Genomic DNA, 144,179 nt, shown 5'->3' with positions numbered 1-144,179 from the left:
GAATATCATGTTACGTTGTTGTTATATTATTATAAGAAGATGTTTATGTTATGATGTAGATAATTATTACTATTAATAAGAGATGATTATATTGTGTTGTTTTAAAGTTATTAGTGATGATGATTACATGATGATATCTATGAGTAGTTAAGTGTACTTGATGATGTTTATGTTAAATTGATAAGTTGTCTTTTATTAATGAATTGATAATGAGATGTTTGATGAATAATTATTATTATGAATTAATGATGTTGTTATGTTGTATATGAATTATGATTAAGATGTTGTTATGCTATATATGAACTATGACTATGATGTGATGATCTATGTTTGTTACGATTTGGTTAATATGTGTTAAATGATAATTAGAAGTTGGTTGAGTTATTAAGAATTATTACATGAAGAATTATTATTACTAATAGATGAAGTTATTTGTGTTGTTAAATATAATTATTGAATTATATGCTTGATATTATTGTTTTGTGAAATCTCACCCCTTCTGCTTGAAAATGTTGCTCTTCGTATGAGTAACTTGCAGGTATTAATGATTAGTAGGAGTGGTGGCTCAAGTGTCTTTAGGTGCTCTGATACGTAACGGGATGAGAATTTGTTATTGCTTTCTATTCCTTACGTATTGTTTCTGAAGAGTTATGACTATGTTTTTAGAATGGATTTTTATGACATAATTGTAAAGAGGCTTTAGTGCCAAAGACTGTTTTGATTATTGAATAATTTCCGCTGCGAAGTATTAAAGACTTTTTAGTTATTGAATTTTAAAGGATAAATAGTTATTTATACAGTTTATGATTTTAAGAAAAGAATGTGACATTCCGTTTAGGTGAATTACTCTGATTAAATAAATGAAATTTTCACGTTGGGAAAACGGGGTGTTACAAATTGCACTAAAGTGTGCACTAGCTTCTCTTCAACATTGGTCCGGAGAATAGTAAGCAAACCACCATATCGGAGTCGGAAACCTGTTTGATTCTTAACCTTGAGCGCCAATTCTCTCAAACTAACCAAATCAACCTCCTTGAACTTGTAGGATTTAGTCTTCTTCATACCTGTAATGTTTACAAAGTTTTTAATTTTCCTAGTCCTTCGATGAATGCATGAAAAAAATTATGCATGAATGCATGTATGCATGATTGTTTTTCAATTATGGGGAAAACAAGGTGGGTTGAGACTCAAAATCATGGGGCCACGGGTGGACACGGTGTCCGGTAAAACTAAGGCTTAGGATAGTAGTAACCAAGGTTCTAATGAAGTTCCCAAACTGCAACCTCTCCTACGTATATCATGGTAGCACGGGACAACGTCCGTTCCATGTTTATTCGCAAGAAGGTCTAGTTTGAGTGTAGTATCGCGTGACGACTAAAACTTGAGACAACACTCAATTTAGCCACCGCACTACGTCCTAAAAAGGCCAAGGATGGGTTTGGTAACTACGGTCCATAGCATCGTCGAACAATTGAAAGCAAAGTTCCTAAGCATGTCAACACACGCCGACAACATTACTTCCAAAATGCCTCAGCTATGTGAGATTGATCGCATAACCCAATACACGAGGCAACCCTCGGATCGAATTGTCGATTATATCTCTACCTATTCATAAGTTCGCTTAGCCCGGGTATAGGGCTTTTGATATTCTCACCCCACACGTTACACGAAGATAAGCAAATATTCACATATGTAAGCAATAAAATAAAGCGTTAACATAAACTACGGAAAACTAGGTGTGACCCGCTTAAAACGTACCAAGTGAAGTCGCCATTTCTGTTATCACGATTTTGGGGTATCAAGTCATTAATTAGGCTTGAACCTTTCAATCTTTGATATTCTCTATTTTTTCTTGGGAAGGGTAAAATTGAGAAAACCCTTAGAAACTCTAAGTTCGGGGGTCGTTTTCGTTACGGGAAGGTGTTAGGCACCCGTAACGACTATAGTATTCTATAGGAACCGCTTTCCTAGCTTTATGTCTACGCTTTATTTTTATGCTTATTTATTGAAAAGAAAGTTTATTTAGGTTAAGAATGGAGGGAGGAAATGTTTGGATTTTTATTTTATTGGACTTGGAGAGGTTTTGACCTCTTGCCTACATACCCTTTTAAGGGATCAAAATTCCATGTAGTTCTCTCTCAAAAATATTTTGTGAGTTTCAATTGATTTTAAGTTTTTGAAAATGGGTTTTGAAGAAGGGAAAGAAGCCGTAAAGGCATGAGAGAAGAAAATGGCGAATGGTTGGTTCAATTATTAAAAAAAGTCTAAGTTGGAATTAGAGTTCATTTGAGTTTTGCTTAAGAAAATAAAGGGAAAATTCAATGGAGTTTTGACTCCAAGGTTTATTAGGAAAAATTTTCAAGTGATGGAATTTGCTAGTTTTTGAAAATGTATTTTTTCTAAGTATCGCGTTCCCTAAGCATGCATCTAAGACGGTAAATCAACATACAACGTGTGTGCGTGTCGGTGCTTGTGTCGGTGTACATCATTAGAGTCCATTGTCCGTTACATTGGCCCTAGTTTACATTCTATGGTCTTGCATGAAATTAAAAAAGAGAAATTGAAACTACCTAAATTTACATGCCAACTTTAACATAGAAATTGAAGGGTAAAAATGCCTAAACTACAAGAAATTGAGATGGAGGTGGTAGAATGCTTATGAAATGGATGAAACATGGAATAGAAATGTTAGTGAAATAAGGCACAAATGGTAAGAAAAAGTAAGCAATTGAATTATGAGATAAAACGGTAAAAACGTCGACAATAACCAACATGTAAAGAGAAACACACTACTTGCAATACAAGGAACAAGCAAATCACATCAAAAAAACAGTAAAACAATCACACAACCAGTAGCATATTCAACATGAAATTGCATATTAATCACTCATATCATGCACCAAGATACCATGAACACAATGTGACAAGAAATTCACAAGAAATTCAATTAAAAAGTAAAAAACATCAAGAACTATCACATACATTTTTTATTAGTTTTTCAATATGTAAAAGCACCACAAGAAATACCAAAAATGAATTAAAGAACACATAGGAATTTTTTTAGAATTTTTAAGAGAAAAATTGAACGAGCAGAGGTTCAAATAGCAAGACAGCAAGGTGCAAATAGCAAGAAACTAACAAGAAACAAAGGAATCTGCGCAGAAGGAGACCCAAGCCCAAAACCTAAGGCCTGGATGCACAGGGAGCGTTGGATTGATCCAGGGAGGGAAACCCTAGATCCAACGCTCAGGATTGCAAGGGATTGGACCGGTCTTGAACCGGTCCGGTCTGGTGGTCTATATAAACAAGCTTACACCGGTTTATTCATTTTACTATGTTCTTTCTCTCTCTAACTTCTCACTTCTCTCATCTCTCTCTAACTTCCTCTGCCGGATTCATGAATGAACGGCCGGAGAAGATGAAGATCTGGCCGGAACCTTTATAGGTCCGCCGGAATCTTCATCTTCTCCGGCGAGATCTCCAGTTTCCGGCAACCTCTAATCTCACCAGAACTTCAAAAAATTTACAACAAACTCTTCGTTTCTTCATCCTAAACATGATTCTAACACTGGTTTTCACAAATAAAGCTTGAATCAACGTAGATCTAAAGATTTTGCTACGATTTTGAAAGTATTTTTAGGTTTTCAGTTTTTTTTGAAAGAAACTCTTTGAAACTTTGAAGATCTACATTGATTCGTTCTTGTTATTGTTCTTGAGAAAGGAAAATTAAGATTCAAGTGTTACCTGTGATTTAATCGGAGATTTCGAACGAAAATCTTCGGAAAACCTCGATTTGATTCTATTTCGTTGATTTCGTTCTTGAATCCGAAAATAAATCGGTGTTCTGGCTGGTTTGATTCCTTCTTCTTCTTCACCGGTTCAAATTCTTCTTCTTTTCCTCTTCCTCTTCACTGATTCTCTGTGATCGGTGCTTGAGTTTGCCAATGGCGAATTCGCGCCTTGTATTACAGAGAATCCGGTTCAATGATGATGATTCTTTGAAGAATCGCTGAGAACTGAACGAATTTAGTTGAAATTGTTGATGAATTGTGATTCTGGAATTCTAGGGTTTATGAATGTTCTTCATGTTCCTGATAGTTTCTGAGTTTTTGATCTAACTGAATGGAGAGAGAGAAATTGTGATTCTGTTTGTTGAGGTGGCGTGAATTGTGTGGATCCCCCTGGCACTGTGTACTATTTATAAGCTGCCAAGTGTGTTCTTGGACCACTGAAATGGTGACAGCTGTACTTGGACTGAAATTGGACTTAGGGACCTCTCTGCAAAAAAGAAAAATTGAAGGACTGGACTGTAATTAAGAAAATGGACTAAAATACAATTTTTAAAATGTTTGGGACTGAAATGCAATTTTAGAAACTGTTCAGGGACTAAAATGCAATTAAAAATAAAATTGGACTAAAATTGGTAATTTGGAAAAAACATAAAGTGAAACCAAAAATAAAATCAACAAAAGGACTAAAATGAACCAATTACAAAAATGAGGTATTTCAAAATACCTCTTTGTCGAAATTTTGACAGGAAAAGACCAAAATGCCCCTAGGGACTAAAATGACTCAACCTGACTCAGATGCAACTTTGAAATGATTTTAAACAGAGATTGAACAATGATTTGTACAGACAAGTTAAAAGACTCAGAGACAGTTACATGGACTAAAATGGGCTCCAATGCAGGAAATGACCAAAATACCCTTTTGTATGATTTTTTGCAAATGCTTTGAAATAAAATGCAAGAAACACACTTTGGATGGTTTTATGTGTGTTATCGCGATTTTCGGGTGTCAAGTCATTAATTAGGCTTGAACCTTTCAATCTTTGATATTCTCTATTTTTTCTTGGGAAGGGCAAAATTGAGAAAAAACTATTAGATTCTAAGTTCGGGGGTCGTTTTCACTACGGGAAGGTGTTAGGCACCCGCGGTGACTATAGTACTCTATAGGAGCCGTTCTCTTAGTTTATGTCTACGCTTTATTTTTAATGCTATTCATGAAAAAAGGAAATTTATTTATGTTAAGAATGGGGGGAGAAAGTGTTTGAGGTTTTATTTTAGTGGACTTGGAGAGGTTTTGACCTCATGCCTACATACCCATTTAAGGGATCAAACTCCATGTAGTTCTCTCTCAAACAATGTTTTTTTGTGTGTTTGGTTGATTTTAATTTTTGTTGGAAAATGGTTTTGAAGAAAAGAAAGAGGCCTTATAGGCATAAGAGAAGAAAATGGTGAATGGTTGATTCAATTGTTATTAAAAAAGTCTAAGTAGGAATTATGATTCGTTTGGATTTGATTAAGAAAATAAAGGAAAAAGTTCAATGGAGTTTTGACTCCAAGGTTTGTTTGGAAAAATTTGAGTGATGGAATTTTTTTATTATTTTTTTGAAAATCGACATTTGTCTAAAAATCGCGTTTCCTAAGCATACATCTAAACGGTAATCATGCAACGTGTGTGCGTGTCGGTGCTTGTGTCGGTGTACATCCCTTATAGTGTCCATAGTCCTTTACATTGAGTCCTAAATACATGCTATGGTCTTGCAAGGAATTTAAAAAAAAGAACTAATCTATCTAAAATTATTACAAACCCAATTGATATAGAAATGAATAGAAAAATGATGCCTAAACTATGGGATGAATGAAATGTGAGATGAAATGGTTAGTTTCGTAAGTCATAAAAATAGTAGAAAGGTAAATAAAATTGAATAGAATAGCAAGAGAAAAAAAAAAGAAAAAAGTAATGAAACGAAATAAAATGGCAAAATATACCTAAAATTGGTTATGACACTTAGACATGCATATGACCTATAATCCCCTCATTATAGCAATGTTAAAGGGGTTTGATTTTGAGCTATAATGTGGGAACAAATAGGACATATTCAAGCCAAGAATCATGACACATTTTTTAAAGATATTTTGCACTTTATTTCTTGATAAAAACACACATTGCTTGCAAAACAAGAAAGACATGAAAATCTACATCCACAACCAGCAAGATATACACATGATCAGCAACACATTCACCATGAAATTACACACCAATCATCCACATCACATGCCAACATTTTGTGAGAAAATATACCACCAAAATACACAAACTTAGATCAAACACAAAATTAATCAAGAAGAAATAACACACACATTTTTATCATTTTTTAAACCATTGAAAAATATCACAAAAGTATTAAAATGTGTTAAGAAACATATAACAATTTTTTTGGAATTTTTAGAGAAAAAATTGAGCATGCAGAGGTTCAATTAGCAAAAAAGCAGGGTGCAGATAGCAGGAAAATGGCAAAAACGCAAAAAAAGCAAAGCCCAAACCAACCAAAAGATCCGGATTCACAAGGAGCGTTGGATTGATCCAGGGAAGGAAACCCTAGATCCAACGGCCAGGAACGAAGGGGATTGGACCGGTCTTGGACCGGTCCGGTTCACTGGCTTATATAAGCATATGAGCACCGGTTTTCTCATTTTTTCTTGTTCTTTTTAGTTCTTTTTGAATGGAAACTTCCAGAGCTTCACGGATCTACGTTAGATTCGTCCTTGTTGATGTTTCTGAGAAAGAAAGTGGAGTTTATGTGTTTACCTGTGGTTTGCGGTTGGAGATTTCGAACGAAGATCTTCGGAAACACTTGAATCTGGTTCTGCTTGTTGATTTCTTGCTTTAAAACCGAAAATAAATCGGTGTTGTTCCTTCTTCTTCTTCACCGGTTCAGATTCTGTTTCTTTTTCTCTTCTTCTTAAGCTTCGGATCCTTCGTGATCGTGCTTGAATTCGTCGCCAATGGTGATGAATTCGCACTGGAATTGCGAAGGATTTGATTCGATGATGACGATTCGCAAAAGAATCTCTGAGAATCACAGAAAAAAAAAAAGATGAATTTGGTGAATCTGGAAATCTAGGGTTTATGTGATTGTTCTTGTGATTTTTCTGTTTTGATCTGTAACTGCCAAGAGAGAGAATTCTCAGGTGTTTTTTGGTGGTGGCGCGTGATTGATTCCTCTTCTGACTTGTGCATTGAATGCGCCTTTTATAGGCTGCCACTTGTATCTGAGACCCAATGGGACACTGCCACCTGGAATTGGACTTAATTTGACTCTGCCTTGGACTTTTGACCTTAAGGACCCTTCTGCAAAATGTAAAAAATGAGGACTGGACTGTAAATAAGAAAAATGGACTAGAAATGTAATTTTGAAAAGTTTTGGACAAAAATGCAATTTTGGAAACCTTTTGAGGGACCAAAATGCAATTAAAAGAAAATTGAATTAAAATTGGTAATTTGAAAAAAAAGTAAAGTGAAACCTAAAATAAAATCAACAAAAGGACTAAAACGAACCAATTACTGACATGAGGTATTTTAAAATACCTCCCTGCCGAAATTTTGACAGGAAAAGACCAAAATGCCCCTAGGGACTAAACTGACTCAAACTGACTCAGATGCAATTTTTGAAATGATTTTTAAACAAAGACTCAACAATAATTCGTACAGACAAGTTGAAAAGACTCAGAGGCAAACACAGGGACTAAAAATGGGTTCCACTACAGGAAATGACCAAAATACCCTTTTGTATGATTTTTTTGAAATAAAATGCAAGAAAAGTAACGCGACGTTTCAGAGAGTTCTTAAATGACTTGTAATGCAAGAAAAGACAAACAGAGGCAGTAAAATATGTTTAAAAAGAGAGTAAAGATTCAGAGTAAAATAACAGCGAACTGACAAGTATCAGTGTTAGAAAAGAAATTTGAATGAGTATTTTTAGGTCCAAAATCAGGGTATAACAATGTGCAACGAAATCAAAGACAAAATCATGATTGAAAATAGTCCGAGACGGAGACAGTAAAATATGCAGATGAAACAAAGTAAAGATTCAGAGTAAAACAACAGTAAATTGACAAATATTGGTAGTAGAAAAGAAATTTGAATGAGTATTTTTAGGTCCAAAATCAGGGTATAACAATGTCTCTGCGGCATTTCGCAACATTCTGCGTCCTTAAGAGAGACCAGAAGTCGTTGAAGAGTTTTGTGGCATCTGGGGTAACGCCATCAAGCGCCCTCAACATGACATCAAAGTAGAGCTCGCTCACAGAGCCGGCATCCATAGCATTCCTGAGCAAGCGTTTGATAGTTGGAATGTGTGCCTCAGCATTAAGCATTTGATGAGTGCATCGCAGAACACAGAACATGGGGTTTCCATGATCCCATAAACGATCCATAAAATCCAACTTTGGATGGGTAGGATCAAGATCAGTAAGTAGCTTAATGCAGTCTTCCCCAAAAGCTCTTGAGACCTTACGATCCCTGTAAAGAGCAGCAATCCTCTTGTTTTGTCTCTGGAAAGAGAAAAGATCAAACATGCTATGACTAGCAATTCTTGCAGCAATGTCTATGATCAGATCATCGCTCAAACAACTTATGAATTCCATGACTAAGGAATTTTTTGAGTGAAAATATGTTTCTGAGAAAACACAAGGAAAGATAGATGAGAGATGAATATCATAAGGGAAAGGGACGCTATTTATAGTGAAGTAAGGAAGTTTAAAAGTGGTTTTGAAACTCAAACGACGGTTCCTTCTTGTTTGATCATCAAAAATCAGATGAAGACACGTGGCACAAAAGGATTGTTGTAGTTCAAGCGCCTTGAGAAGAGAAGTTGTCAAAAAGTTTTGTCTTATCTTCTCCAAAGAATCTCATAATTAGATTTTCTCTAAGGGCTTTACGGTTTCCAAGACAAGTTAATCCTATTAGGTTAAGGAGAAACTTTTTAGTTTCTCATCATTAGTGTTGTCTTGAAATTTGTTCCATCAAAGGAGTAGCTATAATAAATAATAATAAAATGTTGCTCAAATAAAATATATGTTATATGAATATTAAACGGTTTTTAAACCGTTACAGAACAAAATACATATGAAATATAAAAGGAACAAATTAAAAATAAAAATATTGATAAAGAGTTCGACAGAGAATGGTTCACATTTTGAAGCCAGAGGTGAGTTGATACAATTGTTGTTTTAAGTCACCAAGTGTTTCTTCGAGAACTTAGCCATTATCAGTGAGAACAGCTATTTCTTGCTGAGAAGATTTCGACTCTTTAATTTTCTTGATGGCAATCTGAGCCTCTAGTTTCATGAGGCCTTCTTTAGCCAAAAGTTGGGTTTTCTGATTCTCCAATTGTTCGATTTTCGCCCTATATTGGGCAATCGATGAATCGATCTCTGCCACTTGGGATTGAATAACAGGAGTTTCTTGTGGAAAGGCCTCTAGCTTGGCTTTGAACTCAGTAATTTCATCCAAAAGTTTATCATAGCGAGTGGTTTGTTCCTCAAGTTTGGCCTTACCATCTTTCTTCTGAAGAAACCCTTGTTTTACGTTATCTAAACTGGGTTCTAGCACTTTGAAAAAGTTTTGGAATTTTAGGCCTGAAGGAAGGTTGATGAGCTTACACAACAACTCTCGTATTTCGAGAACGACATTTTGATCTTGCTCTATGGCCTCAAACAGATCAACTCTTAAAACTTTGCTTCGAAACTCTGCAAAGAGATTATCATTCGAAGTATGTGAAGGATCTTCAGCAGATACATTGGAAGATCTTCCTGTACTTCTAGAAAGGAGAATGTCGTTAGCTAGAAGGTCAAAGGCATCCAGAGGGTTAGCTTCTTCAAGTTGGCCTAGGACCACTGGGTCCATGAGCGAATCAGTCTGAACCGGTTCAACATCGCCCATCGAATTTGGATCATGAACGGACATGCGGTTTTCAGCAATAGGAGCTCCCCTCGAAGCCATGATAAACTGGTCTGCGTCTTGCTCCATTTCCGCGTCACTACCTCCTGTAGGCATTTCGTCCTAACGATCACTTGATTCCACCACAAGCTGATTGGGAGAAGTAATCACCATATCAGGAGTAGGAATGCTTGTCTCGACGCCTTCATCCTCTTCAGCAATAGGCGAAGCATCTGCTTGACCTGCAGACAAAAGTTGAGCATGTTGGGGTATATCAATCTGGCTAACCTGCAGGAGAAAATAAAGTTATGAGAAATGCATTTCACAATTCATACTTGAATAGAATTTAAAGGGTTTCTGAAGAACACCTTTGGAGCGTTGTCACCAACGCAGTAATGAGCACTATTAGGATTTGAATCCTTACGCGGTTTGGTCTTTTTTGGGCTGGGGTGGCCTAAAGATTCATCAACGGTAGTCATTTCGACGGCCTTAGAATCATGTTTTCTCTTCTTTCGACCCTCTTTCGTTTGAAGAGGTTCGGAAACGGCAGGCCTTTCAACAGCACCTGGAGATACTTCGACCTACAAAAAAATTCAAAATTAAGATTTCGTTCCTATGATAAGGGTGGATTAAACAAATCGAGAATTAACTTACAACATCCTCGAGAGTGAAAGCTTGCTTTTCCTTGGAAGATATTTCGGAATGCTTCCTTTTTTCCGTCTTCGAAGATTTCCTCTTTTGGGACGTCTTGTCAGATTTTGATTTGGAGGTCTTTCGAGAGCTCTCTTCTTCGTGATGCTGTACGTCCCCTGAGGCCAAAGGAAGAGCTACGAGCCAGAAATATATAAAGCAGATAAGTAAAATTCCTCTTTCATCTAAAATAAGAAATTCAAGGTTGATTGAATTCTGCAGGAATCAGAAGATTTCATACCTAATCCTATTTCGGACAGAATTCGAATGTGAGGATGGTTTAAGTGTAGATGGCCTCTAAAGGTATATAAGTTGTACTTAGTGTGGCAGTCACTTTGTCCTTGTCTTTCTTTATAAATTTTTGTTTCATTCCCATTAAACTATCACAAAACAACCATTTGGGATAGGGTGGCCTAAAGGCCACCGCCAACTAGCTAGTTGGCAAAGAGAGAAACTTCGTTTTAAAATGAAGTGCAAAAAGGATATTTAATGGGAGTGAAAGGAGGAAAGGTCATTGAGGGAATTTTGTCATAAATTTTATCCCTTAGTGTTTTAGCCGCATAATAAATTGTCCTCTTTAGATGAAGAGGGTCGTATACGGTTTGAAAGAAGTTTTGAAAAGCTTGAATTTCTCGAATACCTTTGTTTTTCTTCGATTTCCTCTGCACAACATGAAAAGCAAGAATCAGTTCGGGAAGCAAAGTATCAGGATCTATACGATCGGTTTGGCGCTTGAAATAGCACTGCCACCATCAATAGAATGTTTATGTGCATGCACAAGATGAAATAAAGGGCTTCGGCTCGAAAATGAGTTTTTGCCGTTGAGCCCGACGCAAGGTAGATCTCCATACATGTTCTATGAGGGGTTGCCTCAAGTCATCTACGCATTTGTACAATGAGTCTGGCCTAATTTGAACTAAGCCAAACTGCCTGGCTACATGGTTGGGCTGATAGCCATACACTCCATATGGGCTTCCAGCAGTTACTCTACTAGATAGAAAGGTGGGAGTTAGATAAGCTTCCCATATGGCATTAACATCAACTTCATCTTTAGTAGAATCAGCTGGAAACTTTGTTGTAAACCAAGTTGGCCCGCGAGTCCTAGTGGTAAAAGGAGCCATCGAAGGGGTGAAGGATATACAACTTAAGAAAGCATTGTAAGCAACAGCAAACAAATCTGGAGAGCTCATGTTGTCATATTGGAGCATAGCCAAACCTAAGCCTTCGATGGGTCTATCCTCATAAGCTTTCGAAAGAGTGGGGGGCAGATGCACTGCTAGCTTCGTTCTGAAGGTGGCTAAGAGCCATAACTGGAATAACCAAATGGGGCCAGGTATAATAAGGTTGCTACCAGGTTGGAAATCCTTAATGCTAGACACTGCTTGATTCCGATTCTCATATAGAGATCCTAAAAATAAGCTTACTCAAGCAAATATCTCTCCCTTCATGCAATTGAATAGCTAAAGTTGTAAACTTCTTGGGAATCTGAATTGATCTCGAGCAAAAAATATACATTGATAGCCAATAAGTCAAAAAGGCAATGTGCTCCTGATCGGATACTTCAGCACTAGAGGTATCATGATGGTCAATTATGAAATTGCCATAAGCAGGTCTCGTAAAATCGAAAGACAAATTTGAGGAGTGTGTGTCAGGATCGAAGGTTTCGCCAATATGTTTTAAACCAATGAGACCAGCAACGTCTAATAAAGTGGGTGTGAGCATCCCATATTTTAGATGAAGACTATTGGTCGAAGGATTCCAGAAGTGTAAGGCAGCAATGATCATTTCAGTATGATATTTGGGTCCTTGACGGGATAGCTGGATAAGATCAAAAATCCTCATTTCCCTCCAAAAGGAACCTTTGATTCTTTCCACTTTGTCCAACCAACCAAGGTATTTCTCATTGTTTTCTATTTTAGGCTCAGTCCTAAACTTGGATTTCAAAAAACATAGGTCATAAGGACCTTTTGAAAAAATGAGGGGTAACTGTCCCTCATTACAAGGGAAAATAGCATTAAGTTTTTCCAGATCGTCGGAGTCATCCGGCAAAGACCCTAGGTATGCATGCGATGAGTTGGGGCATGAGATAATTACCTGGGATTTCCAGATTTTATCTTCAGCTTCTTTGATGTCTGGTTCTTCCATGAACTGAAGGTTTCCGCGAGGTTTGGGATCAGTTGTTTCATGATGTTTTGTTGTCTGAGAAGATGAACCTTCAGTGCGAGTCATGAAGATGATTTTTTTGGTTGGAAACAATGAACAGTGTTTTATCGTAAGGAAGAAGGAGGATGCAATGAGAAGAGTAAAAAACTAATAAAAGGAGACAAAGTGAAAGTAAAAATAGGTCTCAGGGTTATATATAACCTTTGATCTTTGACAGATGTCAGCAATCGCGTGGAACGGTTGTTTTTTTACGGTTCCCAATGATAAAATATGGCCCACTAAGCCATGGTGGGGACAGTTTGAAAAATAACTTTTGAAATACCCTTTTTTGAGGAAGTGACGTCACTCGAAGATGTTATACTTTATTGACAATCGTTTTATTTTTAGAAACGTCAGTTTCTCCTGATCGAAGAACGAGTTCGAACATAACGTTTCTGCGGGGCAATTTGTTAGCCAATATTTGTGAAAAGGGTATCATTTAATACAGTCAAGGGTTTGACCTAAGAAGATGGACTTGACTTTATAAAAATCTATCGAAGATATGTTCGCGGCGAGAATCGAAGACGCTAATTCCAATTCGATGGGTAGAGAAGTAATGGATCATCTTTGTGGATAAGGTCAAAAAGATAGTAACGACTATATTCGATATTCAAATCGAATGGCTATGACTAGGTAGTTATAGGTCTATTTCTATAAATATTAGTTTTTCTTAGGAAAAACGGGTCACAATTCAATCATACTCAAAACTTACACTCAATACTGTCCGTATGGAAGAGACAAACGAGTCACAAGTTGCAAAGTATGAATATGTGCACCAATTTTCATTAAGTCTTTGCAATTTCAATACATTTCTTTAAACATCTTTGCAATTTACTTAAGCATTTTTAAGTATTTTCTTTACTGTCATTTGCACTAAACTTCGATTGGATTCGATTGTTTGTATTTTGTTCTTGTTTTTATCAAAGTTATTTAAGAACAAGTATTACGTCTGAAACAGATAATAAAAAGCACAATATGCTCTTAAGATTTACTGGTTGATCTTGCAAGTGAACATCTATGAAATCAGCGATTGTTTACCAAATTTCAGTATAAACAGCGTTACAGCTTGAGTATTCATCCGGGAGCTACGAAGATGTATCATGATTTGAAAAAGTTATTTTGGTGGTCTGGATTGAAACGTGATGTAGCGCAGTTTGTGTATTCTTGTTTGATTTGTCAGAAGTCGAAAGTTGAGCATCAGAAACCTGCTAGAATGATGGTATCTTTAGATATGCCAGAGTGGAAATGGGATAGTATATCCATGGATTTTGTGACGAGTTTGCTGAATACTCCTAAAGGGGATGACGCGATTTGGGTGGTTGTTGATAGATTGACGAAGTTGACTCATTTTATTCCGATTAATATCAGTTTTCCTATTTCTCAGTTGGCTGAGATTTATATTCGAGATATTGTGAAGTTGCATGGTGTTCCATCGAGCATTGTATCAGATAAAGATCCAAGATTTACTTCTAGATTTTGGAAAAGTTTGCAAGAGGCTTTAGGTTCTAAGTTGAGGTTGAGTTCGGCGTATCATCCGCAGACAGATGGTCAGTCGGAAAGAACGATTCAGTCGTTGGAAGATTAGTTGAGAGTTTGTGTACTTGAGCAAGGAGGAACTTGGGATAGTCATCTTCCATTGATAGAATGCTACACTTCTTTCAGAGTAAAACACCTTAAACGGAATGCTACACTTCTTTCAAACGTAAATATACCAAAATTACTATTTATTTCAATCATTTCATAATATCAAAATTAAATCTCAATGCAGCGGAAAATATCTTAATAAAACATCATGTTGGCACAACGGCCTCAACTTAAACAACTTAATAAAAATCCAGTCTAAACAGTCTTCAACATAAAAGTCATAATAAATCTCGTAACATATGGAAAACAATAAAGATCCCCATCCCGTTAAGTATTAGAGCACCTAAGACTCATGTGAACAGCAACTAACAACTACTGCTCTGCATCACCTTAGTTTGCTGAATACTCCCCCCTTTGGCTCTTCTCCTAGCCTTCTCTTGTTTTCTCCCAAAACCTCTGTTTATACGTGAAACTGGTTCAGACTCTTAGTTTCTATTTTTCCAACCTATTGTAACCTCCCCAAATATTCTTAACTCCTCTTAATTCTATTAATTCTAATTTAAATCCTCAAACTCCAAAATAATTCTATTTCTCCACTTATTCTATTAAATAATGAAAATAGCCATTAATAAAATACACCACACCACAAAATCAACATAATTCATTTAAAATCATATAAAAGACTTTAAATCAATTAAAAATATTAGGGCGTTACAATTCAAGCAGCCTAGATTATGAATCGATTAAGGACTTATGTGAATTGATTCAAAAGGAGTCAGAAAGTTTAGTGATACAACTCAAGGAATGAAGGACACGATTCAAACATGAATTGATTCATAAACATCATGAATCGATTCATATTAGTCAGAGACTTAAATGAAACGATTCAGATACGGTTGAATCGACTCATGCAGGAACGGGACCAACAAGACAAGATACCAATTGTTTCACTAGGGTGCTTTAATAGAATCTAAAATGAAAAGCTAGATAAACAAGATCTAAACTTAACAACATAGATATATAACAAAAAAGGCTAACATCATCAAAACTATAGCTAGAGGCAGTGCGTCGGGTCATGTAGGTATCCGGATCCGAATGATCTTACACTACTAAAATACATTGAAATAGTGACGAATTTTAATGACGGATTTAGTAAATTCGTCTCTAATTTCCTCGTTGCATACCATTAGTGACATAATTAAATTTGTTTATACTTTTTAACAAATTTGCTTATAGTTTTAATTTATTTTCATAATCTAAAAGGTTTTTTAGGCCCTATCTATTTCATCATTATTTCCAATTTTAATATTATAATCTAATTTATTGTATAATATTTTTATTATATCTCTAATGCTATTTATTATATCTATAAGGTTATTATTATTATATATATAGGGTTTTGCTAGAAGACACCTTTTATGAAGATGTCTTTTAGCAAGTTATTCTATGAGCATTTGCTAAAAGACACCAACTAATTATTATGAAGGTGTCTTTTAGCAAATGTATAACTAAAAAGTGGAAATCACACCTTAAGGTGTGGGTTGCTAAAAGACACCTTCGTAGGTGGCTTCTAGCAAAACCCATATATATATATATATATATATATATATATATATATCTTTCTGTTATGTTTTATCTACTATATTCAGACTCTGAGTAAAACTCTGAACCCATCAGACTCTGATCGGTGTTCAACACTTAAAAAAAGAATTTGAAAAGCCACAATTCAACCCCTTTTTCTTGTGTTTATCTCTCGCCTTCACTCATTAACTTAATTGCCTAATATTTATCATTACACTATCTAGAAGGATTTGGTCCTTATTAAATTAATTGTCTAACATCTACCAAGAATTTCTTGAGTATACAAGTTTTGTAAGTAACATGACTAAAATTACAAGGCGCATGGTTTCATTCCCGAGGCGCATGGAATTGAATTCCGGGTGCCAAAACGCCTGTTTCTTTGCCTTTTTAGGTGTTTGCTTCTATGTGTCTAATGGCAAGCTAAGAAAATGAAAAGGTAACAAATTTTGAACCTTGTCCTTTATGCACAAAAGTGGAAGATGATATTGATAATATTCTATATGATTCAAACATTATATCTGAGAAATATATTTTAATAAAAGAAAAACCTTCAGAGATAAATAAAGAAAATAGAAACTACAAATCTTGAATGACAAATATCTTCGAACTATTAAAAAATTGTAGAAATCTCATTTTAGAATGTCTGAACAACAAAAGGTTCTCAACGAGAAAAAATCTCAAAAATCATTTTTCGAAACGTTTTGGAACTCATGACAAAAATATCATTTTAAAAATAGAAGTTAATGAATGTAAAAATGATTTAACCAAGTTTGTAAAATTCACCCAAACTTTAAAAGTTTCTCTAAGCTTCAAAACTTCTCAAAAACAAAAGATTAACGGAAAAAAAAAAATTGTATCAAAAAATAAGATCAGAAAATATCATCATTTTGATCAACTAGCATTGACCCTAGTCCCAAACAAAATAAGCTAGACTCCCACAACGTAAACAAATCAAAATTTGAATCACAACTGAAAGGGTATTCACATTTAAGGTCTACACACCTTAAATAAAATTATTTAATTGAAATAAAACAATATCATTTTGTCACATCACCCGATTTTCATTAGTATTTTTTTTTAGGAACCATTTTCATTAGTGATTAAAAATTGATGATATAACATAGAAAAACTGTGATATCTTATCATTTATCAATTTAACATTTATTTTGATAATTAAAAAGTTCTTTGATATTGTATTTTTATATGGTCGTCAATTTAATCATAATTTTTTCTTCTATAATCACATAAAAACTTACTTTATACTACTTTTATACTGTAGTTTTAAAAGTTATCACATTTTTTATTAAACATCACTAATATAATATGTCAATTAAAGTTTACCATTATGTAAAATATAAGTATTAAAAGTCTAATGAAATGTTGAAATATGAAACCAGGATTCTCCTAAATAAAGATGTATCTGTATCTGATATCGATATTATGTAGATACTCGCGGATATATACCTCTGAAGTATTAGAATTAATTATTTTAATTTAAAAAATATATTTTATTGGATACTGATAAGATACTCGACAAATGCACACATATACTTATAAGATATTTCACAAAGACGTATTCTGAAGAAAAAAAATGAAGGGTAAAATTGCGGGTTTGTGTTGTGAAAATGTATATGATTCGATTTAAGATATGAATCACTATAATTTTTTTTCGATTAACCAATTAAAAATCATGTTTTTAGTGGATGAAAGTAACAAGAAAGAGGAGATTCAATCAATCAACATTAAACAAATTTTGTTTTGAGTTCTTGTATTGATCCATTTGTTGATACCATAACATAAGAATTAAAATATAATACGATTTATACGAAAACTTTACATTTTTTATTTATTTTGATCACATGCATTAATTTTTGTAAGTTGTGATTTTTATGATTATATATTATTGAAGGTAATCAATGTTTAATTTGTTTTCAAGTATTTTACATGCATAATGTTTTTAATATAAATATTTTCTTAATTTCGCGAATCCATATATCTGTATCATATCGTATATGTATTACTATGTATTCGAGCTTCATAGATTGAAAGTAAATGAAACAAGGGTCTAGTGTTACAACAAGTACTCCCTCCGTCCCATAATAACTGAGTCATTTTCAATATAAAAAAGTGTTCCAAAATAAGTGAGTCATTCACTCTTCAATACATCATTAATTACTTTTTTCCCTTTATAACTCTAATTAATACTACTTTCATCACTCTCAATTCACTATATTCCACTTTGTATTTATGATAGAGAAGAATAGACCAATACTTAACAAAAACATTCCATTTTTCTAACTCCTTTATTTATACATTTATCTTAATATATGTGATTTAAACAAATGACTCAGTTAATCTAGAAGAGAGTAACTTATTTTAATTGTTTAAGTAATGCGGGTTACTATGTAGCATTCTCCCATAAAACAATAGCAATGAAGACTAAAGTGGTCCACAACTCCACATCCATTCTAACATACCCCACAACTGAGAGACTAAAATCAAAACACAAACAGTAACCGACGGATAGTAGGTGCCAAGTCCAAGACATGGCCTAGCCTAGGGGTGTGTGTGGTCCATGAATGAAATAAAGTATGGGATACCAACCAATGAATAATTGAACCATCCTTGACCATGAGCTGTATATGTTCCATCTATAATAATGTAGTCCCTGCCTGCAGCTACAGCCTACAGGTACAGGGTACATATACATTGTTCTGGTTCTGGACCTTTATAATTTGTCAAATTCTATTGCATACCTTCTTTTTAAACCATTGACTAACTCTAACATTACAAAATCAGTACTACATTTTTTTATTTAATTAAAGATAGGTATGGAAATTAAATATTTAGGCTCGTTTGAGAATAGATGATAGGTTTTGCTTTTGCAAAAATGTGAAAAAAGAAAGAGTTAGATAGTAGAGTTTGAGCCCCACATCGAATGTTACCCGTAATCCGGCAAGGCTTGGATGGTTTCCTCCAACGGTGGCTATTCAGAAAGAAATATCTCTCTCTCTTTCTGTCACTTGGTGCTTTGGGCCACTGGGCCCGCCCTTACCACAGCCCATCACGTGATGTTGCTGTCCGTTTAAGGGTGGCAACCAAATGAGTGAATCATAGCAAACCTAAGAAAAGAGTAAAATGATACCTCTTCACCAAAAACCATTTTCCTCCTATTTTTTAGTTACTTTAAACATGTTTTAGTCTATCAATATATAAGTATGAAGAAGTTAGGAATCTTAGCATCTGAATATCAACGTATGTTACATTTACGAGAAATGATATTTCTACAACTCTTTTGTGATAATTTTTTGACAATTTCATCTTTCATACTTACATTATTATCTTATTCTCTCTCTTTCTTTTTCTCTCTCTATTGTTTTTAACCAATGAAAAAAGGAAGAAAAAAAATTGTCACAAAAAATTGTATGAAATGGTTGTTCAAATATCACTACTCTTACATTTACCCATCGGGTTACATTTATATGAAAAAAAAACTTATAGATCTTACGATTACATCATAATTTGCTTTTGTTATTTTGGTGCTTTTGGGTATTCTAGACAAAATAACAATAACCATTATAATTTCTACATAAATGAAGGGGTTGAGGTTCGAACTCTGATCACAATGTTCGATCTAACAATTTCGACATTTTTACCAATTGACATATAACTTGTGCACAAGAAATAATTTCTTCTATTTAGATAAAAGAAAATATTAATAAGTTTCTTTAATGTATTTTTTAAGTAATTAGAAATACTAATGATAACTTTTGCATAAAAAATTATTTATTTATTACTTTTACAAGTGTTTGACTTGTAGTTCTAAAATAATATTTTTTGCTTATACATTGTACCAAATATATGTGATTAGATCTATCAACATTTTTTAAATAATAAATATTGGTAATTAGTTGTTAGATTTTTTTCTTTGTCCGATTTTGAACTCATGACCTTCGTCTCTTTATCTATTAACTTAATAAAGTTGAGCTACCAAACCCTCTATCACAATGAATTGAATCAAGTGATAAGGGAAATTAGACTCTATAATTTGGTCAGAGATTCGATCTCTAATTATCACAAGATTTAATTCAAAGGGGAAAGTTCACCTTTTATGTCCAACCAATTTTTAAAAAGAGAACAATCACCATCAAATAACGGTTGAAACTTCTTAAAAGATGATTATATTTAATTGGATATTAAGTAAAAATAAAATAAAAAGATCTACTTAGATATCTCTAAGGAGTAGGGGTGTAAGTGGGTCGATTTGGGTTGGGTTTGGCTAAACCCAAGACCCGAACCATATAGGGTACTCCGGTTTGGGTTAGGTAAAATATCCACCCGTTAAATTAATGGGTGGGTTTGGGCAAACCCACTAATTTTCGGTTTGGTTTGGGTTGGGTAGTGGGTTACCCAATTTTTTTTTTGTTAATATGAAATGACTAAACGACGAGTCCTTGTATTTTTTTCATAAAAATTTCTCAACTTTTTATTTTCTTAAAATAATTATGTAACCTATTTTCACTATATTTTAGCATCATAAAATAATAAATTTTAATATTAAATAAAAAATTTAATCATCGAATACTTGAAATAAATTAAAGTTGAATGACGTAAAATTGCTTTAGCATTAAAGTAACTATAAATTGCAACATCATAATTTGTAACTCTAATATTTTTTTTATTTTCAATATAGAGGATGTGTTGTGTCAATTTTAGAAATTAAACTAAATTTATGATCAAAACATTTGTTATTCTTCTTCTTCCCTATGAAAATGAAATTAAAATTTGAAAATTATTGGGTAAGTTGGTTTATTGGATATGGGTCCAATTTTACCCAAAACCCATTATTTTTTATGGGTTTTTCATTTTTTAAAACCATATCCACCCAATCACCCAATCCAACCCACTTTTTTGGATTTTTTTGGGTGAGTTTGATGGGTTTTTTGGGTTTACCCAACCCATGTACACCCCTACTAAGGAGAATGAGTTGAATATGCACAAACAAAATTATAAACATGTACCAATAATAGATTGGTCAAAACAGTAAAAGACTTAGATTCTTAAATATGTAGTCAATTATTTGATTTTTGGTTTATGAGTCTGAAAAAAATCCGATTAAAAAGGGATAACCTATCTTATATGTCCTACATGTTTATTGGTGGTGAAAATAAATTAAGAAAAATGCTATCGAATGACCCACTTAGTTGAATGGTACGTACGATGAGGTAAAAAAAATATCTATGTGTCTATCTAGGGGGAGTTGAATGGTAGTACAAGTATTTGACTTGAAGCATCATCAATACTAACAAAGCATCCATCCGGACACACAATCAACACCAAACCAAAACAAACCAAATGGTTCCTTCCGACAAAGCTCGATCTGAGTCTGGTCTCTGACTGAACAACAACTACAAGTGTATGTTGTGTTAGCTAGATAGATAGATAGATACACTATTGATTCACTCACTCACTGAGAGTTACAGTACAAAGCAGTTAGAAAAAGTATGAATAGCTCTGGGGGTGGCAGTAGTAACGGAGGAGGTGTAGGGATGATGATGGGTTACAGTAAATCATCACCATTCACAGTGTCTCAGTGGCAGGAACTTGAACATCAAGCTTTGATCTTTAAATATATGGTTGCTGGTCTTCCTGTTCCACCTGATCTTGTCCATCCTATTCATTCCAGCTTTCACTCTCTTTCTTCTAATAATTTCTTTCACCACCCTATTCCTACCTGTAAGTAACTAACTAACTAACTTTTTTTTTCTTTTCTTTTTTTGTTTAATTAATTGATTATTTCTTCAAAATGCTTTTAATTTGATGGCTGTTTGTTACTAAATTGTTTCAACCCTAATAGCTGCATATTTGATGATATCATTTACCCCTTTGTTCCTCAGAGATCCAATGAATTTATTACTAAAGATAGTTAGTTGATTCTTGGCTTGTTACCTTAGAAGGGTATAATTTTTCCTAAAAAAAAATTATTTATAACTGTTTCCCTTTATTGTTTGCACACAAATGAATACATACATGACACTGACGCATCGACACAAATAATAATTTAAGAAAATTGAAGTAATTGAATGTAACCACGTGTATTGGTGTTGTGTCGGACACTGGACATGCCTTTAATCCAAAGTGTCGGCGCAAAATTGCCATCATTTTCCATTATCTGTCAATTTGGATTTTCTTTTCCATTTTTGAGAGAGACATAGATTTGGAAGTACTGATTGCTTTGCTTTCCTTCTCTTCAGCTCATTATACTTGTAACTAAATCTTACTAGTCTTTTGTTGCATTATTCAATTATGGAAATTTTTACCTATAGCTTTTACTGCTTACAAATGAATGTTTCTTAATGATTGTGGTCTAGGGTGTGTCCGAAATGTTGGTGATAAAGTAATTGTATAAACCTAACTGTGCTTGTAAATTTACAGTGAGTTACTGTTCCTTCTATGGGAAGAAGGTGGACCCGGAGCCAGGAAGATGTAGGAGGACTGATGGAAAAAAGTGGAGGTGCTCGAAGGAAGCATACCCAGACTCCAAGTACTGTGAGCGCCACATGCACCGTGGCCGCAACCGTTCAAGAAAGCCTGTGGAATCACAAACTATGGCACAGTCGACATCCACTGTGACATCGCTGACTGTCGCTGGTGGCAGCAGCAGAGCTGGTAACTTCCAGAACATTCCCACAACAAATGCATTTGGTAGTGTTCAAAATACTACAGGTTCTGGAACCGACCGTGCCGATTATCATCTTGATACCATTCCCTATGGGATTCCAAGTAAAGAATACAGGTATTGAAATCCTTATTATGTATATCATTTCACACTTGTTGATTGCTTTAAATTGGAAAATACTTTTAACCAAAGAGAATGGAACAAAATTTTTATCATATTGTTTGTGCTATTGAGAAGTAATATTTTTATCTGAATTTGCCGCAGTTTCTTTATTCCCATTATTGTGCAGTTGAGTTTCTATTGTGTATATAATACTATGTTTATAACATGGATTTCTAATTTTCCACAGAGATTCACAAGCATTAGAACCACATCTTTGTGTAAACTGTTGGTTACTTTGCTTTGGGTCACCTTCTTACAATTTTCTTTTCAATATTGAAAAGGGGAATTGTTGTTTTTTCACGATATCCTCAACTGTTATTTTGTCTATGTCTGCTTGCTAGTTCTTGTTCTCCATATTTGTGTTGGGTGATACTCTGACACGAGGGCTAGGTATTAGATACCGGAATCAGTAGATCTCCATGAATCACGCAAACCACTTTTCGAATGACATTTTGACAAAATTGTGAGGGAGAAAGACGGTGTTTTAATTGCTTTCTGATTTTCTTTTCCATGCATTTATTTATTCCTAGAATATGAAGTTTATATTAAAACAACTTTTTTGGCATAAACAATAAACATTGAGAAACATTTTAGCATGTTATATGTGGTCCTTCTGTCAGCCTGCCATAGCTGTCACATGGGGATAATGAGCAAGGTAGGTACTCTGAATTGAATGTCTTCTAATTTTACTTTCGGTACATGATGCATTTCCTTCATTAATTTCCGACAAAAGGGTGTTTGACGCTTTCTCTTCACACACCTTCAAATCTAGCTGCAAATTTTATTCTTTTCGTGGTAGCCATATCATGTTGCTCTCTTTGAAATTGTAAGTTGCAGACTATAAGACAAAAAAATTTGTTGTTTTTGTGATCTTATTTATACGACATTACAGTTAAATATCAAATTGTTCATAGATATTTAGTTTTGATATTTAATTTTGACGTCAGACAAATTTATTTGGGAGACTGCTGTCACTGACACTGATTGTATTCAAAGATATGATTGCACTCTTAAAAGCTTGAACTTCTGATGGTTTTCAGCACCTTTGCTTTTTCATTAGTTTCCTTTCAATCAATTTAATGGGACCTTGATTGGGTAAGTTCGTCATATGGTGACATTTCATTAAGTTTTGTTTCAATCATCTTCAGGATTTTCCGTTTGTATTGTAGTATTGAACATGGCTAATAATGTATAATGTTCTATGATTGTTTCTTGTATGATTAAATATGACTGGAAGTAACAAATTATTAGCGAAAAGGTGCCTTTTTTATAGGCTTAATTGCACTTTTGGACCCCTATCTTTCCAAAAGTTGCGGTTATGGACCCCTAACTAATTTAAATACAAAACAGCCCCCTATGTTTTGATTCTTTGGCAGTTTTGGACCCCCCAGTCCATTGTTGACTCGGTCAACGCTGACGTGGCACCCTAAGTGAGGTGCCACGTGTCAATTTTTATTTTATTTTTTTGCCTTGGGGGTCCAAAACTGCCAAAGAATCAAAACATAGGGGGCTGTTTTGTATTTAAATTAGTTAGGGGTCCATAACCGCAACTTTTGGAAAGATAGGGGTCCAAAAGTGCAATTAAGCCTTTTTTATACTACATGACGTGGCCAACATTGTTATTCGTCGCCCCTTTAATTGAACAGGTATCTTCAAGGTCTTAAATCTGAGGGTGGAGAACATAGCTTCTTTGCAGAAGCTTCAAGAGGAGACAACAAGGGTCTCCAAATGGAGTCGCAGCTGGAAAACACATGGCCTTTGATGTCAACTAGAGTTGCCTCTTTTTCTGCATCAAAATCAAGCTGTAATAATTCCATGTTGCAGAGTGATTATCCCCAACATTCATTTTTATCTAGTGAATATGGATCTGGAGAAGCTGTGAAGGAAGAGGGCCAGCCTCTTCGACCCTTTTTCAGAGAATGGCCTAAGAGCAGAGAGTCATGGTCTGGTTTGGAAGATGAGAGATCCAACCAAACAGCATTCTCCACAACTCAACTTTCAATATCCATTCCTATGTCATCGTCTGAATTCTCTGCCACAAGCTCTCAGTCACCACACGGTGAGATATATTTAAGTTCGGTAAAGTTTCAGATTGTATGAAATAAGCATCTATTAACCGAATCCCATGATTATATTGTTGCAGATAACTAGAGCAGTCATCCAGGACCTTCGATGCAATTTTATGGAAGGACCAAACAAATCTAGTTGGATAAGTGTGATTCAATCGAATCCTGTATTCGTGTATTTTCTTTCGTTGAAGCTGATATGTGTACAACTTTATGTAACCTCAGCGGTTTGTTGTAAGAAACACGAACACCTTACTACTCATCTTGTGGGAGGAGTGAATGTTTGTACTTTGTAGAACTCTGGGGCATTCTTCGTTTTGTATTTAACGAGCGAGTAGAAACATTTTCGATCTGAATTGATATATGCTGAATAAAGTTGCTGGTTTTGTTCTTGAATATTTTGAAGTTACAACTCAAAGTTCAGCAACCCAATTCCTTTGTTCAAAACTTTCGTTCAGAGGCAAAATTTTCGTATCTCAGCATTAAAATAGAATTGAACAGTAACATTAATTCTATTTGAGAGCATTCAAATATGCTAACATTAATTGTTGAATCAGTTTTGTCTCTGAGAGAAACCGAAAATTCAACAACCAACCCTTATACCACTAATTGGGGTTGTATACATAGACAAAATTATGCCATAATGTTTTATCGATCTAACTCATTAACCTTTAAATCTTTTCTAATAGTTTTAATCGGTCTTCCTCTCTACTTTTTTAGATCCGACTCTCCTTCGTCTGATCTACTCCTTCAACTACAACATTGCCACATGTTCAAACCACCTAAGTCTATTTTCTATCATCTTTGTTACAATAGATGTTACCCAAACTCTCTCGAATTATTTCATTCTTAATCTATAAAAATTAAACTTGAAATTTTTTTGTAGAAATTATATAAATTATTTAGTATTTTTTTAGGGATAAATTTTTTCGTTTTGTTTTTTAGGAGAACATTTTCTTTAGTATTTATATTTTTGAAAGAAAAGATGCTTATAGGATTTCATTAATAATAATATTAACAATATTTTATATTTTTTTTAAGGGAGATTCGTTTTAGACTTGATTAATGACGTGTCAATCTGTCCATTTTTCTCAAATGAAAGCTAAAGTCCACCTCTATCATGATAAAAATTAAACTTGAAATTATTGGTAGAAATGATATAAATTATTTAGTATTTTTTTTTATCAGAAATTATTTAGTATTGTTTTAAGAGGATAAATTATTTTTTTATTGTTTTCTAGGAGAACTTTATTTTTAGTATTGTTATTGTAATAATTTTAATGAAATAATATGAAGTCTTTTTACCTGAAAACAAAACTTTAATCAGTAAATTTTTAATTGAAAAAATAACGTTTAGACGAAGATTAACTATCTCTCTGTAGTGCAATAATCTATCTAGCTTAGCCTTCTAATTACCTCGATATCTAGCTTAGCCTTCTAATTTTTAAGAATATAATTTTTCAATATGAAGGCCCTCTTCTTCCCCCATCTCTCTCTGTACAACACAACATGTGGATAATCACCATGCTTGTTTTGCTATGTTAGTCGCAGTGGGGGCGAACCAACACTTTACGCGGCGACGACCACCGAGAAGAACATCTTACAGTGCATTCTCCACACATGAGTGAGTCACTCAACTCAAAATCAAAACATTCCATTTTTATTTTGATCATTATTAGAACAATATCAATTTTGCTCCAAATTTGGCTGGAACGTAATTGATTTCATTGATTCTTGACTATTTGAAGTTGCTATTTTTGTTGGTCGGGTTGAATCCTGACCAAATGAGTTTTTGTGGTGGTCGAAACTTAACCACGAACCTTACCTACATTACATATTATATTTACGAAGACATTTGAAGTTGCTACTTTTATATATACAAGTAGGGATATATTGACTCTAGTAATCCTGAAGAATTACTTTACGTCCTCACCATTTATTTTATCTTAATCTAATGAGATTTAAATCTTAGGGTTAATAGTGTTTTTCACCCTGTAATATAGGTTATTTCCGATTTTCGCTCCTATAAAATTTTTGATTTGATTTGCACCCTCGTAAAAATTTTATTTTCCGGAAAACACCCTTAATAGGCCATTTTCAGAATTTTTTTTCAAGAAATTTTGGTTTTTGAATGGCCTATTAAGGGTGTTTTCTGGAAAATAAAAATTTTACGAGGGTGCAAATCAAACCGAAAATTTTATAGGAACGAAAACCAAAAATAACACATATTACAGGGGTGAAAAACACTATTATTCCTAAATCTTATTAGTAATCTGACTTCATCTTTCTAATCATTCTCGTGAGATTTAGGTTTCCTTTTTCGTACCAAATCAATATTTATATTTCATAAAAACACAATTACTGTTACTAAAAAAAATATCTACAATTAATTTTATTTTTTTACAAAAATAAACGATATTCATTCATTCAAATTAATAGAGTACATCGATACAATACAAATTCAAATTCGCTGAAAACAAAAAGGATGAATCTGTGAACAAACTCACAGCATCCATGTTAATAATCCATGTTAATAGCATAAAATGGCAAAGTACTTATGCCTACAAATATGATTAATATGACTATATTTATGTCTCCGAAATACTCATGTCTTCGGATCTGCAATGTTGACAACGTCAAAGTCATTGATCGAATCTGCACATGCTCAAAGCTATCTTTCAACCTGAATCAAATAAACACCACACTAATTAAGACTGAAAATAAAAAACACACCGCACAAAGACGGGAAATCAAAACAAACAGAGTCGATTAGAGACGACGAAATCACAAAAACAAACGGAAGAAAACAGAAAATATGTGAAATCACTTATTCAATTAGGATAGCAAGAAAAACTATTCGGATGGGTGATTTTTGGATCAAAATTGACCTTAAATCGCCCCTCTGAAAAGAAGAAGAGGAAGAAGAAGAAGAAAAAGAAAGAGGTGACGGCTATGGTTTATGAAGGAGAGAATAGAGAGGAAGAAAGAGGCTACAATTATTCTTATGTTTCATCAAATATTTTTTTAGAATAAATTTCAATTGTTTATTTTTTTAGGGAGAATAAATTTCAATTGCTGAACTATGATTGCATTTAAAAAATAAACATCACACGTTTATAAATATAATAATTTTATTTTAATATACCACTCAAAAAACGTGTACTTATTTTTACAGGGTAATTATTAAGGCAAATTCTATGGTACACTCAAAAATTTGAGTGTATTGGTATCTATATTATATATAAAGAAAAAGAAATGATATGTGTACAATCATTTTTTAACAATTTTTTGACAACTTTTTCTCTTATACTTGCACTATATTTTTAATCTCTCTCTTCCTTTTTCTCTCTCTAGTATTTATGACCAATCGAAGAAGAGAAAAACAAAGTTGTCATAAAAGTTGTACCAAAGAGTTGTACAAATATCACTACACATAAAGGAAATAGCACCACTTATCCAAAAAAAATAGTCCCTTTTGAGAATATTTTGGGTTGGTTTTTTTTTTTATTCCAATTATACATTTATTTTATTTTTTTTATAATAATGATATATTGTTGGTGTTATAAAAAAGGCTTAATAGCAGTTTTAGTCCCCTAAGTTTTAAGAAGTTATGATTTTGACTCCTTAAAAAAAAATACAAAACTGCCCCCTAAATTTTGACCATGTGGCAGTTTTGGCCCCCCAGGCCAATTTTGACTCAGCCAACGCACACGTGGACTATTTATTTTTTTAAATAAAGAAATTTTTAAAAAATAATTTTTAAATAATTTAAAAATAAAAAATAATTTTTTTTAATTAAAAATATATTTTTCTATTTTATTAATAATTTAAAAATAAATAATTTTTTTAATTAAAAAAATAAATAAATAATTAAAAAAATTACACGTGTGCGTTGGTCGAGTCAAAATTGATCTTGGGGAAAAACTTATGGGGCAGTTTTGTATTTTTTTTTCTTAGGGGGTCAAAATCGCAACTTCTTGAAACTTGGGAGTTAAAACTGCTATTAAGCCTATAAAAAATATAATTTTTTTTATTATATTTGTTATCTTATTGTTATTATTGAAAAAGATAAATATTATTTGTTGAGTTTGTTATCTCTCTCTCTCTCTCTCTCTCTCTCTATATATATATATATATATATATATATATATATATATATATATATATATATATATCGTTTGTAATTTACATGCTAATTCCTATAATATATCGTTGATAATCTACACGCGTTATTGCAATGAAAAATGCAAAAAGGCGGTTTCTTATTCAATCGCTTCTTTTGGTTTGGTTTGCGGTTTTTATTTTAAACATGTCACATAAACTCATACTCATAGAAATTCAATGGAAACTTTTATAAAATGATACAATTTTTTCTCTTAATAAGATTCTTCTTTACTATTTATTTCAAAATTATTTTGATGTGTTACTTGAACTTTTAAAGAATTATAAAATTTTATTATTTGAATTTCTTACAAAATAAAACTATTTTTTGCACATGCTTTATTTTGGTTTATGCTCTTAATTTTGATGTGTTTAGAAACGATCACATGAACTCTCTTCCAATTCCCCACCCCTCTTTCCCTCTCTTGTACTGTAACCATAACACAAATGTGATGTCCCACATTTTGCTTTGCTACGCCGATGCTTTGGTCGACGTTGCAGTGGCCGCGAACCAACCAACACTTTACGCGGCTGCAGTGGCGAAGACTACGAAGGAGGAGAATAATCTAATTGATGCAGCCAATGAAGCACGGACACGATACGAGTATCGGATACGACACACATCCGATACGGCGATACGTCATTCATTGGAAAACATAGGATACAATACATTTGAGATACGTATATAAGAAAATTATATATATATTATTGTAGTTTAAGAAAAATAAAATAAAAAGTCCGCTTTCAACTTTTTTTTTTTTTTTTATAGAAATTGAATGTGCATTTATAGAAAAATATTTACGGTAAAACCTAGAAGAAGAAAAATAAATAACACAAATCTTAAACATTTATCGTAAATATAAAATGGAACTGCATCCTTAAAAAAAAAAAAAACGAATCTGCAACGAGTAGTGGAATCCTTTATTATAAAAGCTACACTTGGTTGGCAAACATGTTTGATCTAATACCTAGCTTTTTTCCCTCCTAAACATGCTAATCTAATCTCACACGTTGATTCAGACTCTATTTTCACATTTGATCACACCCGTCGATTCAATATCTATTTTCAAACTCCACATTTTCTATAATTGAAAACGTAGTTAATGCTAATTGAAAACGAATAACACACTTTTAATGCAATTGAAAACGTAGTTAATACTAATCAAGTCAGTCACCAACCGCCCTGCATCTCAGCCGTAGATATCATAACAAACTTTTAAACCATATCCTCTCCTGATGTTAGCTTGAGAAACTTTCAATATTAACGATTGAATACCCATTAACCTCTCCTACCATCATTTTTACATCAAAATAGTTTAGACTTAACAATGGAAAGTGATGCACAAACTCTCTTAGCATTGCACTGCTTGAAGGGTATATTGCGAGTTCAATATAGAACTCTTCGACTTGAGTTCCATTTAACAGATGTGAGTGCAAGACTACTAATACTGTGTCTTTATAAACACGACGATTCAAATTAAAAGTTCATTTGATCATTTTTGTTGCTTACTAATTTCGGATATATATGATTCCCATGGTGCACTTATGTTGCCAAAAACATGTCTCTGATTTTGGTGCATCGTTAGGTGATTACGCAACTTTTATCAACTCTAACAAAGACAAAAGCTAGACTTTTATCGACCCTAATGGTTGGTTGATTATGCACTATATTTGAAACCAGACCACAACACCACATCAAGCTTGGTGGAGGATGGAAAAGAATGGTACAGGCGCACAGACTTGAGGAAGGTGTCATGGTTAAAGTTGGGTTTCCACATGCTGGCATGAACGACACCATCTACATTCAAGTTAATCGCTCAACTGTTGTGAGAGTTTGATGTTTGCAGTGCAATTGATGGAGTTCAGTTCCTAGGGTTTATGTTTTTAGATCCATTTTGATGTTTTGAATTATCTTTTCATTTTAATGCAATTTATGTTATTATCTTTCCAATGGAACATATTCAAATTTTAATATACCACAAATTATAATTCTCGATTACATGTAGATAGCAAGTGCAAATCTATTTGAACGAAACTTTACCCTTTCACAAAAAATGATCAAAATTAATGCATTTGAAGCAGGTGTTTTGTGAATATTGCCAAGCTGTTATATTCTAAAAATGCACCGTATAAAACTTTACTGTCTTACTTGTTGGAACAAAATGTGTTTCACAATGAACCTTATTAAGTTTTGATGATAACAAGGTATTAAAAATTGTCAATTGGTTATTACTAATAATTGTTCAAGTGTACAGGACCAAAGGCTACTCAAGTTATTTCAATAGGTCTTGGAAGAACAATGGAAAGAAAAAGAAATTCTGAGCATCTGAAGAAAACTGCTCCTAAAGCTGAAGTGCTTCTGAAGTGATGACGTCATCAGAAGCAGAAGGTCATCAGAAGCAAAAGTTTTCATCAGAAGCAATATCTTCACCAGAAGCTACGTTTGATCCTTTAATCAAACTGAAGATTCAAAGTAGCTGATTCTCAATTCAGTCTTATCCAAGAAGAACGAAGAATTGAAAGGGAAGTATAAACGGATATATGGATAGCACTGAGCACTTGTCTCTCGTTAATAGAGTTGACAAAGTACAAGTGTACAACCACTACCTCCACCACTCTGTTTTCTGTCTACGCTACAAGATAAAACAACAGCCATGCCTGCAGAATTTGTACACTCAAGATGGGAATGAATTTGAAGCTTATTCTTCAAAGGACTACACCCAAATCAGGCAAAGGATCACTGGTGGATAATCAAAGGATTTCAAACGACTCTTTAGACGTGCTGATTATCTCAACGTCTCTTTCACGCCTCTATATAAAGGAGTGAAGACTTGAAGATTGTAGATAGAGATACATAAGTTCAAAAGCGCCAAAACTCTGTCAATTTGATTCTACAAAGCACACTGAATTTCTGCACTGATTTGATACATCTTAGAAATTCAAAGTCTAGAGTCTTTACTGTATTGTATTGTGAACACCACTGATTGTACATCAAGTGTTCAAGTCAAACTCAATTCTCTGTATTTTTTGTTTGATTAGAAGTCTCTTGCCTGCGTGCTTGAGCATTAGAAGTCTCTTGCTTAGTGCTTGAGCATTGGAAGACTCTTGCGTGTGTGCTTGAGCATTTTTGTGAAGTCTCATACTTAGAAAGTATTGAGCAGTTGTAATCTTTGTGATTATAGTGAAATCTCCTTGGAAGTGCAAGGGGGACTGGACTACTTCCGTGTTGTGGAAGGAACCAGGATAACTGCTTGTGTCTTTGTCTTTCTTTTCTCTGCTCTGTTCTTTTCCGCTGCAATCTGTCTCTGATCAATTCATCAGAAGCAATCAAACTGCTTCTGGAGTTTTATCAGAAGAAGTATTTTTTTTAAGAGAAAAAGAAAACACAATTCAACCCCCCCCCCTTCTTGTGTTTTTCACCTTCAATTGGTATCAGAGCTTGCTCTGTTATCACAGCACTTAACCGTGTTACAGTTCAAGATCTATTAGAAAAACATGTCTGGAGATGAGGAATCAGTTACTACAAAATACACAAGTGTCAAGCATGACTATGATACTGCTGACAAGAAAACAGACTCTGGAAAAGCTCCAAAGTTTAATGGAGATCCAGAAGAGTTTTCATGGTGGAAAACAAATATGTACAGCTTTATCATGGGATTGGATGAAGAGTTATGGGACATACTGGAAGATGGAGTTGATGATCTGGATTTGGATGAAGAAGGAGCTGCCATAGACAGAAGAATACATACTCCTGCTCAGAAGAAGCTTTATAAGAAACACCACAAGATAAGAGGAATCATTGTGGCTTCTATACCTCGCACCGAATACATGAAGATGAGTGACAAATCTACTGCGAAGGCTATGTTTGCTTCTCTATGTGCAAACATTGAAGGCAGCAAGAAAGTAAAAGAGGCTAAAGCTTTGATGCTAGTTCATCAGTATGAACTTTTTAGAATGAAGGATGATGAGAGTATAGAAGAAATGTACTCAAGATTTCAAACTTTAGTTTCTGGATTGCAAATACTGAAGAAAAGCTATGTTGCTTCTGATCATGTTAGTAAGATTTTGAGAAGCTTACCTTCAAGATGGAGACCCAAAGTAACTGCTATTGAGGAAGCTAAGGATCTAAATACTTTAAGTGTTGAAGATCTTGTTAGCTCACTCAAAGTGCATGAAATGAGTTTAAATGAGCATGAAACCTCTAAGAAGAGTAAATCCATCGCTTTACCATCTAAAGGAAAGACCTCAAAATCTTCCAAAGCCTACAAAGCTAGTGAATCTGAAGAAGAATCACCTGATGGAGATTCTGATGAAGATCAATCTGTAAAGATGGCTATGTTGTCCAACAAGCTTGAGTATCTGGCAAGGAAGCAGAAGAAATTTTTGAGCAAGAGAGGTAGCTACAAGAACTCCAAGAAAGAAGATCAGAAGGGATGCTTCAATTGTAAGAAGCCTGGTCATTTCATTGCTGATTGCCCTGATCTTCAGAAGGAGAAGTTTAAAGGCAAATCCAAGAAATCAAGCTTCAACTCCAGTAAATTCAGAAAGCAAATCAAAAAGAGCTTGATGGCGACCTGGGAAGATTTGGATAGTGAATCTGGTTCTGATAAAGAAGAAGCTGATGATGATGCTAAGGCAGCCATGGGGTTAGTGGCAACAGTATCATCAGAAGCAGTATCAGAAGCTGAATCAGATTCAGAAGATGAAAATGAGGTATATTCCAAAATCCCTAGACAAGAACTTGTTGATTCTCTAAAAGAACTTTTATCACTGTTTGAACACAGAACCAATGAGTTGACAGATTTAAAAGAAAAATATGTTGATTTGATGAAACAACAAAAGACAACTCTATTGGAACTGAAAGCTTCTGAAGAAGAACTCAAAGGGTTTAACCTCATATCAACAACATATGAAGATAGACTCAAGAGTCTTTGTCAGAAGCTACAAGAAAAATGTGATAAAGGTTCAGGCAATAAACATGAGATTGCCTTGGATGATTTTATTATGGCTGGAATAGACAGAAGCAAAGTTGCTTCTATGATCTACAGCACATACAAGAACAAAGGCAAAGGGATTGGATATTCTGAGGAGAAATCCAAAGAATACAGTCTCAAGAGCTACTGTGATTGTATCAAGGATGGATTGAAATCCACCTTTGTGCCTGAAGGTACAAATGCTGTAACTGCTGTTCAGTCAAAACCTGAAGCTTCTGGTTCACAGGCTAAGATCACATCAAAGCCAGAAAACCTTAAGTTCAAGGTGATGACAAAATCTGATCATAAGAGTCAAAAGATTAAAATTCTGAAAAGATCAGAACCTGTTCATCAGAATCTGATTAAACCAGAATCTAAAATCCCAAAACAAAAGGATCAGAAGAACAAAGCAGCTACTGCTTCTGAGAAAACAATACCAAAAGGTGTCAAACCTAAAGTATTGAATGATCAGAAGCCACTCAGCATTCACCCTAAGGTACAAAGGAGGAAAAGTAAAACCTCCAAAACTAACCCAAAAGGACCCATGAAGATATGTGTACCTAAATCTGAATTGGCCAAAAATGCAGGTGTGCCTAAGGGCAAGAGAGAAGCAAAGGTCATGGTACCTAGACAGCGGATGTTCAAGGCACATGACTGGAGAGAAAGCTTTTTTCCTTACCCTTACAATGAAAGATGGAGGAGAAGTGAAGTTTGGTGGCAACCAAACTGAAAAGATCATTGGTACATGTACTATTGGTAATTCCTCCATCTCAATTAATAATGTGTGGCTAGTAGATGGTCTGAAGCATAACCTATTGAGCATTAGTCAATTTTGTGACAATGGGTATGATGTAACGTTCAGTAAGACCAACTGCACACTAGTCAACAAGGATGACAAATCCATTACATTCAAGGGAAAGAGAGTTGAGAATGTCTATAAAATAAATTTCTCTGATCTGGCTGATCAGAAGGTAGTTTGCCTTCTGTCAATGAATGATAAAAAATGGGTATGGCATAAAAGGTTGGGACATGCTAATTGGAGATTAATTTCTAAAATTAGCAAGTTACAACTGGTCAAATGATTGCCTAACATTGATTATCATTCAGATGCACTTTGTGGTGCATGTCAGAAAGGGAAAATTGTGAAAAGTTCTTTCAAATCTAAAGACATTGTATCAACCTCCAGACCCTTAGAATTACTCCATATTGATCTTTTTGGTCCAGTTAACACTGCATCTTTATATGGAAGTAAATATGGATTAGTCATTGTTGATGATTACAGCAGATGGACTTGGGTAAAATTCATTAAAAGTAAAGACTATGCATGTGAAGTGTTTAGCAGCTTCTGCACTCAAATACAATCTGAAAAAGAATTGAATATTTTGAAAGTCAGAAGTGATCATGGTGGAGAATTTGAAAATGAGCCATTTGAACTTTTTTGTGAAAAACATGGGATTCTCCATGAGTTTTCTTCTCCTAGAACTCCACAACAAAATGGGGTTGTAGAGAGAAAGAACATAACCTTACAAGAAATGGCCAGAACCATGATCCATGAAAACAACTTAGCTAAACATTTTTGGGCAGAAGCAGTCAATACTTCATGTTATATTCAAAATAGGATCTATATCAGACCTATGTTGGAGAAAACAGCATATGAACTCTTTAAAGGAAGAAGACCCAATATCTCTTACTTTCATCAGTTTGGATGTACTTGTTACATCTTAAACACTAAAGACTATCTGAAGAAATTTGATGCCAAGGCTCAAAGAGGAATCTTTTTAGGTTACTCTGAAAGGTCAAAGGCATACAAAGTGTATAATTCAGAAACACATTGTGTTGAAGAATCTATGCACGTAAAATTTGATGATAGAGAGCCTGGAAGTAAAACTCCAGAGCAAAGTGAAAGTAATGCAGGTACAACTGATTCTGAAGATGCATCAGAATCTGATCAACCTTCTAATTCTGAAAAGTATACAGAAGTTGAATCTAGTCCAGAAGCTGAAATCACTCTAGAAGCCGAGTCTAATTCAGAAGCAGAACCTAGCCCAATAGTACAGAATGAAAGTGCTTCTGAGGACTTTCAAGATAACACTTAGCAGGTTATTCAACCTAAATTCAAGCACAAATCTTCACATCCTGAGGAGCTAATCATTGGAAGCAAAGATAGTCCTAGAAGAACAAGATCACATTTTAGACAAGAAGAGTCTTTAATAGGACTGCTTTCAATAATTGAGCCTAAAACTGTTGAAGAAGCTCTCTCAGATGATGGATGGATATTAGCTATGCAAGAAGAGCTAAATCAATTCCAAAGGAATGATGTGTGGGATCTGGTACCCAAACCTTTTCAGAAGAACATTATTGGAACAAAATGGGTATTCAGAAACAAGCTGAATGAACAAGGAGAAGTAACCAGAAACAAAGCCAGACTTGTTGCTCAAGGCTACAGTCAACAAGAAGGCATTGATTACACTGAAACATTTGCTCCAGTTGCAAGATTGGAAGCAATCAGGTTACTTCTATCCTACGCAATTAATCATGGCATAATATTATATCAAATGAATGTCAAAAGTGCCTTTCTTAATGGTGTCATTGAAGAAGAAGTGTATGTTAAACAACCTCCTGGGTTTGAGGATCTTAAGCATCCTGACCATGTTTATAAACTTAAGAAATCACTATATGGCTTGAAACAAGCTCCCAGAGCTTGGTATGATAGACTAAGTAATTTCTTAATTAAAAATGATTTTGAAAGAGGACAAGTTGACACAACACTCTTCAGAAGGACTCTTAAGAAAGATATTTTGATTGTGCAAATATATGTTGATGATATAATATTTGGTTCTACTAATGCATCTCTTTGCAAAGAATTTTCTAAGTTAATGCAGGATGAATTTGAAATGAGTATGATGGGAGAATTGAAGTTCTTTCTTGGAATTCAAATCAACCAAAGTAAAGAAGGAGTATATGTTCATCAAACAAAATATACAAAGGAGCTTCTGAAGAAGTTCAAGCTAGAAGATTGTAAAGTGATGAACACTCCAATGCATCTAACCTGCACCTTAAGCAAAGAAGATACTGGAACAGTAGTAGACCAGAAGCTATACAGAGGTATGATTGGTTCTCTGTTATACCTCACTGCATCTAGACCTGATATTTTATTCAGTGTATGCTTGTGTGCAAGATTTCAATCAGATCCTAGAGAATCTCATTTAACTGCAATTAAGAGAATCTTCAGGTATCTGAAAGGAACAACTAATCTTGGACTCCTGTATAGGAAATCCCTAGATTATAAGTTGATTGGATTCTGTGATGCTGATTATGCTGGTGATAGGATTGAAAGAAAATCAACCAGTGGAAATTGTCAATTCCTGGGAGAGAATCTGATATCCTGGGCAAGCAAAAGACAAGCAACTATTGCTATGTCTACAGCAGAAGCAGAATACATTTCAGCTGCAAGTTGTTGCACACAACTACTTTGGATGAAACATCAGTTGGAAGACTATCAGATCAATGCTAACAGTATTCCCATTTATTGTGATAATACTGCTGCTATTTGTTTGTCAAAGAATCCAATTCTACATTCAAGAGCCAAGCATATTGAAATCAAACACCATTTTATCAGAGACTATGTTCAAAAAGGGATTTTAGATATACAATTCATTGATACTGAACATCAATGGGCTGATATATTTACAAAACCTTTATCTGTTGAAAGATTTGATTTTATTAAGAAAAATTTGAACATGCATTTTGTGTCTGATTGAAAAATTGCTTGCCTCTGAATAAGAAGTTTGGTTCTGAAGTTTATTCAGAAGCATATGGTCCATCAGAAGCTCTTAACTGAGGTTCTGAGGAAAATGTGCTTCTGAAGATGACGTCAGCACTAAAACTTCAGAAGTAGTATTCTTTGCTTCTGAATAGCATGGTTAGTGGGAACGTTGGTAGTTACTTTATGTAACAGCTGTCCCATTACCCAAAAGGTAGTTTTCTGAAGAGTCTCTGACGTGGTCTATTTGTATTGGAGTATAACAAAAAGGGCAATGATGTTTTATTTGCTTTTTAACATACTAACACGCGCCCCCAATTTGTCATTAATGCTGTGTTTGTTTGTCTCTTCTGAATTGCAAACGTTTTAATAAAAACACTAAGTCAATTCACACACTTCTCACTTCATAACAAACACTTTCTATTTTCCTCTCAACCCTCTGCGAAAGTAAGCGCATTCACTCATCCTCTCAAAACACCTTAGAACCCTAAAACTACTTCAAATCAATGGCATCTTCAAGTTCTGCTGGTGGTTCGTCATCGAATATGGATATAGATACTCCAGCATATGAGATCAAAGGAAGAACTATGTTTATTGAGGAATGGGAGTTAATCATTCAAGCGGAAAATCCAGTGGATTTCGCTTCTCTAACTCACCATGGGTGCGACTTGGTAAAGTTCTACAAGAAGCAGAAGCTGATGAGATACTTCAGTCTTCTCAATGGTCCTACTTACGAAGTGCTGGTCAGACAATTCTGGGTAAGAGCTTCAGTTTTTGACAAAGTTGCTGCTAAACAGGAAGAAGCTCAAATGATTCTGGTTGATCCTACTTTGGAGGGAAAAACCAGAGAAGAAATGGGTCTACTCGCCTTCACTGGGACTGAGATTAGATCAAACGTCATGGGGATTCCTGTAACAATCAATGAGCAAGTGATTGCTCAAGCCATGAGAAGGGATGCTGCTGGGACATACGATGGAGAAGAAATTCCTAACCCCAGAACAAGCCCTTGGAAGGAAATAGTAAACAACACTATTTACGGATCAAAGGATGCTAAGCCTTACAGCACCTTAAGCATGGAAAAGAAAATGCTACTGAAGATCCAGAATGAGAACATCTTTCCCAAAGGTGGAGGAAATGATCAACCTTCACTTAGTCACAAAGTCTTTCTGCATCACACCATCACTCAGGAAACAACAATGAACGTTCCCAAGTATATGTTTAAATATATGATCAAGGAACTTAAGAAGAGTCAGATGGAGCACAGGAAGTACGTTCCCTATGGAAGGTTGCTCTCTATAATCTTTCAGGAAGGAGGACTCCTAAGTGCCCTAAAAGACGTGGGCATTTATGATAATCAGAAGCTGGGAGCAGTCATAGGAAAAATAATCAATGGGGCAACTCTGGTCAAGATGAGGCTGACTTCAACTTGCAAGAAACTAGATACAGATATGCATGAATCTGATGTCATATCTGATCTAGTCACTCATCACATCCCCATTTGCAAGAAAGATCCCCTGGATGTGCAAAGGGCCTACATCTTGGACTTCTACAAAACCTACAACAAGAAGATCAGCTTGAAAGATGTCCCTGAAGAGATGTATGGTGGTGATCTGCCTGTGGCCAAAGGCAGAAAATCTAAGAAGAAGCAGATCACCAAGGAAGAATACCTTGCTGAAGATGCTACTGAGAAGGGTGCTCAGAAGCATCAGAAAGCCAAGAAGGAAAAATCTGCTATGTCCACCATTCTTGAGGAGGTGGAGGATTTGGATGATGTCCCTCTTATCACAAAAAGGACAAGGAATGCTCAAGAAACTGCAGAACAGCCTGCTTCTGAACAAACAGGTTCTGAGCAAGCTGCTTCTGAAGAGCCTCTAAGTCCCAAGAAGAAAAGAGAAGCTGCTCTTAAGACCATTAAAAGGAAGAGATCTTCAAGGAATCTGAAGACAGCTGAAGGACGAAGGGCAGAAATGTTGGAAGAATTGGAAGAAAACTGGGATGAAGACTCAAGCCCCAAGAAGGCAAAAAGGACTATAACTTCTGAGACTATAGTCATGCCCAGTTTTGAAATGTCTGAAGAATTAAAGCAGTATGCTAGGGAGTATTCTGCATCCAAGATAGCAGAAAGGAAAAGGATGAAGGAATTGTATGAGAAAGAAAGGGATGAGCGTCTCAAAGCTGCAGGGTATGTGCCTACTCCTGTCGTTGCTGCTTTAGCTTCTGAGTTAGAGCAAGAAACTATTCAGCATGGAGTAACTCTGCTTTCACAAGCCTTGAAGAATAAGCAAGCTTCAGGAGCCACATCATCAGATCCTTCTACAAAAGCTCCAGAAGCACCTCAGTCAGAACCTCTTTCTTCAGGTAATCCATCTAAAGCTCCAACTAATACTCAGTTTCCTTCTCTACCCTCTTCACCCTCTTCATCATCAACAGAATCAGATGACCAACCCCTTAGCCAACACATAGACAAGCTTCTAAAAACCAAACCTACCAAACTAACAGAATTTGGAACACTTGACTATGAGATAACTCAAATAGAATTTTCCAAAAATAGGATTAAACTGTGTGAGAAATTCAATTTGCCTACTACTCATCCACTATATCCAGATATTCCAGAACCTGTTAGTATACAACAACCTGAACCTAACCAAGAACCTACCCAAACAAACTCACCAAATAACCAAACTCCACAAAAAGCCTCTGAAGTAGTTTCAGAAGCAACTACTTCAGAAACCCCCCAACAACAAGAATCCTCAACCCTTCACAACTTAGAAAAACATCTAGGTGGTGAAATGCAACCAACACCCACAAAGGCATCTAAGACAGTCCCTGGAAAGACTGTGTTAGAAAACCAACAAACAGAAACCATCCCTGAGCAAACTGTTCCTGAGCAAACTGTTCCTGAACAAACTGTTCCTGAACAAGATGCTTCTGAACAAGTTGCTTCTGAACAAGTTGCTCCTGACCAGCAAACAACTTCTGACCAGCATATAGCCTCTGACCAAACAACAGAACCAGAACAACAACCAGAGCCACCAATAATAGACTTAACCTCTGACCAACCTTCCACATCAAATACAACTCAATCTGAACCTTCAACCATCCCTGACAGTATCCTTGAGACTGAGTATATAGAGGAACAGCTGATCAGACTTAGTGATGAGATTCAGGCACTGATTCTTCGCAGAACAGTTCCTGTACCTCCTATTCACTATTATGATCAGTGGATGGATCTGGAGAAGAGCTTTGTTGATCTGATGAGTCAGCTCAGAACTAAATGTGTGTCATCTCACTCTGCTATGCTGAAGAAGCTATTGGATGATATGCATGAAGCAGCTAAGGAGAAAGAGCTGAATTTTGTGCCTCTGCTGGACATCACTCCTTACTATCCAGAAGAAGAGTACATCACAAGGGCTGCAAGAATTCATGCTGGGCATAAAAGGAAATTAAGGGAGAAGGATGAGCTACTTCAGAAGAAGAATGATCAGATCAAGTATCTCTTAGAACAGTTGTATAAGCAAGCCCAACCTTAGTTGCACACCCAACACTAGCTTGTTTTTAACTTTGTTCTTAGTAGCTTTGTCTTTGTATCTTAACCTTTCTTTATAATATTATCATTGTTTATAAATCATATGTTCTCTACTTTTAATTCTGATAATATTTATTGTTTTTAATGTCTTATGCTCTCATATTTCTTATGTTTTTAAGGTTTATATGGTTATATGCTCTGCTACTCTTTCTTTTGTTTTTATTCTTTTTGTTGATGACAAAAGGGGGAGTAAATGTATAGTATTTTTAAGGCACTGAGCCCCACTATAACCACTTCTAAATCTTTTTTAATACTTCTGATTTGATTTTTATGAGTATTTTATTGAAATTTAATTAATAAGAATAGAACTCAGGGGGAGCTTACAAACCTCACCTTAAAGATCTATTAGACTCAGGGGGAGCTTACAAACCTCTATCCCAGTGGTCAACTTATTAATTAGATCAACAACAATTGAACATTTTAAATACTATTGTTTGTCATCATCAAAAAGGGGGAGATTGTTGAAACAAAATGTGTTTCACAATGAACCTTATTAAGTTTTGATGATAACAAGGTATTAAAAATTGTCAATTGGTTATTACTAATAATTGTTCAAGTGTACAGGACCAAAGGCTACTCAAGTTATTTCAATAGGTCTTGGAAGAACAATGGAAAGAAAAAGAAATTCTGAGCATCTGAAGAAAACTGCTCCTGAAGCTGAAGTGCTTCTGAAGTGATGACGTCATCAGAAGCAGAAGGTCATCAGAAGCAAAAGTTTTCATCAGAAGCAATATCTTCACCAGAAGCTACGTTTGATCCTTTAATCAAACTGAAGATTCAAAGTAGCTGATTCTCAATTCAGTCTTATCCAAGAAGAACGAAGAATTGAAAGGGAAGTATCAACGGATATATGGATAGCACTGAGCACTTGTCTCTCGTTAATAGAGTTGACAAAGTACAAGTGTACAACCACTACCTCCACCACTCTGTTTTCTGTCTACGCTACAAGACAAAACAACAGCCATGCCTGCAGAATTTGTACACTCAAGATGGGAATGAATTTGAAGCTTATTCTTCAAAGGACTACACCCAAATCAGGCAAAGGATCACTGGTGGATAATCAAAGGATTTCAAACGACTCTTTAGACGTGCTGATTATCTCAACGTCTCTTTCACGCCTCTATATAAAGGAGTGAAGACTTGAAGATTGTAGATAGAGATACATAAGTTCAAAAGCGCCAAAACTCTGTCAATTTGATTCTACAAAGCACACTGAATTTCTGCACTGATTTGATACATCTTAGAAATTCAAAGTCTAGAGTCTTTACTGTATTGTATTGTGAACACCACTGATTGTACATCAAGTGTTCAAGTCAAACTCAATTCTCTGTATTTTTTGTTTGATTAGAAGTCTCTTGCCTGTGTGCTTGAGCATTAGAAGTCTCTTGCTTAGTGCTTGAGCATTGGAAGACTCTTGCGTGTGTGCTTGAGCATTTTTGTGAAGTCTCATACTTAGAAAGTATTGAGCAGTTGTAATCTTTGTGATTATAGTGAAATCTCCTTGGAAGTGCAAGGGGGACTGGACTACTTCCGTGTTGTGGAAGGAACCAGGATAACTGCTTGTGTCTTTGTCTTTCTTTTCTCTGCTCTGTTCTTTTCCGCTGCAATCTGTCTCTGATCAATTCATCAGAAGCAATCAAACTGCTTCTGGAGTTTTATCAGAAGAAGTATTTTTTTTAAGAGAAAAAGAAAATACAATTCAACCCCCCCCCTCTTGTGTTTTTCACCTTCAATACTGTCAACATAAAACTTTACCCTTTCACTTAAAACTTTACTGTCAAGATAAAACAGTTTACAAATATTTATGGAACTTGATGATATTCATGTAACTTAATGATATTTCATTGTGATTAAAAGAAAAATTAGTGGTAGTTATTGCTATTCAAATTTGTAATTGTGCATTGATTTCTATATACCAAGTCAAACTTAAGACTATAGAGATGCATGATTTCAGCCATAAATCAAAACAGACTTTTCAATTCCCTCTATGTCGTAAATGTTGGTGCGTCCTGTTGAGACAAAATCCTTATTTGATGTTTTAAAGATTACAAACATATTATATTTATTTAATCTTGTTATCCACTAATTCGTTTTGTGAGAATTTGTTTCATGAGAATGAAATGAGAACGTTCTGGCGAAAACGATGAAAATGGAACAGTACATCAAAAGCGAACAAGTCTGCACAGCAAGAAAGCATGACTGATTATGTCTATTGGGCCATAGGAAAAGCTTTAAGCCCATTTGGAAAAGTAAAGCCCATTAAATGGATAAGATCACATGGCTTACTTAAGCATGACATCACTAAAACAAAAGGACATGACATCATCAGAAGTGGGCAGCAAGTTATACAGCTCATTACAGCTGGTTATCTCATGTGCAAGCAAAGCAATAGTGCTTTCAAAGTCAGACAAATCAGAAAGAACATTATGAGAACGTTCTGGCTATTTTAAAGAAGAAAAGAGAAATCAATTGAGACTTTGGACAGCTATCAAAAACGTGTCCAACAGCTCTATTTTCTCCCTTGATCACCAAGACACTCCTCACCTATAAATACAAGGGCCTTTGAAGGTCATAAGCAAGAGTTTTGCAAGCTAATATCTCTCAAAGTGAAAATCATCACTACAAACAAAGCTCTTCGCAAACAAAGCAAATTCGAAGCTCTCTCACTATATCTCTTGGATCTTCTCTCTTGAATTTGCCTCTTGTTAAACTCAAACAAAGATTTGAGTATTTATTTGATCCAAACAAATCTCTTCATACAAAGTGTGTTGTATTTCTCAAAGTCTATTGGGCTTAATAGTTTTGAGATAGAAAATTCCAACCTTTCTTTTGCTAGTGTGCAAAGAATTGTATAAGCCTGCTGAGGTTGATAATACAGGTGTTACGGACTAATCTGGTGTGATCAAGATATTGTAGTGCTAGTCAGAAGTTTCTGTTAGCAAGAAAACTATAGTGGATAATCTCACACGAGGTGTGGGGACTGGAAGTAGTCGGGTTTGGTGAACCAGGATAACTCTCCTGTGTTATTCTTCTCTCTCTCTCTCTCTCTCTCTCTCTCTCTCTCTCTCTCTCTCTCTCTTTATTTTTACACAACACACACACATTATTTTATTAATCTCCAGAACATTCTGGTCCTTGCGAAAATAATCTTTTATTTTTAACTTAACATCATTTTTCTCATTCTGCTTATAATCATTCTTCAGAACGTTCTGTTCTAAATCAATTAATTGTTATATACTCTAATCTTGTTAAACTAACATACACCAAGACTATTCTTGAGTATATAAATCTAAACTTAATTTTCAGGAATAATTTTTAAAAGGGTCACAATTCAAACCCCCCTTTCTTGTGACGTTTATTGCTACTTCACATCCGACATGCCTAAAATCGATCAAAATTAATGCATTTGAATAAAACTTTACCCTTTCACTTAAAACTTTACTGTCTTATAAGAACACATATTACAAATATCATTGGAACTTAATGATATTCATGTAACTTAATGATATTTCATTGTGATTAAAAGAACAATTAGTGGTAGTTATTGCTATTCGAATTTGAAATTGTGCATTTATTTCTATATACCAAGTCAAATTTCGTGACATTCATGATATTTCATTGTGATTAAAAGAAAAATTAGCGGTAGCTATTGCTATTCGAATTTGTAATTGTGCATTGATTTCTATATACCAAGTCAAACTTAAGATTATAGAGATGGATGATTTCAGCCATAAATCAAAACATACTTTCAATTCCCTCTATGTCGTAAATGTTGGTGCACTTGACATGCCTAAAAATGATCAAAATTAATGCATTTGAATAAAATTTTACCCTTTTACTTAAAACTTTACTGTCTTAAGAACACAGATTACAAATATCATTGGAACTTAATGATATTCATGACAATCAACAAGAGTCAAGGGCAATCACTTAAAAGTGTTGGAATTTGTTTGCCGAGTCCTATGTTCTCACATGGTCAGTTGTACGTTGCAATCTCAAGAGTCACTTCAAAACAAGGATTAGAAATACTAATCGTTGATGGAGATGAAGAGAATACTGATACGACCTCAAATGTTGTTTATCACGAAGTCTTTGGTAATGTATCTTGATGATTAAAGTTCAAACCTTTTTTTATGTATGCTACCATTTCATTTTGTTTCTATTGTTGTCGTAGAAGGGAACATATGTTTAAATGTTGTTAAAATTTCTATCAACTATATATGTTTACATTGCTACGACTTATTCGTTTAACAACTTCTCGGTAGGACCCGTGCGATAGCACGTGTCAAGAGTCTAGTCATATGTTTTATATCTATTAAAGGAGAGAGAAGAGATAACTAAAGGGGAAAGGGGTAATTATGGAAAAGAAAGTTTTTATTGAAAAACTAAATGAACTAGCTATATAAGTGGCATCCGAGGCGTATCGGCAGCGTATCGCCGCGTGTCGACGACGTATCGGAATTATTTTATTTTTTAAAAATAATTAAATAAATCGGATACTCCGCTGATACGTATCAATGGAGTATCTGCGTATCGGGACATATCGGATACCATACGGTAGCTATTTTGAAGTATACGTGCTTGATAGGATGCAGCAGATGATGGATCTGATGACGATGCTCCATTCATTCACTCAACTCAAAATCTAAACTTTCTATTTTGATTTTTGCTAATAAATTAATACAGACATCATTTTTGCTCCATACTTCACTGGCACGTAATCAACTAAAAAAATTGATTGCATTGATTTCTGAATATCCGAAGTTGCTATTTTAACATACCAAGAATTAGGGTTTCAAATTCGGAAAAACAATATATATAACAACACTAGGACTAGGGCTACTCATTATTATGCCAATTGCAGTAGTAGCAGACAAAGGCTTGATTGAAGGAAAAAGATGACAATGAAAGCATCTTCCACATCCAGTCTGTCTTCAAGGACCAGAAACAAAGCTAAGACGACGAAGACGAAGGCGATCCTTTCAACCTCCGCCCCATGGATGACTTTCACTAAACAAAAAAGAACTCCTAGAGTTCTTCTGCTAAAGAAAAATCATGGTAACTTTTTTATTTTTTTATGATCATGGTGTTTTCTCAATCAATACCTACCATTTTTTACTCATTTTGTTTGTTTTTATCGAATCTCAGACTCGGAGACAGGAACCAACATTCAAACAAGTGATCAACAGCAGCAGATTGCAAAACTCTGTGATTCTCTTTCTCTCCCTGTATGCATGCAACTCTTCTTTTTTACTTATTTTTACCTGCCTTTTACTTCCTCTTTCTTTCTTTCTTTCTTTCTTTCTTATTTTTCTCTCATAGCATTGATTGCACTTTATTTACAACAATATGAGTTTTGGAGTTATGGTAGGAGATTTGTATGGCTTCTTCTACACATACCCTACTAGATCCATTCTTTCAAATTTGAACAAACAATTTATGATAGTTTCATTTGATTTTCTTAGAGACCGTTCGTGTGTCACTGTCATCATTACTCATTCATGAATTGATTATGTTGTATTATGGAGTCATTGAAATAGCCGCAACAATGGCTTTACTTGTAAGCAATAAAATTTGGATTCAAAATTAGGATTGCAGAATAGTTTTTTAGTTTCATAGGATTTGAATGCCTTTAATTTTGGATTTAGAAATTAATATTTTTGTGAGTTCTAATCCAACGTTTCTTGTATCATGCTATTATAAGCTCTATTATTAGAAAATTTAACAGCGTTTTAACATATCTTTGTCGCTTGCAGGATAATGTCCGGTGTATGGTTCGAAAATTTCTTGAATTTACCATCATTAATTACAAGAACTGTACAGAACCTATATCAATACTACAGGATTTTCAATTATCTCTGGTAAGAATATTTTCTTGATTTTTCTTCTATTTCGTCCTTTTTTTTATTCGGTTTTCTCCAATCTTTGCATGGGCAAACAACCTTTTTCTTTGGGTTTTTCAGAAAATTGCAATTTTAATTTTTTTTCCCTTGTTTATATGTGACTGTTGGTATTCCAAGGTCAGATGATTGTAATTGTGGTCATGCTTTCTTGATTGTTTTCAGTTTTCATGATATGTAAGAGTTGTTTGTGAACAGATTTTGCCTCATTTTGTTTTTCATGGGTTGGAACTTGATTTGAATGATTGCCTCCCTCCCATCCAGAATCACACTAAATTATAAAGTCCGTCGTGCTTGGTTTGGTGATGCAAAATATAAGTAACTTGACCCCATTTACCCTTTTTTCCTCCTTCTTCGTGGCAATATGATCACCATCTTAAAAACCAATTTAATGTGGGAAACCCTTCGTTTAAACAGTTTACCAAACTAAAACAGCATCTTGTTCACTTGATTCATGCCTTTAGTACATTGAACTGATGACAAGCTTTTTGTTGTGATCAGACCATTTCCAGTGAATTGAGTAGCGAAGCAGCTGTTGGAATGCCCAGCACAGTCAGAAGTACCGATTATCCGGAGAATGCAACTCTGAATTCTTCTTTGTCAGTGAATTCCACTGAGTCTCAAGAACATGTGCAGGTTCAGCCATTATCACTTGTAGAGTCCCCTCCTAGTCTAATTATTTCATTACCTGCTACTCAATCCGACCACTTTTCAATGGTCACGAAGTTGCAAGAGCAGGCACAGAAGCTGCCTTCTTCAGGGTTCCTATCTTCCAATAAGGGTTTCTCTACCTTACCTTCACTGACTGGGGTTGAAGACCGGGTAGTGACCAATGCAGGTGCTCTCTCCAGCAAGATTCCTGTCACATCAACTGTGATCCAAAATCCAGCCGTCGAGCAACCTGCCTCGAATTTGGAAGTTGGTTCTCAATCACGTCAAGTTGTCTCAAACATGGCCATTGATTCCCTTGTGCCTGGTGGAATCAGAGCCCGATCGTCAGAGACAAGAAATCCTGGTTTGAGGAATCATCCTATTGAAGCTGCACCACAATCATCTGTGATGAATCTTCCACCTTTGTACCATAAACCACTTTGTCATGAATTAGAAAGGATTCAGAAAATAGTAAGTTTCTGCTCTACTCATTGCTATGAGAATAGTTATTTAGATTTGATATCTTACATTCCTTTAATGATAACTGCTATATTATCCCATTGTTGGAGCAGAGATTACTGCTGAAATGTAAATTTCAGAAGGAAATTGACGAACTTCGCTTGAAGTATGCTGAACTTCACAAAGAATGTGAGAGGAGATTACCGCTGAAATGGGTATTTGAGAATCAAATTAAGATACTTTGCAACCGCTATGGTATTGAACTGAACAACATTGAGGTTGAATTTCAAAGAGCATCGGAGAGTTATGACGCACAATATAAAATAGTTCATGTGCATAAAATATTGGCCGATGCTATGAGTGCTAGGTCTAAACTTGAGTTTTTTAGTGCACCTCAAATGCTGCAAGGTATACTCCAATATCCTGACTGCTGTAGTTGTTGACTATATACTTTTTACCAAATTAAATAGTATATTTGCTGCTCGTAAACATATCTGAATTGCCAATACGATATTTGTGTAGATATATTTACAGAACAATATAGTACTTCTTCTATTGTTTAATTACTTTTATGCTTTAAACACACACTTCCCTAAAATCGGAAAAGGCAAATCTGCATCAGGAAATGTAGATGTTTAGTGAGTGGTTTTGAGAGCATTTGAAATGAAGCTCTAGAGCATACAATGCGTATCTATAGCTTTTGCAGGCGCTTTCTGTTTTTTCTGTAATATGATGATTGTTTTTTAGGTTCTTTGTTTGAATTTCCTTAAATGTCTTGTGTTTGTGAGCATATTCATCTCTTCTTTACTAACTAACCACATTATTATACGAATGTCAGATTCGGGTTTAACCCACCAGTCAAGACAGCTAAATGTGAACTCCATCTCTTCACCCTCAGGAAATCGTCAAGTTGGACCGGAGACACAAACCCCTGCATTGCATGGTATGCCAATTCACCATGCACATAGTAATTCTCCTGCAAGTTCTTCTTCATTATCTCGTGGGCTTTCCAGAGCAATGCCGTCGACTATCTCTCAAGTTGGTACTCAGGGAGCACGGGGATCCTACTCTATCTTCCCAGTATATGGGCATGAATGTTAAGCACCCCCTTTCAATTTATTGCTCACCACGATTTCCTTCTTACATGAATTGTTTCCAATGTTTCTTCTTTCTCAGATTTCAAGCTTTTTATTTGTTACTTTTGGTTGTGGATCATCTTCCGTGTGTTAAGGGGTTGGTGGTTGTTTTTACTTTTGAGGCAGAGTAGTTGATCCTAGACATTGGATTTGGCCTTCTTTTTCGTTCTTGATATCTTTAGTATTAGACTAATTATATGACTGTTATTGACCAAAAATATTCTTGAGTTATGTGTGTATGATCATAGGATTCAAAGTAATTAACATTTATATTTTATGTAGAGTTCAAAAACATGAGAAAAGATAAAATAATTTTGTTTAATGGGATAAAATATGACGTAGCCACTAATATCTATTTGTTGGGTGAGTCATATATAGAAAAATGTGAATCACATCCGAATGCTCTTTAAGATCTTTAAATAATAATTATTTATGAAAATATATTTAATTAATTGGAAATCGAAAATTGTAACTTTTTACTAAAAGAATTTCTTTTTTTGGAAGGTTTAAAATGATGATATGATGCTCTTTGTTTTGATTATAAAGATCTTAGAGTGTTTTTTTAAGTGAGTTGCAATAATATTTTGTAAAGAGAAATACTTGTACCCTTAAAATATAAATTAATTTTTTTTTTTTTAAAGTGTGCATTCAATATCTTAAATTAAATTTTACCTCTTTAACCGCAAAAGTATAACTCTTTATCGATTTATTATAGGTTCAAAATCCAAGAATATTAACATCATATGAATATTATCTTCAATTCAATTATAACCAAGGTAATCAAAACCGGACTAGACAAAGAACCGGGTTTTACCTATGGGTTCAGAGTTCAAAGGTCGGATCGGGATTCAACCGGTTATAGTTAATTACACATGTTTTTAGTTGTATAATAAGAAAAATATACGGAATAAATAAATAATATTCAATTTTCACACTAGTAAATAATAAACTTTACTCAAAATTTGAAAATGATAAAAAAATTTAAATGACAATAAAATATATAAGAAAATATCTATTAAAACAAATTAGATTTGAATTAATAAGTACTACCTCTGTTTCTTTTTAATTGTCACTTTGTGACATTTTACATAAACCAAGACAATCAATAAATGTTACTACTTTTGATACAATAATTGATACTTTTACTATAATAATCTTATTTATTTAATATCTCATTTCATATATTTCTCTTTCCGTAATAAATAACTAAGAGTAATATTGATAAAACAACATTTAAAGTTGCATTGAATTTTGAAAGTGACAAATAAATTGGGTCCCCATGAGCTTAGCTCATTTGGTAAGGGATAATGAACAATATGTGCAGGGGCCGGGGTTCGAACCCCGGACACCCCACTTATTCATCTTTAAGGTGAATTTCTCTAGCCACTAGGCTACTTGACAAAAAAAAAAATTGGAACAAAAAATTTCTCCAAAAGTGACACTTAAAAAGGAACGGAGGAGTATAAATTTACTTAGTTTCATTTTATCGTATATGAACAATATATTAATACTACAAGCGGACAAATATATTAACACTAAAAAGGAACGGAGGGAATATATTAACACTACAAGCGGACAAATATGCGGCCACCGTAGAGGAGGCCCAGCCCAAACTTTTCATATAAAAATAAACATAACCCTAATATACTGTACTTGACAGAGTAGTGCGTCGTTGCCTATCTCTTCCTTCACCTGTGTTTCCTTCTTTGTAGATCTCAGAAGGAAGAACAAAAGTCATGGATCTCTTGGATGCCCGTCAAACGACACCGTTTTTTCCTCTTTCTTCATACAAAAATGTTAAATATGGTTCATCTAGTAAACGGATCAAACCGTTGGTTTCCATGGTTTTAGGCCGGTTTTCCTGTTTGAATCCCGGTTCTAGTACACGGCAGTTTTCTGGACTAGTCGACCGGTCACTATTCCGGTTCCCGGTTGAACCGGTCGGTCTAGTCCGGTTTTAATTACCTTGATTGTAACACACCACTTCCCATTTCAACATCAAGAGGTCATCACATCACCAATAATTAAATTCATAGTGTTCATACTTTGTCATGTATAAGCATCAAATCATATCTTAACATAACAAAACTCATTGACAGATGTCACACTTTCGATTAGGCATATTAGCATATAATTCATTGTTTCATTTCACCTTGTCAAATAATATATCATCACCTTTCACATCTTCAATACAAATATTCATCACCAACATACCATATTCTCATGTAATTATTTCAAATAAACACAATCATCATCTCAAGAATATAAACGGGGAAACTATCATCATCAAAGGAATCATTAAGTCAAGTACCTATGATTCACACTTCATCACCATTCACCAAAATAATCATCACCAATATATATTCTTATCATTTTTATTTTCTCACCATTATCATAAGTCTACAAGTATCACCAAAGAATAATCACAATCATGATCCCACATATATTCACATAATCACATAATTCACATCATCAAGTATGAGACCTTTTATATAGATTTATATGCATGCAATATTCTAGACACGACTCTACATGCATGTGGTACCATTTTCACCGCTTCGGATGCTAAAACATCCTATCTCCACTTTGGATACTAAATATCCGTTAATTTCACCACTTTGGATATTAGATATCCGTTAATTCAACACTTTGGATACTAAAATATTCGTTGACTTATGAATGCATGAACATATAAATCATCAAATGCATATATTCATAGAACACCACACCATAATTAACGTCACCACTTTGGATATTAACATATTTGTTAATTCATCACTTTAGATACTAAAATATATGTTAATTCACCACTTATCATACATGCATTCATCATCATTTTTACATATATATTAATCACCAAAATCTCATCAACAAATCATCATCAAATCATCACAACAAATAAGTCATAACTGTAACGCCCACTTTTAATTAATTAATTATTTAATCGAGTTTAGACGAGTATATTATATTTATATAATATATGTGTGAGTTTTGTTGATTTTTGATGATTTAGATAATTTGGATGATTTTTAGATGAGCTATGAGTTTTGATGATTTCATGAGATATGAGACTTATTTTATTGTTAAATAAAATAAGATTTGAAAATAAAATAAAATATTTAGTTGAGGGTTGTTTTGAGATTTTAGAGAGTTTTGGGGGAGAAAGTGAGATAAGATAAGATATTGGGAAGAGATATAAAAAGGAAAACCTAGTCTTAGAAAAACACTTGGTACGTACGACTGTTTTTGGAGAAAAGGAGGAAAAGCCAAGAGAAGAGAGAATCACCTAGGGAAAGCTGCGATTTCTTCATACAAGGTAAGGGTGAGACTAATGATTCAGTAATGTTAATTCTTATAATTATGATGATTAATTAGCAAGAATTAGGATTGAATTGGAGAAACCGAAAACTAGGTCAAATCCCTAAAATTGATGATGAAACGGTGAAAATTGATTAGATTGATGTAGAAACTGTCATATGACCTTATATTATGAATATGATGAATTCTGGAATCGAAATTAGGCTTTAAACCTTGAGATTAGATGAATTTTTGAAGAAAACTGCATTCTGCCCGAGCCAACATTCATCGCTCGCCTTGGCGAACGATGATCCTCGCCTCGCGAGTGATGAAGTTCATCGCTTGCCACGCGAGCCAATACCCCTCGCCTCGCGAGTTACAAGTCGTAGCTCGCCACAACGATCAACCTTACTCGCCATAGCGAGCATGACCAAAGAGCTTGTCGAATTTTGTAATTTTGAACTTTTGAGTTGAACCTTAGATGCTTTTGAGTACCTTTAGATGTTAAGTAAAGATTAGAGGATGACTTAGAACAAGATTGAACCTGGAACAACCATAGTTGGAAATCTGGCAAGTACTCGCCATGGCGAGCAGATGCTCTCAGCTCGCGAGCACTTCCAGAACAGAGTGCTTTTGAGGATGTAATGATCTGAGTTGTTTGGATTGGTTAGGAATGGAACTTTAGGTAGTAATGAAACCTATTTAAGATGTTAACTAGAATCTGTGAAGTTGTTAAGAACTATTAAGTTGTTTGTAATGTGATTTAACGACTAAATGCATTACTTGAATTATTCTTGAATGATCTAGATGTTGTTGAAATGAATTGTTGTTATGAAATTATGATGTTGTTGTGATCTAATTATGCTGCTGCTGTTATTTAACTAAGTTGCATGAGTCTATACATGATGATTAAGATGATGTTGAACTCCAAATTATTGGATGTAAATGAGATGATGATTAAGATGGTTTTAGATTGATTGAGTCCATGCATTAGCATACTTTTGTTGGGGGCTTATGCCCTGGAGCTTTGTCCTCACCACGAATTTGAGCTTTGTCCTCACCACGATGCCTTAAAAGTATATTAATACTATGATGTTGGGGGCTCATGCCCTGATTGGTACCAGATGCATATAAGAGGTTTAGATTTGCATTGTCGCATTGTCGAGTCAAAAGACGTTATGTTATGAATGATGTGATTACTTGATAATTGTTTATCAAAGATGCAATGATTGTTTAAGATGTTTATGTTGTTAATTATGATTGTTGAATTATATCGATTAATGTTATTGTTTTGTGAAATCTCACCCCTTCTGCTTGGAAATGTTGCTCTTCCTATGAGTAACTTGCAGGTGATCGAGCTTAGTGTGCAGTTTGTTGTCGTGAGTAGCCTTGCCTCACTGAGTCGTCTAGGTCGCTCTGATACGTAACGGGATGGGGTCTATGTTGTGCATGCTTCTTTCCTTTACGTGTTCATTTATGATATTCATGATGTTGATTAACTTATTTGAGATATTTTGATGGGGCCTACGTGCCAAAACGATTTATGGATTTTCGAATTAATTTCCGCTGCAATGTTTGAGATATTGTTGAAAGTTAAATTGTTATTTAACTGTTTTTAGATTATGTTTGAATGTGATATCCCGTTCATGATGTTTACTCTGATAATTGTTAAGAAATTTTTATATTGGGAAAACGGGGTGTTACAATAACACTTCATAAGCACAAATGGCACAACAGGCGGACAATCATCCACAATACACCAAACAACATGTTATACACCCAATTAACATTAATTTATTCTCATTTCATCATATTATCAAGAATACAAAGTCATTTGCAAGTTATCAACTCATAGTTCCTCATTTTTGCCAAAGTTTATCTATTTTCACAAAATCAGCTATTTTGACATTTTCCCAAAGATCAAGTTTTAATTTTCATATCAATCCTACTTGGTTATTCTAAGTCTATTGTTACCGAAAACAAGTCATAGCCTCATCATTTTATTTGAGGAAACACAGTTTCGAAAATTCCAAGTTCATGAGCATTTTAACTCAAAGTTTGTTTCAAAAGCACAAAACCAATTTAGCATTATTAGTTAAAACAACGTCAAAATACATCAAAAGGAACGTTATAGGGTGTCTGGAAAGGACCCCAAAGGCCCAAAGTGCACGGAACAACATGTGTTGTCCTGCACTCCTCGACATCGCACACACCTACTCCCCAGCGAGATTTCCAGGAACAGGGGAACCCACAAATGGGTTCCCTCTTGGGAACTCACTCCAAATCACCCCAAAATCCCAATTTTGATCCCAATTAACCCAAAATCATTGTGCAAACTTCACTAACAATTAACATGCATAAAAGGAACATTAAAATGAATCAAAACATGAGTTCATAAAATCAAATTATCATGTTTCCATCAGCATACTCATTTTTCACAAAAAAACTCTAAAACTTCACAATTCAAGCCAAACTTCACAATCAACACCAACAATGGTGAGTCAAAAAACGTGTTTCAAAGGGGTTTTACCAGCCATTAATGCTGGTAAAAACCTTTGAAAACATGTTTTATTTGGCGCATAGCTAATGGGATAAAACCGCAAGTGCACGGTTCTATCGAAGTTAGGAATTCAATTAACTTTAAATAATGATTAGACTGAAAGTTTAGAAGGTAGAAGGTTGTATTTTTGTATAATTAAAAGAAAATAACAATAATAAAATAAAAGAGGTGCCTTGGGATTATTGGTTCATCTAATTGACAAGTCCTTCACAAACCAAACTATTAAACTTATAACCTTATGTTAGACCTAACTTCTAAAGACAGTTTCTCTTTTGTTCCTCTAGCAACCAAGCCTATTTCGTTGACTTGATTACTATTAGATTTTGGTCCTAAGTTGCAACCAAGCCTATTTTGCTGACTTGATCACAATTTAGAATCCTTGAAGTTCGAAACTATATGTCTCAAAGATTGTAAAGACTATTTTGCCGCCTTTACAATCTTTGTCTAAATTTACTTGTTCGAATATCAAAGCTCCACTTTCGTTTTATGAATTGATATTTGAGATGATGGATTAACCATTATCAAACCCTCCACTTTCGTTTCCACAGTTTGATAATGGTTAATTCATGTTAAAACGGTAAATTTAGATTAGAGATTAGGGTTACATAAGATTAAGGTTTAAAGCTTGATTTGATTAGGATTATGTCATTTAGACTTATCCAACAATCCCAAGACAAGAAGGAGTCTACTCACTAACGTTCATTGTAGACATGGAGAAGAAGAGAGAAAGCATAAAAGTAAATGACAAGAAAGTAAAGGTGAACTTTTATTCAAAGAAACAATTGTCACTTATTATTTCAGGGAACAAAAGATGAATATTTGTGATGGCTAGCTACTCTATTTATAGTTTACATTCGACTTAAAATCTAAGCAATCACTAGAATGTTCCACAAGTAAACTAAAACAGAGTAGCTTAAAATCTAAGCAAAAGCAGCAAAAGTAGTTCTAGAGGGTGGCACGGCCGTGCCAAGCCTAGCACGGGCCGTGCCAAGTTTCTGACTTGAGGGAGATATATTTTTGTCTCCGAATCTTCGTATTTTCGTACCGAATCAGCTCCAAAACCCCTTTCTTTTGCTCCAAGACTCAATCCATCAAATATTCATTCCTGAAAATATAACAATATGCAATTGTAGTAAAATAGCTCAAAAAGGAAATAATAATAAAATAAAATAAACTTAAATCTAAATAAAACGAAACTAAATAACATATAAAAATATATAATAATTGACTCATCAATAGCACCGGCCAAAAAACATTGACTTTGTTCGGATTATATAATCTGAATTCCTACATAGGGTTTTCGAATTATATAATCCGAATTTATTCATTATTGGGTGGAAAATGAAGGTAACTTTGTACCTTCTGCAGGGTGAGGGTCACTTCAGATTATATATTCCCAAAATGTTCAAGAAAATATTTTTTTTGTGTGGTCCACATCGCACCGATAGTTTCTGTGATCCAGGACGCCCAAAAACCTCTATAAATAGATGTACATGTTTTCATAACCAAAAAGCATACCAAAAACAAACATGAAAACATGAAAACACCAAGCTAGCTGTAGTTTAATACAACGGGGGAAAACCACCCCATCTGTTCAGGATTCCCACTGATGTCACCCTCTCCGGGTTGAAGGGTCAGCTAAATCAAATCCACCTCGAACTCAAATACAAAGACACACAGAGGGTGGATGGTGTTGAGTATCGACGTCCGTCGATTGACTCAGTCGGGAGTGTGCGGTTCAGCCGGATGAAGCTCATGAACGATGACGAAGTTAGAACCATGTTCTCGATCTTTGGTTAGTAAAGTACTGGAGGGTCGATCGAGTTGGATTCTTCGTTGGTCAGATTTGTTGAACATATTCAACAAAGTTTGATCCGGCCCAAGAACTACGAAGACATTAATTTAGATGATTCGTGATGATGTGCTATGTTTTATTTAATTACATGTTATATGTTGTTTTTATTACATGTTTTATGTTGATTTTATTACGTGTTAGTTATAATATGTTGTTCAATTAGTTGTTTTATTATGTTTTAAATAATATATATTATTTAAACTTTCATCATGTTTAACTTTACGGTAAAGATGTTCATTTAAACGCTAAAATAATCCGAATTCAACTCAATTTTATAGGGTGTAAGTGCATTTCGTATTATATAATCCGAATTTTTTAACTAGGGTGTAAGTGAAATTCGGATTATATAATCCGAATTTCTTTATCATTGGATTCTTTTGTATGGTCCACATTGCACCAATAGTTTTTGTGGTCCACAACGTCCAGATACCTCTATAAATAAGTGTTTCTGGTTTTCATCTTCATTTTCAGCAAAACACACAAACACACGAAAGAAACCAGGAAAACTTTTGTCATTGTGCTGAAGATCTTTCTCATGTTGTCGCAAATAGATAACTCTCTATTTGATAGCATGATGTCAAAAATATATAGATAGATAGATACAAAGAGGTTCTAACTCTTTATTTGTCAAAAATACCAAGAGGTTGCTATGAGCCAGATCTTGGTGCCTTGGCGATATAAATATCTCTGTTGGCAAGGCAACATGATCTAACTCAAAACAATCCTCTTCAAACACCTTCCCTTTCATCGTTATGTTGCAAATCTGAATTCGAAAAGGTTTTTATGAACTCGATCCAGGTGGTACCTCTTCGAACACCATCCTAGAATATTATGTTGTTTATGTTGTTTTAAGTTGCTTACTTGTTTTTGTATGCATTTTTTAAATTATTTTCTATGTCATATTCATTGAAAACCCTAAAAAAACACATTCTGGTGTTGTTCGGATTATATAATCCGAATTTTTTTAGTTAGTTTCAGATTATATAATTCGAAAAACCTTAGTTTTTTTGGACGATGGCGTTTCACCAAAGGTTAGGCCGGTTAGTGGCATGTTTAATACATTTTTGGACAGTGGAACACGTTTTATTTGACTGCACTTATGATCTAGGAATGGTCTAAGGCTATAAATAGGCTTGCATCTTCAACAATTTCCTTCATTCTTCACTTCACCTCTTTTGTTACTCTTTTTTCTACATTTTTTAGTTTTTTAGGAGTGTTTATCGTGTCATCGTCATTGTTGACCGTTCATATAATCCTGGCAATTGCTTTGCAGCTTATGCGGGGATTATATAACGGTCAACAGAGACATTTGACATCAAAGAAACCACAAAAAATCACAGTTCGTAAGTTTTCGGATTTTATATTTCGAAATATGATAACAAGTTCGGATTATATAATCCAAACTAGGGGTATTTATGTCATTTTTTGCAGGGTGCGTGAGAATGCAGCAGGGTGGAAAAGTAATAGTCTAATTAAAAAATTATTACTCACTTAACTTTTAAAACATCTCAAGTTACTTCTAACTTAGTAAAAATAATTATTCTCACGAAAGTACTGAAATATTCTACATTCTAAAAGTACTAATTTACCCTCGCTTCTCAAATGACCAAAATACCCTTAATCCTGAAAATCCACTAATCCCAAGTCAAACTTACAAACAAGCAATTAAACAAATATAATAATAAAATAAAATAATCCTAACCAAAAACGGACTGTTACAATTTTTAGCAAACAACATAGAGCAAATTAAAAACATGGACAAAAAGTAATTTTATTATGTCAGAAATATAAAAGTTTAAGATTTTATCATTCTCTAACAATTCTTGTAACACATAAATATATTTTTGAAATAAAAAGGCAAGAAGAAACTTAACAAGAGAAAAAATATGTCATTTTATAAAAGTTTTCATTGAGTTTTAATGAGTATTGGTTTATGTGACATATGTTTAATTATTATTTTTCTGATGTTGAGATTTGATTTGGTTTAGTTCGGTTGGTAAAATAAAAATCGTAACCGAACCAAACCACGCGGTTTAGTAAAAAGTGATCTGAATACTTCCAAATCAAATGCAGTTTTTTGCAATTTCAATTTGAGTTGGTTCAGTTTACGATTTTTCTATTAGATTAATTTGGTTTTAAGACCATCCACAATGGTGGGTGCTTCACCTATTTAGCACCAGATTAAATAGGCACCCCATTGTGGAGTATAATACATGGGTGGCTATGGAGAAGGGTGGCTATGGAAGCACCCTCTCTATCTCTCTTCATTTTTCATGGGTTTGATTTAATAAATCTTAATAAAATAAATAAATTTTGTTGAAATGTAATGATATAAGATTATCTGTGGAAAACGGATGCTTATTAAGTATTACATTAAAATGATTGATGTGGACATATGAATTAAATTTAAGCATCCAATTTAGGGTGCTCTATTATGAATTGTCCAAACGATATAAAAGAAAAGGAAAAAAAAATATGAAATTAAATTGTCTGTATTTATTGCATTTACTTTTTTTTAGAGGGTTTATCGCATTTACTTACATTTATTAACTCTTGACTTTCTTTTTTGCTAGCATGAAGAAAAAATGTGGAGACTAAAATCAAATTTTTAACAAGGAAGAAAATAAAATATAATGAGAGATGAAATTCCCATGAGAAAAACTCATTTCAGTTATTTAGAATTTTCACCTTTTGAGATTACAAAATTTGCCCTCTTGCGATTCCTGGACGCGAAGGAAACCTAAGAGGCATGTCAATTCATTTGCAGTTAGTTTTTATTTTTTATTTTTTTTATTTTTTAATTTCGAATTAATTATTATTTTTCATTGAATTTTATTTGTTCTGCATAATTCTGTTGGGATTATATATATTTTTTTGATTGCATTGGTACTAGAACATTGAAGAAGTTGGTATTAGACTTTGTTCTAATTTGGTGACGTAGTAATTCAATGTGTTATTAGGGTTTGATTTTTTCAGTTGAATGAAATTTAAGATATTTATGAGGTTTTGTATTTTTTTTTTTTGAAGTAGAATTAGCATTCATAGATGTAGTTTTTAAATTATTATTACTTTGATGTTTTTGTTGTATTAAGAGTTGAGATGATTGTTGTTAATGTGATTTTTATTTTCTTTTTAGATGATTTCAGTTTTGAGAGGGATTTCAGTTAAATTCAAAGAACGTGGTGTGATGACAGAGTAATTTCATAATATATCTCTTATTTCAATCCGTTATTATTTTTACTATTACCATTTACCACACTTCAGAAATAGAGCTAGTGTTGTCAAATATCGTCGGGCATGATGGATATCGGTTGCGGCTTTTGGGCTCTCCGCCGTCATCAATTTCGGCCGATATAGCGGCGTGCTGGCGCCATTTGGCTCTCCGCCATCGACGACATTGAGTAGAGCAATTAACTTTACTCAAATGTTTTGTGAAGAATGCATTGTTTTAATTTATAGATTTAGAGTTAGGGACCTAGTAAGACTTGAGCTATAAGAGATGTATTTGAAAATGTTTGAGGACATTTTTGTGCATTAACCATCTCCTCTGAATGCAAGGTTACAGAATAGTGTTGTCTTTCTGTTGGTTGTTGAAAAGAGTGAAAACAAACTCTACTTATTAATTCAATTTGACATGGAACAAGTTCAAACTTTGAAACTGTTAAGAGTCCCACATCGGTAGGTGCTGGTCGTGAGTTAAGAGTCCCACATCGGATAGGTGATGGCCTGACAATGTGTTTATAAGTGGGGGCACCACAATTTCTAAGAGAAACTTAAACCACTTAATATTTTTTTTTGTACAATATGGAATTTATAAATCCAACTATTGAAATCAAAGTTCTTATAAAGTAGATCTAGCTTATAAATTTGCACACGAATGAAAAATTAATTGATACTTCATTACACTACATTCTTTTAACGTAAAATATGTGATTTAAAATACAAGTAGATCTTTTGTGTATTAGATAACATACCTACAATGTCCAAATTATTTGAAAGATATATAACCTGAAAGATATTTGATAATATAGCATGATTGCCCAGTCACATTAGTTAAATTTATATTTGACATGAAGTTATTATGCAGAATCTGTGTTTTTTTTTGAGCAATTATGCAGAATGTGTTAAAGTTTGACATTGATGGCATTTGATCCCGTCTCATTTGTTATAATTACTGTTGATATTTGTAAAACGCACTCACTTGTGTCTTTATTGAGCTCAGATATTATCCTTTTATGTACACATACACTTTCTATTCACATCGACCACATGGCGAGGTGGTTGATCCATGCAATGGTCTTTGGTATAGGACTTGTGTTCAGTGATAGTTATAAGCTTCATTTTCCTTTCCGTTGACAGTTTATTAATAGAAAATTACTTGTATACAATTCATCCTAAACTAGGCATTTCAAGTAAAAACCACAGGATCACACTCAGCATGTATGAGAAAGAAACCCCTTACATATCGATTACTCCATTTTATAAGAATGGTAGGGATGATAGTTTATTAATATAAAATATAAATCACAGGATCACACTCTATTCAAAACCGTAATGTGATTTCCATGTATTTGGAAAACCATTCATGGCCAAGCATGCACCCAATATAGAAATAAAGAAGTTTTAACTTCCACTTCATTTATTTTAGGTATCACCTGAATCTGTAAAGAAGTTTGTCAAACAATTTATGATTCAGAACACTGATATGAGACTTGAATCAGGGACTTGTAACGTGTGTTCGGCTCCTTGTTCATGTTGCATGCATCTTAATCAAGCTCTTATGGAGTCAAAGGCTGAAGAATACTCTGATGAAAACTGTCGCTTAGTTGAGGATACTCGGTATCCTGCAGACGAGGGTGATGGATCTTATGTTAGGGGCAGAACTTGTGAAAGATTGAAGCATTCTGACAGTGAAACCAGTAACATGCCTAGTATTTTCTCCAGTCACGATTCTCTATCTGAAAATACCGAGAGTAAACAGATCATTTCAGAAAAGTGTCAGGATTCTAAGTGTTTAGAAGGTCTTGATGATAGCATTTGTTGTATCAGTGGAGCCAGTAATGCTAATTTAGTAAGTTGTAGTAATCAAATAACTTCAGACAAAATAAATATATCTTCTAGTTCAGCTTCAGTTAGTCTCTGTGTGCCACAAGGGTCTGGAATTGCGCAATCTGTTGATATGTTGGGTTCATCTGAAATTCTCTCATCTAAATATGCAGACATTCCGGAAAAATTGTCAGAATGCTGTATGGAAAATGTCGATTCATCTCTGACCAAAGATAGAGAACCTATTATTGTTTCTGGTGAAAAATCTCTTCCAGATAAGGGTGAATTTGTTAGTGGTACGGCCGAAGTGTCACAAAAAATGTATCCAAAGTCAGAAGCTGATGCTGACAACGATGTTAGTGTTGCTGAAGATGGGGATCATAAATGTTCAGCCCCTGATGGGCTGCATGAGAAGGCTGAGGAGCAGGATGAAGTACTTGGGATATCTGTACCTCAACCAGAAGATGAGAGTGATGAATCAGATTTTGTTGAGCATGATGTAAGTACATTTTCTTTCATTATGTTGTTTCTTTTCACCAAAAAACTTGCTGAAGATGAAATGGGAGAGTTGAATGTAATGACTTGGAATTGGACGATGATAGATATACACATTTATACTCTATGATTTTGAGATTTGAGTAATGTCAAGCAATCAGCTGTTAATAAATGTTCTGCATACACTCCTCCCTCCATATTCTCCTTCCATCGACTTTTCTTGTGAACTTCTATGATGTTGCTTACTGAGGTGATGTTATTTTGTTTCATTGGCTGGGAAATAGGTAAAAGTATGTGACATCTGTGGAGATTCTGGTCGTGAGAACCTGCTTGCCATATGTAGTAGGTGCAGTGATGGTGCAGAGCACACGTAAGCAAAAGAACCTTTGAATTTGCTTTTTATTAGCGTCTACCATTGTTGCATAGTATTTTCCCTGAACTGAGTCTGACATTATTATATCTTTGAATCAGATACTGCATGAGGGAAATGCTTGAAAAAGTGCCTGAAGGGGATTGGTTTTGTGAGGAATGCCAATATGCTGAAGAGACTGCCAACCAAAGATTGGGTAAGCATGGAGATATAAACTAGGGCAGAGGAAAATAAATTTATGAAATCTTCTTTTATTATATATGATTGATCCCCCACACCATGTTTGGCCATTGGCCCCCTCATACCAAGTTTCTAGTTCCGCCTACACTATTTTTTTATTTTAAAAATTGTTCAAAGTGTGGCCAACCCCACCTACTGAGACAAAGGCATAATTATTTCTGTAAATAGTATTAAAAAGTTATTGGTTCTGAGTTCTGCACCCTGTATTCTTTCTGCAGTCCATAATTATTTCATTCTGGAACTAAATCTGCACTGTGTTTAGGGTAGCATAAGTACGAAATTAGCCATATCTATGGTTGTCTGCTGACATATTTTTGTAATTTAATTTTGTTTTTAAATTTAGAAGGAAAAAGTGGTCATAAAGTTAGTTCCACTTCTCAAATTACTGGCAAAAGGTCTTCTGAAATCATGGAATTAGTTGCAGCAGCAAAGAGGCGAGCCCTCGAATCACGCACTGGATCACCGAAGGCATCAAGCCCCAGGAGATTAGTTCCATTGTCACGGGAGTCTTCATTCAAGAGCTTAGACAATGGAAAGGAGAAACCTGTTCAAACTTCAAGGAGAATGGGTGTGTTTTACATCTGCTGTGCTCCATTACAACTTTCAATTTTTGTTTTCTTTCCTTTTAAGCAGTTTTTTCATTCCCTGGAAAATATATCATGTCCCGATTTTTTGAGTTTCATTTATCTGAATCTTGATTTTTTGATTTTATGGAAAGGTACATTGTTGAAATCTTGTTCATTCAACAACTTCAGTTCCAAATCAAGAGTCAAACTTGATGATGATGTTCCTCAAAAGCAGAAAGGGGGTGGTGAACATGTCTCTAAGAACACGGAGACTCCTATCAGGACAATAGGAAAACCAATGTCATTCAAATCCTCAAATTTGGGTCGTGCTACTGAATCAAAAGTTAAAATGCTTTCTCCTAAGTCTGGAACTGCTCAGGATTTGAAAGGATCAAGCCTTGCAAAAGAATCAGGTGTATTTGACAGGAAATCTCTGTCTAGGATTGATCGGCCTGTCGTCTGTTCAACTATGGCTAGTTCTGTCATTTCCACACACAATCAGAAGCTTACACCTCGTGGTGAAACTGTTAAACCTTTAGCAATTAACTGCAACCGGGATTTTAAAGTTAACCATGATGGGAAATCAAGTTCATTATCAAAGTCCGTTAATAATATAAGCAACAAAAGTTCAGAACCTCAAGTTATTTCAGGTGTCAACTCAATTGGAAGTGTATAATTACTGTTTATAGCACTATTACTTGCCTTTGTTTATTGGTTCAGTTATCTGTTCTCGATGTTTTAGTTTCATTGTAGTAACAGCATTATCTATCAAATTCTCTTTTATTTTAGTTTCTGTAGGAGCATGTTGATGATGGACTTTGTGCTAAGAATTAAGCAGACTATGTAAGCTGCAAAGATGATTTCTTATTTAGCATTCTTTGAATTGTGCAGAGAAAATGTCAACCAGTGTGGATGACACTCAATTGGATGGGCTACCTCGATTACAAGAAACAGAAAACCAGGTTGACAAAACAAAAGATAGTTATACTCATCGTGTGAGGTCAGATACTGATGCTTCAAAATCTCCGTTCTGTCATAAATGTAAAGATTTTGGCCATGCTACAGAATGCTGTACAGTTAGTGTAGCACAAGAATTTGGTACTGATGGATCACTTAATGCCGTAAGTAGTCCAAAAGAGTCACATACAAGTAATAGATTGAAAGCTGCAATTCAGGAAGCTTTGCTTAAAAGGCCTGAAATACACAAGAAGAAAAATCTAAATGATCAAACTGATCAGTTTCCTCCATCAGGCACAATCTTGAAATGTAAAGTCAGTTCTCAAGACCAAGTGGAGGTCTCTGCTTCTAACACACTGAAAAATAGTATTTCTGTTGTAGAAATCAATGCCAGGCAGGAAATGCTAGGGAATTCTACATCTGAAACGTCCAAATGTTTGTCTGGTAACGATTTGAAGCAACTTAAAACTGATTTTTGCTCTCAACTGAAAAAGTCAGATTCTGGTATTCCTGCTTCTGAAAAGCCTGTGTTGAGAGACTTGCCATATCATGCTTCGGCAAATTCAAGTGTTACATCAGAGAAGTCAGCCATTCCAGAATACAAATACATATGGCAGTATGTAGCAGATGACGAACTAGTTTTTTTGAATTGTTCTTGCTGTATTATTGGTCATGTTTTTCTATCAAGTTTTAAAGTTTTGTTTATGCAGGGGTGTCTTTGAAGTGAATGGAAGTGGAATGTCTCCTGACCTTTATAACGGGATTCAAGCACATTTATCCTCGTGCGCTTCCCCCAAGGTTCTTGATGTAGTGGACAAGTTCTTACCTGAAATTTCCCTGCACGAAGTTTCTCGCTTGAGCACATGGCCTTCACATTTTCATCAATGTGGTGCTAAAGAAGATAACATTGCTCTTTACTTCTTCGCCAAAGACATTGAAAGGTAAGAGTATGAATATAATGTTTTTGTTAAAACTTGACAGTAAGCTTTCAAGTACAAACGACACTTGCTTTTTTATAATTATTTTTATTTAGTTATTGGTATTTGAATACAGTTACGAGAGACACTACAAGGGTCTGCTGGATCACATGATTAGACATGATTTAGCACTCAAAGGTTTTTTTGATGGCGTCGAACTTCTCATATTTGCTTCCAATCAGCTCCCTGAAAATTCACAGCGTAAGAAATTTACTACGGACTCTTGCTAAACAAGGCTTGATAATAGCTAACTTGTGAATGAGAATGCTTCTAGGTTTGGTGTTTAAGGTTTATGCCTGCATTAGTTTTGTAGTTCTGCAGGAATTTAGTTCATATGCGATTTTGTTCTGTAGTGCATATTAGATTTTTGGTTTTATAAAGCATGGCCATTTAGAATTCTGATAAAGCTTGTCTGATGAAATGCATGAAGGTCATAAAGAATGTTAGTGTTTTGTTTAAAATTTGTTGTATCTAATTAGCATTGGTTCATGTTATCTATTATCTTTTGGTCAACATCTTTTCTCCCTTCTGATCATGGCGGGGGATGTTACTTCAACAGTTTACTTGAGTGAAATTGTAAATGTACATCTGCATAACGTTTTTAACAAAAAAATCAATTGCTTGAATCCTATCTGTTTCTGCAGGTTGGAATATGCTGTTTTTTTTATGGGGCATATTTAGAGGGAGGAGGATTAATCATTCAGATTCTGCAAAAGATATTGCTTTACCTAGTTTGAATGTGGCGGTGTCAAATGAGAAGGATTTTCCGACTGCTGTCATGACCTTGTCTGATACCCGCTGTTCACCAGTGCGCATCGATGAAGAATCAATAGCTTGTGGTGATATTTTCAGTGAACTTCCAGCCACTTCTGTTGACCAAGGTCATATTATGCTAAGTAGGGATTTTGATATAAAAGAAACTATTTTTGACCAGACACATTTGGGTTCACAAGTAAACTTCGACAGGCAAGATAGTAGAATCAGTGCCAAATCTTCGTCAAGGATTTCAACAAATGGTATACAACCGTGTCCAGAAATGAATTCCACTGGTTCATCTCTGGTAATGTCATTATCCGCATGTGTGTAGTTTAGTAGACAAAGTGTTGCTGTTCCCTAATTGATATAAATCTGCTTCCATGCTGTCAATATTGTGATCTGATCCTCATCTCCTGTAATAACTTCAAATTAGCAATGCTATTTTTACGGTCTTACTCTTACAATGATGTTAAGCTGTTAATTATGTTAGTTTGCAAATACTTGGGTGATTACATCTAAGGGAATATTAAACATTAGTAGAATAAGGAGAGAGTAATGCTGCTAATAGTAATGACCATCTCATTATTTTGAACGATGTCTTTGCTTTGTGCAGAAACAGAAAGGTAGTTTGTCAGAGCATGGACTGCACAGAGGGTCAAAACCTCTGGAAGAGGTGGGAATAATTGTAAGAGCTATGACTGTGGAAACAAAAGCTAATTGTGGTATTTCTGTCAAGCAAGAGAACTCCGTGTCTTCAAGGATTCCTCATGTTGACAATCAAGAGGTACTCACTGCAAACAGCACCAGGAAAGATAAAATTTCAGAGAGAACAAACAATAATGAAAATCATCGAAGGCCTAAAAGGAAAGAGAGAGAAGATGGTCTCAATATTAATGTAGAAGCAACTTTTCAGGGAGATCTGGCCATAGAAGCGGTCAGCTGTCGGCTACCTAATGTTATAAAAGTTGAGCATATAGACCATTCTGACACAGTTATGGACGCTTCTGCAGCTGGCTGTCAGGAAATGCCTCGGAATAAGATAGATGGGAAGTTGGAAGATACAGACAGTTCTAGCAAGCTGCAGTCAGGTTTCAGTGGAATCTATGGATGTTACAGTTCTGTAGCTAGGGATTCTTTGAATGGAAGTTCTGCATCACTTGTAAACGATTTTGGTTCCGCATATTCAGTTGAAGACAAAGGATGCAAAGAAGCTTGTGATGAGAAAATCATCCACGAGGACCTTGGAACGACGGAAAAAACCTTCTTCCCTATTGATACGCACAATACAAATGACTCACGATTGGTGCTGGATAGCATGTCACTGAAAGGGCCTCACTGGAGCGGTGACCAATTTGAAGTTGGGATTCCACGTCTCGAGCTTGCGTTGGGAGGTGAAATGGAACAGTCACTGGAGGGTACGCGTCCTTTCTTTGCTGGGATAGCTGATAAGAAAAGTAACCAGGAAAAGACTCCAGATTGTTTGGAAGCTGAGCAAGAGGATGGCGACAGTGTTGCCGCATCTCTTTCCCTGTCTCTATCTTTCCCATCTTCAAACAAGGAACCCACAAAACATGCTTCAAAAGATGAGCATTTGCCTGATGTGCATCACATGAATTCTTCGTTGCACCTTTTTGGGAGATTTACTGACAAATAAGTATGCTGGTATTTCTCATGTACATTCAACTGTTTGAGATTCCTTCGTTAAAGATAGAATACATCATGTAGTACACCTATGCACCTGTCCATGTGCCCAGCAAGAATCAGTAAGTTTTTTTTACCCTTTGATAAAATATACATGTTTTGTAATAATAGTATCATTTTGGTTCAAGAATGCACTAGGTACGGCTGTTTGTAAATAGAGATAACTTAAAGCTGATATTATCTCAGAAATGTTACTAGGAACTTGCGGATGACTATTTTTATGACATGGTTTCCTATGTTCCTGGCTTTATCATCCATCTTTGTCATTTAACTATTTGCTGGTCGTCAACAACTATTTTTTTATTATTATAGATGATGAGCACTTAACTATTGTTTTTTACTTTTAACAAATACTAGTTTCAAGCTAGGGCCATGGTCTTAGAGTAAGACCTTATCGAAAAATAAAACGTTATCCTAAATCTACGGAAGATACACTACTCGGAAGTTCACATATCACATAATTCAAATAGCTTGCAACAAACTTTATCTTTATAATAAACAGATAGGACATATTGTGAGGTTCATAACTTCGTCGAGACTCGTTCATGGTAATCCTCAACCCCCCCAAGTTTAATATCTCGGCTTTTACTGAACATTAGCGATATTTTGCTAATATTCCTGTGCTAGTGCATCTTGTTGAAACAACTATTGGAGCATTACTTACATGAATATTGACAAATTATTGTTAGTAATTTCACACTTTATTATCCCTTCAATACAACAATGATCTAATCTAAATTATCGATTTACAACCCCCTGCCCATCCAGGTTTGTTTGCATAGATTAAAACTTAGTACAAGTTATGAGCATGTTTGTCTTCACTCATTTTGAATTTTGTTAAATTTGAGGAACTAATGTTCGGTTTGATGGTAAAATTGAAGAATACACTTTGAATTTGAGAAATTTTAATATCTACTCTTAATATAATACACCCTATGGTCACTATTATAAGCATTTAATGCATGCGGTCTATAATAAAGTATATATACATCATTAATTGAATAAATTTAAAATGTAGATTTTGCTTTTACTAATGACCTGCAGGGTGTAAGTACTAATTGCAATAAATGTTGCCTTTACATTGAATTGATGAATTTTTTTATTTGAGTGTAGTCAATATTATGTTTGTCCGTGTACACATGCATCCAATGATGTGGTGTTACATGCAAATATATAATAATTGTACATCAAAAGAGTATACTATTAAATTCTTTTAATTTGTCTCACAATTCATTACAAAAAAACCCATAACCATAATTATAATTATGAGAATTAAGATCATCTCCATTTTCTCTCTGTTACTAAAGTTTTTACATGTTTCAGGGTGTATAAAAAAGATTTGGACACACTTTTGTATTGATATTTCTAAAACTATAGTAACGGAGAGAATGAAAAAAAGGAGAGAAACCGGTTTAGGAGAGACATTTTGACACCTTTTGAAAGTAAACAAAGATATGTGACCCTAAACTCTCGAGTGGTTTTGTACAAAGTCATGTCCTTTGCTCATAAAAAAATCAGACAAAACCGTGCCGAAAAATTTAAAGCAAATGGTGTTCTATAAATTTCAGTATCCATCCAAGTGTGTGTTGGATAAACATTTAAAATCTAATTTTAGGCATCAGTCATAAGCTTGATCATATAGGGGATGATGATCAAGCTTGTTCATATAGTATTTTGGCTTAATTGCACTTTTCCCCCCTATCTTTTGCTAATTGTGCAATTTTGCACCCCCTCTTTTTTTTTGAGCGATTTTGCACCCCATCTTTGTGTTCAATTGCACTTTTGCCCCTTATCTTTTTGCTAATTGTGCAATTTTGCATCTTCTCTTCTTTTTTTTGAGCGATTTTGCACCCTATCTTTAGCCCCCTTTCCTCTCTTTTAATGATGATTTTGAAGAAAACACAATTGACAAAAGATGGGGTGCAAAATCGCTCAAAAAAAGAGGGGATGCAAAATCGCACAATTAGCAAAAGATAAGGGGAAAAAGTGCAATTAAGCCTAGTATTTTTAACTGTAAATCCACTATCTACTGGGAGCGAGGAGGTAGAAAGAGGTTTGAGGAGGTAGAAAGAGGTTTGAGGCATCCAAAATTTGAATTTAAAAAATGAGGGGCAAATGGGCAAGGTTTTCTTATGGAAGAAACAAAAGGTTGCTTTCTCAAAACCTTGAATCTGCAGACAAGCATTAATTAGATTTGTTTTCTGCAACAATTTGGGCCAAAACGTGAAAATCATTACCTATTAATTTTTCCAATTTATTGTCTTTTCACTCTCTCTATTTGATTTTGGGTTAAATATATTTTTGATCTCTATAAATATACAAACTTTTTGTTTTAGTCCATCTAAAATTTTTCTTCAATTTTTAGTCCTTATAAAATTTTCAATTACTACTTTTGATCCCTATTTTAAATTTAATTTTAGTATTTTTTTAATAAAATTGTGCAGTAAAATACTTTCCCAACAAAATTAATTTTTTTTTAACCAAGCATAATTTAAATATGAATTTTTAATCGTCAAAAATATAAAAGTTCATATTAAATTCCTGTTTTGTTAAAAATTCTAAATTTTTATGGGAGAGATTCTATAATATTTTGAATTTTTCTGAAATTTTTTATTCAAAAATATGAATTCTATATATGAGTTTACTTTAAAGGAGGGATCAAAAGTGACGATGGAAATTTTTTAAAGGACTAAAAGTTGAAGGAAAATTTTAAAGGGACTAAAACAAAAAGTTGGCATATTTATAGGGACAAAAAATATATTTAACCCTTTGTTTTTTACAAAAATATTTCGTCGGATTTTCATATTATAGAATCTAAACTGAGTTTTCACTTGTTTTTGAATGAAGAATGAGTTTACTTTAAAGGAGAGGATTGTGTTAGGCCTCGACAGCCAACGTAAAACTTTGTCAAATCTCTATGACATGGACCAAATACGAAATAGTGTGAATGCTAGGTCGTTTCCCAGAGGAAATGCGCTGTATAGCTCGAGTACAGTGTCAAATGAGCAAGGGCCGCTGCATCGCCGCCTGGATATAGTGAAAAATAAGCAAGGGTTCCCACATCTTCGTGAACGGGTGAGGGTAAAGAATCTAGTTCATGAGAGTATGATTTGTTTTGGAACATGGAACACAGGTACTCTTATGGGAAAATCTATGGAAGTAGTAGACACTATGACTAGGAGGAGCATCAATTTTATGTGCCTACAAGAGACTAAGTGGGTGGAGAAAAATGCGAAAGAATTAGATAGTTCAGGATTTTAGCTTTGGAAGAAAGATATTATGGATGTTAAAAGGATAGGAGATCAGATTATAGCCCTAAAGTTTGTAGTGGAACAAGACACCTTAAATGTAATTAGCGCTTATGCACCTCAGGTAGGGTTAGAAGAACACCTTAAAGTAAAGTTTTGGGAGGAGCTAGAAGGCTTAATTCAGGATATCCCATTGGGAGAAAATATTTTTCTAGGATGAGATTTAAATGGGCATGTAGGGAGTGTTTCGAGAGGTTTCGAGGGCATGCATGGGGGTATGGTCTCGGGGAGTTAAATGCGGAGGGTAATTCCATCTTAACTTTTTCATCGGCTTTTGATCTTACTATCGTTAATACGTATTTTAGGAAAAGAGAGGAGCATCTCATCACTTACAAGAGTGGGACTTCATGTTCTCAGATCGATTTCTTTCTCATTAGGAAAAGAGCTTAACTATCGTCATAACTGGAGAGAGCTTAACTACCCAACATAGAGTAATGGTGATGGATGTAAGGGTTAAGAGGAGGGAAAAGAGAAGAGGTCGTAGCGGGGCTCCGCGAATGAAGCGGTGGCTTTTAAACTGTCGATAATCAATACACAACCTCATACTACCATCTTTCTTCTTAACTAGCAATACCGGCGCTACCCAAGGTGAAACACTTGGTCTTACAAACTTCTTATCAAGTAAATCTTCTAACTATTTCTTCAACTCAGCCAACTCAGAAGCCGACATACGGTAATGCGTCATAGACACATGCTTCGTACCCGGAACAAGATCAATCGAAAATTCAACTTCTCTTTCTAGGGGCACATCAGGAATTTTATCAGGAAAAACTTCTGGGAAGTCGCACACAACCTGTAACTTATCAATTACTGCTTGATTCTCAACAGACAAGGACGCCACCAAAGAAAATATCAAAATTCCATCATGCTCTAACTGTTTCAGCTGCTTAGTAGACAAGAACTCTGCTCCACTCTCTTCTTCGACAGAAGAAAAGTATACTCCTACCAATTCATACCAAGAATTACATCCATTCCACTCTAAGGCAAACAAACCAAATCAATCTAAAAATCTCTACCAAACATAGATAAAGGACATCTTAGACACACTAGAGAAGTAGTCACCGAACCCTTAGCTGGAGTTTCGACAACCATTTCTCCATTCATATTTGACATAGTAAGACCCAATTTAGAAGCACAATCAAGAGCAATAAAACAATCCGTAGCACCAGTATCAATAATAGCAACTAAAGGAGTACTGTCAAAATAACATGTACTTCTAATCAATCGATCCTCATTCTCTGTATGGTACCAGTCAAAGCAAAAACTCTCCATGTAGCCTGCGCCTTCTTAGGCTTCTTGCATTGCGAACCAATATGACCCTCTTCATTGCAGTTAAAACACACAACATCATCATGTTTACATTCTGTAATAGTATGCCCTTTCTTACCACAACGGAAACACCGTTTCACATCTCCAGTACAAGCATTACTCTTATGGCCTTTTTCACCACAACTATAGCAAACAACTTCAGCAGTAGTATCTTTCTTTCTAGGCCTTCTCCCATCATTCAATCTTTGTTTACCCTTATCAGCAGGAGCACTGTAAGGCTTAGGGCAATTTTGCTGACTCCTAGGTCTCCTTTCATTCACGGCCTTGTAATGAGCTTTAGTATCTTCCTCATAGATTCTACAGCTGCTCACCAGTTCAGAAAAGTTACGAATCTTATGATACCCAATGGCCAGCTTGATCTCAGCACGCAAACCATTCTCAAACTTGATGCACTTGGAGAACCCAGTAGTCTCAGCAGTGTAGTGTGGATAAAACTTAGCTAGCTCTACAAACTTTGCAGCATACTCAGTCACTGACTTATCACCCTGCTTCAGCTCAAGAAACTCGATCTCTTTCTTCCCGCGAACATCTTCCAGAAAGTATCTGTCTAAGAACTCTCTTCTAAACACAGCCCAAGTAACAACTCCACCTCCGTGCTATAGGATAGGTAAAATACTCACCCACCAATCATCAGCTTCCTCAGCTAGCATGTGTGTACCAAAGCGCACCTTCTGAACCTCATTGTATGGCATAACCCGGAAAATCCTCTCAACCTCTTTGAGCCACGTCTGAGCTCCATCTGGATCATACCTTCCTTTGAAAGTAGGTGGATGATTCCTCAGAAAAGTTTCCAACATCCTAACTTCAGCATTAGCACCAACATTAGCATTAGGCTGTTGCCCCACAGCTTGAGCCACAACTTCCAATGCAGCAACAATCGCAGCGTCATTTCTTCTAGCCATTTTAGTTCTCTACACAACAATCAACAATCAGGATAACATAAAGACAGTATTACAACTGTTACTCAACACCACTCGACTCAACTACTTGGCCGGACGGACCAACCTGCTCTGATACCAATTGTAACACCCCGTTTTCCCAACTTGAAATTTTCACATAAAAATCAGAGTAATTCAACATACAGGGAATGTCACACTTCTTTTCACAAAATCATAAACGGAATAAATTCACTATTTATTGTCCAAATTAAACATCATATCATTTATTACTTCGCAGCGGAAATCATTTCAACGTTTAAAACAACCTTGGCACAAAGGCCTCAATGTAAAATCTCATAAAATTATTCCAACAACATGTTCATAAAACTTCATAAAATAATACGTAAGGAACAGAAAGCAACAACAAAATTCCCATCCCGTTATGTATCAGAGCACCTAAGACACACGTGAGAGAATCCACTCACGACCACAACTATTCTTGGTTACCTGCAAATTACCCACGTAGAGGCAACATTTCCAAGCAGAAGGGGTGAGATTTCACAAACAATAATAATCAACATATAACTCATCAAATGCATTTAACAACATATACATCATCAATTGATCATAATAATCTTCATATAATACCTCATTAACAATTGATGGATAGACGACTGTTATCACGATTTTGGGGTATCAAGTCATTAATTAGGCTTGAACCTTTCAATCTTTGATATTCTCTATTTTTTCTTGGGAAGGGTAAAATTGAGAAAACCCTTAGAAACTCTAAGTTTGGGGGTCGTTTTCGTTACGGGAAGGTGTTAAGCACCCGTAACGACTATAGTATTCTATAGGAACCGCTTTCCTAGCTTTATGTCTACGCTTTACTTTTATGCTTATTTATTGAAAAAGAGAGTTTATTTAGGTTAAGGATTTGGAAAGAAAGTGTATGAGATTTCATTTTATTGGACTTGGAGAGGTTTTGACCTCTTGCCTACATACCCTTTTAAGGGATCAAAATTCCATGTAGTTCTCTCTCAAAAAATGGTTTTTGTGTGTTTGATTGATTTTAAGTTTTGAAAATGGTTTTGAAGAATATAAGGAGGCCGTAAAGGCATGAGACAAGACAATAGTGAATGGTTGGTTCGATTATTAAAGAAAGAGTGTCTAAGTAGAAATTAAGATTCATTGAAGTTTTGATTAAGAAAATAAAGGGAAAATACAATGGAGTGTTGACTCCAAGGTTTATTAGAGAAAAAATTTGAGTTATGGAGTTATTTTTGGGAAAAAATGATATTTTTCTAAGTATTGCGTTTCCTAAGCATGCATCTAAGCGGTAAACATACAACGTGTGTGCGTGTCGGTGCTTGTGTCGGTGTACATCATTATAGAGAGTCCATTGTCCTTTACACTTTTCCCTAATTTACATGCTATGGTCTTGCAAGAAATTAAAAGGAAATTAAACTACGTAGAATTATTACATGTCCACTTAACATAAAATGAATAGGAATGAAATGATGAAATGCTATAAAATGGATGAGACATAGAATAAAAAATGGTTAGTAAAATAAGGCATAAAAATATGGCAAAGAGAGCAAACAAAGGAATATAGGGTAAACGGTAAAAATGACGACAATAACCACAATACAAAGAGAAATGCAATACTTGCAAGGCAAGAAATTAACAAATCATGTTGAAAACAGCGAAACACACACACAAACAGTGGCATTCTCATCATGAAATTGCACATCGGACATTCATACCATAGATCAAGATATCACGAACAGAAAAAACGAGAAATTGCATGAAAGTCAATTAAAGAAAAGAGAATAATCAAGAAAGCAACACATATATTTTTATCAATTTTATAACATGTAAAATATCACAAAAAAAAATCAAAAATGTATCAAGAAACACATAGAAATTTTTTAGGAATTTTTACGAGAAAATTAGAACGAACAGTGGTTCAAACAGCAAGAAAACATGGTGTGAATAGCAAGAAAACAGTAAAAACGCAGCTAAACCAAAGGGAACAGGCCCAAGCCCAAACCTAAGGGGTCCGGACGCACAGGAACCACAGGATCGATCCAGGGGATCAAAACTTAGATCCAACGGCCAGGATTGAAGGGAATTGGACCGGTCTTGGACCGGTCCGGTTCACTGGCCTATAAAAGGGAGGAATCGCCTGTTTAAATCATTTGCTACTGCTCTTTCTCTCTCTAAGTTCTCACTTCTCTCATCTCTCTCTAACTTCTCCGCCGGACTCATGAATGAACGGCCGGAGAAGATGAAGATCTGGCCGGAACCTTCATAGGTTCGCCGGAATCTTCATCTTCTCCGCGCCTTGAATTGCAGGGATTTCAATTCAATGATGAAGATTCATCCATGAATCTCTGAGAATTGATGCAATTTCTGATGAAATTTTGGTTCTGGAAATTAGGGTTTTTGTATTGTTCTTGGTGATTTTTCTGTTTTGATCCTAACTGCCAAGAGAGAGAATCTTTCACGTGTTTGTGAGTTGGCACTGATTGAATGGGTCTCTGTGAATTTCTGACACTGTGCACTATTTATAAGCTGCCACTTGTATTTGAGATCCAATGAAATGGTGACACCTGGACTTGTATGGCTCGGCCTTGGACTTCTTGTGACCTAGGGACCTTTCTGCAAAAATGTAAAATTGAGGACTAAACTGCAATTAATAATAATGGACTAAAATGCAAATTTAAAAAGTTTTGGACTAAAGTGCAATTCTGGAAACTTGCTAGAGGGACCAGAATGCAATTAAAAATAAAATTGAATTAAAACTGGTACATTGGAAAAAAAGTAAAGTGAAACCTAAAATAAAACCAACAAAAGGACTAAAACGAATCAATTACCACAATGAGGTATTTTAAAATACCTCTCTGTCGAAATTTTGACAGGAAAAGATCAAAATGCCCCTAGGGACTAAACTGACTCAGAAAACAATTTTGAAATGGTTTTTAAACAAAGAGTCAACAATGATTTGTAAAACAAATCTAAAAGACTCAGAGACAAACACAGAGACTAAAATGGTTTTTACTACAGGAAATGACCAAAATACCCTTTTTGTATGATTTTTTGAAATAACATGCAAGAAAAGCAATGCAATGATTCAGAGAGTTTTCAAATGACTTGTAATGCAAGAGAGACACTTTGGATGATCTTATGCAAGAAAAACACAGGCAAAATCATGATTTGAAAATATCTTGAGACAGAGACAATAAGATATGCAGATGAAAATAAAGTGAAGATTCAAAGTAACACGACAGTAAATTGACAATTATCAGTGGTAGAAAAGAAATTTGAACGAGTATTTTTTAGGTCCAAAATTAGGGTATAACAACGACAACTTATCAATAACGACAATGCAACATCTAAGACTTCAACTCGACTATGCAACTACATCTTCTTAATCATGCATGTGGTACCAACCAGGGCATCAAACCCTCATCATAAAGAGCATAAGTACACTCATATGGCATCAAGCCCTCAACATAAGAGCAAAAGCTCACAGGGCATCAAGCCCTAAACGTAAGGAGCAAAGGCTCATAGGGCATCAAGCCCTCAACTCAATGAGTATGCATGGAATTAACAACTTACAACTTGGACAACATCAACAACTTATATGACTCCAATACTTTGGAACAACATTTTACAACTTTGTAACTTAGACCAACACTTGCAACTTAATTAATATTCAACAACAACAGAAGCAACACATAAACAGCTCACAACATATCAACGTCAATGAATAAACAATAACAACTTCAACATCATACATATTCCACATAATGCATATATAACTATATCACATTACTAACAACATTAATCATCTTAATTTCAGACTCTCTGAATAACATTAATATTATAAACAACTTCGTTTCTACCCCAAGGACCAATTCATAACTCTTCGTGCGACAAAGATCGCAAGAATCCTAAACAAGGTTGTATGTCACTGTGCAGCTCGCGAGGCGAACCATTCTACTCGCTATGGCGAGTTTAGCAAAAAGGGCTACTCGCCTTGGCGAACTGAAAATGGGTGCTCTCGGAAACTTGACATTTTTCACCCAAAAATCCCATTTTTAACTTCCCCATGTTCAATTTCAATCTAAAGACTTGCCTAATCATTATTATACATGTTCAGGCACCCAAAATCATCTAAAGCTCGACTAAAGGAGTTAAATCGCAAAATCAGGTTTCCTCACTGGTCAACTCGCTATGGCGAGTGGTCTGCTCGCTTTGGCGAGCTGCAAGCTGCAACTCGTGAGGCGAAGGAAATGGCTCTCGAGGCGAGCGATGAAGTTCATCACTCGCGAGGCGAGGATCATCATTCGCCAGGGCGAGCGGTGAATGTCAGCTCGGGCAGAATGCAGATTTTTACAAAAGTCCACCTAATCACATGGTTCAAAGCTTAAAATTGATTCTAAACATCACCCTATGGATTATCTAAGGTCTGTACACACTTTCTACATCAATTCTACAAGTTTCCATCATCTAATCCTCAATTATCACTCTTAACCCTAATTTCCAATTCTCAAAAACTAACCCTACAACATGTTAAATCTAATCATCAGAATCATAGGCTTAAGAAGATTGAATGTTAGTCCCACCCTTACCTTAACAAAATCGATCAGCAGCCTCTCTTGGTTCTTCTCTCCTCTTGTTCTCCCTTTTCTACAAAACTGGTTGTACGTGAAAATAAATTCTAACCTATTTTCTCCTATTTATCTCTTCTCATCTATTTTATCTTATTTCCTCTTTTCCCACAAAACTCTCTAAATTCTAAAAACAACCCCTCATCTCAATATTTATTTTATTTTCAAATCTTATTCTATTAAATAATAAAATAAGCCAATCAAAACACATCACATAATCATTTAAATCACATAAATCATCTAAATAGACTCTAAACTCTATAAAAAAAATCAAATAATCAAAGAGAGTGTTACAACTCTCCCCAACTTATAGGATTTTTGTCCTCGAAAATTTACCTCGTGCAAACAACTCTGGATAAGACTTCAGCATCTTACTCTCTAGCTCCCACATTAAGCTTTTACCAGCCGCTCCTTCCCAAACGACTTTCACAAGAGGTATCTCTTTGCCTCTCAACTGCTTCACTTCACGACCTTCAATTCTAACTGGTAAGGTCTCAACCGTAAGGTTATCTCTAACTTGCACATCATCTCTTTGGATCACATGAGATGGATCCGGAATATACTTCCGAAGTTGCGACACATGAAACACATCGTGCAAATTCGAAAGATGCGGTGGTAAACCCACTTGATGCGCCACCGTTCCAATTCTTTCCGATATTTGATACGGACCAATAAACCTCGGAGTCAACTTCTTTGACTTCAATGCTCGTCCAACAATAGTTACAGGAGTGACTCTAAAAAATACGTGATCTCCTTCTTGAAACTCAAGGTCTTTCCTACGCTTATCATGATAGCTCTTCTGTCGACTCTGCGACACTTTCATCTTTTCTTGAATCATCTTAACCTTCTCAGTAGTTTGTTGAACAATTTCTGGTCCCAAAACCACACTCTCACCTGACTCGAACCAACACAACGGAGTTCTGCACCTTCTTCCATACAAAGCCTCAAATGGTGCCATTCCAATACTAGAATGATAACTGTTATTGTACGTGAACTCTATCAACGGGAGGTGACTGTAACACCCTAGTCGTTGTTTTATTTATTATTGATTTATTTAGAGTCTTTTATATGATTTTAAATAATATTCGTTGATTATGTGGTGTGTTATATTTTATTATATGATTTCTTTTAATATTAATTAGAATTAAGGGGGAGTAAATGAAATAAAGGGGAGTTATGTATTGGGGAGTTAGGAAAGAAATAGTCAGAACTGCTTTTACGTGCAAACAGACAAGTTTTGGGAGAAAAGTGAGAAGAGCCAAGTAGAGCCAAGAGAATCCAATTTCTTTGCATTTGTCCTTCTGAATTTAGGTAAGGGTGAGGTTTGCTTCAGTAGAATAGATATTGAATTCTGATTTTGATTTAACAGGTTATTGGTAGAAATTGGGAATTTTGGGTTTATGTTGGATTATTGGGTTTTTGAGTGAATTGAGTGTAGAGATTGCTGTTTTGATGTTAGAAATAGGTTCTGAATGCATACAACATTTAGTTTCATATCTGTAAACTGATTTGGGGAGTGAAATTGAGAAAATTGGGATTTTGGGGAAAAACCTGCATTCTGCCCGTGTTGACATTCATCGCTCGCCTAGGCGAGTAGACTTTTCCGCCTCGCGAGTGAGCAATGTTCATAGCTCGTCTCGCGAGCAAGACAACTCGCCATGGCGAGTACCTGTGAGAAAATTTGATTTTTCAAATTGTTGTTATAAGGTATAAGTTGGATAGTTTTGAGTGCCTGAATATTTTTAGAGAGGACTGGGACAATTTTTAGATTAAAAAGATGAATAGGGAGCTTAAAAATATAGTTTTAGTGTGAAAAATGTCAAAACTCCCGAGAGCACCTTTTTCTCATTTGCCTTGAGTTCGCCACGGCGAGCAACCCATTCCTTGAACTCATGAGGCGAGTTGCCCAGTTCAGAAGCTGATTGTTATATAATTGAATAGAAATGGGAGAAATTAAATGTAAGAGCATAATTATGATTAATTGTGTATCTTTCTGGATTGTTGGATTGTTTATGATGATCTGTTGATAACTGTGATGTATGTTACATTAATTAAATCATACATGTTGTTGATTTGTGGAGTTGTAAGATATATATATATATATATATATAAATGCATTGTTAAGTTGTATGTAGATATACACAAGTGGAGTCCATTGCATAAGTATAAAAAGCGGGAGGGCTCTTGCCCTGGAACGCCTTGTCGTTCAAAGCGGGAGGACTCATGTCCTGGAACACTTTAATTGTTCAAATTGGTGAGGGCTTAGGCCCTGATGAATGCCTTAACCATTCAATATTCGGTGAGGGCTTCTGCCCTGTAAATTGGTACCACATGTATTGTCGTATTGTCGCATTGTCGAGGAGTCTTAGCGGTGTTGTCGAGTAGTTGCATGAGTCGTTGTTGTTGGTTGTAATTATCATTATTGTTGATGTTGTTGATTATGAATATATATGTATATTGATTAACTATTGATATGTTAGGGTGTTAGATTCAATTGATGAATTTTATATCTATTATTATTGTTGTGAATCTCACCCCTTCTGCTTGAAAATATTGCCCTTCCTATGGCTAACTTGCAGGTGATCCTGAGTAGTAGGTGGTGGCTCAAGTGTCTAGGGCTCGGATACGTACAGGATGGGATTTATGTAACACCCCGTTTTCCCAATATACAAATTTCATAAACAATTATCAGAGTAAAAACCATAAACGGGATATCACATGGAAACGTAATCCAAAAATAGTTAAATGATAATTTAACCTTCACAAATATCTTTAACATAGCAGCGGAAAATCATAAACATAAATCATAAACGTTTTGGCACGCAGGCCCAACAAGTATCTCAAGAGAGTTTATCAAAGCATAAATTATCATGGCAGTTCACGTAAAAGAATGAAGCATGTTATAGCATTAAACCCCATCCCGTTACGTATCAGAGCGACCTAGACGACACAGTGAAGGCAAGGCCACTCACGACGGCAACTGCACACTAAGCACGATCACCTGCAAGTTACCCATACGAAGGGCAACATTTTCAAGCAGAAGGGGTGAGATTTCATAATAAAATAACATTAATCAATGTAATTGCGAATCATAATTTACATCATAATCATTCCATTATTAACTTTGCATAAATGCTAAACAGTTATCACGCAATCATATATCCAATTCATTATGAACAACGTAACATAATCAATAAACACTTATCACGTAATCACATATTCATTCATTATCAACAAGGCATCTTAATCATGACAATGTGACAATGCTCCTAGACTCCGTATATGCATGTGGTACCAATCGTCATCATAAGTATTAATATACTTTAATCGTGCGGAGGACAAAGCTCCTATAAAACGTGCGGAGGACAAAGCTCCTAATTTTCGTGGTGAGGACTAAGCTCAATGATATGCTATGCATGGACTCTTAACAACAAAACACGTAATCAACGTAATCAACATGCATCCAATAATTTGGAGCTAAACTTTATCATATACTTATGCACTTAGTTAAACAACGGAAGCAGCATAAACAAGTCACATATCAAGATGATATTATTATATCAATAGCACATAAATTGCATTATTATCAAACCTTCATATCTTGCATGAATATACAATACATTAACTCATATTCAATTAATATCAATATAACCTAAACAACTCTACAGGCTGCATTAAACGTCATCACTAGGTCTCATTACCAGTTAGGGGTTCACTCTTGATCAACAAGTGCGACACAGATCGCACAGACACTCAGGAAACTACAATCTGGTTGTACTCGCGAGGCGAGAGTTCTTACTCGCCATGGCGAGCACCACTCAACTTCCAAACTAAGCTTGTTCTGGGTTCCCTCTGATCCTACATTCATTCCTAATCAATACTAGGCATGTTCAGGTACTCAAAGGTCTACAAGGTTCAACTAAAAAGGTCGAAACACGAAACATGACATGCTCTCTGCCTGAGCTCGCGAGGCGAGAAAGGGTTGCTCGCCATGGCGAGTTGGACCAAACAACTCGCGAGGCGAAGGAAAGGGGCTCGCGTGGCGAGCGATGAAGTTCATCACTCGCGAGGCGAGGATCATCACTCGCCGTGGCGAGCGATGAACAGAAGCACGGGCAGACTAGGGTTTTTCTCAAAAATCCAACAACTAACAGGGTTCAAAGCCTAATTTTGATTCCAGAATTCATCCTAAACATATTCTAAGGTTAAAGGACGGTTTCTACATCAATCTAAACAAGTTTTACCGTTTGATCATCAATTTTTAGGGTTTTGACCTAATTCCAAAACTTCTCTAAATCAATCCTAACTTTGTCAACTAATCATCAGAATTACAGTAATTAACATTATTGAATTATTAGTCTCACCCTTACCTGGTTATGAAGAAATCGCAGCTCTTTCTATGCTCTTCTCCCTTCTAAGCTTTTTCTCCCTTTTCCAAAAGTTTTCACGTACAATGAGTTTCTAAAATATTAGGTCTTCTCCTATTTATACCTCTTTCTAATAACTTATCTTATCTCACTTTCTCCCCCAAAACTATCTAAAATATCAAAACAGCCCTCAACTAAATATTTTTCAAATCTTTATTTTATTTAACAATAAAATAAATCTCATATCATAATCAAATCCTTCAATACTCATAACTTAACACGTCATCGATCAAATCATCAAAATCACCACAATTTATCAAAACATATCAAAATCATACATATATTATATAAATATAATATAATCACCTAAACTCGATTAAATAACGATTAAACGAAAGTGGGCGTTACAATTTACTTGTTTATTTTCATTCCTATGTATCAATTTTTGGAACATGCTGATGTAGCCCTTGTTATTGTTTGAATTACTTTGATGAGGCTTTCATGCCAGGATTTTATGGAGAATTAAACAGTTGATGTTTGTTGTTGTTTTTAATGAAAGTATTCCGCTGCAAAGTTTTGGTGAAACTATTAAAGTTTGTTGTTCATTAAATAGTTTTATATTCTATTTAAGAAATTTTAAAAAGTAGTGTGACATGCCCGTTTGGGATATACTCTGATGTATTATTTAATATTTAATTTCTTTGGGATAACGGGGTGTTACAATTGGTATCAGAGCAGGTTGGTCCGTCCGGCCAAGTAGTAGAGTTGTGTTGAGCCACATAGGATAGAGTGTCAACTTTAAGTTGTCTTTTGTAGTCTTGAGTTGTTATTTGTTGTGTACTTGGTATGAACTGGTTGGAGTATAACCATGTTCATATTAATTGTTTTAGTAAGACGGTGTACTTTTCTTCTGCTGAAGAAGAGAGTGGAGCTGAGTTCCTAACTACTAAACAGTTGAAGCAGTTGGAGCGTGATGGAATTCTAATATTTTCTTTGATGGCATATTTGTCGTTGGAGAATCAAGCTGTGATTGATAGTTTGCCGGTTGTGAATGAATTTTCGGAAGTTTTTCCTGATGAGATTCCAGATGTGCCACCAGAGAGGGAAGTTGAATTATCAATTGACCTTGTTCCAGGAACGAAGCCGGTGTCGATGGCACCTTATCGTTTGTCGGCGTCCGAGTTAGCTGAGTTGAAGAAACAGTTAGAGGACTTGCTTGATAAGAAATTTGTAAGATCGAGTGTTTCACCGTGGGGAGTGCCGATATTGCTGGTTAAGAAGAAGGATGGTAGCACGAGGTTATGTATAGATTACCGTCAGCTGAATAAAGTGACGATAAAGAATAGGTATCCACTTCCGAGGATCGATGATTTAATGGATCAGTTAGTGGGTGCTTGTGTATTCAGCAAAATTGATTTGAGGTCGGGTTACCATCAGATTAAGGTGAAGGATGAGGATATGCAGAAGACGGCCTTTAAGACACGATATGGACACTATGAATATAAAGTGATGCCTTTCGGTGTTACTAATGCGCCTGGTGTGTTTATGGAATATATGAACCGAATTTTCCATGCCTATCTGGATAAATTTGTGGTTGTGTTTATTGATGACATCTTGATTTATTTGAAGACTGAAGAAGAGCATGCAGAACATCTGAAGATTGTATTACAAGTATTGAAAGAGAAGAAGTTGTATGTCAAGTTGTCAAAATGTGAGTTCTGGTTAAGTGAAGTAAGTTTTCTTGGCCACATTATTTCTGGTAGTGGTATTGCAGTTGATCCATCAAAAGTTGATGCAGTATTACAATGGGAGACTCTGAAGTCAGTGACCGAGATTAGAAGTTTCTTGGGTTTGGCTGGTTATTACCGCAGGTTCATAGAAGGATTTTCGAAGTTAGCACTTCCGTTGACTCAGTTGACCTGTAAGGGTAAGTCTTTTGTGTGGGATGCTCAGTGTGAGAGTAGTTTCAATGAATTGAAGCGAAGGTTGACGACTGCTCCTATTTTGATTTTACCGAAGTTGGAAGAACCTTTTGTTGTTTATTATGATGCGTCCAAGTTGGGCTTAGGTGGTGTTTTGATGCGAGATGGAAAAGTGGTAGCTTATGCTTCTAGGCAGTTGAGGATTCATGAAAAGAATTATCCTACACATGATTTGGAGTTGGCTGCTGTAACGCCCACTTTCGTTAATTGTTTATTTAAATCGAGTTTAGGCGATTATATTATATTTATATAATATATGCATGATTATGGTATGATTTGAATGATTTACGTTTATATTGATGGTTTAGTTGATATTGTGATAAGTTATGAGTTTTGGAAGATTTGATAAGATTAAGGGATTTATTTTATTGTTAAATAAAATAAAGATTTGAAAATAATATAAAATATTTAGTTGAGGGCTGTTTTGATATTTTAGATAGTTTTGGGGGAGAAAGTGAGATAAGATAAGTAATTAAGAGGAGATATAAAAGGGTTAGACCTAGCTTTAGAAAAACATTGTTGTACGTACGTTTTTGGAGAAAAAGGGAGAAAAGCCAAGAGAAGAGAAACCAAGAGGGAGAGCTGCGATTTCTGCAAATTAAGGTAAGGGTGAGACTAATACTGATGATTAGTTGGCACGAATTAGGGTTGAATTGGAGAAAACGAAAACTAGGTCAAATACCTAAAATTGATGATTAAACAGTAGGAATTGATTAAATTGTTGTAGAAAGTGTTCCTGGACCTTAGATAATGTTTAGGACAAACTTTGGAATCAATATCAGGCATAGAACCATGTGAATCGTCGAGTTTTTGTGAAATTAGGAAGTCTGGCCGTAGCGACATTCATCGCTCGCCTCACGACCCCTTTTTCCTCGCCTCGCGAGTTGTGTAGCATAGCTCGCGATAACGAGCAACCTTACTCGCCATAGCGAGCTAAGGCAAAGAGCATGTTAGATTTTGTGTTTTCGACTTGTTAGTTGGACCTTGAGTGCCTATGAGTGCCTGAACATACCTAGTAGTGATTTGGGATGAATGTAGGACAGGATTGGACTCAGAACAACTTTAGTTTGGGAGTTGTTTGGTACTCTCCATGGCGAGTAAGCACCCTCGCCTCGCGAGCACTTCCAGGTTGGAGTGTTATGAGTGTTTGTGCGATCTGTGTCGCACGTTCGGATCAAGAGTGAACCCCCTTATGGTAATGAGACCTAATGATGACGTTTAATGCAGTCTGTAAAGCTGTTTAAGATATGTTGATATTAATTGAGCATGATTAAAGTATTGTACAATTATGTAAGATATGTAAGTTTAATTATGATGCAATTGATTCGCTATTGATATAATGATATCATTCTGCTATGTGACTTGGCTATGCTGCTGCTGTTATTTAACTAAGTGCATAATGTCTATATATGATGAAATGATGACGTTTAGCTCCAAATTATTGGATGCATGTTGATATGTTGATTACGGTGATTTGTTCATAAGAGTCCATGCATTAGCATTTCATTGAGCTTAGTCCTCACCACGATTTATTAGGAGCTTTGTCCTCCGCACGATTAAAGTATATTAATACTTATGATGACGATTGGTACCACATGCATATAAGGAGTCTAAGAGCATTGTCACATTGTCATGTCCATAATGCTATGTTGTTGATGACGATTGAATATGTGAATACGTGATACTTGTTTATTGAATATGCAAAGTTGTTTATGAATGATGATGTGATTACGTGATAATTGTTTATCAAATATGCAAAGTTACTTAAGAATTGATTATTGATGTTAATGTTAATTATGATTCAAATTACTTTGATTAACATTATTTTGTTATGAAATCTCACCTCTTCTGCTTGAAAATGTTGCCCTTCGTATGGGTAACTTGCAGGTGATCGTGCTTAGTGTGCAGTTTCCGTCGTGAGTGGCCTTGCCTTCACTGTGTCGTCTAGGTCGCTCTGATACGTAACGGGATGGGGCTATATCTCTTGCATGCTTCATTCTCTTACGTGAAACATTTATGTTATTTTTATAATGATGACTAACTTCTGAAATATTTTGATGGGGCCTGCGTGCCAAAACGATTTATGGATTATGAAATAATTTCCGCTGCATTGTTTAAGTTAATTCGTTGAAAGTTAAATTGTTATTTAACCGATTTTGGATTATGTTTTGTATGTGATATCCCGTTTATGCTGAATACTCTGATAAATGTTTAGAAATTTTTATATGGGGAATACGGGGTGTTACAATTGGTATTAGAGCAGGTCGGTCCGTCCGGTCAATTAGAAGAGTCGTGTCGAGTCTTAGTAATATTTATATTACTACCTTATGTTGTTGTTGCTACTTTTGTAGAATATCAGAATGGCTGGAAGAAACGATGTTGCGTTAGCTGCTGCTCCACAAGTTGTTGCCCAAGTTGTGGGACAACAACCTAACGCAAATGCTGGTGCGAATGCTGAGACTAGGATGTTGGAGACTTTCATGAAGAAGAACCCTCCAACTTTCAAAGGAAGATATGATCCTGATGGAGCCTAGACGTGGCTTAAAGAGATTGAGAGGATTTTTCGGGTTATGCAGTGCACTGAGGATCAGAAAGTGCGGTTTGGTACTCATCAGCTAGCTGAGGAAGCTGATGACTGGTGGGTTAGTCTTCTACCTACCCTTGGGCAAGAAGGAGCTGTTGTGACCTGGGCTGTGTTCAGGAGAGAGTTCCTGAGAAGATACTTTCCGGAAGATGTTCGCGGGAAGAAGGAGATCAAACTCCTTGAGCTGAAGCAAGGAAACATGTCTGTGACTGAGTATGCTGCCAAGTTTGTTGAGTTGGCAAAATTTTACCCGCACTATACTGCTGAGAATGCTGAGTTCTCGAGATGCATCAAGTTCGAGAACGGTTTGAGGCCCGACATCAAAAGGGCGATTGGGTATCAACAGCTTAGAGTTTTTCCAGATTTGGTTAATAGTTGCAGGATCTATGAAGAGGATACTGTAACGCCCACTTTCGTTTAATCGTTATTTAATCGAGTTTAGGTGATTATATTATATTTATATAATATATGTATGATTTTGATATGTTTTGATAAATTGTGGTGATTTTGGTGATTTGATTATGATATGAGATTTATTTTATTGTTAAATAAAATAAAGATTTGAAAAATATTTAGTTGAGGGCTGTTTTGATATGGTTTACATGTTTTGTTGAAGTTTCTATTTGGCTAAATATAGTTTAAGATATTTAAGCAATGATTGAATTTATTTCTTATGTGCTTGAATTTCGAGGACGAAATTCTTTTAAGGGGGGGAGAGTTGTAACGCCCTCTCTAATTATTTGATTATTTTAAATGAGTTTAGAATATACTTATATGATTTGTGTGATTTATATGATTTATTTTGATGAGTGATATTTTGTTATGATATATGTTATATATTTATTAATATAATATTTGATTGAGAAATATATATGCTATTTGATTTAGAAATATATATGATTCGTTATAGAAATATACATGATTTGTTTCAGAAATATAGGTGATTTGTTATAGAAATAAATGTTATTTATCATAGAAATATGTAAGATTTGTTGTAGAAATATATATAATCTGTTATAGAAATATGTATGATTTGTTGTAGAAATATATGTCATTTGTTATAAAAATATATACATGATTTCTTGTAGAAATATATGTCATTTGCTATGGAAATTTAAATGATTTGTTATGGAAATATATATATGTTATAGAGATATATTTGTTATTTATTATTATTATAGAAATATTTTATATATATGTATATATTAGAATAGAATATTAATATTTGGATTTAAGAGAAAAATAAGTAGGTTAAAGATTTATATAAATAGGAGAGACTTAGTTTAGAAAAACATAACGTACGTACGACTGCTTTTGGAGAAAAAGGGAGAAAAAGACAAGAGAAGAGGGAGAAGACCTAGAGGCTGCGATTTTGTGTATTAAGGTAAGGGTGAGACTAACTTTGCAATTCTATTAAGTATGTGAATCAATGGTTAGGTTTAACATGAATTAGGATGAGTTTAAGAAGAATCGGAAATTAGGTCAAATTAAGTGAATTGATGATTAAACGGTGGAAACTTGTTAAAAAGATGTAGAAACTGTTCTTAAACCTTAGATAATGATTTAGATGAATTCTGGAATTGAAATTAGGCTTAGAACCTTGTTAGATGATGATTTTCGTGTAGAAAGTGCATCATGTCCGAGCCTAGATTCATCGCTCGCCACGACGAGCTATGATCCTCGCCTCGCGAGTGATGAAGATTCATCGCTCGCCACGCGAGCCTTCCCCTTCGCCTCGCGAGTGTTTTTGTATTGCTCGCCATTGCGAGCAACCTTACTCGCCATAGCGAGCTAAGGCAGAGAGCATGTTAGATTTTGTAATTTCGACTTCTTAGTTGGACCTTGAGTGCCTTTGAGTGCCTGAACATACCTAGTAATGATTAGGGATGAATGTAGGATCAGATTGAACCCAGAACAACACTAGTTTGGGAGATGAGTGGTACTCGCCATGGCGAGTAAGAACTCTCGCCTCGCGAGCACATCCAGAATTGAGTGCTTTGAGGAATTTGAGACCTGAGTCGTTTGAATGGATTAGGAATGGAACTTTAGGTACTAATGAGACCTATCTGAGATGTTAACTGTTATTTGTGAAGCTATATTGAAATGCTAAGTGTTTATAATGTGATTTATTGATTGATTGCATTACTTGAATTATTATTGAATGATCAGGAAGTTGTTGAAAATGAATTGATATTAAGCTGTTGATATGATCTGATTATGCTGCTATTGTTATTTAACTAAGTTGCATGAGTTGTTGTTGATTATCATTTGATATTGTTATATCCTGAGATGTTTATGTGTCGCCTATGCTGTTGTTGTTCATTATGTGAAATATTTATATGCCTTATGTGGAAGATGTTTAATGTTTAAGTTGTTGATGCTTCACATTAATATTGTTATGTTATGAATTGAAATTGATATATTGATATCTCTCTGTTGTTGTGTGACTTGACTGTGCTACTGCTGTTATTTAACTAAGTACATGATGTCTATAAATATGATGACGATTGGTACCACATGCATATAAGTGTCTAAGTTGCATTGTCGCATTTGTCGAGTCAAGGTCGTTGTTGATGAATTATCATCCATGAGTTGTTAAGTTGTCGATGAATTATCATCTATGAGTTGTCGAGTTGTCTTCTACCTATGTGTTGTTAAAGAAGTACCTACGAAGATTATACAATGTTTATGATGTGAATTATATGATGTTGACTAAGATGTTGCTATGTTGTTTAACATATTGATTATGATATTATTATGTTGATTATGATATTGTTACGTTGCTATATTGTTTAAGATGATTATGTTTAAGATGTTTATGTTGAAGATTTATGATGTTGATTATGGTGTTAGTACGTGTTATATTAATATAAAATGATAAATATGTTGTTGTTATATATTATAAGATGATGATTATGTTGTGTCGTATATGATTATTATTATAGGGAGATGATGATTACATGATATTATCTATGAGTTGTTAAATGTACTTGATGATGTTTATGTTAAGTTGATAAGTTGTCTTTTATTCATGAAATGATAATGAGATGTTTGATGAATAATTATTATTATGAATTAATGATGTTGTTATGTCTTATATGAATTAAGATTAAGATGTTGTTGTGTTGTATATGAATTAATTAAGATGTTGTTATGTCGAATATGAACTATGAGTATGATGTGATGATCTATGTTGTTATGATTTAGTTAATACGTGTTATATGATTATGTTATATGTGATATCCCGTTGTTTATGATGCTACTCTGATAAATGCTATGTTTTTAAAGAAATTTTGATGTTGGGAAAACGGGGTGTTACAGATACGAAGGCTCACTACAAGATAGTGAACGAGAGGAAGGGCAAAGGACAGTAGAGTCGTCCTAAGCCGTACAGTGCCCCTGCTGATAAAGGGAAACAAAAGATGGTCGATGATAGGCGGCCTAAGAAGAAGGATGCTACAGAGATTGTGTGTTCCAATTGTGGTGGGAAAGGCCACAAAAGCAATGTCTGCCCTGAAGAAATCAAGAAGTGTGTCCGGTGTGGCAAGAAAGGTCATATTGTAGCTGAATGCAAGCGTACGGACATTGTGTGTTTTAACTGCAATGGAGAGGGTCACATTAGTTCATAGTGTACTCAGCCTAAGAGGGCGCCGACTACTGGTAGGGTCTTTGCTTTGACTGGTACTCAGACGGAGAACGAGGATCGCTTGATCAGAGGTACTTGCTATATTAATAATACTCCTTTAGTTGCTATTATTGATACTGGTGCTACGCATTGCTTTATTGCTTTCGATTGTGTTTCTGCTTTGGGTCTTGAATTGTCCGATATGAATGGAGAGATGGTTGTCGAAACTCCAGCTAAGGGTTCAGTGACTACTTCTCTCGTATGTTTGAAATGCCCTTTGTCTATGTTTGGTCGTGATTTTGAAATGGATTTAGTTTGTCTACCCTTGAGTGGTATGGATGTGATTCTGGGTATGAACTGGTTAGAGTACAACCACGTTCTTATTAATTGTTTTACCAAGTCAGTGCATTTCTCTTCCATCGAGGAGGAAAGTGGTGCAGAGTTTTTATCTACTAAGCAGCTGAAGCAACTGGAACGCGATGGTATCTTGATGTTTTCGTTAATGGCTACTTTGTCTATTGAGAATCAAGCACTGATTGATAAGCTACAAGTGGTGTGTGATTTTCCTGAATTTCCTGAAGTTTTTCCAGATGAGATTCCTGATGTGCCTCTAGAGAGAGAAGTTGAGTTTTCTATTGATCTAGTTCCTGGGACGAAGCCGGTGTTGATGGCACCTTACCGTATGTCTGCTTCCGAATTATCTGAGTTGAAGAAACAATTGGAAGATTTGCTTGAGAAGAATTATCCTACGCATGATCTTGAGATGGCGGCCGTAGTCTTTGTATTGAAGATATGGAGACATTACTTGTATGGTTCGAGATTTGAGGTATTTAGTGATCACAAGAGTTTGAAGTATTTGTTCGATCAGAAGGAATTGAATATGAGGCAGCGTAGATGGCTAGAGTTGCTGAAAGATTATGACTTTGGTTTGAATTATCATCCGGGTAAAGCTAATGTTGTTGCAGATGCATTGAGTAGGAAGACATTACACATGTCCGCTATGATGGTCAGAGAGTTCGAGTTACTCGAACAGTTCAGAGATATGAGTTTGGTTTGCGAATGGTCACCTCAGAGTGTGAAACTGGGTATGCTGAGGATTGATAGTGAATTTCTGAAGAGTATCAAGGAAGCACAGAAAGTTGATGTAAAGTTTGTGGACTTGTTGGTTGCTAGAGATCAGACTGAAGACAGTGATTTTAAAATCGATGATCAGGGTGTGTTGAGATTCTGAGGAAGGATTTATATTCCAGACAATGAAGAGATTAAGAAGATGATTCTTGAAGAGAGTCATAGAAGTAGCTTGAGTATTCATCCGGGAGCTACGAAGATGTATCATGATTTAAAGAAGATTTTCTGGTGGTCTGGTTTGAAGCGAGATGTGGCACAGTTTGTGTATTCCTGTTTAGTTTGTCAGAAGTCGAAAGTCGAGCATCAGAAACCTGCTGGAATGATGGTACCTTTAGATGTGCCAGAATGGAAATGGGATAGTATATCAATGGATTTTGTGATGAGTTTGCCGAATATCCTAGAGGGAACGACGCAATTTGGGTCATTGTTGATAGATTGACGAAGTCGGCTCATTTTCTACCGATTAATATTAGTTTCCCTGTTGCCCAGTTGGCAGAGATTTATATCAAGGAAATTGTAAAGTTGCATGGTGTTCCTTCGAGCATTGTATCAGATAGAGATCCAAGGTTTACTTCTAGATTTTGGAAAAGTTTGCAAGAGGCTTTGGGTTCGAAGTTGAGATTGAGTTCGGCGTATCATCCACAGACCGATGGTCAGTCGAAGAGGACAATTCAGTCGCTAGAGGATTTGTGTTCTTGAGCAAGGAGGAAATTGGGATAGTCATCTTCCGTTGATCGAGTTCACATACAATAATAGTTATCATTCTAGTATTGGAATGGCACCTTTCGAGGCTTTATATGGTCGGAGATGCAGAACTCCGTTATGCTGGTTTGAGTCGGGTGAAAGAGTGGTCTTAGGACCGGAGATTGTTCAGCAAACTACTGAGAAAGTTCAGATGATTCAAGAGAAAATGAAAGCGTCGCAGAGTCGACAAAAGAGTTAACATGATAAGCGTAGAAAAGATCTTGAGTTTCAGGAAGGAGACCACGTGTTTTTGAGAGTCACTCCTATGACTGGTGTAGGACGTGCTTTAAAGTCAAAGAAGTTGACCCCGAAGCTCATTGGTCCGTATCAGATATTGGAAAGGGTTGGAACGGTGGCTTACCGAGTGGGTTTACCACCGCATCTTTCGAATTTGCACAATGTTTTCCATGTGTCGCAACTTCGGAAGTATGTTCCGGATCCATCTCATGTAATCCAGAGTGATGATGTGCAAGTTAGAGACAACCTTACGGTAGAGACTTTACCGGTAAGGATTGATGATCGTAAAGTGAAGACGTTGAGAGGCAAGGAGATACCTCTCGTGAGAGTCGTTTGGACGGGAGCGACTGGTGAAAGCTTGACGTGGGAGTTTGAGAGTAAGATGCTGGAGTCTTATCCAGAATTGTTTGCTTGAGGTAAATTTTCGAGGACGAAAATCTTTTAAGTGGGGGAGAGTTGTAACGCCCACTTTCGTTAATTGTTTATTTAAATCGAGTTTAGGCGATTATATTATATTTATATAATATATGCATGATTATGGTATGATTTGAATGATTTACGTTTATATTGATGGTTTAGTTGATATTGTGATAAGTTATGAGTTTTGGAAGATTTGATAAGATTAAGGGATTTATTTTATTGTTAAATAAAATAAAGATTTGAAAATAAGATAAAATATTTAGTTGAGGGCTGTTTTGATATTTCAGATAGTTTGGGGGGAGAAAGTGAGATAAGATAAGTAATTAAGAGGAGATATAAAAGGGTTAGACCTAGCTTTAGAAAAACATTGTTGTACGTACGTTTTTGGAGAAAAAGGGAGAAAAGCCAAGAGAAGAGAAACCAAGAGGGAGAGCTGCGATTTCTGCAAATTAAGGTAAGGGTGAGACTAATAACTCAATATTGTTGATTGAATGTAATTCTGATGATTAGTTAGCACGAATTAGGATTGAATTGGAGAAAACGAAAACTAGGTCAAATCCCTAAAATTGATGATTAAACGGTAGGAATTGATTAAATTGTTGTAGAAAGTGTTCCTGGACCTTAGATAATGTTTAGGACAAACTTTGGAATCAATATCAGGCATAGAACCATGTGAATCGTCGAGTTTTTGTGAAATTAGGAAGTATGGCCGTAGCGACATTCATCGCTCGCCATGGCGAGCTATGAATCTCGCCTCGCGAGTGATGAACATTCATCGCTCGCCTCGCGACCCCTTTTTCCTCGCCACGCGAGTTGTGTAGCACAGCTCGCCATAGCGAGCAACCTTACTCGCCATAGCGAGCTAAGGCAGAGAGCATGTTAGATTTTGTGTTTTCGACTTGTTAGTTGGACCTTGAGTGCCTATGAGTGCCTGAACATACCTAGTAATGATTAGGGATGAATGTAGGACAGGATTGGACCCAGAACAACTTTAGCTGGGAATTGTTTGGTACTCTCCATGGCGAGTAAGAACCCTCGCCTCGCGAGCATTTCCAGGTTGGAGTGTTATGAGTGTTTGTGCAATCTGTGTCGCACGTTCGGATCAAGAGTGAACTCCCTTATGGTAATGAGACCTAATGATGACGTTTAATGCAGTCTGTAAAGCTGTTTAAGATATGTTGATATTAATTGAGCATGATTAAAGTATTGTACAATTATGTAAGATATGTAAGTTTAATTATGATGCAATTGATTCGCTATTGATATAATGATATCATTCTGCTATGTGACTTGGCTATGCTGCTGCTGTTATTTAACTAAGTGCATAATGTCTATATATGATGAAATGATGACGTTTAGCTCAAAATTATTGGATGCATGTTGATATGTTGATTACGGTGATTTGTTCATAAGAGTCCATGCATTAGCATTTCATTAGGAGCTTAGTCCTCACCACGATTTATTAGGAGCTTTGTCCTCCGCACGATTTATTAGGAGCTTTGTCCTCCGCACGATTAAAGTATATTAATACTTATGATGACGATTGGTACCACATGCATATAAGGAGTCTAAGAGCATTGTCACATTGTCATGTCCATAATGCTATGTTGTTGATGACGATTGAATATGTGAATACGTGATACTTGTTTATTGAATATGCAAAGTTGTTTATGAATGATGATGTGATTACGTGATAATTGTTTATCAAATATGCAAAGTTACTTAAGAATTGATTATTGATGTTAATGTTAATTATGATTCGAATTACTTTGATTAACATTATTTTGTTATGAAATCTCACCTCTTCTGTTTGAAAATGTTGCCCTTCGTATGGGTAACTTGCAGGTGATCGTGCTTAGTGTGCAGTTTCCGTCGTGAGTGGCCTTGCCTTCACTGTGTCGTCTAGGTCGCTCTGATACGTAACGGGATGGGGCTATATCTCTTGCATGCTTCATTCTCTTACGTGAAACATTTATGTTATTTTTATAATGATGACTAACTTTTGAAATATTTTGATGGGGCCTGCGTGCCAAAACGATTTATGGATTATGAAATAATTTCCGCTGCATTGTTTAAGTTAATTTGTTGAAAGTTAAATTGTTATTTAACCGATTTTGGATTATGTTTTGTATGTGATATCCCGTTTATGCTGAATACTCTGATAAATGTTTAGAAATTTTTATATGGGGAATACAGGGTGTTACAGCTGCGGTGGTTTTCGTTTTGAAAATTTGGAGGCATTATTTGTACTGTTCCAGATTTGAGGTGTTTAGTGATCATAAAAGCTTGAAATATTTATATGATAAAAAAGAATTGAATATGAGGCAGAGAAGATGGCTTGAGTTGTTGAAGGATTATGATTTTGGGTTGAATTACCATCCGGGTAAAGCTAATGTGGTTGCAGATGCTTTGAGCAGGAAGACGTTGCACATGTCTGCTATGATGGTAAAGGAGTTTGAGTTGCTAGAATAGTTTAGAGACTTGAGTCTTGTCTGTGAGTTGTCACCTCAGACTGTATGTAACGCCATCTCTAATTAATTGATTATTTTAATGAGTTTAGAATATACTTATATGATTTGTGTGATTTATATGATTTATTTTGATGAGTGATATTTTGTTATGTTATATGTTGGTATTTATTAGTATAATATATATGCTATTTGATTTAGAAATATATATGTTATTTGATTTAGAAATATATGTAATTTGTTTAAGAAATATATGTTATTTGTTGTAAAAATACACATGATTTGTTGTAGAAATATATATGATCTGTTATAGAAATATGTATGATTTGTTGTAGAAATATGTGTTAATTGTTATAGAAATATATATGATTTGTTGTAGAAATATATGTCATTTGTTATAGAAATATATATATGATTTGTTGTAGAAATATATGTCATTTGTTATAGAAATATATATATGATTTGTTGTAGAAATATATGTCATTTGTTATAGAAATATATGTCATTTGTTGTAGAAATATATGTCATTTGCTATAGAAATATAAATGATTTGTTATGGAAATATATATATATATATATATATATATATATATATATATATATATATATATATATATATATTGGGATAAAATATTAAGATTTGGATTTAAGAGAAAAATAAGTATGTTAAGATTTTTATAAAAAGGAGAGAAAACCTAGTTTTAGAAAAACAATTGCACGTACGACTGTTTTTGGAAAAAGGAGGAAAAAGCCATAGAAGGGAGAAGACAAGAGAGAGCTGCGATTTTCTTCACTTTAAGGTAAGGGTGAGACTAATGATCCAATGATGTTAGGTTGTTAGATTGATGTTTAAAACGTCCCTTGACCTTAGATTATGATTAAGATGAATTAAGGAATCGAAATTAGGCTTAAAACCTTGAGAAAAGATGAATTTTTGAGAAAAACTGCATTATGCCCGAGCCTACATTCATCGCTCGCCATAGCGAGCAATGATCCTCGCCTCGCGAGTGATGATGTTCATCGCTCGCCACGCGAGCCATTTCCCTTCGCCTCGCGAGTTACAAGTCGTAGCTCGCCATAGCGAGCAACCTTACTCGCCATCGCGAGCATGACCAGAGAGCATGTTGGATTTCGTGATTTTAACCTGTGAGTTGAACCTTAGATGTTTTTGAGTGCCTGAAGATGCATACTAAAGATTAGAGAATGATTTAGAACAAGATTGAACCTGGAACAACCTTAGTTGGGAATCTGGCTTGTACTCGCCATGGCGAGCAGATGCTCTCGCCTCGCGAGCACTTCCAGAACTGGGTGCATTTGAGGAGTTTGAGACCTGACTCGTTTGAATTGATTAGGAAAGGAACCTTAGGTACTAATGAGACCTATTTAAGATATTAACTGAGAACTGTGAAGCTTTTATGAAATGCTAAGTGATTATAATGTGATTTATTGATTGATTGCATTACTTGAATTATTATTGAATGATCAAGAAGTTGTTGAAAATGAATTTTATATTAAGGTGTTGATGTGATCTGATTATGCTGCTTTGTTAATTAACTAAGTTGCCTGACTCTGAATAAGTTGATGATGAACTCCAAATTAATGGATGTATAAGTGATTTGATGATTAAGATGTTTTGTTGATAGAGTCCATGCATTAGCATACATTGAGCTTTGTCCTCACCACGATTTGAGCTTTGTCCTCACCACGATTGGAGCTTTTTCCTCCCCACGATTAAAGTATATTAATACTATGATGACGATTGGTACCACATGCATAAAGAGGTCTAAGTTGCATTGTCGCATTTGTTGAGTCTAAAGATGTTATGTTATTGATGATGAACTCCAAATTATTGGATGTATAAGTGATTTGATGATTAAGATGTTTTGTTGATAGAGTCCATGCATTAGCATACATTGAGCTTTGTCCTCACCACGATTTGAGCTTTGTCCTCACCACGATTTGAGCTTTGTCCTCCCCATGATTAAAGTATATTAATACTATGATGACGATTGGTACCACATGCATATAAGAGTGTCTAAGTTGCATTGTCGCATTTGTCGAGTCAAAGTCGTTGTTGATGAATTATCATCCATGAGTTGTTGAGTTGTTGATGAATTATCATCTATGAGTTGTCAAGTTGTCTTCCACCCATGTGTTGTTAAAGAAGTACCTATGAAGGTTATACGATGTTTATGATGTGAATTATATGATGTTGTTTAAGATATTGATTATGATATTGTTATGTTGTTATATTGTTGTAAGATGATGCTTATGTTGTGATGTATATATTTGTTATTATTAAGTGATGAATATGTTGTACTATATATGATTAATTATTATTAAGTGAATATTATGTTATGTTGTTGTTATATTTTTATAAGATGATGAATATGTTGTTGTTATATTTTTTTAAGATGATGAATATGTTGTTGTTACATTAATATAAGAAGATGAATAAGTTGTTGTTATATTATTATATTATGATGAGATGATGTATATGTTGTTATTATATTATTATAAGATGATTAATATGTGTTGTTCATATCATTATAAGATTATGATTTATGTTGTATTGTATATGATTATTATTATTAAGTGATGATTATGTTGTGTCGTATATGAATATTGTAACAGCCCGATTTTTAGCTAAATTTATTTTAATTACTTTTATTACGTGTTTGTGTGTGATTATTGGTGCTTCTGTGAATTTAATTGTCATTGGGTGCATTTACATGAATTACCTTATTAGAAGGGTATTTTGGTCATTTGGCGGGTAAGGGTAAAATGGTAATTTTGGTGAGAATTATTTTAATATTTAGTGAGAACCCTTATTTAACTAAGTTACTAGTGTAGTGATTATATTTTACCGTTAGCGACCGTTCGTTATATTTTACCGTTGAGTGTATAGAAACTTTTTAGAATTATGTTAGAATGGGTTAGGCCCATTAGAATTTGGAATTGAGCCCATTAAGGGAGATAACATTAGGGTTGTCATAGAAAAATATCTTTCATTCACTTCACAAAATTTTCCTAGAGAGAGAGGTAGAGAGAGAAAGAGGTGAAGAGAAGAACAAGGGTTTTGAAGAGAATAGCTTGAGGAATCAATTGGGGTAAGCTTAGGAGCTGAATTGAAGCAAGAGTTTGGGTTAATCTTCTTCTAAGGTAAGGGGGTTAGTCTTTATCATAATCATTTGGTTAATTCTTTTTCTCTTGTTCTATGCATAATTGATTATGGGAATAAGTGATTATCATGAACCCAATCTTTGGAATTCGTGCTTATGTTGTAGAGATATGTTTGAATATGTTAATTTGATGTTAAATGAATTGTTGATGATGAAATTGCAAGTTCATGATGTATGAAAATGGATAGTTTGTAAATTATGCTCAATTGGTGAATTATGCATGGTTGTTGATGAATTCTTATATGTTTCATGATCAATGGTTGTTGTTGTTGTTTAGTCATATTGTTGATGATGATATATGGCTTGGGTTTGCATTATTCATGATTTGTTGTTGAGAAATGGATTGTTGTTGGTGTTTTGGTGAAAATGGGTTGATTATGATTTTGGATGTGAACTTGATGATTTGAAGTGGTATAAGTGTTATTTACAAGTGTTATGATTATGGGTAATGTTTGATTTAATTTGGGAGTCTTGTATTTGAATCTAGTGATTTAAGAGTGATTTTTGAGTGAAAAACGCATTGTTAAGCTGATTTTTGAACTTCTGGGAAGCCCAAAATCGGCCACCGATTTCTGAGCTGATTTTCCAGTTTTGGTTCGACGAAAATCGGCCACCGATTGGTCAAAATCGGCCATCGATCTTCTGTCAAGCAAATCTGGAAAACATTCACATTTTTCACCTGTTTCCGTTTTGAATTGGTTTTTCGTGTAAACATGAAAGTTGTAGATAATTATGTTAGCTTTCTAATGGCTTTGGTTTGACTTCCAAATGATTTTTAGAACTTGAGTTATGATCAAATTACTACACATGGGTCATGTGGATTTTTGTGAAAACTTGTCATAACTTTTTCTATGAGCCATGAAACTTTTCCAAACTTGATATTGGGTCTAATGAAGTACTTAGAGTGAATAATTGAGTATGCATTTATGTATTTTGGAATTTGAATGTGTTGATGGTTTAAGAAATATTTTGGGCGGAGTTTAATCGGTGAAAACGGGTTTTGAGCTAAAATGTCGTTTTGTCTTGGGTTTTCTCATACGAACTTAAGCTATCCTTTGAACTAATTTTTAATAGTTTGTAAGTGGCTTAAGTCCTTGACTACATGATTGATTAAGATTGAATTGTAAGACTTCAAACTTGAATAAGTTGCCTAGCTTTGAAAGTTATCAATGTTGGCCGTTTTTCACATGATTTGGATTTTTGTCGGAAATGTTTCTGTAGCCAATTGTCTTGTGAGTTATTGTGACCATTCTTGTATGACTAAGTGAAGTTGTATGAATGAGTGATTATATTTTGGATATGATGTTTATCATGAGATATGTATGCTATCTTACTTAGAATGTAAGGAATGCTTGGATGGTGAAACTATATGTGATAGTTGATTTTGAATGGTTATATGTTGAATATGATATTTATCATGAGACGTTGTTTTCCCTATTACTTGGAATATGAGAATTGTTTGAAATGGTGAAACTATATATGATAGTTGATGTTGAATGACATTGTTGATTATTGATAATGATGTTGAGGTGTGATGGTGAATACTATGATTCAATTGTGTATGGGCATGTTTTCTTGATAATGCAAATGATGTGGAGATGAACAATATAATTAGGTGTCGTCCTATATATTGTGGAGAAAATTGTGATTGTTGTCGTATTATCGAGTCTTGTTACATGTCCATGCATCATAGTCGTGTTGAGATACGATGTTTTATTCGTTATAGGGCTTCGGCCTGGCTGAGATCTAGTTTTGGTCTAGCAAAGATCTTTTGAGATCTGGATACGATGTTTTATTCGTTATAGGGCTTCGGCCTGGCAGAGATCTTTTGAGATCTGGATTTGGAGGTGACGACCTTTTGGAGATTTGGTACCACATGCATTTATGTGTCAATAAGTGCATATCATGACATGAGTCATATTTGGAAATGTGATTGGAGACTGTGAATGAATATTTGTGAATTGATAATTGTTCATGAAATATGATTAATGATTGTTCATGGCTTATGATTGGTGATTGTTCATGATGTATATGATTGGTGATTGTGTATGAATAACTGTGAATTGATATTTGTTCATGACACATGTAATTGGTGATCATTGATGTGAGATATTGAGGTTTGATGTAAGTATTGATATGAGAATATTATTATTGATCAAATGCATGATGTTAATTGAAATGTTCATGATAACTGTTATTTGGATTATGATAATCTAATACTTACCCCCAGTGGATCTGTTATGGACCGCCTGCCTATCTGTATGGATGGGTAGACGTTGTGCAGGTTTAGATGCTTGGTGAGTTCTGTGCTTGGTGGATATCGAGAGCTTTCTCCGATATCGGTGTTTTAGATGTTTAGTCGGCTCTGATCTAGGCTTAGTTGTGTCGGTCTAGATTATCTTTTATTTTGGATTTTTGTTATGTTTGGAGATTACCCGTTTGTTGGGATTTTTGAGATGCATCTATGTTGATGTAATTTATTGATTCATAACATGTATTTTTGGATTACTTTGGTTTATATTCCGCTGCAACTGTTGAGGTTTATATACATGTTTATTGGTTTTTGAATTTCGAATGTGGCGTAGCCTCTATTTCTTGAATAAATGTACTATTCACATGTTTAATTGCTTTAATAGAAATAGGAGTGTTACAATTATTATTATAGTGAGATGTTGATTACATTGTGTTGTTTTAAAGTTATTAGTGATGATGATTACATGATGATATCTATGAGTTGTTAAGTGTACTTGATGATGTTTATGTTAAGTTGATAAGTTGTCTTTTATTCATGAATTGATAATGAGATGTTTGATGAATAAGTATTATTATGAATTGATGATGTTACGTATAGTTGCTAAGTTGTCTTCTATTATGAGTTGCTAATGAGATGCTTGGTGGAGAAATGATATTACGAATTAATGATGTTGTTATGTTGTATATGAATTAGAATTAATGATGTTGTTATGTTGTATATGAATTAGAATTAATGATGTTGTTATGTTGTATATGAATTATGATTAATATGTTGTTATGTTGTATATGAACTATGATGTGATGATCTATGTTGGTTATGATTTGGTTATTATGTGTTATATGATGATGTTTATAATGTGATGAATATGAAGTAAATGATAATTAGAAGTTGGTTGAGTTATTAAGAATTATTACATGAAGGATTATTATTATTAATAGAGGAAGTTATTTATGTTGTTAAATATAATTAATGAATTATATGCTAGATATTATTGTTTTGTGAAATCTCACCCCTTCTGCTTGGAAATGTTGCTCTTCGTATGAGTAACTTGCAGGTAACCAAGAATAGTTGATGTCGTGTGAAGTTTCTCTCTCGCGTGTCTTAGGTGCTCTGATACGTAACGGGATGGGAACCTTGTTATTGCTTTTCTATTCCTTACGTATTGTTTTGAAGATTTATGACTATGTTTTTGGATTGGATTTTTTATGGGATATTTATGAAGAGGCCTTCGTGCCAAAGATTGTCTTAGTTATTGAATAAATTCCGCTGCGAAGTATTAAAGATTTTTGAATTTTAAAGGATAAATAGTTATTTATTCAGTTTATGATTTTAAGAAAAGAATGTGACATTCCGTTTACGTGGAAAACTCTGATTATTTTTATGAAATTTTTATGTTGGGAAAACGGGGTGTTACAATTGGTATCAGAGCAGGTCGGTCCGTCCGGCCAAGTAGTTGAGTCAAGTTGTGTCGAGTAATAGTTGTATTACTGTTTTTATGTTGTTTGATTGGTTGTTGTTGTGTTTCTGATTAATAGTTATGTTTATTATGTGATCATGTTTGATTGACTAACTTTGATGTGGTTTGCATGTTTTGTTGAAGTTTCTATTTAACTATATATGGTTTAGTATGGTTATGCAATAATTGAATTTATTTCTTGTGTGCTTTGAATTTCGAGAACGAAATTCTTTTAAGGTGGGGGGGGGGGGGGGGGGAGGGGGAGAGTTGTAACGCCCTCTCTAATTATTTCATTATTTTAATGAGTTTAGGATATACTTATATGATTTATTTTGATGAGTGATATTTTGTTATGTTATATGTTGGTATTTATTAGTATAATAGGTATGTTATTTGATTTAGAAATATATCTGTTATTTGATTTAGAAATATATATGTTATTTGAGTTAGAAATATATATAATTTGTTGAAGAAATATATGTTATTTGTTGTAGAAATACACATGATTTGTTGTAGAAATATATATGATCTGTTATAGAAATATATATTATTTGTTGTAGAAATATGTGTTAATTGTTATAGAAATATATATGATTTGTTGTGGAAATATATGTCATTTGTTATAGAAATATATATGATTTGTTGTAGAAATATATGTCATTTGCTATAGAAATATAAATGACTTGTTATGGAAATATATATATATATATATATATATATATATGTTATAGAGATATATTTGTTATTCATTATTGTTATAGAAATATTATATATATTTATATATATATATATATATATATATATATATATATATATATATATATATATATATTGAGATAGAATATTAAGATTTGGATTTAAGAGAAAAATAAGTAGGTTAAGATTTTTATAAAAAGGAGAGAAAACCTAGTTTTAGAAAAACAATTGCACGTACGACTGTTTTTGGAAAAAGGAGGAAAAAGCCATGTAAGGGAGAAGACAAGAGAGAGCTGCGATTTTCCTCACTTTAAGGTAAGGGTGAGACTAATGATCCAATGATGTTAGGTTGTTAGATTGATGTTTAAAACGTCCCTTGACCTTAGATTATGATTAACATGAATTAAGGAATCGAACTTAGGCTTAAAACCTTGAGAAAGGATGAATTTTTGAGAAAAACGGCATTCTGCCCGAGCCTACATTCATCGCTCGCCATAGCGAGCAATGATCCTCGCCTCGCGCGTGATGATGTTCATCGCTCACCACGCGAGCCATTTCCCTTCGCCTCGCGAGTTACAAGTCGTAGCTCGCCATAGCGAGCAACCTTACTCGCGATAGCGAGCATGACCAGAGAGCATGTTGGATTTCATGATTTTAACCTGTGAGTTGAACCTTAGATGTTTTTGAGTGCCTAAAGATGCATACTAAAGATTAGAGAATGATTTAGAACAAGATTGAACCTAGAACAACCTTAGTTGGGAATCTGGCTTGTACTCGCCATGGCGAGCAGATGCTCTCGCCTCGCGAGCACTTCCAGAACTGGGTGCATTTGAGGAGTTTGAGACCTGACTCGTTTGAATTGATTAGGAAAGGAACCTTAGGTACTAATGAGACCTATTTAAGATATTAACTGAGAACTGTGAAGCTTTTATGAAATGCTAAGTGATTATAATGTGATTTATTGATTGATTGCATTACTTGAATTATTATTGAATGATCAAGAAGTTGTTGAAAATGAATTTTATATTAAGCTGTTGATGTGATCTGATTATGCTGCTATTGTTAATTAACTAAGTTGCCTGAGTCTGAATAAGTTGATGATGAACTCCAAATTATTGGATGTATAAGTGATTTGATGATTAAGATGTTTTGTTGATAGAGTCCATGCATTAGCATACATTGAGCTTTGTCCTCACCACGATTTGAGATTTGTCCTCACCACGATTGGAGCTTTGTCCTCCCCACGATTAAAGTATATCAATACTATGATGACGATTGGTACCACATGCATAAAGAGGTCTAAGTTGCATTGTCGCATTTGTCGAGTCTAAAGAAGCTATGTTATTGATGATGAACTCCAAATTATTAGATGTATAAGTGATTTGATGATTAAAATGTTTTGTTGATAGAGTCCATGCATTAGCATACATTGAGCTTTGTCCTCACCACGATTTGAGCTTTGTCCTCACCACGATTGGAGCTTTGTCATCCCCACGATTAAAGTATATTAATACTATGATGATGATTGGTACCACATGCATATAAGAGTGTCTAAGTTGCATAGTCGCATTTGTCGAGTCAAAGTCGTTGTTGATGAATTATCATCCATGAGTTGTTGAGTTGTTGATGAATTATCATCTATGAGTTGTCGAGTTGTCTTCTACCCATGTGTTGTTAAAGAAGTACCTATGAAGGTTATACAATGTTTATGATGTGAATTATATGATGTTGTTTAAGATATTGATTATGATATTGTTATGTTTTTATATTGTTGTAAGATGATGCTTATGTTGTGATGTGTATAATTGTTATTATTAAGTGATGAATATGTTGTACTATATATGATTAATTATTATTAAGTGAATATTATGTTATGTTGGTGTTTTATTTTTATAAGATGATGAATATGTTGTTGTTATATTTTTATAAGATGATGAATACGTTGTTGTTACATTAATATAAGAAGATGAATAAGTTGTTGTTATATTATGACGAGATGATGTATATGTTGTTATTATATTATTATAAGATGATAAATATGTGTTGTTCATATCATTATAAGATGATGATTTATGTTTTATTGTATATGATTATTATTATTAAGCGATGATTATGTTGTGTCGTATATGATTATTATTATAGTCAGATGTTGATTACATTGTGTTGTTTTAAAGTTATTAGTGATGATGATTACATGATGATATCTATGAGTTGTTAAGTGTACTTGATGATGTTTATGTTAAGTTGATAAGTTGTCGTTTATTCATGAATTGATAATGAGATGTTTGATGAATAAGTATTATTATGAATTGATGATGTTACGTATAGTTACTAAGTTGTTTTCTATTATGAGTTGCTAATGAGATGTTTGGTGGAGAAATGTTATTACAAATTAATGATGTTGTTATGTTGTATATGAATTAGAATTATTGATGTTGTTATGTTGTATATGAATTAGAATTAATGATGTTATTACGTTGTATATGAATTATGGTTAAGATGTTGTTATGTTGTATATGAACTATGATGTGATGATCTATGTTGGTTATGATTTGGTTATTATGTGTTATATGATGATGTTTATAATGTGATGAATATGAAGTAAATGATAATTAGAAGTTGGTTGAGTTATTAAGAATTATTACATGAAGGATTATTATTATTAATAGAGGAAGTTATTTATGTTGTTAAATATAATTAATGAATTATAAGCTTGATATTATTGTTTTGCGAAATCTCACCCCTTCTGCTTGGAAATGTTGCTCTTCATATGAGTAACTTGCAGGTAACCAAGAATAGTTGATGTCGTGTGAAGTTTCTCTCTCGTGTGTCTTAGGTGCTCTGATACGTAATGGGATGGGAACCTTGTTATTGCTTTTCTATTCCTTACGTATTGTTTTGAAGATTTATGACTATGTTTTTAGATTGGATTTTTTATGGGACATTTATGATGAGACCTTCGTGCCAAAGATTGTCTTAGTTATTGAATAAATTCTGCTGCGAAGTATTAAAGATTTTTGAATTTTAAATGATAAATAGTTATTTATTCAGTTTATGATTTTAAGAAAAGAATGTGACATTCCGTTTATGTGGAAAACTCTGATTATTTTTATGAAATTTTTATGTTGGAAAAACGGGGTGTTACAATTGGTATCAGAGCAGGTCGGTCCGTCCGGATTTCCATAGATAGCATTTCCATGGATTTTGTGACGAGTTTACCGAACACTCCGAGAGGGCATGATGCCATTTGGGTTGTTGTCGATAGGTTGACGAAGTCGGCACACTTTATTCCGATCAATATTAGTTATCCGGTAGCTCAGTTGGCGGAGATTTACATTCATAATATTGTGAAGTTACATGGATTTCCGTCGAGTATTGTGTCGGATAGAGATCCGAGGTTCACTTCTAGATTTTGGAAGAGTTTGCAAGATGCTTTGGGTTCGAAGTTGAGGTTGAGTTCGGCTTATCATCCGCAGACAGATGGTCAGTCGGAGAGGACGATCCAATCATTAGAGGATTTGTTGAGAGTGTGTGTACTTGAGCAAGGTGGAGCTTGGGATAGTCACCTACCGTTAATAGAGTTCACGTACAACAACAGTTACCATTCGAGTATTGGTATGGCACTGTTCGAAGCTTTGTATGGTCGAAGGTGCAGGACTCCTATATATTGGTTTGAGTCAAGAGAAAGTGTAGTGTTGGGACCGGATTTAGTTTATCAGACTACGGAGAAAGTCAAGATGATAAGAGAAAAGATGAAAGCGTCGTAGAGTCGACATAAGAGTTACCATGACAAGCGTAGGAAGGCCCTTGAGTTTCAAGACGGAGATCATGTGTTTCTGAGAGTTACTCCTATGACGGGTGTAGGACGTGCATTGAAGTCTAAGAAGTTGACTCCTAAGTTCATTGGTCTGTATCAGATATCTGAGAGGGTTGGAACAGTGGCATACATAGTGGCTTTGCCTCCACATCTTTCGAATTTGCATAATGTGTTTCATGTGTCGCAACTTCGGAAGTATGTAGCGGATCCTTCGCATGTTATTCCGAGAGATGATGTGCAGGTTAGAGACAACCTTACAGTTGAGACCTTACCGTTGAGAATCGAAGACCGTGAGGTGAAGAAGTTGAGAGGCAAGGATATACCTCTAGTGAAGGTTGTTTGGGGTGGAGTAACCGGTGAAAGTTTGACTTGGGAGCTGGAGAGTAAGATGCAGGAGTCTTATCCAGAGTTGTTTGATTGAGGTAATATTTCGAGGACGAAATTCTCTAAGTTGGGGAGAGTTGTAACGCCCTAGTCGTTGTTTTATTTACTATTGATTTATTTAGAGTCTTTTATATGATTTTAAATAATATTCGTTGATTATGTGGTGTGTTATATTTTATTATATGATTTATTTTAATATTAATTAGAATTATGTGAGAATTATTATTATTTTGGAGGTTGGGGAGTTAATTAGGAATTAATAGAATTAAGGGGGAGTAAATAGAATAAAGGAGAGTTATGTATTGGGGAGTTAGGAAAGAAATAGCCAGAACTGCTTTTACGTGCAAACAGACAAGTTTTGGGAGAAAAGGGAGAAGAGCCAAGTAGAGCCAAGAGAATGCAATTTCTTTGCATTTGTCGTTCTGAATTGAGGTAAGGGTGAGGTTTGCTTCAGTAGAATAGATATTGAATTCTGATTTTGATTTAACAGGTTATTGGTAGAAATTGGGAATTTTGGGTTTATGTTGGATTATTGGATTTTTGAGTGAATTGAATGTAGAGATTGCTGTTTTGATGTTAGAAATAGGTTCTGAATGCATACAACATTTAGTTTCATATCTGTAAACTGATTTGGGGAGTGAAATTGAGAAAATTGGGATTTTGGGGAAAAACCTGCATTCTGCCCGTGTTGACATTCATCGCTCGCCTAGGCGAGTAGACTTTTCCGCCTCGCGAGTGAGCAATGTTCATAACTCGTCTCGCGAGCAAGACAACTCGCCATGGCGAGTACCTGTGAGAAAATCTGATTTTTCAAATTGTTGTTATAAGGTATAAGTTGGATAGTTTTGAGTGCCTGAATATTTTTAGAGAGGACTGGGACAATTTTTAGATTAAAAAGATGAATAGGGAGCTTAAAAATGAAGTTTTAGTGAGAAAAATGTCAAAACTCCCGAGAGCACCTTTTTCTCATTCGCCTTGAGTTCGCCACGGCGAGTAACCCATTCCTTGAACTCGCCATAGCGAGTAGATGTACTCGCGAGGCGAGTTGCCCAGTTCAGAAGCTGATTGTTATATAATTGAATAGAAATGGGAGAACTTGAATGTATGAGCATAATTATGATTAATTGTGTATCTTTCTGGATTGTTGGATTGTTTATGATGATCTGTTGATAAATGTGATGTATATTACATTAATTAAATCATACATGTTGTTGATTTGTGGAGTTGTAAGACAGATATATATATATATATATATATATATATATATATATATATATATATATATATATGCATTGTTAAGTTGTATGTAGATATACACAAGTGGAGTCCATTGCATAAGCATATAAAGCGGGAGGGCTCTTGCCCTGGAACGCCTTGTCGTTCAAAGCGGGAGGACTCATGTCAAGGAACACTTTAATTGTTCAAATTGGTGAGGGCTTTTACCCTGATGAATGCCTTATATGTAACACCCCATTCCAAATATATAAATTAATTAATAAAATAAACACACATCAGAGTAATATTTCCAAATGGGCATGTCACACTTCATTTAAAAAACTTCTTAAATAGAAATGTAAAACTATTTTAATGACTTTCAGCAATTAATATCATTAATTTGCAGCGGAATAATTGAATTTAAGCAACAACATTAACTGTTTTAAACTTCCAAACAAAACATCTCGGCATAAAAGCCTCATCCAGAATAATCCGACAATTATAGGGCTACAACAGCATTATCCAAAATTTGATACATAGGAATGAAAGAAACAATAAAATCCCATCCCACGTATCAGAACCCTAAACACTTTGAGCCACCACCTACTACTCAGGATCACCTGCAAGTTACCCATAGGAAGGGCAACGTTTCCAAGCAGAAGGGGTGAGATTCTCAATCAATAAAAATAATATATAACAACATCAATTGAAAATCTAACACCTTACAACATCAATGATTATTCAATAAGCATAGGTATTTCATAATCAACAACAATCATCCAAGTATAGAATTCAATCAACAAATGCAACTCATGTTATGACACAACACCCTCCCTTAATACTCCTCAATAATGTAATTATGCATGTGGTACCATAATTCAGGGCCATGACCCACATCACTGTCGAATGGTTAAAGCATTCTCAACAGGACCTAAGTCCTCACCGCTCCACACCGCTTTGAACAACTAGTGTTCCACCGCTTTGAACGACAAGGCGTTCCAGAGCCGAAGCTCTCCCACTTGATGTTTATGCAACTACCTAACCTGTGTATATCTACATACAACTCTACTATTACATATGTTTCATATGACTTACTACTCCACAACTCAAACAATCCAGAACATACACAATTATTTATAATTATGCACATACATCAATCACATTCCACATGTTATATATATATACGTATTCACTTGTTTTCATACACAATCACCTCCAACATTTACTAACACCAATCATGTCCAATCACCGGCTTGTTCTAATAGGTTTCGGTTACCTACACTAGGGTTATACTAGTTAAGGAGAAGGTATAGAATGCTCAAGAAGTCCCTTCATGCACTAAGTAACAGTTCAGAAAAAAACTGACTAAGACTCACTTCGCTTAAGCGACGGCTAGTTCGCTTAAGCGACCAGCTTACAGTAGGTCTGGGTTCAGTTCGCTTACGGGTCGCTCACGGTTCGCTTGAGCGAACTTTGGACAGAATCAAAATTGTTTTTCGCTCACGGGGTCGCTTATCATTCGCTGAAGCGAATTCTTGGCAGAATCAAACTTAATTTTTCGCTTACCAGTTCGCTCACGGTTCGCTTGAGCGAACGGGTAAAATCGCATTCTGGGCAGTTTCCTTGAATGCTCACTTAAGCGACGGATGCTTCGCTTAAGCGACCAATCATCTGGGCAGTGCAAAACCTACGGTTTCAGACCTCTTCTCACTCCAAAAACTCAATTTTAATCCCCCAATCACCCAAAATGTTTTCCAGCAGATGTTTACAGGTCCTATATACAACTAAGCATCTAAGGAAACATAAAACAACCATTAACAACAACAATCACAAATCTTTCCACCATCATACACAAATTCACCAATTCATCCAATCACTCATAAATTTCAATCAGTTTATGATCACATCAACAACAAGATTAAGTTTTTATCCTGAACATTATATTACAAGAGTATTATCATGATCATTACCCATTTCCCTTCATAATCCTCATCAAACCCTAACCCTCAATTTATTTTCCAAAAACTATGCAATTAGGTCAATTTTCAGAAATTATAGATTATGATTATTGAGAGATAGTCTCACCCTTACCTTAGTTTTGCAGAAAATAAGACAGCAAGGATCGGTTCTAGACTCTTCTCTCTTGTTCTTGCTCTTCTTCTCCCTTTTCTCCCCAAAGCTAGTTTCTTACGTAAAAATGTTTTGACTGTTTTCCTTTCTTTCTTAACCTCTTCAATTCTATTAATTCCCCTTAATTTTAATAAATTCTAATTAACTCCCTAATTTCTAAAATAATAATAATTTCCACTTATTTTAATTATCATTATAATAAACTATATAATAAAATGCACACATCATATAAATCGCCAAAATCATATAAAATCACATATGAGACTCTAAACAAATCAAAATAAAATAAAATAATAACTAGGGCGTTACAACTTAACCATTCAATATCCGGTGAGGGCTTCTGCCCTGTAAATTGGTACTACATGCATTGTTGTATTGTCGCGTTGTCGAGGAGTCTTGGCGGTGTTGTCGAGTAGTTGCATGAGTTGTTGTTGTTGGTTGTAATTATCATTATTGTTGATGTTGTTGATTATGAAATATATATGTATATTGATTAAATATTGATATGTTAGGGTGTTAGATTCAATTGATGAATTTTATATCTATTATTATTGTTGTGAATCTCACCCCTTCTGCTTGAAAATGTTGCCCTTCCTATGGGTAACTTGCAGGTGATCCTAAGTAGTAGGTGGTGGCTCAAGTGTCTAGGGCTCTGATACGTACGGGATGAGATTTACTTGTTTATTTTCATTCCTATGTATCAATTTTTGGAACATGCTGATGTAGCCCTTATTGTTGTTTGAATTACTTTGATGAGGCTTTCATGCCAGGATTTTATGGAGAATTAAACAGTTGATGTTTGTTGTTGTTTTTAATGAAAGTATTCCGCTGCAAGGTTTTGGTGAAACTATTAAAGTTTGTTGTTCATTAAATAGTTTTATATTCTATTTAAGAAATTTTAAAAAGTAGTGTGACATGCCCATTTGGGATATACTCTGATGTATTATTTAATATTTAATTGCTTTGGGATAACGGGGTGTTACAGTGACTATCCCAAGTTCCTCCTTGCTCAAGTATACAAACTCTCAACAAATCCTCTAACGACTGAATCGTTCTCTCCAACTGACCATCTGTCTACGGATGATACGCCGAACTCAACCTCAACTTAGAACCTAAAGCCTCTTGCAAACTCTTCCAAAATCTAGAAGTAAACCTCATATCTCTATCTGATACAATGCTCGAAGGAACACCATGTAACTTCACAATATCGCGAATGTAAATTTCTGCCAACTGAGACACAGGAAAACTGATATTAATCAGAATAAAATGAGCCGACTTCGTCAATCTATCAACAATCACCCAATTCGTGTCATTCCCTTTAGGAGTATTCGGCAAACTCGTCATAAAGTCCATGGATATTGTAACACCCCGTTTTCCCAACTTGAAAATTCTCATAAAAATCAGAGTAAAACACCTTAAACGGAATGCTACACTTCTTTCAAACGTAAATATAGAAAAATTACTAATTATTTCAATCATTTCGTAATATCAAATTAAATCTCAATATTTATTTTATTTTCAAATCTTATTCTAGTAAATAATAAAATAAGCCTTTAAATAAAATATCAAAACATCACATAATCATTTAAAATCACATAAATCATACAAAGTGGATTCTAAACTCTATAAAATAATTAAATAATTAAAGAGGGCGTTACAACTCTACCCCTCTTAAAAGAATTTCGTCCTCGAAATTCAAAGCACAAGAGAAAAATGAATTTTATTATTGCTTATATATCTTAAACGATATATAACAAAATAGAAACTTCAAGCAATACACAAAAACCACATTAAAGTTAGTCAGTCAAACATGATAACATAAAAAAAAACATAACCATTAATTAGAAAACACAACGACAGTATTCAACTGTCACACGACACAAACGACTCAACTATTTGGCCGGACGGACCGACCTGCTCTGATACCAATTGTAACACCCCGTTTTCCCAACTTGAAAATTCTCATAAAAATCAGAGTAAAACACCTTAAACGGAATGCTACACTTCTTTCAAATGTAAATATAACAAAATTACTAATTATTTCAATCATTTCATAATATCAAATTAAATCTCAATATTTATTTTATTTTCAAATCTTATTCTAGTAAATAATAAAATAAGTCTTTAAATAAAATATCAAAACATCACATAATCATTTAAAATCACATAAATCATACAAAGTGGACTCTAAACTCTATAAAATAATTAAATAATTAAAGAGGGCGTTACAGATATGCTATCCCATTTCCACTCTGGTACATCTAAATGTGTCATCAACACTGCAGGTTTTTGATGCTAAACTTTCGACTTCTGACAAATCAAACAGGAATACACAAACTGTGCCACATCGCGTTTCAACCTAGACCACCAAAACAGCTTCTTCAAATCATGATACATCTTTGTAGCTCCCGGATGAATACTTAAGCTACTTCTATGACTCTCTTCAAGAATAATTTTCTTCAGAATTTTATCAAACAAATACTTCAGACTTTTATGATCGCTGAACACTTCAAATCTAGAACCGTACAAATAATGTCTTCATATCTTGAGCACAAAGACCACTGCAGCTAATTCAAGATCATGAGTAGGATAATTTCGTTCATGAATCCTCAACTGTCTCGATGCATAAGCTACTACCTTGCCATCTTGCATAAGCACACCACCTAAGCCCAACTTCAACGCATCACAATACACCACAAAAGGTTCATCGGACTTTGGTAAAATCAAAACCGGAGCCGTCGTCAATCGCTCTTCAGTTCATTAAAACTGTTCTTGTAACGCCCTAGTTGTTATTTTTAGTATTTTTAGAATTATTTAGAGTCTTTTGTGTGTTTTTAATTAATATATGTGATTTATGTGGTGTGTAATATTTATTTATATAATTTATTTAATATAAATAGAATAATATGAGTAATTGAATTATTTAGGAGATTGGGGAATAATTAGAAATTAATAGTAATAAGGGAGGTTTTAATGAAAAAGGGGGAGTTATAGTTTTGGGAGTAAAAGGAAAGAATAAGGAAAAAGTCAGAAAACGGTTTAACGTGAAAACAAGTTGAGAGGAATAAGGGTCAGAGTAGTCGCCCGAAGCCCTACAGTGCTCCTACTGACAAAGGAAACAAAGATTGAATGATGAGAGGCGGCCTAAGGGGAGAGATACTCCTGTTGATGTTGTTTGTTACAAGTGTGGTGCGAAGGGCCACAAGAGTAATGTCTGCACCAGAGATGAGAAGAAATGTTTCAGATGCGGTCAGAAAGGTCATGTGTTGGCTGAATGCAAGCGTGGGGATATCGTTTGTTATAACTGTGGTGAGGAGGGCCACATTAGTTCACAGTGCACGCAACCTAAGAAGGTCAGAACTGGAGGAAAGGTATTTGCTTTGACTGGTACGCAGACTACCAATGAGGATCGACTTATCAGAGGTACTTGTTTCTTTAATAGTACTCCTTTAATTGCTATTATAGACACTGGTGCTACACATTGTTTCATTGCTTTAGAATGTGCATATAAGTTGGGCCTGATTGTATCTGATATGAAAGGAGAAATGGTTGTTGAAACTCAAGCCAAGGGTTCAGTAACTACTTCTCTAGTTTGTTTAAGGTGTCCGTTGTCTATGTTTGGTAGAGATTTTGAGGTCGACTTAGTGTGTCTACCGTTGATGGGAATGAATGTTATTTTTGGGATGAATTGGTTAGAGTATAACCGAGTTTGTATAAATTGTTTTAACAAGACGGTGCACTTTCTTCTACGGAAGAAGAGAGTGGAGCAGAGTTTCTAACTACTAAACAGTTGAAGCAGTTGGAACGAGATGGAATTCTTATGTTTTCTTTGATGGCATCTTTGTCGTTAGAGAATCAAGCTGTAATTGACAGGCTACCAGTGGTGAATGAATTCCCTGAAGTTTTTCCGGATGAGATTCCTGATGTGCCACCGGAAAGGGAAGTTGAGTTCTCGATTGATCTTGTTCCGGGAACGAAACCGCTGTCGATGGCACCGTATCGCATGTCAGCTTCTGAATTGGCCGAGCTGAAGAAACAGCTTGACAAGAAGTTTGTAAGACCCAGTGTTTCACCGTGGGGAGCGCCTGTGTTGTTGGTAAAGAAGAAGGATGGTAGTATGAGATTGTGCATTGACTATCGTCAGTTGAACAAAGTTACCATAAAGAACAGATATCCACTTCCGAGGATTGATGACTTGATGGACCAGTTGGTAGGTGCAAAAGTTTTTAGTAAAACTGACTTGAGGTCAGGTTACCATCAAATTAAAGTGAAAGATGAAGATATGCAGAAGACGGCCTTTAGGACACGGTATAGTCATTACGAATACAAAGTGATGCCTTTCAGTGTTACTAACGCGCCTGGTGTGTTCATCGAGTATATGAACCAAATTTTCCATGCCTTTCTGGATAAATTCGTGGTGGTATTTATATATGATATTTTGATTTATTCTAAGACTGAAGAGGAGCATGCAGAGCACTTGAAGATTGTGTTGCAGATTTTGAAAGAGAGAAAGTTGTATGCCAAGCTGTCGAAGTGCGAGTTCTGGTTAAGAGAAGTGAATTTTCTAGGCCACGTTATTTCTGGTAGTGGTATCGCGGTTGATCCTTCGAAAGTTGATGCGGTATCGTAGTGGGAGACCCCGAAGTCAGTGACTGAAATCAGAAGCTTCTTGGGTTTGGCTGGTTATTACCGTAGGTTCATAGAAGGATTTTCAAAGTTGGCACTTCCATTGACTCAGTTGACTTGTAAAGGGAAATCTTTTGTATGGGATGCTCAGTGTGAGAGTAGTTTCAATGAGTTGAAGCAAAAATTGACAACTACTCTTATTTTGATTTTGCCGAAGCCAGAAGAACCTTTTGTAGTTTATTGTGATGCTTCCAAGTTTGGTTTGGGTGGTGTGTTGATGCAAGATGGCAAGGTGGTAGTTTATGCTTCTAGGCAGCTGAGGGTTCATGAAAAGAATTATCCCACGCATGATTTGGAGTTGGCTGCGGTGGTATTTGTTTTGAAGATTTGGAGACACTATTTGTATGGTTCAAGATTTGAAGTGTTTAGTGACCACAAAAGTTTGAAATATCTGTTTGACCAAAAAGAATTGAACATGACGCAAAGAAGATGGCTTGAGTTATTAAAAGATTATGATTTTGGCTTGAATTACCATCCAGGTAAAGCTAATGTAGTTGCAGATGCGTTGAGTAGAAAGACATTGCACATGTCGGCCTTGATGGTAAAGGAATTCGAATTGCTCGAACAGTTTAGAGACTTGAGTCTCGTTTGTGAGTTGTCATCTCAAAGTGTGCAGTTGGGTATGCTGAAGATCAATAGTGATTTCTTGAATAGTATCAGAGAAGCACAACAAGTTGATGTCAAGTTTGTGGATTTAATGGTTACTAGTAATCAAGCTAAGAATAGTGATTTCAAGGTTGATGAGCAAGGTGTGTTGAGATTTAGAGGCAAAATTTGTATTCCTGACAATGAAGAATTGAAGAAGTTGATTTTAGAAGAAAGTCATAAGAGCAACTTAAGTATTCATCCGGGAGCTACGAAAATGTATCATGACTTGAAGAAGTTGTTTTGGTGGTCTAGTTTGAAGAAGGATGTCGCTCAGTTTGTGTATGCGTGTTTGACTTGTCAGAAGTCTAAGGTTGAGCATCAGAGGCCTGCAGGATTGTTGACACCGTTGGATGTACCGGAGTGGAAATGGAATAGCATTTCTATGGATTTTGTGACAAGTTTACCTAATACTCCGAGAGGGCATGATTCTATATGGGTTGTGGTAGACAGGTTGACGAAGTCGGCGCACTTCATTCCGATTAATATCAGTTATCCGGTAGCTCAGTTGGCAGAGATTTACATTCATAATATTGTGAACTTGCATGGTGTTCCGTCGAGTATAGTGTCGGATAGAGACCCAAGGTTTACTTCAAGATTTTGGAAGAGTTTACAAGATGCGTTGTGTTCAAAATTGAGGTTGAGTTCGGCTTATCATCCGCAGACAGATGGTCAGTCGGAGAGGACAATCCAATCTTTAGAGGATTTGCTAAGGGTATGTGTACTTGAGCAAGGTGGAGCTTGGGACAGTCACCTACCATTGATAGAATTCACATACAACAACAGTTACCATTCAAGTATTGGTATGGCACCGTTCGAAGCTTTGTATGGTCGGAGGTGCAGGACTCCTTTATGCTAGTTTGAGTCGGGAGAAAGTGTTGTGTTGGGACCGGATTTGGTTCATGAGACTACAGAGAAAGTCAAGATGATCAGAGAGAAGATGAAAGCGTCGCAGAGTCGACAAAAGAGCTATCATGACAAGCGTAGGAAAGACCTTGAGTTTCAGGAGGGTGACCATGTTTTTCTGAGGGTTACTCCTATGACGGGTGTAGGACGTGCATTGAAGTCGAAGAAGTTGACTCCAAAGTTCATTGGTCCGTACCAGATTTCAGAAAGAGTTGGAACTGTGGCATATAGAGTTGGTTTGCCACCTCATCTTTCGAATTTGCATGACGTATTTCACGTGTCGCAATTGTGGAAGTATGTACCAGATCCTTCGCATGTTATTCCAAGAGATGATGTGCAAGTTAGAGACAACTTGACGGTGGAGACCTTTCCTTTGAGGATTGATGATCGAAAGGTGATGTCTTTGAGAGGTAAAGAGATACCTCTTGTAAGAGTTGTTTGGGGTGGAGCGACCGGTGAAAGTTTGACTTGGGAGCTGGAAAGTAAGATGCAAGAATCATATCCTGAGTTGTTTGATTGAGGTAAGATTTCGTGGACGAAATTCTCTAAGTTGGGGAGAGTTGTAACGCCCTAGTTGTTATTTTTAGTATTTTTAGAATTATTTAGAGTCTTTTGTGTGTTTTTAATTAATATATGTGATTTATGTGGTGTGTAGTATTTATTTATATAATTTATTTAATATAAATAGAATAATATGAGTAATTGAATTATTTAGGAGATTGGGGAATAATTAGAAATTAATAGTAATAAGGGAGGTTTTAATGAAAAAGGGGGAGTTATAGTTTTGGGAGTAAAAGGAAAGAATAAGGATAAAGTCAGAAACGGTTTAACGTGAAAACAAGTTGAGAGGAGAAAAAGCTAAGGCAAGGAGAGAAGACCAAGAGAGAAGAACTTAGGAACGGATTTGCTGTGCTTTTTGTCTCTGCAATTCTAAGGTAAGGGTGAGATTATCTTTCAATAATCTAATGTATAATTTCTGAAAATTAATCTAATGGAATAGTTCTTGGAGATAAAATAGAGAATTAGGGTATAATGCTGATTTTGAAAGAAAAGGTGTAAGAATCATGTTGATGTAAAGTAGTTTGATGTTTTGTATGATTTCTTAATCTGTAATGTTGCTATGTTCAGAATTAGAACGAAATTAGGGATGATTGAATGAATTGAGAAAGTTTTGTATGAATGTTGGAATGAGTTGGATTGATGTTGTTAATGCATAATTTGTGTTCCTTTCGGTGCCTAGTTGTGTATAGGACCTGTAAACATTGCTGGAAAACGTTTTGGGTGACCAGGGGATTAAAATTGGGTTTTTGGAGTGAAGAGATGTCTGAAATCGTAAGTTTTCATCCTGCCCAGATGAGTGATCGCTTAAGCGAACATCCCATCGCTTAAGCGAGCGATCAAGATCGCTGCCTAGAATTTGTTGAAGCCAGGTCGCTTGAGCGACCCGTGAGCGAGCCGTAAGCGAAGAACACTTTTAGATACGACATTGTGTTCGCTCAAGCGAACTGTGAGCGAACCGTGAGCGAGCGAGAACCTCAACCTTTTGTGTGCTGGTCGCTTAAGCGAGCTACCCTTCGCTTAAGCGAACTGAGCCTTAGTCAGCCTTTTTCTGAACCTTGCTTCGTGCACTAGGGGACCCTTTAGAGTATTTTTAAAGGTTTCTTTTAGCTTGTATAACTCTTGTATAGGCATCAAATCCTACTTAAACACGATGTTAATTGATTGGTTAATTTATTGAATTTTGGAGATGTTGAAGTACTTGAATCAAGTGAATAAACATGTTGCATTAAGGGGTGGTGAGTCATATAAGTACATATGCATTTGTTGTTGAGTTGTATGTAGATATACACAAGTGGAGTCGGTGCATAAGCATAAAATGGTGAGGACCTCGGTCCTGGAACGCCTTGTCGTTCAAAGCGGTGGAACACTATGTTGTTCAAAGCGGTGTTAATGGGAGGACTCATGTCCTGATAAAAAGAATGCTTTAACCATTCTATAACGGTGAGGGCCCCGGCCCTGATATGGTACCACATGCATAGTTGCATTTGTTGAGGAGTCTTAGTGGAGTTGTCATGTCCTGCATGAGTCTTAGCGGTGGAGTCGAGTGGTTGCATGAGTCGTTGTTGTTGGTTTTAGTACCATTTGATGTTGATGTTGATAATGATGACATACTTATATAATTGAATGAATTATTATGATCATAGGATGTTAGATTCATTGATGTTATTATATATTAATATTATTGTTTGAGAATCTCACCCCTTCTGCTTGAAAATGTTGCCCTTCCTATGGATAACTTGCAGGTGATCCTGAGTAGTAGGTGGTGGCTCAAAGTGTCTAGGGCTCTGATACGTGGGATGGGATTTTGTTGATTAATTTCTTTCCTATGTATCAATTTTTGAAACACTGTTGTTGTAGCCCTATGGATGATTTGGTTTCTTTTGATGAGGCTTTTATGCCAAGAACAATTATTGGAGTTTATTTTAGTTGAAAAATATTCCGCTGCATGTTTAATGATGGTTTTGTGAAGAATGTTTAATTAAATAGATTTTTATATATTCTATTTAAGAAATTTTGATGACGTAGTGTGACATGCCCGTTTGGGTTTTACTCTGATTGTTGAAATATTATTATTTAATTGATTTTGGGAAACGGGGTGTTACAGTTCTCACACTAAACATTCCACACAAAAGCTTTATCTTTACAAGTCAACTGAGTTAACGGAAGTGCTAACTTGGAAAATCCTTCTATAAATCTTCGATAATAACCAGCCAAACCCAAAAAGCTGCTAATCTCGGTAACCGACTTAGGAGTCTCCCATCGTGATACTGCATCAACTTTAGATGGATCTACCGCAATACCACTACCAGAAATAAACATGGCCAAGAAAACTCACCTCATTCAACCAGAACTCAGACTTTGACAATTTAGCATATAGCTTCTTCTCTTTCAGCACTTGCAAAACAATCTTCAAATACTCAGCATGTTCTTCTTCAGACTTCGAGTATATCAAAATATCGTCGATGAACACAACCACAAAACGATCCAAAAACGCATGAAAAATACGATTCATGTACTCTATAAACACACCTGGCGCATTTGTAACACCGAAAGGCATCACTTTATATTCATAATGTCCATAACGTGTTCTAAAAGCCGTCTTCTGCATATCTTCATCTTTCACTTTAATCTGGTGATAACCCGATCTCAAATCAATCTTGCTAAACACACGTGCACCCACTAACTGATCCATCAAGTCATCAATTCTTGGAAGTGGATACCTATTCTTTATCGTTACTTTGTTCAACTGTCGATAATCAATGCATAATCTCATACTACCATCTTTCTTCTTAACTAGCAATACCGGCGCTCCCCACGGTGCAACACTTGGTCTTACAAACTTCTTATCAAGCAAATCTTCTAACTATTTCTTCAACTCAGCCAACTCAGAAGCTGACATACGGTAAGGTGTCATAGACACAGGCTTCGTACCCGGAATAAGATCAATCGAAAATTCAACTTCTCTTTCTAGAGGCACATCAGGAATTTCATCAGGAAAAACTTCTGGAAAATCGCATACAACCTATAACTTATCAATCAATGCTTGATTCTCAACGGACAAGGACGCCATCAAAGAAAACATCAAAATTCCATCACGTTCTAATTGCTTCAGCTGCTTGGTAGACAAGAACTCTGCGCCACTTTCTTCTTCAGTAGAAGAAAAATACACCGACTTACTAAAACAATTAATATGAACATGGTTGTACTCTAACCAGTTCATACCAAGGATTACATCCATTCCACTCAAAGGTAAACAAACCAAATCAATTTTAAAATCTCGACCAAACATAGACAAAGGACATCTTAAACACACAAGAGAAGTAGTCACCGAACCCTTAGCTGGAGTTTCGACAACCATCTCTCCATTCATATTTGACATAGCAAGACCCAACTTCGAAGCACAATCAATAGCAATAAAACAATGTGTAGCACTAGTATCAATAATAGCAACTAAAGGTCTACTATCAAAATAACATGTACCTCTGATCAAACGATCCTCATTCTCTGTCTGCGTACCAGTCAAAGCAAAAACTCTCCGAGTAGTCTGCGCCTTCTTAGGCTTCTTACATTGTGAACCAATATAACCTTCCTCATTGCAGTTAAAACATACAACATCATCATGCTTACATTCAGTAAGAGTATGCCCCTTCTTACCACAACGAAAGCACTGTTTCACATTCCCAGGACAAGCATTGCTCTTATGGCCTTTTTCACCACAAGTGTAGCAAACAATCTCAGCAACAACATCTTTCTTTCTAGGCATCCTCTCATCATTCAATCTTTGTTTGCCCTTATCAACAGGAGCACTGTAAGGCTTTGGTCGACTTTGCTGACCCTTGCCTTTCCTCTCATCATTCTAAGTTCTCTACACAACAAACAACAATCGAAACAACATAAGACAGTATTACAACTGTTACTCAACAAGACACGACTCGACTCAACTACTTGGCTGGACGGACCGACCTGCTCTGATACCAATTGTAACACCCCATTTTTCCAACATAAAAATTTCATATAAATAATCAGAGTAATCCACATAAACGGGATGTCACACTTCTTTTCATAAAAACATAAACGGAATAAATAACTATTTATCCTTCAAAATTCACTCAACTTAATATTTAATACTTCGCAGCGAAATTTATTCAACATCTAAAAATAGTCTTTAGTATTAAGGCCTCATCATAACATCTCATAAAATCTAATCAACAACTTTATTCGTGAAAATTCATAGAGTAATACGTAAGGAATATAAAAGAAATAACAAAGTTCTCATCCCGTACGTATCAGAGCACCTAAGACACACGTGAGAGATAGTCCACTCACGACAGCAACTAACAGCAACTTATTCTCGATCACCTGCAAGTTACCCATACAAAGGGCAACATTTCCAAGCAGAAGGGGTGAAATTTCACAAACAATAATATTAAGCATATAATTCATCAATTATATTTAACAACATAAACATCATCAATTCATCATAATCATAGTTTTCCATAAAACATAACAACTTAACAACTTGACTCGACAATGCAACTTCGACTTGACTATGCAACTTAATCCTCTTAATCATGCATGTGGTACCAATCAAGGGCATCAATCCCTCAACTTAATTGAACATAAATATACTCCCACGGCATCAAGCCCCCAACTTAATTAAGCAAAGGCTCCAAGGCATCAAGCCCCCAACTTTAATGAGTATGCATGGACTCAATCAACTTGTACAACTTAGACAACATCAACAACTTAAGACTTCAATACTTTAGAACGACATCTTTCATCTTAAACCGACACATGCAGCTTAGTTAATATACAACAACAACATAGGCAGCACATAGGTAATTCACAGCATAACCATATCAATTATAGGAATTAACAACTTCAACATCATTCATTTTCCACATAAGTTATATAAATATTTCACAATGATCATCAACATTTAATCATCTCAATTCAGACTCTCAGAACAGCAATAGTATTATAAATAACTTCACTCCTGCCCCAAGGTCTATCTCGTAACAACTCATTCGACAAAAATCATATGAACCCTTAACAAGGTAGTCTGTCTTTAAGGGGCTCGCGAGGCGATGGACATTGCTCGCTATAGCAAGTTCAGGAAAAAGGGCTACTCGCCTTGGCGAACTGAAAATGGGTGCTCTCGGGAACTTGACATTTTTCACCCAAAAATCCCATTTTTAACTTCCCCATGTTCAATTTCAATCTAAAGACTTGCCTAATCATTATTATACATGTTCAGGCACCCAAAATCATCTAAAGCTCGACTAAAGGAGTTAAATCACAAAATCAGGTTTCCTCACTGGGCAACTCGCTATGGCGAGCTGCAAGGTGCAACTCGTGAGGCGAAGGAAATTTCTCGCGAGGCGAGCGATGAAGTTTATCACTCGTGAGGCGAGGATCATCATTCGCCAGGGCAAGCGATGAATGTCTGCTCGGGCAGAATGCAGATTTTTACGAAAATCCACCTAATCACATGGTTCAAAGCTTAAAATTGATTATAAACATAACCCTATGGATTATCTAAGGTCTATACACACTTTCTACATCAATTCTACAAGTTTCCATCATCTAATCCTCAATTATCACTCTTAACCCTAATTTCCAATTCTCAAAAACTAACCCTACAACATGTTAAATCTAATCATCAGAATCATAGGCTTAAGAAGATTGAATGTTAGTCCCACCATTACCTTATCAAAATCGATCAGCAGTCTCTCTTGGTTCTTCTCTCCTCATGTTCTCCCTTTTCTTCAAAATTGGTTGTACGTGAAAATAATTCTAACCTATTTTCTCCTATTTATCTCTTCTCATCCATTTTATCGTATTTCCTCTTTTCCCACAAAACTCTCTAAATTCTCAAAACAACCCCTCATCTCAATATTTATTTTATTTTCAAATCTTATTCTATTAAATAATAAAATAATTCATTTAATAAATCACAACAGATCACATAATCATCTAAATAGACTCTAAACTCTATAAAAAATAATCAAATAATCAAAGAGGGTGTTACACAACTCACTATGGCGAGTGATTTGCTCGCAGTGGCGAGCAACATCAGGGTTCACTCACGAGGCGAGGGGGAACTACTCGCTAGGCGAGCGATGATGTTCATCACTCGTGAGGCGAGGCTAGCTGCTCGCCGGGGCGAGCGATGAATGTCAGCTCGGGCAGAATGCAGATTTTCTCCAAAAATCACCCAATCTCATGTTTCTAACTTTAAAACTGATTCCAATTATCATCCAATGGGTTATCTAAGGTCTGTACACAGTTTCTACATCAATTCAACAGTTCTCCATCATCTAATCATCAATTCATTACTTTTAACCCTAATTCCCAAATTCTAAAACTACAACCTACAACCATGTTAAATTCATTTTCAGAATCACATACTCAAAATTATTGAAGGTTAGTCCCACCCTTACCTTAGGATAATCGATTGGCAGCCTCTCTTCTTGGTTCTTCTCTTCTCTTGTTTCTCCCTTTTTCTCCAAAACTTGTTTCACGCAAAAACTATTCTGACCTATTTTCTCCTATATATTTCCTCAACCGTCTTTATCTTATTTCCACTTATTCCACTAAACTCTCTAAATTCTCAAAACAGCACCTCATCTCAATATTATTTTATTTTCAAATCTTATTCTATCAAATAATAAAATAAAACCACTTAATAAAATAACAATACACCACATAATCATTTAAATCATATAAATATACTCTAAACTCAATAAAATAATCAAATAATTAAATAGGGCGTTACAAAGGGTGGAGGCGCATGTAGACCCATTGGTCTGGCGTAAACTCCACTTCTCTATGTTTCTGATCCGCAAAATGTTTCATTTTGTCTTATGCTTTGAGCAGATTGCGACGGAGTTTGTCAATTAATTGCTGGTGTGAGTCTAGCAGGGTGTCAACAGCTTCAATGGTGGATGAACCTTGTAAATAGTGGGGAATGGAGGGTGGCTCTTTGCCAAAATCAATCTGGAATGGGGAGAATCATGTTGATGAGTGAACTGAGGTATTGTAGGACCATTCAACTAGGGGAAGAAACTTGGACCATTGGGATGGTTTTTTGTGGACAAAAGAGCGCAAATATTGTTCTAGGACGCGGTTAAAAACCTCGGTTTGGCTGTCGGACTCCGGGTGATAAGCAGTGCTCATACGCAGCTTAGTACGACAAAAGGAGAACAATTCACGTCAAAACTTGCTGATAAAGAGTGGGTCCCTGTATGAAATGAGGCTGCGGGGTATACCATGTAGTTTGCAAATGGTGTTGAAGAAGATGTTGGCTACACGGTGTGCTGTGAAATTGGGAGTGAGGGGGGCCAGGTGCACACCTTTAGAGAAACGGTCAACCACTACGAGGATGGCAGTGTAGTTATTGGATGGAGGTAGGCTGGTGATGAAGTCGAGGGATAAGTCTTCCCAAATGGCTATGGGTATTGGAATAGGTTGAAGGAGGTCTGGGGGTTTTTTGGTTTCGTATTTCATTTGTTGGCATATGAGACATTTGGTGATGACGGTTTTGATATATTGGAGCATACCCTTCTGTAACACCCCGTTTTCCCAACGTAAAAATTTCATTTAATTAATCAGAGTAAATCACATAAACGGAATGTCACGCTTCTTTTCTTAAAATCATAAACGGAATAATTAAATAAATATCCTTGAAAATTCAATAACATAATATTTAATACTTCGCAGCGGAATTTATTCGAACATCTAAAAATAATTTTGGCACGAAGGCCTCATCAAAGTATCTCATAAAAATCCAATTAACAACTTAATCATGTAAATTCATAAGCAATACGTAAGGAATAGAAAAGCATGCAACAAAGTTCCCATCCCGTTACGTATCAGAACACCTAAAGACACACATGAGAGATAATCCACTCACGACAGCAATCTAACAGCAACTTAAACTCGATCACCTACAAGTTACTCATACGAAGAGCAACATTTCCAAGCAGAAGGGGTGAGATTTCACAAAACAATCATATTAAGCATATAATTCAACAATTATATTTAACAACCTAAAATTATCATAATATTCATCATAGATAATAATATATCATATATCACATCTTTAATAGTTCATATAAAGAATCACAGCTTCAACAACTTGGCAACTTAAACATCTTTGACTCGACAAGTGCGACTCCAACTTGACTATGCAACTTAGACCTCTTATATGCATGTGGTACCAATACGGGGCATCAAGTCTCAATCACTATTTGAGTATTATTATACTTCCAGAGCATCAAGCCCCAATCGCTATTTGAGTATTATTATACTTCCGGAGCATCAAGCCCCAATTGCTGAATGCTAATGCATAGACTCGACCTCTTAAACATCTTAATTCAACGACCTCTTAAATAGTCCAATAATTTGGAACATCATCATCAACATCTTAATCAACTTAGACCGACTCATGCAGCTTAGTTAAATAACAACAGCAACACAGCAGTATACAAAAACAGCATGACATAATAATATCAAATGCAAGTCAACAACGTCTCAATTATTCACATATAATTCAAGTAATGCATATATAATTATATCACAATATAACAACATCAAATAGTAATCAACATCTTAAAACATTATATATACATATAACACATCATCAATCATGAACAATATCGTATTCACAAACATATACATACATATTCAATTATTCACTGTGACCTACGTGCAGTAATTTGATCATAACTCAAGTTCTATAAATCATTTTGAAGTCAAACCAACGGCATTAGAAAGCTAACATCTATCCTACAACTTTCGTGTTTACACATAAGACCAATTCTGTAACAATCAATATCACTTTTCATTTCAAATTCGCACAATGTTGTGCTGAAATTCATAAAAATTCACTGTGACCTACGTGCAGTAATTTGACCATAACTCAAGTTCTATAAATCGTTTTGACATCAGACCAACGGCATTAGAAAGCTAACATCCATACCTACAACTTTCGTGTTTACACCTAAGACCAGTTCTGTACCAATCAATACCAGTTTTCATTTCAAATTCGGACAAAGTTGTGCTGAAATTCATAAAAATTCACTGTGACCTACGTGCAGTAATTTGACTATAACTCAAGTTCTATAAATCGTATTGACATCAGACCAACGGCATTAGAAAGCTAACATCCATACCTATAACTTTTGTGTTATCACCTAAGACCAATTCTGTACCAATCAATACCAGTTTTCATTTCAAATTCGGGGCAGAGATGAAAAGAAAAATCAGAAAAAGCAACCTATATTATTCAACTTCACTTTCATTCAAAATCATCACAATCATCACTCTTAACCCTAATTCTCAAATTCTCAAAAACTAAACCTACAACATGTTAAATACAATTTTCAGAATCATAGACTCAAGATTATTGAATGTTAGTCCCACTCTTACCTTAGATTGATTGACAGCAAGGTTCTACAGACTTCTCATTCTCTGACTCTTCTCTTTGTTTTCTCCCAAATCCTTGTTTTCACGTAAAAAACTATTCTAACCTAATTTCTCCTCTTTTATATCACTAACCACTTCTCTTAATTCTACTTAAGTCCACTAAACTTCTTTAATTTCTAATTCAGCCCCCCAAGTCTACTTATTCTATGATTTAATCATATTCTAATAAATAATAAAATAAAACCACTTAATAAAATATCAACATACCACATAATCAAATAAATCATATAATTCAACTCTATCTCATTAAAATAATTAAATAAACAAATATAGGCTACTAATATATTTATCAACACATAACAAAATATCACTTATCAAATAAGTTAATTAAATTCTAAAAGAACAGACTCTAAACTCAAATAAATAAATAAATAAAACAAATAATTCAAAGAGGACGTTACACCTTCCACATGAAGTTAGCTTGTAAACGGGCAAGGGTTTTTGCGACTCACATATGGCCACCTATTGGTGAGGCGTGCTACTCTTCAAGGATGGATAGTATGAGCCCATTGTGAATTTTGTAATTTGGCATGGATTGAGGATTTTGTTGAATTTGGGTGAGCAGGGTGTTGAAGGGGGCGCTAGCAGCCAATGCTAGTTTGAGATGCTCTAAGAAGGTGAAATGGGGCATAGAGAGAGTAAGAAGCGTACCTAAGGTTGTCTTTAGAAGGCGGGGTGCATCAACCACTACATTTGTTTTGCCAGATTTGTATGGATGGAATAGTCATACCCCATGAGTTTGGCCAGGTAGATTTGTTGTTCAGGACTTTGAATGACTTGAGTGAGCAGTTCGTTGAGGCTCTGATGGTCTGTGAAGATGACAAAGGGGTGGCCTAGAAGATATTGACGCCATTTCTTAACGGCGGTGGTAATGGCGTGGAGTTCGCGAATGTATGTGGAGGACCGGCGAAAGCGAGGGCAAATGGCTTGCTGAAAAAGGAGATGGGGTGAGAGTCTGGCATGAGAACGACCCCCATAGATGAAATTAAAACTAAATAAAATTGTGTATTTTTTGAAATTGATTTCGTGTACTTGTGTATTTTTAGTTATGATTTATTTTGGATCGTGAATGAATTGTTGTTTCTAAAACATGACATGATTTTAAAAAATTAACATAACATAGTATAGGTTTGGGGAATTAAAAAAATAGCATCTTTGTGAAAATTGCAAAAATTGATGAAATCTTAACTTACCTAAAGCCAAAATGACTAAAGTCACGTTGGCTTTGTACGTACCTATGTGACTTAACTCACGTTGACTCAAAGTGACTTAAGTCATGCCGATGCTATCGAACATGACTTAAGTCACGCGGGGGAGTGAGCAATTCTCTTTAGGAGAAGAGAAATTTTCTGTGGATTTTAGGGGGATAAGGTTAGATTTTGTGAAGCTATTTTGATCCAATATAGGGGATGTTGCCGTTTAGAAGAGAAAGCATGTCATTAAAAAAAAGAAGAGAAAGCATATTTTCATAAGAATAAAAGAGAGAAATTGATTGTGATCACATAATAACATCATTCTCCATAGAATAGAGAAACCACAAGAACGATGATCAGTACATTAATTTCTAATTTTAAAAAAGCTGAAATAACATCTCTAATATTTTCTTGAGAGTTTATTGAAATATGCTGGGATGGAAAGAAAGATATCACATCTTGATAACAACTTTGACACAAGTGGGATCTTTCAATAACTCAAATGCTTTGTCAATATCAACCAAAGGGACCTCATGGGTGAAAAGTTCATGGAGAGGGAATTCCTGTAAAATGGAAAATAATCCAATATTATTAGACCCACCATAAACACTTTAGGAATGTAATATAAGTAAGAAAGAACAAAGAAAATATTAACTATTCTTGCAAATAATACCTTTATGGCTAAATTATATTTTGGTTCTTTTAATAAGTTACTAATTTTAGTTCTTTAAATATGTTACAATTTAGTCCTTACACTTTTTTCCATTCCATTTTAGTCCTTTAAGTTAAGCAACACAATTTTTTAAGCATTTTTTCGTCCTTTAAGTTACAAACATTACAAACTTTGTTCACTTAGTTACGAACATTAGATAATTTAACCTTTTCTGACAATGTCTAGTATTTCGAACTTAGGTTTAGAAGTGACTAACGTTTGTAATTGATTGATCAAAATGTGTAACATTTGTAACTTAAAGACTAACATGAAACCAACAAATTTTAAGGGATAAAAATGTCTAACATTTGCATCTTAAAGGACTAAAATAAAACAAATAAAACTTAACGGATCAAAGTGATATATAAAAATAATTTAAAGGACAACAAATGTAATTTAACATACGTTTATTTATTAATATATCATTTTTTTTATCCTTAACCTCAGGTTTTAAAAAAAGGAAGACTCAAATAATCTTAAATTCGATCAAAAAGTAAATAAATTCTGACGACTAATTGTTCCAATTCGACGGCGAGTTAGTCTATTTATATATAGGAAACTTAGGGGCGGAGCAAGCCTGCCTAATTTGCCTCCCCTACCAAAGAAACCCTTAGAAGATATATCAATCAACCAAACTTTTATTAAAATAAGACTATTTAGTTGAAGCATACAGTATAACTAAATTTTTTGGAAGGCATAGACATCATCTTTAAAGATGAACAAATATACTTCATCCGTTCTTATATGTAAGCACCTTTTGTCTCTAATAAAAAGGTGCTTACATATAGGGACGGAGGGAGTTTAACTTAATATTCAGATTTGGCTCACCTGTTTTTGACATTTGTTAGCTATGGTGGTAAGGTCTGATTTGGCTTTTATGCCTCCAAAAACAGAACCTTTTAAGGTTCTACCAAATTGAATGGCAAGAAGTCCAAACGGTACAACAAGTTCAGCTCCTATACCAACTGCAATTGCCTTACCTGTTCCCTGTTTACATACATATATTATGACACTTATTAAAGAATAAAAAAAATAAAATTGTATGAAAATGGCATAATCAAAAGAAAATTAGGATCAAATAGTATAGAAATACGTGGAAGAACAATAATTTCAATTGACAAATTATATCATCTGTAATATGTCATCGTGAGCTTAGCTCAGTTGGTAGGACAATGCATAAAATATGCAAGGTATGAGGTTTGAACCCCGACCATCACCAAAAAAAATATCATCTATAATCTAATTTATAGTCTATTTGGTTTCGCGTTCATACTTAATTTCTTACGTCCCCAATGCTCTTTTTACCGCAATTTACTGACGCTAGATATTCATGCTTCGCACGAAACGTGCGGCTGCGTTCAAACCGCTGCTAGACCAAACATAGGCCTAATCAAATTAACCAAACAACATTATTGATAAAGTTAAAATTACCATTTTTGTGGCTTCCAAAGATTCAGTAAGCAAAGGTGCTACTCCAGTACATTCAATGCAATAATCTACACCCATTCCATTTAACTCTTTAACCAATTCTGAAGCAGATTTATCAGAATCATTAGAATTTATAAAATGGGTCATCCCAAAAGCTTCTCCTTTTTCTCTCTTCATCTCGTTTTTGTCAACCCCAATTATCTTACTTGCTCCCATCATCTTAGCCCCGCTTATTGCCTTCACCACACGTTTTAAAACCGAAGTTCATGTCATTAATGACTATGTCACGTCAGATAAAACAACTTTACTTTAGGTAAAATAAAAGAGATAACTTCTCTTCTCCCATCTATTTTTACTCATTTTCGTCAAAATAGTTGAATCTGAGCTAACTCACACATATTTTATTTTCAGCGTGAGTAAACTCAGACAAGTGTGTTTTTTTAGCGTGAGTTAACTCACAAAAGATGAGAATGAGCAAAAACAGAAGGGAGAAGAACAATTATCAATAAAAGAATCAAAAGCGCGATTAAGCCTAAAAACACAAATTAATATACAAGATTGTATTTTGTTCATACATACCCCTAATCCAACAGCCCCAAGACCAAAAACAGCTACAGTTGAACCACTTTCAATATTGGCTTCTTTCCAACAAGCTCCATAACCAGTTGAAAACCCACATGAGATGAAACTAGCATAAGCTAGATTAATGTTTGGATCAACTCTAAGAAGGTAATTGATATCAACCACCACATATTCCGACCATGAAGCACAACTCAAAACATGGTATAATGTTTGGCCTCGGACAGACAACCTTGAAGTGTTATCTGGCATTAGACCAGTCAATCTCACAGGATGTGTCAAACACAAATTGGTTTTCCCAGAAACACAATTCTCACATTCTTCACACTCGCCTATGTATGTTGGAATTATGAAATCCCCTTCTTTTAGATTTGTTACTTGATCACCAATACTCTCTACAACACTGCATTTCATCAGATTATTTGTAGATGTAAACTATAGATTCATCTGTGGTCTATAGTAAAGACTATATACATTGAATGAATCTGAAATATATTATAGTGACCGGAAGGTGTAAGTCACAACACAAAGTATTTCTATCTCTTGATTATATTTATAGGAGAATGTAATAATTAAGAGAAAGCTTTACCCAATTCCTTCATGTCCAAGTGCTAGAGGAAATTGATTCTGCAAGTTATTCAATTGTAACATCCATTAATTAGTAGTGGAAGTAAGAGATAGATATTTTTTTGTTTGATTATTTACTTTGATTTTAGTTTCTTAAAAATTATTGGTTTTTTATCTGTACAAAGTTAGAAATCATATTTTAACCGAATGTGGATAACGTTGGTCCACCGCAATCTACCATAACCTTACTTATATGTCTTTTTTATACCAACACTAAAATCAACATTTCAAAATTATTTGTCCTCATTATCAAAATTATTATAATATACATGGATCTAAATTTGGATCCTAAATTCATCAATTAATCATTTTAAATTCATCAATTAATCATTTTTATTCCTTGATAAAAATAAAAATAAAATTCTTAACATTTACCCTAGCATTTTTTAATAAAATTAATTTACTTAAATTGCTGCTTTCGTATTGAACTGGTCTGGTTTGTCAAAACCGCTGATTTGCCGGTTTTGACCAAGTTGCACCAGCTCACGCCGGTTTGAAAGCGTAGTGATTCATTAGACAATTCGAACCGGTCACTCCACAGTTCCTGATCGGACGCATTCAACTGGTCGGTCTAATCCGGTTTTCAAAACTATGGGTGAAATTATGGGCATTATATTACTTGACAAAAAAAAAAAAAAAATTCTGAATATTTGCATAGACACTATTGTTATTGGGAAAAAGCAAACTAAAAACTGAAAACATAGCATATGATTGAAATTATGGAACTAACATGTGGAAATCCTTTAAGGCTTGATATGTCTGTGTGGCATACACTTGAACATAGCATCTTAACTCGAACTTCTTTTGCCTTTGGTGGATCTACTTGTATCTCTTCCACTGTCACAGGCTTTCCAAGCCCCCAGCATACAGCAGCTACAATCCAATATTGCAAACCAATAAACATGACACAATCATTATATGTTGAATGTTCAGTAATAAGATATATTGTTTTCTCTATAGTTTAAAAATAATAGAAAATGAAGTGATATACCTTTGCATGTAATAACCTGTTTGGCTCTTGACATTGTTGTAGGTAGGTAAGGTAAGAATGCAAAGAATTCTCTCTGAATTTGGGCAAAAAAGTGAAGCTGGCACTCCATTTTATAGCCACCAAAATTGTCACTTAGGATATGGTAAATAATAAAATAGTAAAAATAAATTACTCAATCAGATGCATTCAACGGCCATACGCAACATATTGAAAATGGGGTAACATTTGAATGACATTGTGATTGATGACATTGGTGACATTGACCAATCACAATATTACAAGTGGATTTCTTCTTTCTCTTTCACAAGATTTTTTTATTGCTTTGTATACTTATGACATTGTGGTCGACCAATGTCACAAACATGGACGAAGCTAGGATTTAAACATTGGGGGACCAAGTTTAAAAGGTATACTTTACTAAAGACAAAAATAAATTCTCAAATGCACTACATATTTTAAAAAAAAATAAGCTAGACATATAATATAGGTTAAATACCTGTTTTTTTATTTACCAAGTGATCTTTAAGTTATTTTTTCCTACACATTGGTTCTTTATGTCATAAAATGTTTACATTGTCATCCATCTTTTCAGCCAACTTCGTTAAAAAGTGTTTATAGACCATTTAACGTTAAGATGGTAGGTCCAAAAATGTTTATGACATCAAACATGATTACTTATACACATTTTTTTTCCTGTTTTTTAATTTCAAGTCTAATTTTACATATAAACATTTGATATCAAGTAATTAATTAATTTTGTTTTGAATCAAGACCGAATAACACACCCACAAGCCTTAATTTTGAGAGCAATGAATTTGGATAAATCAACTTAACATTAAACATCCACATAAACACATTTTGATTGAGTTTGATGAAATTAGGATAATGGTGCAAATATTCTATGACATAAATGACCAATTTATTACAAATAAAATAAAATAAAGACTAACTTGTTATAATCATGTAATTTAAAGGACTATAAATGGTATCAGACCTATAATATAACAGAACATTCATAGGCTCATAGTGAAGGGGCCACATTGCTCACCTTATTGAAATTAGCATATAAAATCATGGTATGTTATTAGTAGGAAAAAAAATTGAAAAACGTTGGGGGACCACGGCCTCCCTTGGCCTATGTGGTGAGGCGCCACGGATGACCAACCATAATGTTACCCAAATGTTATCCACTGAAAATGCCAAAAACTCTTGTAATTAAAAAAAATGAGATAAGAGTAAAATTTCTGCTTTCGAGTAATAATTAGATGGGATATTTGCAAGAGTATTTATTATGTAAATAATAATGTTCGCGCTAACTTGTTTCATAACGACAAATGTTAAACAATCTAAAAATAGAAATATTCATATAAGATTTGTGCATTGAATTAAGCAAAAGTTAAAAAATTAAATTTAATATCTGAATTCCAACAAAAAGTTTCTACATTTGACTCATCAAATAGTGCCGTAAAGACAAGTTTGCATTTCTTTTTTTTAAAAGGGTCATGCTAACCGGTGCCTCCGGGGCACCGTTTAAGCATACAAAAAAAAAGGAAATTTTTACCATAAAAGAAAGTTTTGTTGACTTATTTATGAATTAATTAAACAATTTTCAATTCAATAATTAACATATAATTTCCATTTTTATTATCCTTAACTAATATCCGGGGGCACCGGTTAGCATTTCTCTTTCTTAAATAATAATTATTCAACGATTTCGTTGAAGTATCGATTTGAACTTTAATTAAATAACCACTCTAAGTTGGGCTTTCATTAATTAATTATAACTTGTTGAGAATGAATTAGTTCTAATTGTAGTTGCATTGTAAACACGTGAATTGAGTTTATGGTTTTTTATTACAAAGCCAAAAATGGTAAGTCGTATTGTGTCATCTTTTACACTATATAAAATATAAAATAAAAGATGAATATGTGAATAATCTCACATCCTTAAGTTTTATCATATTATTTAAAGTTATTTTATTGTTGTATGATATTAATTTGAAAGATGTAAGATTATTCACATATTCATCTTTTACACTTTTAATGATGTTGAATATGTGACTATAATTGATGTTAAATGTTTGATTATATTTGGACTGGTATGGAAGACCATACCACGTGGACTCTCATATACATTGACTATTCAACATATACGGTTCAACTTAATCGTTCAGGTCACGTGAGCTCCACCTGCTTAGTTCAGCTTGAACGCTCAGGTCGTGTGAGCTCTATCTGCTTAGTTCAGTTTGATTGTCTAAGTCATGTGAGCTCCGCCATCAACATCACTAGCTCTCTCTCAATTTGTGGTCCAAGTAACATTGTGGTCCTCCTTTTGAGTGCATCTCATAACGTGCCATGCGTCCTGCACGGACAAATGACGTGAGCGGTGTACCCTTGACTCCACGCGCCTTTTACGGACAAGCAGTGCAAGGAAACTTGATCAGCTCCACACGCCTGGTACAGATGAGCCATATGGACCTCAAGATTAATGGGTTTGGACATTCAAAGAAAGGCCCCTTAGGTCAAGAAAATGAAGCCTATAAAAGGAGACAACTAGAGAGCAGTGAAGGGGATCAAATTCATTATCTTGAACAATGTATTTTTCATCTAAGTCTTATTCAAAGTGCTCTTGGAATTCCACCTTGGATATTTTACTAAGCAGCTCACCTGTTGTAATTTAATTTATGTTTGCATACGTGAACAATATTTGATGTACTTTAACAATTCAAATGAATAAATATCAATTTACTTTTATCAAAATGAAAAAGAAAAAACAACTTTCTCATTAAATATGAGGTTAAATTGGTCAACCCAAAGAATTCACTAACTTTTGTCATCCTTAGTCTTATATGACATAATGAACGAATCACATGTTGATCATCTTTCAAGTTTGTGTTTGAGTTGCCAAATACGAATCACATGTTTTCCTTGTCAACTAAAACATCAAGACGGACTAAATAATGGATTCCAAGTGGGAGGACCGTTGAAGTTATGATGGTGTTTTTTAATTCTGGACACCGTATGATTTACGGAAAATATTTGTGTGATCATCAGGTTTAATAATTTCGATGGCTTTGATGTATTTTGATGAGATAAAATAATAAATGAATGATTTAAATAAATTATTTTGATAAGAGAAAATGATTATTAAATAAAAGAAAAATATAGACAAAGTCATCATTATCATTTAAATTTAATGTAACTCAAAGTGGAACTTATGATTTAATTTAGGTAATGCAAGTGCAAACAAATTCAAAGTAATCCTTCTAACATTATTGAAGAATTAGTTTTCAACATTTTTGTGACGTGTAGAGAATAGATATCCCACTTGGACATGGAAAGTGGAAAACAATTTAATAAGATTATTATTTAATTCCTTAAAAAAAATTCTTATTTATTTTTCTGAAAAAATTCCTATAATATTTGATACTTAAATCATTGTACATAGAAATTCGCTTTATAATCTCCATGAATTTAGCTCAGTTAGTAGGGATATTGCATATTATATGCAAAAGACACTCCACTTCTCTACAATTAAATTGTGAGCTCTAGCCACTAACTAGGTTACGTGACAAAAAAAAAATCGCTTTATAATAAAATATATACTACAAAATTTAGAAAATGATACTTTACCCACTTGCTTTCATATAATATTCATTCTTTTATATTATTATATTTAATTAGATATTCCTATACGTAACTGCATATATTAATATTTCAATCAAGTTAGGATCGTTTTTTTTATTGAATCGGCCAATATTATTCACGACAAGTTGTACACAAAAAGTACCACTCACAGCTAAAAAACGGAAAAATACACAAGCTCCGTATACAGGCGGAGCACAAAGGACCACCTAACAAACACACCAGAAGAGGCCAAAAACACTAACCACCTCCAAAACTAGCCATGATGCTTGTAACACTCTAGTCGTTATATTTAATTATTTTGATTTATGTGGAGTCTATATATATATATATGATTTTTGGTGATTTATGTGGTGTGTTTATTTTATTATATGGTTATTTTAATAATAATTAGATTAAGTGTGAAATAATAATTATTTTTGTGCTTGGGAAATTAATAGAAGTTAATAGAAATTATGGGGAGTTAAGTGAAAATAGAAGGGAGTTACAATTAAGTGGGAAGTTAGGACAGAAAAGTTAGAAAACCAGTTTCACGTAGAACAAGTTTTGGGAGAAAAGCAAGAGAGAACCAAGGAAGAACCAAGAGTTGATTTTTGTTGTGCATTCCTTCTGCAAATTTAAGGTAAGGGTGAGGTTTACTTCAGTAGTATAGGTTTTAATTTCTGATTTTGAGTTTAACAGGTTTTGGAGTGAAATTGAGGAATTGGGTATAAGTTGAATTAATGGTTTTTGGGGTAGATATTGGTGTTCTGATGTTAGAATTGGGTTCTGGTTGCATAGAAACATTCATTTTTCATCTGTAAACTAATTTGGGGAGTGATTTGAAGAAAAATGGGATTTTTGGGAAAAACCTGTTTTCTGCCCGTACAGAAGTTTATTGCTTGCCTCGCGAGTAGCCTTGCTCGCCATGGCGAGTAGCCCAGATCAAAACTTGATTTTTGAAAAGTTGTTATAAGATGTTTTGAGGATGGTTTAAGGTACCTAGATGATATTAATGATGACTGAAACAAGTTTTAGGTTAAAAAGATGAATAGGGAGCTTAGAATTGAGGTTTGAGTGAGAAAAAGTCATTTTTCCCGAGAGCACCTAATTTTCACTCGCCTCGAGTTCGCCTTGAACTCGCCATGGCGAGCAAGTGGTTTTGTGAACTCGCCATAGCAAGCAGATGTGCTCGCGAGGTGAGCTGTGCATTTTTGAGTGTTGTTTTGTTTGCATGAATTGTAGTGATTGAGTGTTGTTGTCTAAGCATAGTTATATTTAATTGTGCATATTTCTGGATGGCTGAATCTCTATTGGTTGTTGATTGTTGTTGAGGACTGAAATGTATGTTTTAACTATTAACCATACATGTTGTTTAAGTGGAGTCACAAGGAGTTTGTATGCATGGTCAGTTGTATGTAGATATACACAAGTAGGTCCATTGCATATGCATAAACAGCGGAGAGGACTCATGTCCTGGAGCACTAGTTGCTCAACAGCAGTGAGGGCTTCGGTCCTGATGAATGCTTTAACCATTCAAAAGCGGTGAGGGCTTCGGTCCTGTCTGGTACCACATGCATATTTGCATATTTGAGTAGTCTAAGGTGTTGTCTTAACAGTGTTGTCATGTCATTTGCATGAGTCTTAGTTGTTGGTTGTGGGTGCTACATTGATGATGATGATGTTGTTGATGAATATATAATTATATACATATTGTGATGGATGGATTTTGATGATGTCTGTTGTTGCTTGTGAACTACATACTTATGTTTGCAAGATGATATGTTTGTCGTTTAGGGTGTTAGATTCAATTGAAGATTTTAATATCTATATTTATTGTTGTGAATTTCACCCCTTCTACTTGAAAATGTTGCCCTTCCTATAGGTAACTTGCAGGTGATCCTGAGTAGTCGGTGGTGGCTCAAGAGTCGTGTCTAGGGCTCTGATACGTGGGATGGGAATTATTATATTATATTATTGTTGTTTTCCTTTCCATGTATCAAATTTTGGAACTTGTTGATGTGGCCCTTGTTGGTTGACTTATTGATGTTTAGGCTTAATGCCAAGATGATGTTGGAGACTTAAACCGTTGCTGTTGTTATTGAAATACAAACTTTCCGCTGCATGATTTTGAAGTTATTAAACATATTGAATTAAATAGTTTTATTTTCTATTTAAGAAATTTTGAATTTGCAATGTAGCATGCCCGTTTGATGCTTAACTCTGATTAATATCTGTTATTTAATTACTTTTGGGTAACGGGGTGTTACAATTTGGTATCAGAGCAGGTTGGTCCGTCCAGCCAAGTAGTAGAGTCGTGTTGAGCCACCTAGGATAGAGTGTCAACTTTAATGTTGCTTTTTGTTGTTGTTCTAAGTTGTTGTTTCTCATGTAGAACTTCGAGATGACTAGAAGTAGTGATGTTACTCTTGTTGCTGCGCTTCAGGCTGTAGCTCAAGCTGTCCAACAGCAATCTAAGACTGAGATTGGTAATGACGGAACCAGGATGCTGGAAACTTTCTTGAGAAATCATCCACCAACGTTTAAGGGTAGGTATGATCCTGACGGAGCTCAGAAATGGCTGAAGGAGATTCAAAGAATTTTCAGGGTCATGCAGTGTTCTGAGACACAGAAGGTGCGGTTTGGTACGCACATGTTAGCGGAAGAGGCTGACGACTGGTGGGTGAGTTTGTTGCCTATGTTGGAACAGGATGATGCTGTGGTAACCTGGGCTATGTTCAGGAAGGAGTTTCTGGGCAGGTATTTTCCAGAGGATGTCAGAGGTAAGAAAGAGATTGAGTTTCTAGAGTTGAAACAGGGTGACATGTCCGTCACGGAGTATGCTGCTAGGTTCGTGGAACTTGCTAAGTTCTACCCTCATTACAGTGTGGAGACAGCTGAGTTCTCCAGGTGCATCAAATTTGAGAATGGGTTGAGGGCTGACATCAAAAGAGCTATTGGGTATCAGCAGATCAGAGTCTTCTCTGAGTTGGTTAACAGGTGTAGAATTTATGAAGAAGACACCAAAGCTCATTACAAGATAATGAGTGAGAGGAGGGGTAAGGGACAGCAGAATCGTCCTAAGCCTTACAGTGCTCCTGCTGACAAAGGAAAGTAGAAGATGAATGATGATAGGAGGCCTAAGAGGAGAGATGCTCCTTCTGAGATTGTTTGTTACAAGTGTGGTGAGAAAGGCCACAAGAGCAATGTTTGTGGTAAAGACGAGAGGAAGTGCTTCAGGTGTGGTCAGAAGGGACACAGCTTAACTGAATGTAAGTGTGGGGACATTGTCTGCTACAACTGCAATGGAGAGGGTCATATCAGTTCACAGTGTCCTGAACCGAAGAAGGTTAGAACTGGGGGCAAGGTGTTTGCATTGACTGGTACGCAGACTACCAATGAGGACCGACTTATCAGAGGTACTTGTTTCTTTAATAGTACTCCTTTAATTGCTATTATTGATACTGGTGCTACTCATTGTTTTATTGCTATTGAATGTGCTTATAAGTTGGGTTTGGATGTATCTGATATGAAAGGGGAAATGGTTGTTGAAACTCCAGCTAAGGGTTCAGTAACTACTTCTCTTGTTTGTCTGGGGTGTCCTATATCTATGTTTGGTAGAGATTTTGTGGTTGATTTAGTTTGTTTACCGTTGACGGGTATGGATGTGATTTTTGGAATGAATTGGTTAGAGAATAACCGAGTTCATATCAACTGCTATAGTAAGACGGTGCATTTTTCTTCTGCTGAAGAAGAAGGTGAAGTTGAACTTTTGTCTACAAAACAGATGAAACAGTTTGAACGGGACGAGATTCTGATGTATTCTTTGATGGCACAATTGTCGTTAGAAAATCAAGCTGTGATTGACTGGTTACCTGTAGTGAATGAGTTCCCAGAAGTGTTTCATGATGAGATTCCTGATGTGCCACCAGAGAGAGAGGTTGAATTTTCAATTGACCTCATTCCAGGAACAAAGCCGGTGTCGATGGCACCATACCGTATGTCAGCTTCTGAGTTAGCTGAATTGAAGAAACAGTTGGAAGACCTGTTGGATAAGAAATTTGTAAGACCCAGTGTTTCACCTTGGGGAGCACCGGTGTTGTTGGTTAAGAAGAAGGATGGTAGTATGAGACTGTGCATAGATTACCGTCAGTTGAACAAGGTTACGATAAAGAATAGGTATCCGCTTCCTAGAATTGATGACTTGATGGATCAGTTGGTTGGTGCTAAGATTTTTAGTAAGATTGACTTGAGGTCTGGTTACCATCAGATAAAGGTGAAGGATGAGGATATGCAGAAGACGGCCTTTAGGACACGATATGGTCATTACGATTACAAAGTGATGCCTTTCGGTGTTACTAACGCGCCTGGTGTATTTATGGAGTACATGAACCGAATTTTCCATGCTTTTCTGGATAAGTTTGTCGTTGTGTTTATTGATGATATCTTAATTTATTCCAAGAATGAAGAGGAACACGCAGAGCATCTGAGAATTGTCTTGCAAGTGTTGAAAGAGAAGAGGTTGTATGCAAAGTTGTCAAAATGTGAGTTCTGGTTAAGTGAAGTGAGTTTTCTGGGTCACATTATTTCTGGTAGTGGTATTGCAGTGGATCCTTCGAAAGTTGATGCAGTATCACAATGGGAGACTCCGAAGTCCGTGACTGAGATCAGAAGTTTTCTGGGTTTGGCTGGTTATTACCGCAGGTTCATAGAAGGGTTTTCGAAGTTGGCTCTTCCGTTGACTCAGTTGACCTGTAAGGGTAAATCTTTTGTGTGGGATGCTTTCAATGAGTTGAAGCGAAGATTGACAACCGCTCCAGTTTTGATTCTGCCTAAACCAGAAGAACCGTTTGTTGTGTACTGTGATGCATCTAAGCTGGGCTTAGGTGGTGTTCTAATGCAAGATGGTAAGGTGGTAGCATATGCTTCTAGGCAATTGCGTGTTCATGAGAAGAATTATCCTACACATGACCTGGAGTTAGCTGCAGTGGTTTTTGTTTTGAAAATTTGGAGGCACTATTTGTACGGTTCCAGATTTGAGGTGTTCAGTGATCATAAAAGTTTGAAGTATTTATTTGACCAGAAGGAACTGAACATGAGGCAGAGAAGATGGTTAGAGCTATTGAAGGATTATGATTTTGGCTTGAATTACCATCCTGGTAAGGCCAATGTGGTTGCTGATGCATTGAGCCGAAAAACATTGCATATGTCTGCTTTAATGGTAAAAGAATTCGAGTTGTTAGAACAGTTTAGAGACTTGAGTCTAGTCTGTGAAATTGTCACCTCAGAGTATAGAGTTGGGGATGCTGAAGATTGATAGTAATTTCTTGAACAGTATCCGAGAAGCTCAGAAAGCAGATGTGAAATTGGTTGATTTGATGACTACTGGTAGTGACATTGAGGACAGTGATTTTAAGGTTGATGATCAGGGTGTTCTGAGGTTCAGAGGAAGAGTATGTATTCCTGACAATGATGAGTTGAAGAAGTTGATTCTTGAGGAGAGTCATAAGAGTAGGTTGAGTATTCACCCGGGGGCTACTAAAATGTACCATGATTTGAAGAAACTGTTTTGGTGGTCCGGTTTGAAAAGAGATGTTGCTCAGTTTGTTTATGCCTGTTTGATTTTTCAGAAGTCCAAGGTTGAGCATCAGAAGCCTGCAGGGTTGTTGACACTGTTGGATGTACCGGAGTGGAAGTGGGACAATATCTCTATGGATTTTGTGACGAGCTTACCGAACACTCCGAGAGGGTATGACCCTATTTGGGTTGTTGTCGACCGGTTGACGAAGTTGGCACATTTCATTCCTATTAATATTAGTTATCCGGTAGCACAGTTGGCAGAGATTTACATTCACAGTGTGGTGAAGCTTCATGGTGTTCCGTCGAGCATTGTGTCGGATAGGGATCTGAGGTTCACTTCTAGGTTTTGGAAGAGTTTACAGGACGCCTTGGGTTCGAAGTTGAGGATGAGTTCGGCTTATCATCCTCAGACGGATGGTCAATCGGAGAGGACGATTCAATCATTGGAAGATTTATTGAGGGTGTGTGTGCTTGAGCAAGGTGGAGCTTGGGACAGTCACTTGCCATTGATTGAGTTCACTTATAACAACAGCTATCACTCGAGTATTGGTATGGCACCGTTCGAAGCCTTGTATGGTCGGAGGTGTAGGACTCCTTTATGCTGGTTTGAGTCGGGTGAGAGTGTTGTATTGGGACCGGACTTGGTTCATGAGACTACTGAGAAAGTCAGGTTGATAAGGGAAAAGATGAAAGCTTCGCAGAGTCGACAGAAGAGTTACCATGACAAGCGAAGAAAGGCTCTTGAGTTTCAGGAGGGTGATCATGTTTTTCTAAGGGTCACTCCTTTGACGGGTGTTGGACGTGCCTTGAAGTCGAGGAAGTTGACTTCTAAGTTCATTGGTCCATATCAGATTTCAGAGAGAGTTGGAACAGTGGCATATAGAGTTGGTTTGCCACCACATCTTTCGAACTTGCACGATGTGTTTCATGTGTCACAGCTTCGGAAGTATGTGGCGGATCCTTCGCATGTGATTCCAAGGGATGATGTACAGGTTAGGGACAATCTGACAGTTGAGACTATGCCATTGAGGATTGATGATAGAAAGGTGAAGTCTTTGAGAGGTAAGGAGATACCTCTTGTGAGAGTCGTTTGGGGTGGAGCGACTGGTGAAAGTTTGACTTGGGAGCTGGAGAGTAAGATGAGGGAGTCGTATCCGGAGTTGTTTGCTTGAGGTAAGATTTCGAGGACGAAATTCTGTAATTTGGGGAGAGTTGTAATGCCCTAGTCGTTATAGTTAACTATTTTGATTTATGTGGAGTCTATATATATATATATATATATATATATATATATATATATATATATATATATATATATATATATATATGATTTTTGGTGATTTATGTGGTGTGTTTATTTTATTATATGGTTATTTTAATAATAATTAGATTAAGTGTGAAATAATAATTATTTTGGTGTTTGGGGAATTAATAGAAGTTAATAGAAATTAAGGGGAGTTACGTGAAAATATAAGGGAGTTACAATTAAGTGGGAAGTTAAGACAGAGAAGTTAGAAAACCAGTTTCACGTAGAACACGTTTTGGGAGAAAAGCAAGAGAGAACCAAGGAAGAACCAAGAGTTGATTTTTGTTGTGCATTCCTTCTGCAAATTTAAGGTAAGGGTGAGGTTTACTTCAGTAGTATAGGTTTTAATTTCTGATTTTGAGTTTAACAGGTTTTGGAGTGAAGTTGAGGAATTGGGTATAAGTTGAATTAATGGTTTTTGGGGTAGATATTGCTGTTCTGATGTTAGAATTGGGTTCTGGTTGCATAGAAACATTCATTTTTCATCTGTAAACTAATTTGGGGAGTGATTTGAAGAAAAATGGGATTTTTGGGAAAAACCTGTTTTCTGCCCGTATAGAAGTTTATCGCTCGCCTCGCGAGTAGCCTTGCTCGCCATGGCGAGTGAGCAACTTCATAGCTCGCCTCACGAGCAGACCAACTCGCCATGGCGAGTAGCCCAGATCAAAACTTGATTTTTGAAAAGTTGTTATAAGATGTTTTGAGGATGGTTTAAGGTACCTAGATGATATTAATGATGACTGGAACAAGTTTTAGGTTAAAAAGATGAATAGGGAGCTTAGAATTGAGGTTTGAGTGAGAAAAAATCATTTTTCCCGAGAGCACCTAATTTT

General features: G+C 35.1%; 5 protein-coding genes across 13 annotated transcripts; 3 read left to right on the top strand and 2 right to left on the bottom strand.

Moving 5' to 3' along the window:
- Positions 1-21,049: 21,049 nt before the first annotated feature.
- LOC25479294 (growth-regulating factor 4) lies at positions 21,050-25,088 on the top strand. Its single transcript, XM_013588281.3, has 4 exons — positions 21,050-21,519; positions 22,219-22,579; positions 24,271-24,683; positions 24,768-25,088. The coding sequence occupies exons 1-4, from the start codon at positions 21,288-21,290 to the stop codon at positions 24,773-24,775; spliced, it is 1,014 nt and encodes a 337-aa protein (XP_013443735.1). The 5' UTR covers positions 21,050-21,287; the 3' UTR covers positions 24,776-25,088.
- Positions 25,089-45,072: 19,984 nt separating this feature from the next.
- Positions 45,073-49,284, top strand: LOC120579915 (uncharacterized). The gene is made up of 6 exons (XM_039832676.1): positions 45,073-45,268; positions 46,322-46,401; positions 46,930-47,034; positions 47,575-48,195; positions 48,297-48,591; positions 49,022-49,284. The coding sequence occupies exons 1-6, from the start codon at positions 45,073-45,075 to the stop codon at positions 49,282-49,284; spliced, it is 1,560 nt and encodes a 519-aa protein (XP_039688610.1).
- Positions 49,285-59,596: 10,312 nt separating this feature from the next.
- On the top strand, positions 59,597-68,394 carry LOC25479298 (uncharacterized). Of its 8 annotated transcripts, none has more exons than XM_024774904.2 (12): positions 59,597-59,778; positions 60,178-60,226; positions 61,753-62,576; positions 62,857-62,942; positions 63,044-63,138; positions 63,526-63,750; positions 63,901-64,398; positions 64,640-65,321; positions 65,416-65,646; positions 65,759-65,883; positions 66,327-66,742; positions 67,052-68,394. In XM_024774904.2, the coding sequence occupies exons 3-12, from the start codon at positions 61,791-61,793 to the stop codon at positions 68,090-68,092; spliced, it is 4,185 nt and encodes a 1,394-aa protein (XP_024630672.1). In that variant the 5' UTR covers positions 59,597-59,778; positions 60,178-60,226; positions 61,753-61,790; the 3' UTR covers positions 68,093-68,394. The 8 variants fall into 8 exon arrangements, with proteins under 8 accessions (XP_024630672.1, XP_039689760.1, XP_024630671.1 ...); XM_039833826.1 differs by having other exon boundaries at positions 60,178-60,234; XM_024774903.2 differs by lacking the exon at positions 60,178-60,226.
- A 4,273-nt stretch (positions 68,395-72,667) lies between these two features.
- Positions 72,668-121,580, bottom strand: LOC120579914 (uncharacterized). Its single transcript, XM_039832675.1, has 4 exons — positions 121,334-121,580; positions 80,169-80,248; positions 73,580-73,687; positions 72,668-73,372 (listed from the first exon to the last, which is right to left on the bottom strand). The coding sequence occupies exons 1-4, from the start codon at positions 121,578-121,580 to the stop codon at positions 72,668-72,670; spliced, it is 1,140 nt and encodes a 379-aa protein (XP_039688609.1).
- A 7,201-nt stretch (positions 121,581-128,781) lies between these two features.
- On the bottom strand, positions 128,782-132,990 carry LOC25479300 (8-hydroxygeraniol oxidoreductase). 2 transcript variants are annotated; one of them, XM_024774910.2, is made up of 7 exons: positions 132,837-132,990; positions 132,576-132,718; positions 131,808-131,845; positions 131,219-131,621; positions 130,643-130,876; positions 130,040-130,198; positions 128,782-129,062 (listed from the first exon to the last, which is right to left on the bottom strand). In XM_024774910.2, the coding sequence occupies exons 1-7, from the start codon at positions 132,943-132,945 to the stop codon at positions 128,952-128,954; spliced, it is 1,197 nt and encodes a 398-aa protein (XP_024630678.1). In that variant the 5' UTR covers positions 132,946-132,990; the 3' UTR covers positions 128,782-128,951. The 2 variants fall into 2 exon arrangements, with proteins under 2 accessions (XP_024630678.1, XP_024630679.1); XM_024774911.2 differs by lacking the exon at positions 130,643-130,876.
- Positions 132,991-144,179: the final 11,189 nt, after the last annotated feature.

This window comes from Medicago truncatula, chromosome 4 (assembly GCF_003473485.1).
Source record: "Medicago truncatula cultivar Jemalong A17 chromosome 4, MtrunA17r5.0-ANR, whole genome shotgun sequence".
NCBI lineage: Eukaryota > Viridiplantae > Streptophyta > Magnoliopsida > Fabales > Fabaceae > Medicago > Medicago truncatula.
The sequence above is the reverse complement of the archived record's forward strand: the minus strand, read 5'-3'. Positions and strand labels throughout refer to the sequence as shown.

Coding starts and splice junctions, on each gene's coding strand:
- LOC25479300 (XM_024774910.2), bottom strand. CDS start 132,945: ATGGAGTGCCAGCTTCACTTTTTTGCCCAAATTCAGAGAGAATTCTTT. Junction 132,719..132,836: donor ACAGGTTATTACATGCAAAG/GTATATCACTTC, acceptor ATTGGATTGTAG/CTGCTGTATGCTGGGGGCTT. Junction 130,199..130,642: donor CTTTGGAAGCCACAAAAATG/GTAATTTTAACT, acceptor GTATGTAAACAG/GGAACAGGTAAGGCAATTGC.
- LOC25479294 (XM_013588281.3), top strand. CDS start 21,288: ATGAATAGCTCTGGGGGTGGCAGTAGTAACGGAGGAGGTGTAGGGATG. Junction 21,520..22,218: donor TCACCACCCTATTCCTACCT/GTAAGTAACTAA, acceptor GTAAATTTACAG/TGAGTTACTGTTCCTTCTAT. Junction 22,580..24,270: donor ATTCCAAGTAAAGAATACAG/GTATTGAAATCC, acceptor TTAATTGAACAG/GTATCTTCAAGGTCTTAAAT.
- LOC120579914 (XM_039832675.1), bottom strand. CDS start 121,580: ATGCCTAGAAAGAAAGATGTTGTTGCTGAGATTGTTTGCTACACTTGT. Junction 80,249..121,333: donor GAGAGTTTTTGCTTTGACTG/GTACGCAGACAG, acceptor TATAACAATCAG/CTTCTGAACTGGGCAACTCG. Junction 73,688..80,168: donor TCAAGGCAAATGAGAAAAAG/GTGCTCTCGGGA, acceptor ATTGTTGTGTAG/AGAACTAAAATGGCTAGAAG.
- LOC25479298 (XM_013588285.3), top strand. CDS start 61,719: ATGATTCAGAACACTGATATGAGACTTGAATCAGGGACTTGTAACGTG. Junction 63,139..63,525: donor GACTGCCAACCAAAGATTGG/GTAAGCATGGAG, acceptor TTTTAAATTTAG/AAGGAAAAAGTGGTCATAAA. Junction 66,743..67,051: donor ATTCCACTGGTTCATCTCTG/GTAATGTCATTA, acceptor TGCTTTGTGCAG/AAACAGAAAGGTAGTTTGTC.
- LOC120579915 (XM_039832676.1), top strand. CDS start 45,073: ATGACAATCAACAAGAGTCAAGGGCAATCACTTAAAAGTGTTGGAATT. Junction 46,402..46,929: donor GTGATTCTCTTTCTCTCCCT/GTATGCATGCAA, acceptor TGTCGCTTGCAG/GATAATGTCCGGTGTATGGT. Junction 47,035..47,574: donor AGGATTTTCAATTATCTCTG/GTAAGAATATTT, acceptor TGTTGTGATCAG/ACCATTTCCAGTGAATTGAG.